This window comes from Leiobunum rupestre, chromosome 2 (assembly GCF_980474605.1).
Source record: "Leiobunum rupestre chromosome 2, qqLeiRupe1.1.hap1, whole genome shotgun sequence".
NCBI lineage: Eukaryota > Metazoa > Arthropoda > Arachnida > Opiliones > Sclerosomatidae > Leiobunum > Leiobunum rupestre.
The window spans coordinates 9,239,601-9,383,779 of NC_143385.1; the positions used below are offsets into that span (position 1 = coordinate 9,239,601).

Consider the following 144,179-nt stretch of genomic DNA (forward strand, 5'->3'; position numbering starts at 1 on the left):
AATTATATTCATGTTGTACCTGGTAAAATGGGAAGAAACAGGAGGACACTAATACCAAGTTGCATAGTCAATAAAATAAGAGATTATTTCCAGAAGAATTTGACGAATACACTGGATTTAAATATTCCAGATACTTAGATTTTTAATTTGTTTCCTTGTTGCTTGTTATTAAAAAAATGATTTACTAAACATGCTTGGTTTCAAAGTTTTATTAAATGATTGTGCTTCACACGTTTCATTGAAATTTACTACGTTTCTTAGCTACAATGTCACTCTTCTCTACTCCATCAGAGTATTTAGAAGCTAACGTAGTAGCTTTACAAGAAGGTGCCATTCGGTCAATGCCTTTTACATTTGTCAAGGCATTTTCAAATGACATTTGCAAAAGAGTTTGGACATATTCTGGAAAAAAGGAAATTATATTTAGTACAAAATATGGTTACAATTTGAAATTAAAAAAATAAATTTTTTTTCACTCACCATAATTGTTTTCTTCCAAAATAACTTTTGCAGTGGCTTCACCAGTTTTACCTTTAGGATAAGCCACGTAAAATTCTTCTTTGCCCTGCTGGTTGATTCTTCTTGCTTTTTGCCCATTTTCATTAAAATGGAGCGCTGCTAAATAGGTTCTTAGGATTGACAAAAAAGTATTACATTAATATTGAAAATGTTCAACAACAACCATCTTTATGAACTTACCTAGACATCATGGAATCCCAGTGGAAATGAATCCTCTTAGGTGCAAAAGAATTTAAGACCGAATGAAACACCTCTAAAGAATAAGTTTGGTACTTTTCCGAAAGTTGGGCTACTGCAGCAAGCGTGTGTGGAGCATTGATTATTGGCGCAATTTTTTCATACACAATGGACTCTGTTCCGTTATGTAAATATACAAATAGAAGTACACACCTACTGAACTAATTGAGAAAAATATTAATTTTTAACCTCTGCGAATCCAAAAACGTTCTTCTTTAGTAGGAATGTCATCATGGAGACAATTTGGAAATTCTTTACTGTGTCCATGATGTATATTGCAGATATGGTTCAGCAGAGAGGTCCATTTTGCAATACGCTGTCCTTTGGTTTGAGATGAACGAGCTACCCAGTACAAGTGATTTATTATTGACTGCATCCAAACTTCTAGATCTTCACAACCTTTAGTAGTAGCTACAGCCCTTAATTTTTTCTTAATATCTGTAATTTTTAATTGTTTTTAGAAATGGTATAGTAAAATCAATAATTTAAACGTCCTACTTTTTGCCACATGCCAATTGTCAAATTCATGGGTGATTTCGGGGAGTTTCTTTTTCAAATGTGCGGCAATTCCAATATGGCGATCCGATACAAATGTTCCTATGTTTAGACCTCTGTCTTTAAAAAAATTTAAGCTTCTGACAAGTCCTTCCATTTCCATTTGATTGGAACTCTTCACCTCAGTTGACTGTTCGTAAAATTTTAAATTAGAATTAAATAAACTCTAAATTAAAAATTTTACTCATTTTGAGTCCTTGCACAATCAAAACTAAAAGGGACCCACTGGCGAAATTAAGGGGTTGAGATAGCTCGGAGAGAAATGAGAGAAAAAAGCAGAATTTCACCCGTGCAGCAGCGAACAACAATCTTCTCTGGTGGGAAATTTAGAAACTACTTAGTAGATTGGCTAAATAGGGCTGTGTGTTATATCCCTTAACCCGCCCCGCTGGTGAATCCCATTTAAAACAAAAAATACCAAAATTACCTGTACTAACTCCAGGTGTAAAATTTTAGTTGACTCTCCCTTCATAATAGTGTAAAGCCTGTATTTAGCGGAAAAACCTAAAAGGGATAATTTTACAGTTATAGAAAACAAGCTTAGCTATTTACTCAAAGGGGCGGATCCAGACCATCTAGTAAGGAGGAGCGATCATGGGCACCCGCAGACATTTTTGTAAGGTGGGACAAATAAATATATTTGAATAACTTGAAAAATTGTTTCAAAATTTTTTCCCCAAGTATTCTAAGGGGGGGGGGGGAGATCGCCCCTATGGATCCGCCACTGATAACGTATTTAATTTAAAATACTAAATATCACCTGGACTATCGGAACGACCAGCTCCGCAGATATTAAGAGGAGCTCCTTTTGCTTCATCAAAAAGTTTACCTTGCTCAATATGCCAAAGCTATAAAAAGATAAAATAGAATATAGAAATAATGGTTTATAACTATTGCGTAAAAGTGGTATATTACCTTTTCTATTACTGGATGAAACATTCTTTGGTAATAGAAATACATCCTATTAGTGAAGGAGTGGAGTTTTAATAGTTTAAAAGCCATTAAACATTTAGTTGGTAAAATTCCGGTGAAGTAAATGCGGGCAGCAAGTAAATAGTTTCCCCATTATGTTTGTCCAAATTTCGGTTGACTTTCCCACTTGAACGTGTGGCCATCAACACATTCAGTCATAATGCACAGGTATGAGCCAGATATTCTTCGTGTAATGTTGATTACTGGCTTCTGATGGCAGAATTGGCAAATTTTGAAGAGTGAGAAGAGACATGACGCAAAAACGATAAATTTATCCTCAAGATGTGGATCACGTTCAGATTGAAACGTCTCTCTGTAATAAAAAATTTGTTTAAATTTGTGGATGCAAAATTTTTACAACTTTAATTATATTTGAAATATCATACTCGAAAGATTGAAATTCCTCGCTCTCTTGATCAGCACTTAAAGTCTCACTACTGGCTTTGTACGTGGGATCACTACTTCGGGTTTCATCGGTTTGGCCTGATTCAGTGTCTTGAGAAGAAGAAATTGGTAATGGCACCGGCTGTTCTTGTAAATCTTCATCTTCTGACTCTGAATCTTGGGAAGTAGTCTCACTTGGCACAATGGGTGAAGAAAACATTATGGGTGCACCAAATGGTTCTTTAAAACCTAAATCTTAACCACAAAAAACTATTATCATGAATATCTAATTATCTAAATAATTAAATATTAAATATTGTTCTTACCAGTTGGATAAACAAGCGTTCCTATGGATTTTGTATTAGGTCGAAAATATGGTGTTTGGACACTGGCTGATTTAGTAGTTATCTAAAAATAAAATATTTTTCATAATTGAAAATTTAATTACAAAATTGCAGTGCTAAAAATATTTCTTACACGAGAGGCATACGAATGAAAGGCTAACGCTTGTTCCATACTCTCGGCTTCATGGAAACTTGTATCCATTCCTTGAATTCTACTGTCTGCCATGGAAGACGACTCCTCTTCAATAATTTCCCTTGTGGTTGCTGATTGAGGAAAGTTAGAATCTGCAGCAAAGCATGATTCGCCACTGGTGGTAGGAACACTTAGTCGCAACCTTTTATCTTGTGTTGAATCCAAAACATTAGGTACAGAGCCATGTTTCAGATGTTTTTTTACACACTCCGAGTTAATTTTGTAACAATCATCACTAAAATGGTCTGAACACACTCCTAAAGTAGAATTAGGAACCCAATCTTCGAACCTTCCCAATAATTTAATCCATTGGCTTTTAAGTTGTGGATCATTAGGAAATGTGTGAATCTTTACTGGCAGGGAATCCTCTTTTGTACGTTTTCGGCGAGTATTATTACAGTTAAAAACTGCACATTTGTATGCTCCTCCAGGCATCTTGTTAAATCTAAGCATGGACTAATTAATTAGTCCATGATCTAAGCAAAGGGTTAAAAATTATAGAAAATTCTCTAGATTGATTTCAATAAAACATTTCAAAAAACTTACCAAAAAAGGCTGTTCTTATTCTTCAAATCACTAAATATAACAAATATTTAATACTATTAAAGTTTTATAAACTCTCACTCAATTCTGAGATTAATTCCCGAATGTCGAAATTCAAAGAAGTAGGGGCATAGAGATGACAGAGAGAATGAGTAGGCGACTTGGACTCAAATGCGACGTCTCATTGGCCGGCGCTTTGAAAAGAGGAAACGCTCTGTGATTGGCCGGGTGCTATATTTCGGAATTCGCGCGAAATACAGAGCGCAGCCCAAGGTTACTAGAGACATACGCTAATGCTTGTTTTCCACTGGCGCGCGCAACGACGCGTTTCTCAGCTTTGAAACGTTCAAACGTTTTTACGCGCGTAAAGAAAATAACATTATGACGCGCGCTAGTGGAAAACAAGCATAATAGGTGGGTTTTTTTCGCCTGTCCGAGGACAAAAAGTGTAAACCTTTTACCCTAAAACGTTTTATTCGCCTGTTCTCGGGGTAAGATTTACCCTGTCCCGAATTTTGTTCGCTTGTTCCAGAGCTCAAACGTTACACTTTTGACTCCTCCTCGAAAGGAGGTGTAGAGGGAGTAATCTAGCTTATTTCGAAAATTCGTCTGCTTAAATTTCGTTTCACGAAAACATAACGGGTTTTGAACATCTTCACATGTGGCAAGCTTTTAATAAAGAATATCCAATTGTTTAATGCTATCAGAAGAAAATAGGGGGAAGTACGCTTCTAGTCAGCTTTGGAAAGGCGTCACTTTTCACGAATTTTCGCGCCAAAACGGTTTGGCGGGAAATCGCGGATGAATACATCGTTTAAAAAGTCATTTTTCTTAAATTGAACAATTGTAACATATTGCCCTTCTCATTCTCTGCTATTTGAGCTAAGGCGTATTTGCTTTCGTCGATTATAGCCGTGTTGAATCAAAACAAAAGTAGGACTACTTTTTCAGTTTGGTTTATTATGCGTAAAAAGGCGTTTTCGTGGGTCACACGACGACTTCTACGGCTCAAAGCTACAGATACGTACTTTCCCTATTTTCTTCTGATGCTATTTAATGACTTTAAAAGTTGGTTGATGACTTAGACCTAAGGTGGTGTCTTGGGTATTAGCCTAGCTGATTATTATTATTATTAAATAAATAAGAAAAATGAGTCCTATATAGATGATCTCACCACCGGTGGCCATCTTAAAAACAAAACAAATATATAACCTTTAACCTCTAACTACTCCCTTCTTACTCCAACTCGTTTTTTTTCGTCAAGATAGAATTGGAGTAAAATGACGTCATAGGGCTACACTTTTGAACCTGCTCAAAAAACCCAGAACAGGCGAAAAAAAACCACCTTATTTGAGCTCAGCCGACCGAAAAGTTAAAATTGTTTTAAAAATCGAATTGAATTTTTTTTAAACCGTGAGTATCATTTTTATACTTAATTTAGGAGTAGGAATAGATATAATATAAATTATATAAGCTTTTCATTATCCCTTTAAATAAATTATCATATTTTGCGGCTTCTAAAATTGAAAGAGGATTATGGTAAGCTGTCCATTTTCTAGGACGATACGAATTAAAAAGCATAAATTCTTATGTATCTATATAATAAAAAGCTGTTGGTTGGGTGGTAGGTTGGTTGGTAGGTCAACCGATTTTGGAGATTTATTTCTCGTCTATTGTTATGAATAATGTTGTTTTAAGATGACAAATAAACTTTATTTACATACATGATTGCAGTTAAAAGTTACTATTTACATGATTAACGCCAACACACTAACTGGCTTCGCGGTCACGTTTACTGGCTTATATACATAAAGCTTTATCTCAAACCAATCAGAGTGCGCCTTGTCTAATAACGCCATCTAGTGATAAACACAACATCTATATAATAAAAAGCTGTTGGTTGGGTAGTAGGTAGGTTAATAGGTCAACCGATTTTGGAGATTTATTTCTCGATTTTCTGACGCTTTTCGCACGCGCGTTACGGGCGCACGAATCGCGTGACATTTTTCTACGTACGCTGCGATTCGCATTTTCGCATCGAGTCGGCTTTGATGTCCGATTTGGTTTTTAAATTCTATATTACAAATTTTCAAAAGTGATGCAAATGTCATTTTCTAAAAATGCTCAAAATCTTTCCCCCTGAGAGCTAGGGGTGGGCCTTTCGGCTAGTTGTGTGTTTCGAGGCACTCCCCACCCAGTAAGCCCCCCCTACCTCTCTTTCCCATGCGAGAATTTCCATGGTACCCTTTTCCCCATAGTCGAACCACCCCAGTAAGGCACTCCTCCGCGAGGAAAAAGTGACCCGCGGCACAGAGGGAAGCCGAGACAGGGGTGCCGGACATAAGCTATCTATTAAGTGAAATATAATACAACAGTAGTCTCGGTTTCCCTCTGTTCCGCGGTTCGCTTTTTCCTCGTCGCCCCACCTTTGGCTTCGTGACAGACTAAGTAAACATTCCAGAAAGCTCGGACGTACGACGACGACGACGACGACGACGACCGACGTACCAAGCGCTCCTTATAATATAGATTTTTTGTTCCGATGGCTCTCTCGGCGTACGTTAGTCCCGTGGCCTTTATACATCAGCAATTGGATAAAGGGGTACATCAGATTGTTGTATTTATATACCCCGTGCACCGGCAAAGCATTACAGGGGTTACTCATCATTTGTCCTGGCCGAGCCGTCGACCTGTATACAAAAATAGGAAACACTTCCTAAAACACGTACACAAAACAGTATACACCCGTATACCTGCACCACCTATACTCACGACTCACTCGTGAGTTCGTCAAAATTCACATAAAGGGGTACATAAGGTTATGTATTTGTACCCCGCCGTTCCGCTGGGCACTACGGCGGCACACAAGACAAAGAGTCATGCCGGGACAAAAATGCACTTTGCGAAACAAACGTTTGGCCAGTGAGACAGCCATAATGACAGGCTCACATATGGCAAACAAACGCCCTCATCATGGCCCAACAAAAGGCGACACCATGGGCTGCCCTAATTCCCACCCTCGCACAGCTGAGGACTAGAGTGACTTCGTCTTCCACCGCCAACAATCCTCCCCAAAGCCTCCTCGTGGCGAGAGCCGGGCAACGTATGGCTAATAACCTGCGGCTGATTTTCACAGGTACACTGTTCCTATCCAGTGGTTTGATGGGGTCACTGGAGCCTTTGAGGGGCTCCACACCCGGCGTTCAGAGTCGCTGGGCTCTTGGGGGCGGTCCACACCTGGTTGGCTGGGTCACTGGAGTCCTTGGGGGTCTCGCGCTCGGGGCGCTGGGTCACTGGCACCTCGGGGGTGTTCCATACACAGGGGGTACAGGGGGGTTTGGTACGACTGCGAGTTTGAGTTATTCTTGCGGGGAAAAGGGTACCACGGAAATTCTCGCGTGGAGAAAAGGGGGAGAGGGTACCATGGTAATTATCACATGGGAAAAGGGGGAGGGGTACCCCGGTAATTATCACATGGGAAAAAGGGGAGGAACGGTAACTATCATATGGGATAAATGGGGAGGGGGTACCCCGGTAATTATCACATGGGAAAAAAAGGGATTAAGGGCCTTACTGCGGTGGTTCGACTAAGGGGTAAAGGATGCCATGGAAATTATCCCATGGGAAAAAGGGGTTGGGGGGCGTACTGGGGTGGAGTGCCTCGAAACACACACCTAGCTGAGGGCCCGCCTGTAAGGCGGGCTCTCTCGGCTAGTAGATACATAAAATCCTTCTTACTCAAAAACAACTACAAAAACATGCAGCCATTTATTTTGTACTGAGCCATAATTTTTTGTACTGGGTCATAATACTTTTTGTACTGAGCAATAATAGAAGTTTGTTTTAAAGCAACTGGCGGCTCTATCATTTGCCATCATGTTTATTTATTAATCAAAAAAATGCGGCTACTAAGCTTATAGAAGCTTTTGTGCAGCCGGCAGGTTAAGCAACAGATGAGTTAGTGGCGCCGATCCCATGGGGGCGGCGAGGTCGAAGCCCCCATTGGGAAAAATCAATGGGGGCTCTGCCCCCATTGGTAAAACCGCCGATGTTAAAGGCCATTTAAAGGGAATATAACCTCAGGTATTTGGTGTGGAACACCAACGTTTGCAGATCTAGCCGCTCTTGCCTTTGGCTTTAAAAATGTTTGGCGCTACTGTATAGGGAAATTTGAAAAATTGAAGGGGTCTTCCTTAAAGATTGCTTTGCAGGTTATATTCCCTTTAATTTTAAGCATCCGTAGGAAGAAAGTGTTGCCAGCAGCCAGCGTTGCCAGACGTACGATAATTATCGCACAGTGCGATAATTTAATCAAAATTTTTAGGGCGTACTATAATTTTCATGGCGTACGATATCGTACCATTATTTCGATAATTCTGCCTCAACGTACTATAATGTACGATAATCTTTAGATTTTTTTAAAAACCTACGAACGATTTATATTTTATTATTAATTTATATAACTTTTCTACTTAAAAATGAATGATATATATTTTCTGTGCGCGTAGTCCAGAGTGTGAGTTTATTACTCCTAGCTATTACCGCATTTTTTAAAACATTTTTAAACATATTAAGTTCAGTTAATAATGATAATAGACATTTTGTTTATTTCCCTGAAATAAAACTCCTGTAGTGCTTTAAAAAATCATCTAAATTCAACGCATTTATGTATGAATTAAAATTTATCGCCAAAAAGAAATGTACGATAATTTTCCAGGAAAATCGATAATTTTTTGGCCTAGATACGATAATTTCAGATTTTAGATCTGGCAACGCTGCCAGCAGCCTCATTCCAAGTTTATTAGTGAGCTTCGGCCCCCATTGGGGAAAAAAGCGATCGGCGCCACTGAGATGAGTACATAAAGTTAGAGAGTTACAAACTAAAGAATAGATTGAACATATAAAGGACGTATATTTTGAAATTTTGAAGCGGTATTAACTTAAGACATTGTAGGTTCCAGCGGGTAATGCATTGTGAAAAGGACCCTGTTATTAGTGATGGCCCTGAATCTATCCGATTCTTCGAAAAACGCGACTTTACTGGAGAGCGTGGTGCCATCTATTTATGGCAAAGGAAGCTAAAGTTTAAAATATTTAAACAGCCAAATGATAACGTCGTCAGAGAACCATTGTAGAGTATTATATTTAGACAACTTATACTCTATTTAGTGGATTCTAAAATAAATTTTTTATCCCGTGTTACAATTTAGTTTATAATTGCTGTAATTTATGTTATTGACCAATTTACAAACGATCCAATCAACGCGAGGGGTACCTTTAAGAACTGCCTTTTTTATTTCGACGCTAGCGAAAGCTATTGAAAAAAGAGCTACTTCACGTCAAGCCGCTACTTGCTTTAAATTGAGCCAGAGACGAGCACTTAAATAGAGTAAATATTTTGAGATGAGCCCGAATCCAACTCTGGGCTTTGCATAGCCCGGCACAGCGCCACAGCCTTTCTAACAGTAGTCAGGATAGCATAACGTAGCATCTGTATAACAAACGCGCGGTGCCCTAAAAAGAACGCCTAAAGTATTCCACGTCCCTGTAGAAAACAATGGACACAGTTTTTAGAGGTTTCCAAGGTCGAAGATCAAATATTTAGAGACAGATGGCGGGTGTATTCTGAATCTTGATTCCGTACGAAATTCAAATACCACAATAGTGCGTACCCGGGTTGTGGTTTTCCGCGAATTGGCTAGAAATTTACTTGAAATTAAAATTTCTAAATACAACCGAAAACGAAAATCGCCAAAAATCACTAAAATGGGCCAATGACCTGATCGGATAAATTAATATTGCGCTATCGAGGGTTTCTATTCATTTACCATTTTTAATTTTAGCTTCCTTTGCCATAAATAGATGGGGTATCTTCCCATTGCGCCGAATCCCATTCGAACGAATTCCCATTAGACCGAATTCCGCCAATGTTTTTCATGAAATTAGCCCAAAGGCGGGTTTTGTATTTTTCTAATCGAGCGACGCAATATTCACAATTGAGCGACCGCAAAAAAAAATAGTTTTTCTTTCTACATTCTTCTCCTTTTGATTTTTGATGGAAGCGTTTTAATATATTTTTAAGTCTGTTGGAAACGATTTTTTGGTCTTCTTTTAATTAAATGTTTTTTATTAATACTATAAAATTTGAAGTATTTTTTGTTAAAACGTAATACCTTTATGGTACCTTAGACCAAGAAACACAGGGACGTCTCGCTCATAGCATACCCAACGCTTTATTTTTCGGCGGGGCTTTGTTGCGGCTGCGGTAGGGAGATTGGGGTTAGGTGATACGGATAGTCAATAGGCGCCATCCATGAGAGATAAAAATAACGTTTTTTAAAGAACTTCAAAAAAATAATCAGCTAAGAGTTACATATTTTTAAATTATTTTATATTTTTTTAATATTTTAGGGACACCAATATTAAAAAACATACCATGATGTTGCAGGCCACGTGCTGACAGATTGTAGGGCGGTGCACGTGACTCAAAGAGCCAATAAAAATTGACTCACCGTCGCTACTAGCAACACAGCGCGAGATATATAGGAAATAGGCAGCCGCAACGAAGCTTTGGGCGCGAAATATCTACCGTGCGACGTCCCTGTATTTCTTGGTCTAAGATGGTACGCTCAGTTCGCAGTTTGTTGAAATGGAACCAGAAATACATGAACCGAAATTATCAGCGACCTATCCCGCTTATACTAAAGGCGTTTTCCCCGTCTCCCCCTCTCTTTACTCGGTTGTAGTCCCCCCCTCCGCGGAATGCAATCCTCTACGGGTCCGTGGTACAGATTTGAATACTCACCCTGGTGGCCGCCGTGAGAAACTTTAAAAAAACACGGACTAAAAAAATACTTAAAAAGTACCTTTTTCAGTCAGTGTAAAGAATTACAGCTACCATTATATCAGATATCAATTTAGTTAAAAAAAACCTGCTTTCTTGACGCAACAAACGGGCGGTTAAGGTTTTTTAAATATCCTATCAATTTATCACGTATTCTTAAGTTTTCTTCCATTATTTAAAAAGTTAAACTACTTTCCGACTGCATACTAAATGATACTACAACTTCACAATCTATCAACTAGTAAGCCTAGGTTCGCAGACTATAATACGTTCGATAATTTGACCTTCGTTCAACTGGAACTATTTCATTTTTCACTCACTAGATGGCATAATACTCTACCCGGCATGCACTCAAAAATATACCTTGGCCGCGGGTGGGTTGAAATATTTGAATGCTTCCTTGTCACCCTCCCCTAGCGCTGTGGGAAAACGCCTCAGAATAAAAAAGCAGTCGCTGATAATTTCGGTTCATGTATTTCTGATGGAACGTATAGTAAATAGAGGTAGATTTGTCTCCTTGCATAACGGGAATTTATTTAGGCTTAATAAATGCAAAGGCCAGTCTCGATTTTTTGAATGTAGAATGCTAGGTTAGGTTAGGTAACACTGCATGCTGTTCTGACAGATGCTGAAACGGATAAAAACGACCTAAACCTAGAGAAGTGCGGTTTTCCGGTCGAATGGGATTCGGCGCAATGGAACAGATTCATAGATGGCACCACACTCCCACTAAAGTCGAGTTTATCGAAGAATCGGATAAAGTCATCATCGACAAACAGTCGATGCTCTATGGGTGCTTATTTTAATCTTATGAGTCCGGTAGTAGTTTGTCGATGGAGTCATGGCCATCTCTAATAACACGACAATGATAAAGCCGCCATTTGCTTTAACAAATATTTGAAACAAAGAGAAACGTTGATTTTTTTTTAATATTTTATTTCATCCAAAAATATCATCTGTTTTTGGGGGAAAGGGGATTTTTTACAAAGATTTTTTTCCCGAAAATCCCGAACTAAAATCCCTATAATATACAGCAGTAACTTTTTTACACGACAACGATTTGGAAATAATGTACAGAAGTAGTTTAAAATATTATTTAAAATATTGCATTCCTCTTCTCAGTATTTCACTTTTGTAAATTTTTAGACCTGGTATGATCAACAAAAAAATGTATGACACGTAAAATATTTCAGAAGTCTGATAAGTCAATAAATGCTGAGATCACGCTGCGGAGACAATCTCCGCTTGCATAAAGCATTTTTCAAAAGACATCGTAATTTTCGATTTAAATTCATTCGGTAGGAAAAAAATCTATAGATAATTTCTAAAATCCAGCTAAAAATTTATAACAAATGATTTCGTAATAATCAATTGATATATATAATTTGGTCCCACATTTGTTGGAAACATGTATTAATAAAAAATATATAATTTTAAATGCTTCATATCGTTTAAATTTTAAAAAATTGGTCCATATAGATTAATTAATTACAAAAAAAAATCATTTTTTCGTTTTATAGCTACGTAACGAATAGAAAATTTGGCGTCAATTTCTTTATACAAATTTACATTTAGTGATAACAAGAATGTATTTATTTATATTTAGGAAGAATGACTATGTTGCGACAATCGCCGGGCCTGTTGAACGCCTTTCCCCCGGGAAAGACAAAACGTCACCCGCGTTTGATTACCATCGCGTTAGGTGACGTAAATTTTAAGCAGTCAATGAAATACCGGGACTTTTCGTTTTATTTTAAGCGGAGGAGCGTACTGGGGGGACCAACGGGTGGATTGAGAGAAAGGCTAAAAACCGTCTCGACATAGACATTCTCCCTAAATATAAATAAATACATTCTTGGTGATAATAAGGTTGAAAATAAAATTTTAAAAGTGTATAAAATTTTAGATGAAATTCACGTTTTTACTTATTACTTGAAGTTGTTAGGAAAATATAATTTATTTTATAAAAGTATAATTTGTTGATTAATTTTCACATAAATTCTTTCGATTCGATTTAATTTGATAATTGCTAGAAGTAAAGGTGTAAATGTATAATGGCAAAGATTTATTAATCGCCTTTTATTTGTTATCACGAATATATTTATTTATATCGAAGATAATATGAAACCATTATTACTAGTTAAGTCCTAATCTTTAGGATTTCTTTCTATATATGCAAATCTCCGTTGCCAAAAATATTTTTATCAAAAACTTGCCCCCTTTAAGTTAAAAGTAGATTCACCACAGGTCATATTTGAAGTATAAAATTTTAAAATTAAAGCGAATTTAAAAAAGTAGCTTTTGATTCTTGATTTTTGAAAAGTTTTAAGTAAATTGTAAATGCTTGGCTAGATATAAAAAGAGAAAATTGGAAGTATAACATAATGGCACGTGTTATCAAAGTGGTATACCCCCGGAGGCCTTATCAAAAAGCGCGTAAAAATTAAATCCTAATTTTTATAAATAACATTGTGTGACCGGTAGTTTAATACTGTAGCTATGTGATCTGCAACAAAAGTTCGACCTATTTCGAATACCATCGCACTAATGGTATAATTGATTTCTTTTATTTAGTAAGTGATTTAGATTTATGGCAATTTTTTTTAATTACTTTTTTTGTACCGATATTGGATGGAATATTAATTGAGGAAATTTTTCCTTTGTTGTATTTTTGTTATAAAAAAATTCATCGAAAATAATGATTCGTTGTGTAAAACTCAATTGTTTTTATAAGATTATTTAAATATATACACATTATAGCACACGTTAAAAAGGCACATCACTTTTAAGGCTGTATAGCTCCTCAAAGTGGCGAACTTGACGATTTAAACGGGTAAAACCTATTTTCACACAGTTTGATCGAGCGACGCCATTTTTTCTGCTATTTGTCCGTTTAAAAATACACGATCACTCGTTGGTCTATTGGTTGGCTCTTCGGCGAGCCGTTGGTTCTTATTATAGGCACTTAGAATGCGGAAGTCGTTGGAAAGATCACACCGTAGTCTCGCTACGTCTTCCACCGTTGTGGATATTTAAAGGCTGCAACTCTCTCTGCAGACGATCGAACTCGTTGAAGCACTCTTGTTCGTCGGTGTCTTCGTCGCTACTTCCGGTTAATTTGCGCACTAGCGCCAACGGGGGCGCTTCTTTGGCCCGTTGCGCGGGTAAGCCGACTCCGGGAACGCCGTTCGGCAATGGCGGGGGAACCGGCGGAAGTCCGAGCACCTGTGGCAACGGCGCGTAATAATCCGCGTCGTGGTGCATCATGTGGTATTCCATATTGTCAATTGCACCAGGCGGGGTTAGTGGAGTCAACGGAGGGCTCATTTTATGATTATTTCCGTTAGGGAGTATTCCGTTCGCGTTAACCGGGAACAGATCTGGAATGTAGTGAGAGCGATTTGGCTGCTGCTGTATATTGTTTGAAAGATCTGAAAGTAATCATTCGTAAAATTATCATAGTGAATCTACGAAATAGATATTTTAAGAAGTTCAGTTTAGAGGACGCGAGTGATCAGGGGTTAGGCATGGTAGACTATGGCTATTATCATAAATAACATAATAAGAATAAGTATGACATTTCTTTTTGTTTTAATGCTAACTTTCTACGCGAACCTTTTCTTAACAGTGACATTATCGCCCAGCTCAGACTAGCGTGTTATCGTCCTTGGTAGTAGTATATTTCGCCTTGGGCATATCTAAACACTAGGGGCTCTGTGATGAGAACTAAACCTTGATTGCCCAATAGCTCTGAAAATCAGTTCGGGGAAAATGTTTCTTAATTGACATTTTATGTTACTTATGCTATTCTTAAAGGGCCCCCAATAGTTTTAAAATAAGAGAAAACGTTGGGGTTAACTACAGAAACTGATACGAGAGAATTGAAAATTAAATGTTTGGGTATGTTTCACTATATTTTGCTAGCTTGACGAAATAACGAATCAGTCTATCAGTCTAAGAGCCCAAAAAAATAAAAATAGGGGCCACCTTAATATAGTTTGCCTGCTGAACCAGACGCCACAATTGTAGTAAATTACTTTTAGTCAGCTTCACGTGTTTCGAAAACAAAATTAACGTGACAGTGAAGTGAAAAGTGGTTCACCATTAAGACCAAATCTATAACTAAAAGTCTTAAAGTTTGTCCTTTTATTTATTTATTTATTTATTTGTAGGCCTATGTCATGTTCCTAAAAACGCGTGAACGGTTAGCTCTAGAGCTTTGAAATTTTAACTCAATGTTCAGGGCCTGATTTCCAACTAAACGCGCCTAATTCCAAATACCTGACATGGGTCTTAATCTAATTCAATTTTACTTTGATTCCCTTATCTAATTTTAGGCTGGTCTTGGGTTTAAATTTTTTCCCTTATCTCCTCTCTTGAGTTCCTTGCGCCCGTCCCGACCTTTAAACTTTTTAACGGGTTAGTGTGAAATTCGTAAAAGGGGAGCTAGTGTGAAAAAAAGGGACTTCGTAGTTGGGATTTTTAAGTAGTTCAGGACTTTTTGCTACGCGTGTTGCGTTTTTGCTAGAGCGTTTACCTTTCTTATGTACAAATCAGATCTAATTCATTAAAACTAAGACCCCGGGCGAAGCCGGGTATTAAAGCTAGTATTCTTATGAAGCTCAGGATCGTACTAACTACATAAAGGCTGGGCATAGAGTCCTAAAAGCAGCTATAGATCATAACTCTGAATTAGGGCGCCAAATCGCTTCTTGAGGCTAAGGCTTAGGATCGATCACCCTTTCGCCCTGATATCGTTTGACAAATTAATATACTCTACCTGGCATTTTTGAGTCACCAATTAAATCCATGTAAGTAGGAGGGGCGGTTCCCATTCGTCCCAACGGAGATGGCATTAGGTAATCGTCTTCGTCCACTGGAAGGTTTAAGACTGGATAGTCGACTCCGTTAGTAGAATGTTTTTGAGGTGGAGGTCCCATAAGTCCATTCATCATAGGAGGACCGCCGTTGGACATAAATGCGTCATCGTCACCAGGGTCTAAGCCTACGTTTAATCATAAGAACAATTTTAGTTGTAATAACTAATCCAAAGGTAAAAGAAAAAATATGCTATTACTAAACGAATTCAAGATTGTTAAAAGGTCTTCTAAAGTTTACATGGAAAATGTTCTAAGGTTTACCTTTTTCGAGTATCTTTAGAGGATCAGAACAATATCGGGTATTGGCACTATTTTCTCGTGATCTTGGAACCATTCCTGGGCCGTGGTTATTCAAAACCGCTTGTTCGAGGTGGGCGTATTTCTTATTGTCGCCTCTCGCGCGCAATTGGTTTGGGCTATGATTCGGCGAAGGAACAATGGGGAATTCTTCGAAACCTCTGTCATCCATGAATTTCTTTAATTTACATAAACAAATTTTAGTACTCGAACTCAGTGTTATAGTTATTATTAAAAAAAAACAATACCATATAGAATGTTAAATTGGGATAGTATGGGGTGAAATTTCAGTCGTGGTAGGGATTGGGGGGGGGGGAGTAGGCAGGGAAATAAAAACCCCGTAAAAACAGGTCGGTGAAGGAGTTTGTTAAATAAAAAAAAACCATAAATATTCTACCTAAAACTCAATATTCGAAGTTCAAAAGTAAAATAATTAGAATAAAATTACCTTAATTGGGGTAGCTGGTGGCGGTGTATGGTTTTCAACAGGTCCGTTGGAGATATTGACTTTAGGATGCAGATATTCTTCCGCGTCCATAATTCTTTCGGGGCCTTCATTGGGCATGCTTAAAGTTCGAATTAGTTCCTTTTCATCTTGAGGCGTATAACTTGGGAGTCTCATGAGTTTACTGCCAGGGACAACTAGGTAACGGCAAGGGTCTCTAGCCATTTTCGCAAACTCGTCTGCCAATTCCTTAAACGATGGTCGAGATTCAGCATCTAACATCCAGCCTAAAAACCAATTTAAAAACATTTAAATTAAAGATGAAATAACAAAATACTGTGCCAATATGATGCCTTGAAACTGAAATAAGACAAGCGCATTGAAAAGAAAAATTAATTACATTTAATCATGATCATGTAGACATCGATGGTGCAAATAGTTGGCTGTGGCAATCGCTCTCCTTTTTCCAAAAGATCCGGGACATCTCTTGCTGGAACATTTTCGTAAGGACGTCCACCGTAAGTCAAAAGTTCCCACACTGTCACTCCTAAAATGTGCAGAGAAATTTTTTAATTTATCTCGCACAACCTGTCACACAACACGAAACACTTACCGAAAGCCCAAACGTCGCTCTTATGAGTGAAGATTCGATGCTGTATACATTCCAAAGCCAGCCATTTAATAGGCATTTTACCACCAGTAGCTTTGTACTCTTCTTCGTTGAAGTCAAGGAGTTTAGCAAGACCAAAATCCGTTATCTTGATACAGCCCGGAGTTTGCAACAAAACATTTCGAAGTGCCAAATCACGATGAACCATTCTCTTTTCTTCCAGATATGCCATACCCTTTTTAAAATATGAAATGTTTAGAAAAATAACAAAACATACATTTAAGTTATAATAATGGATATTTATTAAATAGAAGAACATATAATAGAATTAGTTCTCGTTATTATAACCTTGGAAAACGATGATGTCCAAAGATTATAAAGGATTTCGTGCATTTGGCAAAGATTCATTCTAACACAGTGACGAGAAACCGTTTATCGTGATAGTACTAAACTACTAGCTAGAACTTCACAGCGATAAACAATAAAGTTACTCACCCTTGCTATTTGAGTACACCAGTTGAGGAGTGGTTTAGGTCCAATTTTGTCTTGATTGTTTCTTACATAATCTAATAAGCAACCAAGTGGCATGAGCTGTGTGACTAGCATCAATTGAGAAGCCAAGCTAACGGCTAATAGTTTCAGGACATTCGGATGGTCAACACTAGCCATAATGTACGCTTCCTAAAACGTTTTCAAGTTATCAGATTATTTAATGTATTAGACGTGTTATTCGCGTAAGGGCATTTTACCTCCAAAAAGTCCTTATTTGTACTGGGGCATGTTCCTTCTCGCAGAACTTTAATAGCGACAGGTATCTTAACGTTGTCTCCTTCTGGAAGCCATACTCCTTGGTAGACAGTGCCAAAAGCGCCATATCCCAAAATGCCACCTTTTCTGAGCTCTTGTTCTTTAACAATTCTTAATTTGGCTAAATTTGGTTTAATGTTGCTGGGTTTCAATGGTTCGTCTTCAAATCCACTCATTCGCTATTGGAGGAAAATAAATATAATATTACGAAATCGATGTCAAAGGCTAATTCGTTCAGAACTGGTTGTCTCTGAACCTACAAAGTATGCTTGAGCTTGGCAAAAAGAATACTAAATCTAAATCTTACCATTGTCATTTTCATGGTATTTTCCTTAGTTTTGGCTCTTTGAAGCCACTGATAGCTTAACACCACAAAGAATATTACTAGTAGAATAACACAACCAATCACGCCACCCAAAATGGCTGGAACATGGTCATCTTCCCTATAATAAATAATATGTGGCAAATTTAGCTTAAATTCTTTAAAAATAGGTAAGGAGACATTACGAATATAAGATGTATTATGAACTTTCAATTAACATATTTGACCATAACTAGTGTGTACTTACGTTCCATGTACAGCAACGGCATTAGGGTCATCTGTTGAACAAAATGGATCACCTTTTTCATCATCAAATGTTTTATAAGGCATATCTTCAGGACAAGATGCCGTGCAATTAAACTAATTTAAAATATTAATTAGTTTTCTAACCCAGCATTATTTTAACAATATTTATATCTTACAGCGGTTTGATTGTTTGAATAGTAGACTCTGAAGTTTCGACACGCGTAACATTGTGAAGTAGTTGGACCATAACACCCTCTGCATTCGTCGGCGCACTTAAGACATTTGTGACTACTCTCATCGGCATAGTGATCTCGCGAACATTCGTCTTCGCATTGCTCGTCTTTGCTGTATCTTCGGCATTCGCAAGTTGAGACGTGAAACCCGTACGACGTGCAATTTTTACAGCGTGGATGACATTTTCGGCAATACTAACATGTCCCATTACAAATTTATTAATAAATTCATCAAACAAAACATTACCGTTTAAGAAATAATATACACACCGATTTTCCAGTGAGGTATTTCAAAATTCCTTCCTCAGTTTGTACAACATATTCATGGTAAAAACCTTCCGGGCATTGAGCACTACTTTTCAGACAAGCCTCCTGTAAGAGTTGAGTAAAACAATTTAATTCCGAATTACGAAAAACCAAGTTGAAGTGCGAAAATTAACACTTACCACTATATTTGGATTATTAGCATTAACTACAACTTTTTCACATTTGTTGCAGCCTCCTTTACCAAGAATATTTTCGGGTCCAGTGCATCTAAGAAAACAAGTATATTTTAAATATGTTCTACCATAATCTCATTGTATGTAAGACAATGAAATGTATTCTTACCCCTCAATGCAATTTTCGTGACAAGATTTACACTGACCACTTTCATTGTACTTTGATTCTGGGCATTTTTCAACGCAATATGGACCATCCTTCACATGCCTACACTCTGTGCAGTTACTTGAACCCTGAGGTCAAAAATTTATTAGCAACAATGTTAAGTAAAATTAAAAAGAATTCGTTCTAGATGACAACAAAACTTACAGGGCCAAAGCAATCTCCAAGGCATTCTTCATGGCATTTCTTACAAATTTTATTTCCAGAATCGTAAATTCTAAGACGAAAACCAATATTAATACACATAATACTACTTATACATATTTTTTGTTTCCGTTAGAAAGCTTACCCAGATGTGGTGTTACAACTTTGAATGCAGGTGCTGTCCAATTTGAAAGATTTACAGGCTAAACATTCTTCTGGTCCTTCTCCCCAACAGCCAAATTTGTTGCACTGATCGTCACAAACTAAACCTTTTTCTTCTGCAATTATATAAAAGTGGAATTAGAATCAATCTCAAAAACCTAATACAATAATAGTATAAACATATATCTCAAATATTTACAGGTTTAATGTCGGTGTATTACAATAATATGTAGTTACAAATATGTTTGTTGCTCACATTAAAAATGTCATAATGAGGTTATAAACTTAGAATTTTATCTTATGGTGATAGGTCGAAAGCTGTACATAGAACACTTACTGCAAACCGACTCTTCGGCGTTTTCCTTGTTGAGGACATTGTGTGACTGAGATTCGGCAACTCTCTTCCACTCGATATTACTGGCGAAACAAAGGTTGGGATTTTCGAGTACAACAACGCTTCCAGAACGAATGGTTTTCAGGGATTTTAATTGTAACGATTCCAAAGATGACTTAACAATGTACAATGCAGCAAAGTACCTAAAAGTAATACGAAACATTAGTATTATTGGAAATTTTCATTATTTAAGTGAGAGCAAATGTCTTACTCTGTAAGTTGTCTTCCTCCAATAATTTCCAAATTCCTAAGGAACGCCATGTTTTTGAATTGTGGATGGGAAGCTTGGATGCTTACGTAGCCAGTAACTTCTTTCAAAGTATGGAAAACGTCCAATTCACTGGGATGCATTTTTGGATGGCGGGCTCCAAAGGTGAAACTATAAGATTTATAAATATTACCTCATGTTAGGTTAACAAAAACTAAAATTAACGTAATTGGCAGATTATAATTGACATACTTTGGATACACTTCTTGAAAACCATCAAACGTGTTATCCAATATTGTCAGAGAACCCTCTATAATGGTACAGTCTCGGAAAGAATCTATATTTCCTTTGTGTATTACATCAGCGCCCTGGCAGTCTAAACAACAATTAAGGAGGTTATGAGTAAACAAAGTAATGCGAATCTCAATATCGAAGTAATACTCACTTTTGGGACATATTCCATCACAGGGCACACATTCTCCGTTGACAGCTTTTTTGTTTGGAGGACATGATCTTACACAGGCACCACTGTCTCTTAGTAAATGCTCTAAAAAAAATTATAATTGAAGATTCAAGTTGTGTATATGCATAACTTCATAACTATTACAATAACTACGCAAAAGAAAAATATATATTTATATACCTGGACATTTTTTAACACACGTTGCACCATAGGCATATTTTCCGTTTGGATTGTGTTCCCAGGAATACGAGGCCGGATTATAGCGCATCATAGGCGGACATTCTTCTTTGCACTCTTTGTCGTCGTAAAAGTTTCGGCAAGCCTTTAATTTAAAACACGACATTAGATAGGTACATGATGTTAAAATAGATCTAGCCTGTAGCACACAAAAACTCATATTGTCCATATGATGTATGGCTATAGGAATTTTTAAGCGAAATGTCATTATACAATAAATAGATACCAAGAAACATCTTGCCCACAGGAATATACCATAAGGAGTATTAGTCTATTTTCCGTTGAAATAAGGTACACCGATTCTTTTCTTGGTAACATTTCGTTATTGAATTTAGTCATTTGCTTGATTTTATTTTGTGCTCCAAGCGCGCAGGGGGGTTATATTTTTCAACTCTTACCAGACACTGAGCTTGAGTGGGTCCAACACAACCGCCAGCGCAAAATAAATGACAGCACTCTCTGGGTTTTGGTCCAAAGCAACGTCCCTGATGACACTGTGGCGAACAATTAATTTTCGAAAATTTTTGGCAGTTGTGTTTTCCTTCGCCCCAACATCCAGCTTCGCAAGATGGATCACACTTAGGACCTAAAATTGAACAACCATAAGTTATCTTGTTAATAAAATAAAAGCTTAAAGAATTAAACCATTTTCTATGCCTCTAAAACGGGTTCTAATATTTGTAGATCTTTTAGTAGCGCCAGTTCTACCATGCCCTTTTATCGATTTGGTTATAATAAAATAAATGGATAAAAATAGAAGCGAGACATACACTCTCTTTCGGGAAAGGTGAAGTTGTACACGTAATACGGTTTGGCTTTCGGACCCGTCAGAATTTCGCTCCAGTTGATAGTTTTGATGTGGCAAAGGTTGAAGTTGTTATAAAAGCCAACGTTCCCGCTGAGAATGTCCCTGAGGGCGGGCATCTCCAAATTCCCCATAGAACAGGAGAAAACCATCAGGGCGTACTCTTCGTCGCGGACTTTGATGTTCATGAGTTGCCTGCCTCGGATGATCATCAGCGACGGCAAGACCACCTTCTTGACGCTCACGTGCGAAATCAGAACGTAGCCCGTCACTTCTCGAATTTTGGAGAGGAAACTTAGGTCAACCGAGTCGTTCTACGGAAAAAAATTAGTTGTTGTCGGTTACAATTTCGTACAGTGTTGATCAGCAAAATACGCTTACCTCAATCCAAGTTAGTTCCAGGTTTCCGTCGACGTAAGTACAGTTAGTGTAACGATCTCTAAGGTTCTGATAATGATGCTCCCTGTTAGAAGGTACGGACATACGGCCCACCGTGCCGATGCAAACTACGAGAAGGTGAAGTAACGGAAATTAGTAAATATCAAATACGAAACGAATAGACGCTTTTATAATGGAAAGAAAATGTAGTGATAATGTAAATGCGGTAGAGATCCGAACCTTTCTTTTCGAAATGGACTAGTGCTTCTAGGTCGCCTTGCATTGAGTTCGACTTGCAGCGTACGTAAGACAGTAATACGCACAAATGAACCGTAACCACGAGGAATACGATAGTGAACGACACTCCTTTATAACAGTATCGCGCCATATTTTTAGCTTTGGCTACAAAGTCTGAAAGTTCTTTTGAACCCGTAATGGTGGAAGGATTATAACTTTTTTTTACAAAACAAAAATATAAACTTTTTTGGCAATGGTTTTTAAAATGTTTCTGACCAGAATTTTGATTATTAGTGTACGACTTAAAAATGGCACGGAATTAACTTCAATATCTACAGTATCTCCGATTTCGTTGTGTTTATATAAATATACAAAAAAAAATATTAATTTACAAAGGGGCTTTCTAGTGACTTTCGTAGAATGATGGAATGTGACTTTATAGGGTTGATTGGTATTTTCTACTATCTAATGAAATTGTTCGATGTATTCGAAATTGGAAATATATGGCTCGCGTTAATTCGATTGGTTTTCCAACGTCGTCTTCGTTTGTGCACCGTCCTATGACCGGTCATTTTGAGAGACGCACGTTCTACGAGACCACGTGCCACTGCTCTCGCTGGAGGAAGACAATGTTACGACGCCTGGTGTCGAACTGAGGACGAGCCAATCGCCGCAACTATCGATGTTGCGTTGGACTGAGGCTTCTTCGATGCAATTGCGTGAGTACTGTTTGGACATGGACAAGATATGGTAAGCGTATATCCTTAATTGTACGCGTGGCAATTGCAATATAATTTGGCCTTAATAATGTATTGGGCTGTTATTGGGCCTCAACAATGTAATAGGCTGTAATGTATTGGGTTGTTATTGGGCCTCAACAATGTAATAGGCTGTAATGTATTGGGTTGTTATTGGGCCTCAACAATGTAATAGGCTGTAATGTATTGGGTTGTTATTGGGCCTCAACAACTTAATAGGCTGTAATGTATTGGGTGGTTATTGGGCCTCAACAATGTAATAGGCTGTAATGTATTGGGTTGTTATTCGGCCTCAACAACTTAATAGGCTGTAATGTATTGGGTTGTTATTGGGCCTCAACAATGTAATAGGCTGTAATGTATTGGGTTGTTATTGGGCCTCAACAATGTAATAGGCTGTAATGTATTGGGTTGTTATTCGGCCTCAACAACTTAATAGGCTGTAGTGTATTGGGTTGTTATTGGGCTTCAACAATGTAATAGGCTGTAATGTATTGGGTTGTTATTCGGCCTCAACAACTTAATAGGCTGTAGTGTATTGGGTTGTTATTGGGCTTCAACAATGTAATAGGCTGTAATGTATTGGGTTGTTATTCGGCCTCAACAACTTAATAGGCTGTAATGTATTGGGTTGTTATTGGGCCTCAACAATGTAATAGGCTGTAATGTATTGGGTTGTTATTCGGCCTCAACAACTTAATAGGCTGTAGTGTATTGGGTTGTTATTGGGCTTCAACAATGTAATATGCTGTAATGTATTGGGTTGTTATTGGGCCTCAACAATGTAATAGGCTGTAATGTATTGGGTTGTTAATGGGCCTCAACAATGTAATAGGCTGTAATGTATTGGGTTGTTAATGGGCCTCAACAATGTAATAGGCTGTAATGTATTGGGCTGTTATTGGGCCTCAACAATGTAATAGGCTGTAATGTATTGGGTTGTTATTGGGCCTCAACAATGTAAAGGGCTGTAATGTAGCCTCAATATTGTAATGCGATTTCGGTTTCAGAAAACCAATAGCTTGGCATTCGATTGTTTATTAATACGTGTTGATAAATATTTGTAGTACCTCATGTACAGAATGTAAATTATGTTCACCAAAATTAAACTTGGTGATATTTGTGACATCACAAGTGTTCTTTTGACAAAATAATCGCGTGATGTGCGATTGTAGCTTTTATATTGCGTAACGGTTTTTGAAATGGACTATATAATTTAAAGTCATTTATATATTTCTTTAATTCGAGCGTAAGAGAATTTGGTATATAAATTAATATACGAAATTGACTCTTTTCAATGTGAAAGGTATTAAATTATAGTTAGTCGACAACACCAGACCCTGGCATTCATTGTACTCTGAGCGGCGTGTCAGTGTATAAAACGACATGGTTGATCGCTAATTCCAAAAATCACTCAATCGTATCGTGATAGTGAACTCGCGCTTCCCGGCTACGCGAATTGAAACGATTTTCAGGGTGCAACGATACTATTATTATTCCCGACTTGTTCTCGCTGTCACCGGGTCACTGGCGTCATTGAAATTCAGAGAGCGCCCAAGAGTTAAGCCGAGTTCCATTTTGAGAGCCGTAATTAGGGACCGAATTGCCCATTTCATAAAAGTATATTTTTCTTGAATTATTTCATTTTATAATTTCAAGAAAAGCAAGTGAGTATTAGATCAGAGTCAAGTAATAATTAACATTGTTAAGGTGGCAACATGAACCAAATTAAGGTAGTAACATAAACCAAATTAAGGTAGCAACATAAACTAAATTAAATACAAATTAAGGTAGTAACATAAGCCAAATTAAGGTAGCAACATAAACTAAATTAAATACAAATTAAGGGAGTAACGGAAGACAAATTAAGGTGGCACATAAGCCCAATTAAGGTAGCATTACAAAACTAAATAAGGTAGGAACATCATGTTGCTAACATAAACCTAATTAAGGTAACACCATACACCAAGTGAAGATATGGGAACATAAACCAAATTAAGGTAACACCATACACCAAGTGAAGATATGGGAACTTAAAATAAATTAAGGTAATACCATACACCAAGTGAAGATATGGGAACATAAACCAAATTAAGCTAGTAACATAAATTAAATTATGGTGGTAAACCTAAGCCAAATTAAGGTGGAAGCATAAACCAAATTCTGGTGGTAAGCCTAAGCCAAATTAAGGTGGCAGCATAAACTTAATTAAGTTAGCAACATAAACCAAGTTAAATTATATAACTCTCTCATATTGTTGCATAAGTATAGCAATAGTAGATACAGATCTAAACTTTAACAGGCTCTCGGTAAAAGTATTAAGTACAGCGGTGTGGTACTTATTAAACAATATATTTCAAAGTATGAAATCTCAACGTACAAAATATGTTAAGATCATCTGGTAATTTGAAAGCGCGGTTTTTAAAATAACGAAGGAACGTTCCCCGAAATTTGAAACGGAAATAAACCATTTTAGCTTTTAAAATATGGAATGATTATTACATAAGAGAGAGACACAGGCGATCTGGTTTCAAATAAGGGCGTCGGCAATCTAACCTTTCCATCACAAACAAACCTTAGTGCAGCGGGTATACCGACTACGGAACCGAGGAAAATTAAACCATACTAAACCGAAAAAATGAAATTCGATTTAGCTAGAATTTCCGAGGCGTCACCTCAATTAGAATTCAAAGACGAGTTCACCATTCACGTTTAAACAAATAATCTCCACCACGTCCAAAATATAAGCGGCAAAATTCCTTTTTCTTCATATTTACTTTTTATAAAGTAAATTGCCTGATGACGTTATAACGAAGGAAAACTATTTTGAAATTTGAACGTTTGGGAAAACGTATGCGGCCGGGGGGGGATAAAAACGCTGGGGGGAGGAAAAAAAGATTGCGATATCACAAATGGGTCTGTTTTAAGAGAGACGGATCCAAATATAAAGTTCCTTTTGTCTGCTTCGAAACCGGTTTTACCAAAAACGTCTTTAACTACATCGTGCAGTTTCTATCTGCTTTTGCCCCTATATTTTATATTACCCCTCCCCCGGCCGTCATGTCGTGGCTTCACCCCCCCCCCCTTTAATTTATCTTCCCCCTTCTTTCCCAAGATTCAGCGCACCTGCGGGCATTCGCGGAGATCAAAATCCCCCCTATCATCTCCCCCCCTACCACCATCGCCAGCTTAAGGTTCTCGATCTTCAGATTCGTTCTAGAGGGTAAAACTTCGGCCAGGTAGAGGTTTCGAATTTTTCGAACTATAAATTTATTCGAACCGTGGTACAAAGAATTTTTTTTTAAAGAATCGAGATAAAAATTTCGAAACAACTTTCGCGTTTATTCCGCATCATACAATATTTAATAAACCGGTGCGACATTAGAGTATGACACGTTAATACGTCACTTGATATTGCTTTCCTAACTTCAGATTTTTATTAAAAACAGATGTTCTAATATATAGTCTTTTTTTTCGAAACGACGTGTCTTTACAAAATTCGTTGATAGTGCTTAAACGTCTTGCGTCAGGATTTAGATAATTTTCGGAGTAACGAATTCAATAGTTATTTTTATAAAATAACCTTGCCCATCTTGTGGAAATGTTGCCTCCCCGCTTCAGCTGCGGATCCGTTTTCTCTCCCACTAAAGAGTTTATGAACTCATTCTTAGGCATTGGCAACATTTCAACAAGTTGGGCAAGCGTAAAGACATTTTATAAAATCAACAATTATTTCTCAAGAACACAAGTTACTGACGATTTTAATAATTTGAATTGTTTTATAAAAGTAGTTCGTTCTTTAGAAAACATTTGTTTGGACTTTCGTCAAGGTCCCGTAAATATCTAGAAAATGTATTTTAGCAAAGGTGAAATCAAATGTAAAATCACAAAAAAAAGGTTTTTGTTCCGCAAATTAGAAATCCAAAAATCTTTCTAACTTTCAAATTCATTTTAAATCTCAAAATCTTGATTGAGAAAGGTGAAATTTAATGTTAAATCTTTAAAAAAAGGGTTAGTGTTTCGAAAATAAGAAAATCTTAAGTAAATTCGTTATCAGAAATTCCAAAAACATTTCAAATTCCAAAATCTAAAGTAAATTCGTTATCAGAAATCCCAAAATCATTTCAAATTCCAAAATCTTTTAAAACTCCCGAAATCATTTTAACTAACTTGAACACTTCGTACTTCAAGAATATATTTCTGATTTAAAATCGACAAATATATTATAGGTACATTTTAATACGTAATTAAAATTGTTCAGAATTCATGGAAAGTCGCATACCAAAACTAAATATCATTTAAAACTGTTACAGCGTATCTCCGGTCCAAATAATAAATTGTCAACATAAGTATATGCTAACCGTGTATTTAAATAATTATTTTGATCACAGTTCGCTGCTTTAGTTTGTAAACCAAGTATCTCAGGAAAAAATACGTTATAAGTCCATTTACTGGTATTTTGAACTACATGGGCGATGTGTTAGGTTACGCGTTGATGTTGTTTACAAGTTGTTGGTCCGTAACATCATTTACACTAACGATGATGCAAAATTATGTACCACGTAATTTAGTATAGATCCAATTATAATATAAAATGCTCATTATTCATTAAACGTTATCTACCAGTAAATGAGTATGAAATCTTATAATTTAATGACTTAGTATTTACTTCTAATTTAAGTGTGTTAATTTATTATTTAATAATTTTAAAATTAAATGTCAGAGTGATTTGAAGGTAGAAGAGTACTCAGCCAGGGTCTTAGATAACAACAAAAGCTAAGAATTACCATTCTCGCGAGAAAGGTCAAGAATTCTTATTAGTTTTACAATAAAGTCTATGAATTCCTATTAGCCTTGCAAGAAAGGCCAAGAATTCCTATTAGCCTTGCAAGAAAGGCCAAGAATTCCTATTAGCCTTGTAAGAAAGGCCAAGAACTCCTATTAGCCTTGTAAGAAAGGCCAATAATTCCTATTAGCCTTGCAAGAAGGGCCAATAATTCATTTTAGCCTTGCAAGAAAGTCCAAGAATTCCTATTAGCCTTACAAGAAGGGCCAATAATTCCTATTAACCTTGCAAGAAAGGCCAATAATTCTTATTAACCTTGCGAGAAAGGCCAATAATTCTTATTAGCCTTGCAAGAAAGGCCAAGAATTCCTATTAGCCTTGCAAGAAAGGCCAAGAATTCCTATTAGCCTTGCAAGAAAGGCCAAGAATTCCTATTAGCCTTGCAAGAAATTCCAAGAATTCCTATTAGCCTTGTAAGAAAGGCCAATAATTCCTATTAGCCTTGCAAGAAGGGCCAATAATTCATTTTAGCATTGCAAGAAAGTCCAAGAATTCCTATTAGCCTTACAAGAAGGGCCAATAATTCCTATTAACCTTGCAAGAAAGGCCAATAATTCTTATTAACCTTGCGAGAAAGGCCAATAATTCTTATTAGCCTTGCAAGAAAGACCAACTATTTTTAACATTCTTGCAAATAAAGCAAAGAATTATTATCAACTTGACAAACCCCTTACTATTAAAACCGTATAAAGTAGGAATTATTGCCATTCGTGCAAGAAAAAACAAGAATTCTTTCCCACGAACTCTTCGTATTCCCCAAGATTTCTAAAATTCTTACTTACAAACTCTTCCCATTCTTGCAAGAAAAGCCAAGAATTCTTACTTACAAACTCTTCCCATTCTTGCAAGAAAAGCCAAGAATTCTTACTTACAAACTCTTCCCATTCTTGCAAGAAAAGCCAAGAATTCTTACTTACAAACTCTTCCCATTCTTTCAAGAAAAGCCAAGAATTCTTACTTACAAACTCTTCCCATTCTTGCAAGAAAAGTCAAGAATTCTTACTTACAAACTCTTCCCATTTTTGCAAGAAAAGCCAGGAATTATTTAATTCTTACATACAAACTCTTCCCATTCTTACAAGAAAAGTCAAAAATACTAACAAACCCTCGGTACTTATTAAAGCACTTGTAGCTATCGCCGGAGTGAAATTCGACGCAGGACCCGATGGATGCGCCCCCTCCCTTAGCAAGTTTACATCATCAACTCCTCTTATTTCCACATTCTACGAATGCTCCGCCTGCGTAAGTTCGTCGTCTCGCCGGTGGCGGCGCTCGAGAGTGAGACACTGTTTTCCAGGGGATTAAAAAAGAAGAACCAAATTCCAGTGAACAATAAGTCCGGAACGGAATGTACCTGTATTTTTATTTCTTCGGGACGGACGCATATTGCGTACCTCTTATTAGCGCGTGTCAAAATTATTTTCATATCTAACGTAGATACATACACGGGACATTCTCATGTGGCAATCGAATTGGAAATTATTTTCCAAATTATATCGCATTTCGATTACGGGTTACGGAATTCATATTTTGCATCAGGATCTAAAAATTATACGCATCGAAACGTACGATGAATTCGATGTAATTACTTTTTTCCTTAGCAACAAAATTCTATCTCGAATAATTAATCCTCCAAAAAGGAGAAATAATAAAAAATGTTTATAGTAAAATACAAAAAAATATTATGTCGATTTGATAAGACGATTTTTACCTCTCCGAGGGGACTTTGTACCCTAGGAGGGGTTATACAACCACCGTGTCTGTCTGTGGGTCTGTCTGTCAGGCCTGCGAACGCGTTTGCATTTTCGGGGCAAAAGGGTAATCACTGCGTACCCAGTTTCTTAGAATCGGGGAAAAGGTTTTTCAAAATGCGCCCTCCTTTTGTCATTGGGTGTAGTATAATTTTTTAATCGGCCGGGATTCGAACCCGAGCCCTCTTGCAACGACAGGTGAGCGTTCTACCGCAGAACCACGGATACAGTTACGCTTCACTGAAAATTAAAAACTGTTCCGAGGAGAGGTATATTTTGGCTTGCCAACTTGTTAATAATGTGTTACGAGTGATAAAGTGTTACGTAAGCGTATAATCAGTATTATCATAAGTAACTGAATTGAAGTAAGTATGTTATGGAAGAAAGTTATAGACTTATGGTCTTAGTAACGTTAATTAAAAGTATCATTTATCAATGACTGAATAATAACCGGTTCAATCGATACCCGAAGATAAAACCGCGTTTATTACCATAATATCTTCATTAAAAAGATAGAACACGTCACTAAAATAATCGTAAACGTCATTGCTACCAAAAAACCTAAAACCACAGATTATTTATACGACCAAAAAAAAACCAACTTTCAAAAATCGATGGAAGTAAAAGTACGAAGACCATCTGCGAATTAAATTGGCGAAACGCGCCTGGCGTACTTTCAAAGAATATAATCGATCGGTTCAATTTCTAATAACGATTAAATAAAATAATCATATTTTTTCAGCGCCAAACAGTTGATTAATTGCGAAAAGAATATTTGTAGAAAAGCGCTTTGTCCGGGTGCAGTCAAGAGCGGAGGTGAAAATGGGGGTCCGCCAGATGTTCACGGAGTACTTCAAGGGGGGGGGGGGAGGCAGATGTTCTCTAGCGAGTACGGCGCGGAGGGAGGGGGTAAAACAATTAAAGCCCATCCCACTGGCAACACACACCGGTCTACGGGTATGTCATGCTTACGGCAAAAAAAATATAACAGAGAATTCTTCCACTATTCTTCGAGGTTGAACGCGAGGGGTTGTTTGAATGGGGGGGGGGGGAGCCTCGCCATCCGTGGCTAATTGGAGCGTACACCCGCGCGCGCGCGCGCGTCGCGAAGGGGGAGGGAGGGAACTGCGCGCGGGAAAAGTACTCTAAGAGTTCGAAAACGAGATAAAAGTAAACAAGGCAGTTGAAAAAGCGAGATGAGAGAGATTGGGATAGCCAGTGAAGATGCTTGGTGGAAGAGGCGCGTGGGTGTCGTCGAGGGATCGGTCCCACGCGCGCCGTACCGCGCTAAGGTTCCGCGTGGTGCATTGGAGATTGAAGACGCTGAAAAGTACATTTGCACGCTTAGAAATCGTGGTTTAAGGAATTTCCAGTTTACAACCAGGAAGATATATAATTTATTTCAACGAAATTATTTTATAATAATAATAATGTGTACATTACTAATTACGTGTATATAAATAGTAATCCACTATTTACGTGTATATAAATAATAACCCAGTATTAGGGAAAACTATAAAGTAAATTTGGTCTTAACCCACTTGCTAAAATGGGAAAACAAAATCACGTGATTACCATATCACAGCCAACTCCGATTCGGTGACTCTAGTTGGCCGTGCGATGGTAAAGAAAAAAAATTCCTTCCAGATACTGCAGACAGCTAATTAACTTCCAATTTTCTATTACCAGATGTTTTAAATAATAATAATAATTAGATAATTTAGATGAATCGATCAAAATTTTAACCGCCATTCGCAAAATAAAATGAATAATAGTTTGTAATTCTTATTACAGATGGCGTTGCCGTTCTCCACAAAGTCACGTGATTACCATCTTTCCAACCACCCTGGACTTTATATTTAAATGTTTATTCATTTTATTTTATAGAATATATAAATTTTTAATATATTTTTCTAATACAATGGAAATTATCAAATTATGTTAATTGGAAAAACAAATTAATAGGATTTTTTGAAATTAATATGGATCTTTTCAAAAATTAGACACCTTTAACATAGGTCAACAATATAACATTGAATCGAGAAAACGAATTGCCTTTTAGAAAAACGATTATAATCGATCCACGCTACGATTAATTACTTAACGTTTAATTGGACACTATTTAAAGGACTGAAATACAGAATAATTGCAAAGCGTCCAATTAAAAAGAAGTAATTCGCATCCGTTAATTATGGAGCTACAGTTATACAATTTCCAAGACACCAGCAATACCATCAATGGCTAACAGACAACATTACGTTTAAAATTCGCGTCATCGAAATATCCTGGATAAGTCAAAAGGGGTTTTCAGCGCGTTATTAGCCTAATTTTCGTGGCGGGCGGGCGTTCCAACGGCATCAGATCCCCTGCTGACATTTAATGAGCTTTAGCTTAATAAGAGGGAACCATTCCGTGGCTTGGCATCCGGCACCGCGGGCCACACATTCTTACCCCCTTTTCGAAGCCAAAGGGGAACCTTACCCACCCCTTACCGTCACCCCCGTTGTTCAAAAAATAAATTCGATTTCCTTTAAGGACGAGTCTGATAACGTACTCGAATGATATTAATCTAATGGCGAATCGAACTAACTACATTTTCATAATTAGGGACACACCAATACGCGTATAAGAAAGCGGAAGACCCTTTTACAGGGGTACCGCCATTGTGCGTACATTTTTAATAATCTACTCGTTACTAGATCAGTTTACAATCCGAAATAACAAAAATGATAAAACCCGCGAAAGTCTAATTTAAATTGTGGTTATTTAAAAGCTGAAATTTTGTATAACTATATTTTCTAAAATATTTTATACAAACTTTCAGCTTATAAATAAATAAATAATATAATTTAATTTTTTTTTTTAATTTTGCGCCAAAATAGATACGCTGATGTCATCTAGTGTAGAAATACGAAATTAAAATTTTATACTCGACGGTGGTTTCTAAAGGTTTGTTTAGCTGTATGTAATATGCGAATTGGTTGCTTTTTCGTTTCCGACTTCAAAGAATCGCCGCTTCTGACGGTATTTGTAAATCAAACAATTTGTTTTAAATAATAATGAATATGTAAATACACGCGTTAGTGCAAGTCGCGTTGACTCACTCGCTTTTCCAATAAACGAATGATTAATCTTCGTAATGCCTACTTCAAACGATATTAAAAATCAATTATTTACGAAAAAAATTAGTTCAGCTACTCTAATTTCGCAGCAAACACAAGGATAACGCAGCTAGCCTTTAAACACGCTAACGCAATGTTGTGTACAAATTTCATTGGACGAGCCTTAACGCTGAACGTTTGACGGGCGAGGGGAAGACAATTTACGAATTTTCCCCTTCCGACGGCAGCAGGCGCTAACCAATGAAAAATGTACGCGAGAAAATACGCGACTTTTGACGGGTTGCGTTCTCCTTGTGTATAGTAAAAGTATTTGAGCGCGCGCTTCTTTTCTAATTTTCAAGGCGCGTGCAAAATCGCGCGAGCCACAATCTACTAATATATGAAGAGCACGCGCCCAAAAATTAACTCTTTTGTACATTGTATTGGTCGTTATTATATTTCAGGATCACCTATTCATAAATAGGTAAACATACAAAGTCGGAGTGACTTACGAGATAAATTTAAGCTTTATACACCCGCGGTTAGACCCAGGCGAATCAAAGATCATATTTCCTTAAGAGTAGTTCTTACTGTACTTTACCGAATCTTAGTAAATTTATAGGAACATTTTTAGCCAAAAAATAGGAATTTATAGGAACATTTTAGCTAAAAATAGAAATTTATAGGAACAATTTTGAAAAAATAGGAAATTATAGGAGTATATTGAAACTATAGGAATGGATAGGAACTCTGGGAGCCCAACAGTTGATGTTTTCGGGAACAACGGACCTAAGCCAGAGCTAAGCTCTATTTAGAAGGCAAATTTTTCCCAAACGTTAAGGCTGTTTTCTAATACATTATTTTTAAAATTATTGGAATTTCGGGATATAGCTATAGAAAAACTAGAAAAATTCGATTTTAAAATCTTAAATTACTGAAGTATTTTTATTACATATTAGATTAAAAATGAAGCAATAGTTCGAAAATTAACGAAATCATAAAATGTATGTATCAAATGTTTAAGAAGTGGCCTTCCCTTTTACGTTTTCATTGAAAGAAACTTGGAAAAGATAAATATCTTAAATATTGTGGAAAAATAACAATATCGAGTATATTTCTGATGTTACAATCATTTATCGTAGTAAAAACCAAAAATTTGGGCCTCAAAATTATCTTAACACGTTATAAGAACTTTCGGAGGAAAATCGAACATTGCACCTATGGGACTTGGACTAGCATCCTGTTTCGTATAGACTCGGATTCTTATCTTTTCGAAAGTATATCAATTTTTGGGGTCAATATATTCAGCTATTATTTTTTTTTGTTTGCTAGTTGTGGGCCACGTTTTACACAACGAAAACACGCGGCGCCGTTCTTGCTGCCAACTAGGAGCAACAAACGCGGCACCCCACACAAGGATAACGCAACCCGTAAAAAGTCGTGCATTTTCTCGCGTACGGTTTTCATTGGCTAGAAGCTTTAGCGCCTGCTGCCGTCGGAAGGGGAAAATTAGGAAATTGTCTTCCCCCTTTCCGTAAAATGTGCAGAGTAAAGGTTCGTCCAATGAAATTTGTACACAACACTGCCTTAGCGTGTTTAAAGGCTAGCTGCGTTCTCCTTGCGTTTGTTGCTCCTAGCTGCCAAGAATCTCGTCTCATCGTATAATCACACACGTAGGCCCGAGCAGACCGTCCAACTGATACGCGCACACCGCGTTGCTGGCGAACAGAGTAGTTATTATTTATTCCTCGGAGGAAACCGTGACCTGTCCATCATTTCCACAGAAACAGCCACAGAGGGACGTGGAATAAATATCTTTTTTTTTTGGCAGGGACAGGGAAGAAGGCCTGCCTGCTATAATATTTCGGGGTTGCCAAACTAGAATTTGCTTCGTTTTCAATCGCCAAAAATTAAAAAGAATTGAACATTATTTGATCTAGTGCTCGGCATTCGATTAATTTTTATCCATGAATAAAATAAGCTCGACGATATTTAAATAATATTTATTTAAATAACCAATAGTTGAATAAAAATTGTAAAATGTTCGAATAATTGAAAGTGAATAAGCCTATTATTTAAATAAAACAAACAATTATTTAAATAAATACCACTTTCATTCAAATAAATGCTTGGTTGCGTAAAAAACATAATTAAATAAGTTAAAATGATATTCTTTTTACCAACGATTTTTAAATAAATCGGAAAATTTGTGGATAATGAATAAACAATTCCGAGCACTAATTTGATCAATTATATAAATTATTATTACAGGGTTGTCACAACATTGTGAGATTCAAATTCCTGGGAAATTCCCTGACCATTTTAAGAGATTTTCCCTGACTTTATAAGTCAAAAATTTTCATTTCATATTTCACTTTTATCAGAAGTTAATAAATTTGAATCGACTTATATTTCAGTAAAAAGGTTATTGCAATGTTGAAAAAATTAGCCAAACTTTCAAGGAAATAAATGATAATCATAGAATTTGTTAAGATCTAGAGTAAAATTACCTTCAAAAGTGCCAAGAAAAAATTGAATTCCCTGACGTTTAACAAATTCTACAAATTCCCTGACATTTCTCTGACTTTTTAGGCCCATTTTTAAATTCCCTGACTTTTCCCTGACGTGTGGCAACCCTGTATTAAATATTTACTATCAATAAAAATAAAAATATCGTGATAATAGTAAATAATCTTAATAATAATATAAATGAGTTTGTAAATTAGACTAATATTCAATATTAATGAATAATTGAAATAAAAAACGGCTGCACACTTAGCGGTGAGCTGTATTGATGTATTCATTACGTTTTTTAAATTTTGCGAATGATTTTTGAGATAATTTCAAAATTTACCAAGAAAGGCTTCAATATTTTTTTCAGTATTAGACGAATATCCGATCTATCGCGTAAAAAACGTTCATGTACTATTAATCATAAAACCTTTCCAGAAATACTAATTTGAATGTTGATATAATTATAGTAATATTAGAGGAATTAACAGGGGTTAAGCTAACGCTAATTACTAAAATAAAATATTGAAACATTAGCGCGATAATATCAAAGACACGTGATAACCGTCATAGGTGTGCCATTAAATTTTATTAAAATAAAAAGGTAGATTTAATGGTAACTAAAGTAGCATTTGAAAAATATGTTAATTTCAATTGGGAAATTTATATGACAAATTAGGTAGAAACCGCGCTATAAAATTGCGAAAACCACGCATTTTGGAGGTCGGCAGGTAAGTTTAAAGCATTGTTCAGCCTAGAGACACAGTTGCCAGGTGTCAGTGACGTACCGCAGCTCAATCGGAAATTAAACTAGCACAAAAAAGCGCCCATCGTCAAAACATTTGTTTCGAAAAATAGCCCAAATATGAGGGCTGTGCGATTAGTGGTTTAGGCAATTTTTTTTTCATCGAGTATTCCAGTCGAGTAATATTGAAGTCGAGTCGAGTAATCGAGTACTTGATTAAGGGGGAACTTAATCTTATTCGAGTCAAGTAACTAAAAAAAAACCTCGAGTAATATTTTTAACGAGTTGGATTATCGAGTACTTGATTCAATGCTGAAAAATATTGCTTTATTTTAAATGAACCTTAGTTTCCACAACTTTGAAGGTACCGTTTATTGCCCCCCAAAAAATTGTGAAAACCCATCTTTGAACTTTGAAGCAACGAGTAATCGGGTACCCGACTATGCAATTTTTAGGTGCTCGGTAATTGACGTGTATTCCCCAATTACTTATTCGAGGTAGAGCTCGAGTACTCCACCTAAAAAAAAAAGGTCGAGTACTCGATGATGTTCGAGTACTCGCACAGTCCTACCAAATATTTGACATTTTAAAGCCAAATTTTCACAAAATAAATATATAAACAATAACAAAACCGAAACAAATATAACTTTAAATTTTAAGCAGAAAAAAGGCTGGACTTCCGCTATCGCCTCATTATCATTCAACTTTCCGTTTTAATCAATTTACCGCAAAAACCAGCCTAAGCTTTTTTTAGCGGAAAGTACTTTGAAAAGGAGCCCAATCGGGCGGGCAAACCGTCCATCCGGCAACTCTGCGGGCTAGAGAGAAGGGAACTATAATTGAAGATGAGGGTCCAGGGTTTCGTTCTTCATCTGGAGTATCTTCAGCCGGGAAAAGGGGGAAGATAGGACGGGGGGACGAAATCATGACGAGATGGAGGGGAAGACTCCAGATTGGAAGAAGAGATTACGGAATCGGAGGGAGGGAAAAGGTGGTGTGGGGGGCGACGGTGAAGATGATTTTTTCGCGAACGAGAGCGCGAGACGCGGATAAAGGCGGGAAAGGGGGGTAATGGGGAGGGGGGCGCCGAGTAGTCCTTCGGGCAGTTTTCTCACATCCTCGCGGATGTGCCAATAGATTCCCTGACGCTCGGCGTAAGTTCGAAGCAGCGTCGTGGCAGAGAAATATGACATTTTACGGCCAATTTCAATGCTACGATATGATGAACGCTCGCTTTGATTACTAATACTTCGAATTATAAAACGCGCGAAATTCTGAAGGAATAAAGGCCCTCGACGTAGCGGAGGAAAAATGAAAAATAGGTACTGATAGAAAAATCTCACATATGAATTATATAGTAAATTTTAGCAAACGTTTATGAGAGAAGCCCATAGAAACGAAACCTCCACCTTCAAAAAGAACTTTTTATTTTGAACTGCGGAAACGTACATCAAAATTAAATTATTATATATGTTAAGTTATTTAAACTATAAATTAACTTTACAATAGCCTACTAAGGCTAGAATAGAGGTCGGGGACGGTTAATCATTATCCATGATTTAATTGATTTTTTTCGGGAAAAAATGTAAACAAGGAAATTTACCAGTTAATATTTCAGAAAATGATTAAAAAACATGTATTATTCGTAAAATTTTAGCTTTTTATCGAAAAAAAACGTCGTTTTTCCGATTAATTTTACAAATTTATCCAAAAATTAATCGGATAATACAGAAATATAAATTACTCGATCAAGACGTTTTACGAATAATTTTGAGAGCTTTATCTATTGAATAAAAGTTAACAATCCCCGACCTCTAGGCTAGAAGACGTTGCTTTGATAGTAACAGTTATTTCTAATATAATCTGAATATAATGTAATATAGTATAGTATAATATGTCTCTGGCGAGATTTATAATATAATCTGAATATGTTTCTTATATGTACCTGGAAAATTAGCGGAATCCTGCGAAGGTTCACGTTTCAAGTATATATACTTCTGGTAATAGCTTCAACTGTTTATTTGTTTCCGGTCAAACATACGGGTGAAGCCAGAGCTAGGTATGGGGGAAACTTGTAGGCGTGTAGACGCCACTTTATTGTGTACCCTTACAAGTTCCTCCTACACGCTTCCCACGGGTAGCTTAATCCCACGGGTAACTTAATCCATCTATTATATCAAAGCAGACTTAAAGATGAAGAGGGTATTTTACCCACTCAATTTATTGATTTAATACTTTACATTGTTTTCACGATATTATCAGGCACACCTTATCAGGAAAAGATTAATTAATTAAATAATTAATAATACATTACTAATGAATTATTTAATTACATTGCTACTTAAATACTCACTAAAAATAACCATTACTTTTTTTCTTATTACTTTTTAATTGGGAATTGCATTTTTAAAAACAAAGTCGATTTTAGATTATTTTTTAAGATTTTGAAATATTTTACAGTATGACTTTGTAACGAACTAACACTCCGTAGCTTTGACTGTAGCCGCCATGTTGGGTAGAATTTTTTTCAATAGGATAAAGCATGGGTGACGTCGTGTGACGTAGAACTGTTAGCTCCCTATTATAAGACGCCTACAATGCGCGACGGTAGATGTCACCTCTGCTTTTGGTTGCTAATCCAACCTGCAGAGCGTTGATTTTATGGTTTATAGCGAAACTCAGTTGTTCGCGATTTTTAACATGGCTGCTATTGGATCTGTCATACTTCTAACCCACGGAGGGAGTTCTTATTGACTTCTGGCGAGTACCATGTTATTAATATTAATACGTATAATTCGAACAACCCACGACAGTCATCGTATCGACATTGGCGTCTGCTTGCTCGGTATGTTATTCATTGAAACTAATTAATTTCAAAACGAGTAATTAAAATATATTTTAACTTATAAATTAAAAAGTGGGTAGCTCAACTATCTCGCGGAATCGATACGAGTCAAACTTAAAAAAAAGAAACTCAGCGGGACGTCTTACAGTCGATCGTTCGCGATTTAAATATTTAAACGATTGGTTGGGTTTATTTCGAGCCCCTTCGGCATTCGAGCCTGCCAATATATAGAATAGCGACCCTTTTCCCCATATCTAGGTGTAGTAGCGCTCCCGACGAGACGATAATGCTAAATTAACGCGAACTCTCGTAATATCAAAGCGATATAAAAAAAAAGACAGACAGACAGACAGAGAGCGCCGACGCGTCGAACACTCCGCCCCCATTTGGGCCAAATGATCGTGTCAGTTATTCACGGGCGAGAAGAAATGGCGAGAAAAACGGAGGGGGAAGAGACGAAAAGGGGGAAGACGCGAAGGGGGAAAAGACTAAAAGGGGGAAGAAACGGAGGGGGAAAAGACTAAAAGGGGGAAGAAACGGAAGGGGAAGAATCGAAAAGGGGGAAGAAACGAAGGGGGAAGAGACGAAAGGGGGGGGGAATCGTAAGCGCCGAGACAGACACCCGTAAGATAGACCGGGGGGCAACGATAAAATGGGGGACGGCAAAATAAAAAGATGGAGAAGAGATATTATTTTTGTAATAATGGACGCGAGAAAAAAGAGAACGTTCTCCGCGGCGCGGCGCTCGACGAATGAGAAATATATTTTCTTTCTTTTGAGAAATTTAAAAGGCCGAAAGTCTGAGAGATAGAGCGCCTGCATTATTATAGCGAGGACCAGATTAATAATAATAAATAACTTCGGCATCAGGAATGCGGTAATGGCCGGTATTCGATGATTTATATCTTTCGCATCGGGATCATTCTTTTTCACAAAGAGGCCCGAAGATTTTTCAATTCTATTATTATAGTGTTTTTCATTTTATATATTTTTTTCAGTTTCAAATATTTCTCGTAACCCCTTCTCGCGAATTATTATTTTTTGCTTCGCGAGCCCTGCTACATCCCAAACGCAGCTGGAAATCCAAAGAACGATTGTTCCGCTTAAGATTTCGAGATTTCACTCGAAATATCCGAGAATGAGATTCTTGTTAAACAGTTTGCTCTTACCAGCCACTGCACTGGCGTATCAGATTTCATTCCGTAAGATTTATCGGATCTTTGTTCCAATAAACGCCACGAAAAGGTGCCACGGCACTGGCGATAATGAAAAAATAAAATGATTGGAAAATGTTCACACCTTTTTTTCTCAAGAAAACGATTTTCAAAGTCTTAACTCGTGTACATCTGCCTCGGGTACTTTCTCCAACACAAAAGAAACGTCCGTTAACTACTTGGACGACCTCCGTTCGAGAACTTCCCAGCTGCTAAATTGTCTAATTATTTTCTTTCTCTCGTTAACATACGAAAGTAACGCGTACATTTCCAAAACCACTAAATTAGCCGACGAAATTTTTTCAGTTTCGCGAGTTCTGTTTCACCGTAAAGAATTATTTCCTAATATACCTACAACAATTTTTTGTTTTCAACAGTTTTAAACGTTTCGTTGTCACCGTAATGTTTAAAAAATGTATCATTTAATTCCACCGAATATTCTTAGATTGAAGGAAACTGATTTATCAGTAATTACGAATATTTTTTTCCAAGTAAAATAATATTTTAATTTATGAAAATAAAATAAATGTATGAATTAAAGCCAAAAATAACATTAAGCTATCAAAGAATTGTTTGCACAAAATTACTTTTAATATCAATTTTAAACGTTTCGTTGTCCTTGTGGTGTTTAAAAAATTTATTACCAATGGTAATTAGTAATTTCGAATATTTGTTTCGAAGTAAACCAATTCTATAAAATCCGAGCCAAACCGGCCAAACATTTTACCAAGACTATTCGACCAAGTTTGTGGGACTAGCAACCATCTTTATTCTTTGGTTTCAAAACTTTAGCTTATTTTCGGTCTTATTGACGGGTCGGCCAGACATATTATATTTTTGCGGGTATTTCTCGAATTTTTTTTCGAAATCGACCAGATAAAAATTTTACCTCCGTCGAAAATCTGGCCAAACTTGAACACGCTCATACTTCGTAACTGATTTTATAGAATGGTCTAAAATAAAATAATCAAAAATACTATAGAGAAATGGCACTGTGACGTCCTAGTACGTCACCCATGCTCTTTCCTATAGATAAAAAATGTGCGACCAAAATGGCGGCCATATCAACAAATCTCAATTCGAAATTTTTACGAAAGTTGTTGGACAAAATCGTTGCCATATTGCAAATCAAACGTGGCGTTCGAGAGTCTTGCAACATCCAAAAATAGAATAGTGATTCTAATAGAAATATTGAGCTAAAATCGACATTTCAAATCATTTCCATATTAATTGTAATATAATTGTTAAACGAACGTTATAAGAAATTTCAGCTTTGAAACCCGGAGGCGATTAGCTAATTGCAAATCTGTCCTGAAATCCTTCTTCCTGCGTTCGATTGGAGAAATAAATTATGTTATTTGTCGTTCGTCGTTGACAAATGAGGCGTAGATTATGTTATCTAATCATAGCTTGATTGGTGGAAATGATTTCTAGCGAAATCTAATTTTTTTACCAGCCAAGAGCGTTGAAGGCTATAATAATATTCGAGTCAAGAGAGTAAGAGACCACCTAAATATCGTCATAAAAATTCGAAGGTAATTCCCGCGAAAAACAGTAGCGGTACCTTTAATTAGTGGAAACACTTCTCCACTGTTCAAGGATAAATAGTTAAATACGAAAAACCCCAATGAAAAAAAATATATATTTAAAACCGCATTACCGTTAAACCCATTAGGAAATTAAAACGTATTGTCTTTAAAACAATACTCGAGAATTACATTACGCCGCTAATAAATAGAAAATAATAATCTTAATAAGGCTGTTGGAATTGCTTAATTTGTTATTAAAATGTTCATTAGTGATTGACACTTCTAAGCCGACTTCGCAGTAATATGCAGACGGTTTATTTATATCATAACCGTTAAAACCAGCTCTATTGAACCAAAAGCACATAACTAATTATTTTTTAATACATTACATTACATTATATTATATTATATATTATTTAATATTATATTATATTATATTATATTATAATATATTATTTAATATTATATTATATTATAATATATTATTTAATATTATATTATATTATATTATATTATATTACTTTATATTATATATTATATTATATTATATTATATTATATTACTTTATATTATATATTATATTATATTATACTACATTACAGTACTTTATATTATATATTATATTATACTACATTACAGTACTTTATGTTATATTAATTTACATTATATTGTATTATATTATATTATATTAATTTACATTATATTGTATTATATTATATTATATTATATTATATTAATTTACATTATATTATATTATATTATATTATATTAATTTACATTATATTATATTATATTAATTTACATTATATTAAATTACATTATATAATATCATATTATATTAAATTACATTATATAATATCATATTATATTAAATTACATTATATGAAATTATATTACATTATACTATATTAAATTACTTTATATTAAGTTAATTATTACTTTTAACAATGCTCCGCAATTATTTTGTTAGAAATGTGTTTCTATAATGTGTTTACATAGGAACCCCTAAATATAATATTTTGGTCTCATTATCATCGACTTGTTTCTGATAGTGGGACAACTAACAATAATGGCATGATTAATAATATTTCATTAATATTAAATGGTGATTTTAATTACGTAACTACATTGTCGATGATACGAAGCTGCTAAGAACCACAACGGGACTATCGTATAGCGGGGGCCTACGTTATAATAAAGACCCGTGCACCCGAAATTTCTTCAATTAATTTGTGGCATTTTAGTTCGACAATTCTGGCCACTAGGTTCTCTCGTATCAGGAACGCGTTGCCTAGGCAACGGTCAGGTTTCAATTTGTTGGCACATAACAAATTTGGATGTAATTTACTATTTTATTAACATTCAAGTTCCACTGCTTCTAAAAATTCTTGCTGATGGTTAAAACCAGAATGTGGGGAACTGGAAACTAAATATAAGTTAAGTAAAATGTTAAGTTTAAGAAGCAATATCCAATTTGCCGCGAGTTTTGACAGGGTGGCCAGAATAATTTCAGATTCAAATTTCCTGACTATTCCTTGACCATTTTAAGAGATTTTCGCTGGCTTTTTAAAACCAAAATAGTAAATTACACAATTTTTAACTTTATATTTTACTTTTATCAGAAGTTTATAAATTGAAATCAACCTACATTTCAGTACTTAAGTATTATTGTAAAGTTAAAAAAAATAACAAAAATTTAAAGGAACTAAATAATAATCATAGAATTTGTCAGATAATTAGAGTAAAATTACCTTCAAAAGGGTCAATATAAAACCTTTTACCAATTCTTAAAATTCCCCGACCTTTCCCTGACGTTTTAGGCCCATTTTTAAATTCCCGGACTTTTCCCTGACGTTTTAGGCCCATTTTTAAATTCCCTGACCTTTCCCTGACGTTTTAGGCCCATTTTTAAATTCCCGGACTTTTCCCTGACGTTTTAGGCCCATTTTTAAATTCCCTGACCTTTCCCTGACGTTTTAGGCCCATTTTTAAATTCCCGGACTTTTCCCTGACGTGTGGCAACCCTGTTTGAATCTGGTTACCCAAAAACCAGCGTATTTTCGTGACGCATTTGCAAGCTAGTCATACAGATCAACGGTTCGATCAGTTATTCAACATGAAAAATACAAAAAAATGAATCGTTGCAGGCGGCGATTTCTGATTGGAAGTGAGGAATTCGTGTCTTCACTATTGTACTAACATTCAACTTGAAAACTTTCACGATTTTCGCGTCACGAATGTTTTCTAGAAATCGTGTGATCTCTCTGGATTAGATCTAGAGAATTCCAAAGTAGTTTTTAGGCCGACTCTTTAGTTTCGGCGGAATCTGGAAGAGGGCGCTGGTAACACCCCTATCAACCCCCCTTTCCCCCCTCCCCGTGAGTGCCGCTTCGTGAGTCTTCGATTCGTTTCGTGTTCACGCATTTTGCCGAAAGAAAGGAATTGAACGTCCCGCGAAATCCCGCAAAGTTTTAACCGACATTTCTTTGAAAAAACTGGCCAAATATCCGCGAAACGTGACTGCTCCTTAAATAATACGGCAAAAATATATTCCAATGGTAAAACCTTTTCGCGGATTTAGACACAATTTTTACGAGCGTTTGTGGAGCGCGTTTGGGGGCATTTGGTGGTTTCGAGTCCATTCACATGAGCTCACATTTGTGCTCCGATTTTTTAGGTCAACACAGTTTGTCCATGGTCTAATATTTTATTATAGATTTCCATTTTATTAAAGGCAGGGTTGCCACACTTTTTCACAATCGAATTCCCTGACTTTTCCACGTTTTCCCTGACGATCTCCGGAGATTTTCCCTGACTTGTTTTGTGCTATATTTTCTTAAAGTTTCTTATTTGCAACCGAAATAATAATAATAATAATAATAATAATAATAATCAGCTAGGCTACTACCCAAGGCACCACCTTAGGCCTAAGTCATCAAGCTACTTTTAAAGCCAATAATTCAGATGGCCGGGTTACAATGCGTAGGAGGGTGGTGGCAAGCCCGTCGAGCCACGCGAGCCAACAGCTCCCTACACTAACTATTAGCGATAACCTCAACAAGTTTTTATACCCATATTCAAATTCCCTGACTTTTCCGGGAATTACAGGTTTTCCAGGTACCGTGACAATCCTGTAAAGGGCTACAATGTCATTTGAATTTTACTAATTTCCCGCGCGAGATCGGAAAAATCCACGAATGTGATTGGTTATCACGAGGAACTCGGTTTTTAGTCCGATTTTTCAAAGGCTGTTGTGAAAATAATTAATTGCAAAATATTTATTGAATTATTTCATTAATAATTATACATTAATTATTCTTCATAAAATAATCCACATACAAAATATACCGATTGAAATTAATAAAGGTGTGAAATATCAAAATTTTGACCGACAATGTTTTGGAAAAATTTAATTCAACTTAGGAAAACGCAACCTGTCAAAAGTCGTGGATTTTATCGCGTACATTTTTCATTGGTTAGAAGCTTTAGTGCCTGCTGCCGTCGGAAGGGGAAAATTCGGAAAATTGTCTTCCCACTCTCCGCAAAATGTTCAGAGTAAAGGTTCGTCCAATGAAATTTGTACACAACACTGCGTTAGCGTGTTTAAAGGCTAGCTGCGTTCTCCTTGTGTTTGTGGCTCCTAGGTTAATAATCCTCGCTCTAACAGCAAACACTTTCCCCATATCAAAAGTCTAATCAGCATGGTTGCCTAAAACCGAGGGGCTGATCACACCGCGTAATCCTTTGACTGTACTAATGGGATTACGCGTAATCTTTGAAGTCCCTGCCTTTGGCAGTGCTAATCCAAGCGTAATCCGGTGTACAGACTTTCTAAGAGTGGTTAGCCCCTCGGTCTAAACCTAACGTCATAAAACGCGACTGAAGCTCTCGCCGGTGACGTTTTTCCTTCCGCCTCCCGACCTAGTCCTCTGGTTTTTAGCTGTTGTGAATAAGACTTTTAAGCAAAAATTTGTCGGAATTACATAGAAGAATAATAAAAATCCGGCTGAAATATTCCGGAATGTCACGTGACCTCCATCGCGCCGTTCGAGGTGCTGTACCGAATGGCAGCCAGTGCCTCGGTGGCGACAAAGGTCTGAGGACATACATTCGAGAGGAATATAAATTTACAATTTGAAAACAAGAAGTTGGGATAAGAATCTAAGCTGATCCCAATTGAAAAGCATCCTTCCTTGATATATCGCTGCTACATTTTCAGACTTATTAAGTGCCCCGGTTCTTTTACGAAAAGCGATTTATATAAAAAAGGATTAACACAAAGATTTCGTTTTGGGAATGAGTGATTAACAGTCAATAAGATACAAAGATAACGTCTATACGCGATTTCCAGTAATGTCCTAAGTATTAAAACAAGTGGCGGCTCTATCATTGCCACCTTTATTATTAGAGATGGCCATGGCCCATGTATCTATCCGATTCTTCGGAAAACGCGACTTTATTGGAGAAAGTGGTGCCATCTATTTAAGCTAAAATTACAAATAGCCAAATGATAACGTCGTCAGAGAGCCCTTGTAGACAACTTATACTCTATTTAGTAGACTTTCACCTAAATTATATATCCCATGTGAAAATATTGTTTATAATAGCTGTAATTTATGTTATTGGCCAAGTTACAAACGATCCAATCAACGCTAGGGGTACCAATAAGTACCGCCTTTTTGATTTCGACGCTAGCGACATCTATTGAAAAAAGAGCTACTTCAATTTCATGTCGAGCCGCCACTTGCTTTAATGTTATCGTGGCATGTCATGTTCTTAGTCATTAAACGTTTCGTTAAGATGACACTTATGACGTTCTTAGACCAACAACTAAGGGACGGTACACTCATTACGGAGCATTGTTATGTTAGAGCTACGTTCGACGCCAGCGCTGTGGTTGCGACATTCAGAAGCTTGTATGCTCAAACAAAAACTACGCGATGAATTTTCAAGAGCTCAGAGCTGATCACGTGTAGATGTATTTAAAACCTTTGCCACCAGAGAACGCTCGGGATGCGTTGCCATTTTGAAATATGGAACAATATTTTAGACTGATGCTATTAGCTAAAGAAAGGCAGAATTTTATTAATTTCGCCATGTACCATTTTCCTTCGTATTTTTGAAAAATCAGATACAACGAATAACATTCATAGATGAATATTAACAATCTTCTGATAATATCAATTTATGGTAGAAAAATGAAATACGGCGATAAATAATAATTCTTTGGGTTGACTGCAATTCTTCATTCTAAAATGAAAGTGGATTTGTTGCGTAAACGAGTTGTCTTTTTGGGGTATTTAATGAGAATATGTTCGGGAAAAGTGACAGTAATACGCCGCTTGATTTATGACAGATTTTGCGGTTGGCTTACAAAAAATACAGGAAACCCGTAATCCATGACCCGCTTAAATACTCTTAATTATTCAACGCCGACGCATTGCTTCCAAACAGTGATGGGCATTTTTTGAAAATTCAAACTCAACTCACATGTCGCTCATGCTAAGCTGACATATCTCTATCACACGCTCTTCTCAAGAGCAGTTATGATAATGTCTCTCTCTGGTAATCGCTCATATCAAACGCGTTTACTTACTTAAATTTTGTAACGAAAGCGACCGCTCTCTCATTTGCTCATTTTCGAATTGAATACTGCTCAAGCTCTCTCGCGCTCAGTTCAAATAAAATATAATAAATCCCGCTCGAATCATCAACATAATAAATTCTTAAGATTTCAAAATAGTATAAAATTCTGAACAATCGACATGAAAAAGTAGATTTAATAACTCAGAATACACGCTTTTAAGGATAATTCGATGGGCTAACTTCTTTCTAAATACTGTACACCTATTACAGGCATATGAAACTTAGTGTAGCCTTTGGTTATGCTAAATCTGTAATCACTTTGGTACAGTCAAAGCTACAGGTTTGTACACCTATTACTAGGAGTTATCAGCCTCTCGGGCTAATTATCATTCGCTCGTCTCGTTTTCCAATGAGTTTAAGAGTGAGAATACAGCACCGGCTCTTCTCTCGCGCAATCTAGCGCTCACCTTCGGACTGAAAAAGACACTCCTCACTTCCGCTCATTTAATCAAGCTAAATTTAGGTTATCAATCGCTCTCGCTCATTAATAACTAAATATAGAGGCAGCTCACCTCTTCTCCTCTCTAAAATGAGGGGAGCGCGCCCATCCCCGCTTCCAAGCGAGGAAATCACGTAGGATTCAATTCGAACCTTGCACGTATCAAAACAGCCCGTTGAATTCGCTTAGTATTTCGACGCCACCTTATTTAATCCGAACCACTTTCGGATAAATTAATACCCCAATTAGACCATTTAAGGGAATAAGGTAACTTACTAGAGTTTGAAATTAAACGTCATCATTTCAATTATGGAGAAATTCACTCGTTTGTGAGGGTTTTATAATAATATTGCTAAATCTTAAAAGTTATAGCGTCAGAAATCGTACCACGAAGAAATGGTTGTTTATGGAGCAAACTAGACTTATTTTTACACCGTGAAGTCACAGAACGCCATCATTTGTATGGCCTATTTTTTTAGTTCTTAAAAATATTAAGTCTGCAATTCATTAAGGGTAGTAGAAAAATTGATTGGGAATGACTTTCGAATTCAATATATTAAGTATTAATGTACATCTTTGTATTGAAATATGTAAAATGAAAACTATGTACATTCTAAACAAATCGCATCTGTTTATCATATTTCGAATACTTTCTATATTTACTACATTCGCATTAAACCAATATATTTAGAGCTTCTAAAGGTAAGCGACATACTGCCCAGGTTGCGCATTCCAACAGTGTTTATGTTTGGAGAAGAAATTGGCGGGAAAATGAGACAGACTTTGCCCCAATATAAACCACTTAACACTCTAAAAAAAGTAGCACTTGACCTTTCTCGACCAATTTGGAAATCGTAGACAAAACAAATATAGCGTTTATATTTTTCGGGCTGCCTAATTGGTGGAATTGGTTTACGTTAGAATTTTCTGGCGCGTAGTATCGGCGAGTACTCATCTCGCGAATATCAGTAACGGACTCTTTCCGCTAAGATAAACCGTCGAGAGGTTCAAAGTACTTGTAACTGCCGATTTCGAGGGTTGGAAGGCCTCTCATTGTACCCGATCTCTTCCTAAATGCTTCGAACAAAAGGTACCAAAGTTCCACCAGCCCGTTATCGGGTGATTGACTTTTGAGTGTCCCCGAGACTATGCCAACGAAATTTCAAGACCAAAATAAATTCAGATTTGCTTCATCCTCGAGTAATCCAAAGATACAAATGTAGTAACTTGAACAAGCCTTTTTTCGAAATTCTAAAATACATACAATATTATATCGTATTCACGTATTTTGTTCTTTGCAACAAATTTAAAAACCTTAAAACCAAAACTAAATTGAAAAATATTACACCATTTTACTGTATTTGAACGTGTTTCAAACAGAAAACTACAAAATGTTTTAACCCCAAATATTTCTTAAAATTAAGATAATACATTCTTAATGCGCTTAATATCCCAAAATGTTTCGTTTGATAAAATAACTTAGTTTATGCGTAATTGGTATCACCTTATTCGAAGTTAGAATTCAGAATTATGGGAAATTTCAGCTCATTCCAAATTAGAATTCCGAATTTTGGGAAATATCACCTCATTCCAAGTTAGAATTCAGAATTTTGGGAAATATCAGCTCATTCCAAATTAGAATTCAGAATTATGGGAAATATCACCTCATTACAAGTTAGAATTCAGAATTATGGGAAATATCACCTCATTACCAGTTAGAATTCAGAATTATGGGAAATATCAGCTCATTCCAAGTTAGAATTCAGAATTTTGGGAAATATCAGCTCATTCCAAATTAGAATTCAGAATTTTGGGAAATATCACCTCATTCCAAGTTAGAATTCAGAATTTTGGGAAATATCACCTCATTCCAAGTTAGAATTCAGAATTTTGGGAAATATCACCTCATTGCAAATAAGAACTCAGAATTATGGGAAACATCACCTCATTTCAAGTTAGAACTCAGAATTGCAAATATCACCTCATTACAAATAAGAATTCAGAATTGCAAATATCACCTCATTACAAATAAGAACTCAGAATTATGGGAAACATCACCTCATTCCAAGTTAGAATTCAGAATTAAGGCAAATATCATCGGAATTATGGGAAACATCACCTCACTCCAAGTTAGGATTCGTAATTAAGGGAAATATCATCTGAATTAAGTGTGAAAAATGCGAGAATCAGATTACGAGTTACGACGTTTGAACTTTCAGCCGAAGTAGCACTTTATATCTAGAAGTTATCGTTTCTCTTCGGCGCGGGACTCGATTTCGAAGTGAACAATTCTGGGAATTTGCGATAAGCCAGATAACCCTATAATTACCGAGAAAAATCTCCCCGATTGGTTTGGCCACCCATTTACCATGAGTTTTCCACCCCGGATGTCGCGCCATGCAAAGCGTACATTCGATGACGTTTACCAAGTTTTAATAAATACGATATACAATTTTGGGTAGTAAATAAAAATAGGGAATCAATCGGTCGTGACCAAAAGTAAATAAGAGAGGACTTTGGCTTCGTTTTTGAATGAACTCGGAAGAACCGATATAATTGCTACAAACTCGTACTGTTATCTTTCAAAATTGCGCTCTTCCAGAGGCTTCTATGTAAGAATTTCACGCCAATTAGATAATAGACGCGTTAAGAAACCGATTGAAAACGTGTAGAATATTATATTGTACAAAATAAAGCTACTTCTACACTCAGCTACAAGTTTCCCGTACACGTTTTCAAAAGGGTGGCTTAACCTCTAGAATGCCGAACAAGTAAACTATGGTATTTTTAATTGTATTTAAAATCTGATCTATTTTAGCAATACAAAGAAATATAAATTATAGAAAACAATTTTTGTACCACTGCTTTTTATTGGTTGCTTTTCTCATAATACGTAATAGCATAAGTCTACAATATTATTCCATAAGTTTGTCACTTTGGGGAATATTATACTGAGAGCTAGTAACGGAGTGACGTCATCACAAGAGGAAAATCTCCCCCTAGCGAGGCGCTGTCAAGGGCTACGTGTGACGCGTTAGCAAGCGGACGCAAAACCAACGAAGCCCGTAATGCTGTCTGTCTTGTGAATAGCTCTCAGTAAAACCTTTGCGTGTGAAGAATATTAAGTGTCACACTTACGTAACAAAATTATATACTTATGGTAATAGTTAAGTTCCGCCTTGGAATGACGTTAATTGACGTCACAGATCACGAGGCCAACACGTGCACACGAAACACTCGTGTGACCACCATGGGCGTCTTAAAGTCATGGCCGACCAAAACGCGTTGCCATGGTAACGAATACAGAAGGCCTCATAAAAGAATCGAACTACTTTTTCACGCGGAGTAGCACGAGTTTTAAAGAAACCCCCGTGAACAGGGAGGGGGTGATGGAAACCTTAGTTCTTCAAATAGTTCGTGTTTGGCTCATCGCCAAATTGAACGCTTAAATTGCCGAAGATCGAACTATGGAGTTCTTAATTCCTAAGGAGGCCAGCCGAATTCTGCGGATTTTTTTCAAATGATCGTTATAGATTGAATTTTCTCTTTGAAAATAAATTATCAATGATTCTTTCGAAAAAAGGAAAGGGTCAATAGAAACGGTGACTTATCATCGGATCTGTTTCGTGAACCAATTTACTGGTACCAAAATATTTAAACAGAAAAATGACTCGAAAAAAAAATTTCAAATTACTCAATTTTTTAAAATCTGGAAAAATCAATAAATATTTTGAAATCTTAAGAAATCCTTAAAATTTTAAAATAATCAAAAATAACCTTAAAAACTCATAAATAGCCAGAAAAAAATTTATAAAAATCAGGAAATCTTTAATGTATATCTTAGAAATCAAAGATTATTTTAGAAATCAAAATCTTTGGTAATGAATGGCTTCGTCAATAAAAAAATTTGGACTTAGAAGTGCTACATCATTTCAATAATCTGTTGCAATAAAATTCCAACAAGATTTAAATAAAAAGTCTTAATACTAGTGTTGTAAGTCGGAAAATTTTCCGTATTCATTCAATGATTAGTCTGATATATTGTTTGCAAATTTAAATAAAGCGGCATTTTCGCCTCATTTTTCGAATCTAAAAGTAAAACTAAACCTATAGACTAGTTTAAACTGATTAACAATGTAACACTATTAATGTTTTGTATTATATTTACTGATATTAGACATTTTAAATCGATAAAAAGTTAAAAACATTAAAAACCCTTAAAAAGTAATTTATGTTTCAAATTTTTTTTATTCCGATTTGCGGAAAATTCTCCGCAACAATTCGGAACATTTTCAGGAATTTTTTCCACATTTTATTTCTCCGGAAAATTAACAACACTACGTAATACCAATAGAATATTTTTCACGACCCTTAACTGATACGAGAAAAAAAATCCTTTAGAAACTACACGTTTTTAGAATTTTCAAATAACAGGGCCCCCACTCAAATCTTAAAATTTTTTATAGGAAAAATAGGATTATATTTCTAAAAATATAGGACTTTATAGGACTATTTTTACAAAGTTATAGGATTTTATAGGGCTATATATGCTATTTAATTTACTAACTTTAAGTATTTAAAAACAAAATCTATATTTAAAGAAATTAATCTTTGATTTTCACTTAAAAAATAGAAACTATTTAACCATTTTATCACAAAAATATACTAGTAGCTAACCATGTTAACAATAATAAAAGTATAGACTACAATGTCTTGGTATAGGAATTTGTCTTATAGCTAAATCTAGCAATTTCACTGAGTGGCGGGATTTCAAATGGGCAAGATATCAAAATTATAGGATTTTATAGGACTTTTGGGGGATTTTGTTAAAAATATAGGATGTTACAGGACATTTTTGAAAATATAGGATTTTATAGGTATTATAGGACCTCTGGGGGCCCTGAAATAATCAAAAATATATTTTCCGAAACTTTCTTTCGCTTATAACGTGTGCATCTATATTATTCCGAAATTATAAAGTCGCCTGAGAACTCATATATTCACGAGGCGAGTTTTAAAATAATGCAAGCTCTTTTTTTACGCCCGGGGCGACCGGTGAATAACTATTTTTTCCAGGTAGGTAGAGCTCCAAAAATTCCCGAATTATTATATTTTCCACCCCACCCAAACAGGAGGAAGCTCTTGGCCCGGGGTGGGGAAAGGACCAGCCAGTGGCCCTGTACCTGGCATCTCTCGCGTTTATTTGGAGATTTGTTTCGTAGAGCTTTTAGAGGGCAATAAATTCCCATATTAGGCTTAGAGGGGGTAAAAGGGGGTCCCCCTTCTGGAGGGTGCTTTCGTTTTAGTCCGGAGCCATCATACACGCCGCCCGGATTTATACTCTGAAAAATAGAACCAAATTTCATTCAATTCGTGGTTAGCAAAAAGAAGCGCGCAGTGATGCGTTGTACCATGTCTATAATATTGTTCCTTAAGTTTGTCCCTTTGGGGAATATTTTACGGAGAGCTAGTAACGGAGTGACGTCATCACAAGAGGAAAATCTCCCCCTAGCGAGGCACTGTCAAGGGCTACGTGTGACGCGGTAGCAAGCGGACGGAAAACGGCGACGAAGCCCGTAATGCAGTCTGTCTTGTGAATAGCTCTCAGAAAAACTTTTGCATGTGAAGAATAGGAAGTGTCACACTTTTGAAACAATATTATAAATAAAGAGACCCTTCGATATCCGTAAACTAGTTCCCAGGGTATACACGGAATAGTATATAGAGTTATTCGTCGCTGTCTGTTCTAGGAATTGAGAGTCCGATACGAGGGGTCCAACACTTGTAAATTTTGCGTAAGGGATTTCGAATTTCAGTTATTTCAGAAATTAGAAATTGTTTTTCGTGTTGATTTCCAGTTTTTTTTTAAAGCTTGATTTCTAGATTTTTGAAGTGATTTTCGCCAAGATTTCGGGAATTTTAAATTGATTTCCAGATTTCTAGAATCAATTGTATCTAGAAAATTAGATTGTAAGGGATTTGTACGAATGACGGACCCCTCGGCTGGAGGTTGAACTTAAAAGCGTTATTTTAAAATGAATATTAAAAAACTAATCCTGCGCTTTTCTCGATAAATATTCGGTTTAACGAATACAGATGGCGAACTAAGCGCCGGACTATATTTAACCTAATGGCAACTTGTTATTAAGAAGAGAGAGAGAGAGATGAGCAATGGAGAAGAGAAGAGTCGCAAGGTGGCGCTGGGGTAGCTTGCCCTTTTACTTTACGATCGGCGCCGAGAGGTACGAAGGTCACGTTAAAATCTGTCTCTCCCTGCCCCCTGGTGGAGTGAACTTGGTTTACTACCGCTTACCAATAAAATGACAGGCAAGTTTTACCTGAGGTTTTAACTATCGAAGAGGCTTCCCAGATCCAGGTAGTAAAATGGAATTAGTCCCCTGTGCTAGTGTTGGCTACGAAATTATCGAAAAAGTGCAAAACAGGAAAGTTGAAGGTCAGAGTGACAATTACTCCGTGTGAAATGATAACTAACAGAATTTATTGCCATAAGCTGAATATTATTATTATTATTATTATTATTATTATTATTATTATTATTATTATTATTTTTATTTAATTCCTGTAATCACGTCGCTTTTCGTAGGGTGACCAAAATTGGACAGCAAAAAAATTAAGAATAGTTTTACATTTGGTTCTCGCGGCCAAAAGTGCGATGTCAAAAGTTATATTTTCATATTAGTTTTTCAGGCATGATTGTATTTATTTATTTTTAGGGAGTCTGATTTAAAACAAGTGACTTTTTTTTATAAGAGTCATTGATTTAAATCCAGTGATTTTTTGAATAGAGTCATTGATTTAAATCCAGTGATTTTTGAATAGAACCATTGATTTAAATCGTGCAATTTTTTGAAAAGAGTCATTGATTTAAATCCAGTGATTTTTGAATAGAATCATTGATTTAAATCGTGCAATTTTTTGAAAAGAGTCATTGATTTAAATCCAGTGATTTTTGAATAGAATCATTGATTTAAATCCTGCAATTTTTTGAAAAGAGTCATTGATTTAAATCCAGTGATTTTTTGAAAAGAGTCATTGATTTAAATCAAGTTATTTTTTGAAAGGTCATTGATTTAAATCAAATGATTTTTTGAAAAGAGTCATTGATTTAAATCCAGTGATTTTTTGAAAGGTCATTGATTTAAATCAAATGATTTTTTGAAAAGAGTCATTGATTTAAATCCAGTGATTTTTTGAAAGGTCATTGATTTAAATCAAATGATTTTTTGAAAAGAGTCATTGATTTAAATCAAATGATTTTTTGAAAAGAGTCATTGATTTAAATCAAATGATTTTTTGAAAAGAGTCATTGACTTAAATCAAATGATTTTTTGAAAAGAGTCATTGATTTAAATCAAATGATTTTTTGAAAAGAGTCATTGATTTAAATCAAATGATTTTATGAAAAGAGTCATTGATTTAAATCATCTATTAAACTTCAAAATATTTATGAAAATGTACGAACTTAGTCTTCCAATTTATTTTTCAAATTGAGCTAACATTTATTTAGAAATGCACAAATGCCAATTGAAACAAAAACACGCAAAACTACAAATCTCTTAAGGCTTATAAGAGATAAACCGTTTCCGGTTATTGAGTACCACGTTTCAACAAAAGTACTTGAATTCCAGACTCACAGAAAATAACAACAACATCGCAGTATTTAGCAAATGTCAACGCAGAAAATTTCCTATCGCGTGATGCAATCTCGAAAAACAAAAACTAATAAAATAAAATTTTTAATCTGAAAAAATATGCAGACCGCAATAAACAGTAATTAAGTATGGACAATAGGATGATTAAAAATTGAAAATTCAATGATAACAATAACATTTTGGATGTTGAAAATAACTTAAGATTCGACGCAAAATATTAATTTAATTAATACCTCCACATTTGGCGGGAAAACAAAAGTTGGCCATTTCAACAAAAATATAATCTGAATCTGCAGATCGGAGTTTCTTTGTCAGTTTATTTGCCTGGCAGCACTGTTTATCCACATGGAAAAATGGTGGATGTTTGCGCTGCCGAAATACTTTTCGAAACTAATCGGCGGCTTTTTCGACCGTTATTTTGCATTATAGACTAACAAGGAGAGTACCCGAGGTGTTTATTGCCGATTTAGTTCAAAGTTAGGCGTAAAGTACACTTATCTGAGATATGAAATTTCCCAAACGGAGACGTTGCACTACCCATTCGATTTGCTATGGCAACCGAAAATGTTTCTGACCACTTAAAACAAAATAAGATTTTTTCCTTATTTTACCCAAAAATGTTCCAATTTACCCAAAATTGATGAAATTTATCTAAATGTAGTCCAAATTACCCATTTTGTGATTTTCAATTTTGTTTTTAAATTTTCAAGAAAATCCCATGCTTTTTTACATGGATTTTTTTTGGTTTTAAGTGATCAAAAACAATTTCGGTTGCCATGGCAAATCTAATGGGCAGTGCACCGTCTCCTTTTGGGAAATTTCATATTTCATATAGGTCTACATTACGCCCGACTTTGAACAAAATCGGCAATAAACACCTCGGGTACTCTCCTGTAAGTCTAATAACAAAATTATCTTATCTAATGAGAATTTCCAATTTTCCATCAAATTTAACCAAATTTATTTACAAAGGTATATTTTAACGTCTCTATTAACAAAATTTTACAATAAATCAACTTATCTAATGAGAATTTCCATCAAATTTAACCAAATTTATTTACAAAGGTATATTTTAACGTCTCTATTAACAAAATTTTACAATAAATCAACTTATCTAATGAGAATTTCCATCAAATTGAACCAAATTTATATATAAAGGTATATTTTAACGTCTCTATTAACAAAATTTTACAATAAATCAACTTATCTAATGAGAATTTCCATCAAATTTAACCAAATTTATATATAAAGGTATATTTTTAACGAGGCTATAAACGGTTGGTGTGGCGTAAACATTTCTTCGTAGTTGCGCTTCAGAAGGAAATGAAGCGATAGTCAGGAATAAACACACGCAACCAGCGAAACTGGTTTCTGCAAAGTTCAAAAGCCACAATAATTCTGGTACGAATATCGCGTTATTATACCTGCAAATTATAACTGGAAACACGGCACAAAAAATGCGCAGAAGTCCTTGATTGAAATCTCGTGACGTCATCATCGTTGTGGTGGAAGGCTATTGTATTAATAATCAGCTAGGCTAATACCCAAGACACCACCAAATCATCGAGCGATTTTTAATACCTTTAAACAGGTGGCCGGATTACAATGCGTAGGAGGGTGGTGGCCAGCCCTTCACGCCACATGAGCCACCGGCTCCCTACACTAACTATTACCGTTAACCTCTACAAGTTTTTATGGTAAGGGGAAACCAAAGAGCTCGGTGGAAAACTCCTTTAACCAGCGGGGAGAGAGCTTGCAAACTCAACGCAGGAGTGGTTCAAAGTTTTCACCCAGTGCCACAAGCTGGGATCGAACCCGGCTCCTCTTGCTGCGAGGCGAAAGTGCTAACCACTCCGCCACTTCAAAATACATTCCTGCATAACGCTCTGCTTTAGAGCCTTGGCCGACATCTTGCCTAAAGGTAAGTATATCTACTTATCCTGGCGTATCGCGTATGGTAAGATCACTCTGACGACTTTGGCCCAACCTACGAGATAAAAAATCCCCTCTGTTAAGTTAACATAAGGACGTCAAAAAAACCGTCAGCCACATCGAGACGAAAATCTGCCGCGATAAGCATTCCAAGTAGAGCTATGGATTCCTGCCTTTCAATAAAAACTTGTTGAGGTTAAGTGTGTTTCAGAATTTATAGCCCGGTGTACCTAGTAACTGTTGAGGTTAACAGTAAATAGTAAGTGTAGGGAGCTGTTGATTAAAAGTCGCTAGATGACTTGAGTCGAAGGTGGTGTCTTGGGTATTAGCCCAGCTGATCTTGACTTGTGTCTAAAAGCATGAAGGGCTTGCCACCACCTTCCTGCGCTTTGTAACGCGGCCACCTCTAAGTAGATAGTAATAGTTTATTTTAGCGTTGTAAGTCGGAAAATTTTCAGTATTTTTAAGGAAAAAAGTTTTCATTCCATCTAATACATTGTTTGAAAATTTAAATAAAAGCGGAATTTTCGCCTCATTTTTTCGAAGCTAAAAGTAAAACTAAACCCCTTGAATAGTTTAAACTGATTAACAATGTAACACTACTAATGTTTTGTAGTATGTTTACTGATATTAAACATTTTATATCGGTAAAAAGTTTAAAACATTAAAAACCCTTAAAAAGTAATTTATGTTTCAATTTTTTATTTCGAAAATTTTATTTTTCCGATTTGCGGAAAATTTTCCGCAATTTGAAAAATTTTCTGGAAATTTTTCCGCACTTAATTTTTCTGTAAAATTAACAACACTAGTGTATTTAAAATGAAAACGTCTGTTGTTGGAAAACGCAATCGGGAAGTCGAATTCGAAGAGGACGCGGATTAGGAGCGCGACGAAGGCTTGAACCTGTTTAGGAAGTAGAGTGGCTGCGAAGTCCTCACCTGCAATAACGCGTTAATCGTCCTTCTGGTCGCGGGGCGGGTTACGGCGTCTCCTCTTTGCGTGGGAAAACTAGCGGGAAAGCGACGAATAAATTAACTGCCAGATTGTCCCCTTCTAACGGCTTCCGAAATTCACCTCGCGATGACTTTTAACATACGTAAAGAAATCAGTCGTAAGTATGCCATAATGGTAATGCATATACAACTATTTTTAAACCGATTTCATTGATATTTCCTGGGTTTTCAATTGCTATTTCCCTGGTGTTTCCATTGCTATTTCCCTGGTGTTTCCATTGATATTTCCCTGGTGTTTCCATTGCTATTTCCCTGGTGTTTCCATTGCTATTTCCCTGGTGTTTCCATTGCTATTTCCCTGGTGTTTCCATTGCTATTTCCCTGTGGTTTCCATTGCTATTTCCCTGTGGTTTCCATTGCTATAACTATGATTTTTAACAAATTTAAAAACTCTACAATCATGGAGTTAAATATGATTTATAAATTTAAAATTCTACAACCCTGGATTTAAATCCAATTTTTTAACAAATTTTAAAATTCTATAATCCTGGAGTTAAATCCAAATTTTTAACAAATTTTAAAATTCTACAACCCTGGATTTAAATCGATTTTGTAAAAACATTAAGGAACTCAAAAAACAATCTTATTTTAAAATTATGGGTTACATTTTTCAGGATATATAGTAATTCCATCCGTAAAAGACTTAAAACCAGTAATGAGAGTCATGTTCATGCCACATTCCTGATTTGATGCACGCAGTCAGTAAAAGACTCCTTCAATCATCAATACCAAAAAAGCATTAAAAAAACTTATTTTTTAAAGCAACCCCCCCCCCCCCCGAATTGAAAATATCTTTAAAAACAATCCGAGGAACCTTCTATTATACCAAAAATGAAAGGCCAACACCTCGGCCGTTTAATAATTCTCCGCGATGAGAAAGATGCCCGAAAGGAGGCAGCACCAGATTTCCATTTATAGGCATCGTGACGGCACGGTGCCGGCTGGGTGGAGGAAAAACGCTTCTTTTCAACCCCTATACTTTTTTCTTTTAGCTTTTTTCGTTACTTTTGAATCACGATGGAATTTGAAAGGAAAAAACACGAAGCTTCAACGTCAGACTGAACCTTAAATATTATCTGACTAATGTATCGCATTAAGACGAGAAATTTTCTTTCGCTTTTGGAACCGAGAAACATTAAAAGGTTTTTAACCGACGAAATCCTACTAAAAATTACCTGTCTAGCGTAGAGCCTCTCCATTCTATCTTAAATATTGTCAAGCGCTAGTCCAAAAAGATTAAGATTTCCCAAAGGATTAAGTTTTTTTTGGGGGACTATAAGAGCTCAGAGGTGGAAACTTAGATTGGAGTAGACATTAATCAATGGATGTGTTTTGATTCCAGTTGAATCCAAATTTGGACATTTGGATCCAGTCATTTTGAATTAAGAATGATGTTATTTGAAATAAATTTAGTATATAAAAGTTACTAATGAATCAAGTAAATACATCAATAACCGACATAAATTGAAAGTTCAAGCGGTTCAATGTGGGATTGCATATCGCGGATAAATGACCCAAGTTAATTCAAAGCAACAGAAAACCAAACAATAGAACATCATTTCTATTTAAATCACTAAAGCCTATAAAATAGGAATTTTTCTCGGCAGTGAGATTAAAATTAGGATTCTAAACACTTTAAGTCGTGTTTAAATCTAAGAGGATTATCGGGTTGTTCTTCGATTTCTAAAAGAACGACAACCAACAGGATACGATAGAAATATAAAGTTATTTTCCAAAATCTTTTATTGAAAGCGACATCCGAAGCAGCCCCGTAACTAATGTTCGACAAGAAATTGCGAGAGCGCTGGAAATTCATTAAGTAGAAAATAAATTATAAATTGAGCTTCCCTCCGCGCTTCCAAAAACCAGATTCTACAGGAAATATTTGCCGGCTCATCAATTAGGTTTTGTCAGTTTCTGTTTGGCCTACCGAATCTATTCCGATCACGCGCGCTACGGCCCATCCGCTGTTACCTCTTAAAATAGACATGAGCGGGATTCCATCGGCCCATACAGGGGGTTTCAAAGGGTTATGCCAAAATTTGAAGGGGTTGTAGGGGTGAGTTGAGAAGTATGCCTGTTTTTTCCCCATTTTCCTACGATGAGTTAAAAGAGCGCCAGAGAGCTTCAAAGTGAGGTCCACTAGCCCCTGGAAGTGGGCTGCAACAAGCGCAAAACCAAGCAGCAGGGAAACGCGAACATTCAGGTTTGGGTTCGTGTGATAGGTAAAAAAGGACTTTGTAAACAAATCGAAGTAACCACAGCGTAAAAAAGTAAACTTAAACCGTATTTAAAGTCCCTGCTGCTTGGTTTTGCGCTTGTTGCAGCCTACTTCCAGGGGCTAGTAGGCCACACTTTGAAGTTCTCTGGCGCTCTTTCTGATCCAAAATCCCTGACCAATTTTTGCCACACTTCCTGACGTTTTTGGTTATATTTTTGGACATTTGTATTTATTATTTTGGGTCAAAAATTCTTTGTTAATGTGTGGTTTGGTACTAAAATCCCTGACTACGAAATTATTTAAATCCCTGACTTATCCCTGACATTTTTCCTCCATTTTACAGATACCTGACTTATCCAGGTTTTCCAGGATATCCAGGTTCTGTACGAGCCCTGATACTTCTCCACACACCCCCTACAACTCCTTCAAATTTTTACATACATTTTTGAAACACCCTGTATACGTGAGAAGTAAGGGGTATTTCTGTATTTGACTTCTGGCTTAACTTCGGGGCCAAAATGTTTCACTGGGCCATCTTTATTTGAGTTTGCTGGTGGACCGCGTCCGCGTGTTTACTCGAAGACGAACACCGACTCTAAGAACAAAAACCGGTTTCAGCACGCATACCCCACGGAATTCTTCCGCTTCCAAACACTAAAGCTACGTTCACACTTACCCCTAAATTCGCTTCGTTTAGAATCTAAGCGAAGCGAATTTAGGGGTAAGTAAACTTTAGATAACTGGTTTTTAAAACCAACGTGAGAAATCGCTTCGTGTTTGTTCGGGAAGCAACTCGTCCAAGTCAGTTCGCTTAGAATCGCTTTCAAAACGACAAGGCGGGGAAGTAAAATTGCTCGTATTTTCCAAAATAATGGGAATAAAATTCTAAATAATGTCCAATAATATTACTGTATGTATAGTAAACATGATTAACTAATTGTTTTCGGATACATTTTAGTACTTTCAAAATTCTAGTCATAATTTGAAATGGCGTTAAGCCTTGGCTATAAGCGAACCGGGCTGAAGCGATTTCGCACGTGTGAACTAAGAATTATCGTAGGCGGTCAAAACTGGCATTCAAACCGACCTAAACTGGGTTTTAGGCTCTAGTGTGAACGTGGCTTAAGAGTATAGTTGCCTTTTCTGGTTGTGTTCGAAAAATACCAAAAGAGAAACTAGTATTTGAACACGAATGCGCGTTTATAAATATTAGTATACGGATTTAAGGCTTAACTTCTAAAAGCGAAAATACGCGTCGACAGGACAGCGTGAAAGCGGTACGATAAACGCGTTCACGCCTTGTACACGAAGCCCGAATTGGCCTGTTTAAGTTGACGCGGGAACACCTGCGTTTTTCGAGAAACTTCGGCGCTCGCTACAGGGCCACTTGCCAGTTACCAGCGATGGTACCGAAGACCGTTTGTACCTTCGGTCGCTATGTCACGTGATCTGGCGCCACATCCTAACCTGACGATTCTCCATCGAGGGGGGGGGGGGGGTACCAATGGTAAGAAAACAAGAAGGCCACGCTGGGTACAAAATAATGATTTCACACGAGTTTACCTTACAGAATGTAGATAAATTTGGTACCCACAAACGGGCGTATAAATAAAATTATGGAATTTTAAAATTATTAGGTCAAATTTCGTGCCGTTTCGTTTAATTCTTGTTTCTAACTTTTGCAAGGTACTTAGAGAAAATTTTACTAATCTTCATCTTCAGAATGTATTCGCCCTGTCTTCTGGGTGGGTTCGTCTTCAATAGTTCAATGTTTTTCATTTCTGTATTCATTTAATATTAGCCGATACTAGCGTGATGGGCTTGTCTTTTGCTGGTATCAATAAACTTTACAAATGTACCCGTACCGAAGGGTCCGACATTTAAAAATTTTGTGTACGGGATTTTGAATATCAAAATAAATCAGTAACTGATTTTGAGATTTCAAAGCACGATTTTCGTGTTGATTTCTGGATTTTAGGCTGATTTTAAGATTTGATTACTAATATTCGCCGCAGATTTCAAGATTTCTAAAATAAATTGTCTCTTGAGCAGCGGTTCCCAAAAGGTGTTCCGCGAAACCCTGGGGTTGCGTAGAAGGGTCAGAGGGGTTCCGAGAATTTGCAGCGCGGCCATCTTTGTTTGTGTCAAGAGTCGGCTCGCAAGAGTCTTTTAAGATAAATAAAAAAACATGAGTTGGGGTTCCGCCAGAATTAGGTGGATAATTTAGGGTTCCATAGCACTACAATTCTTGCTAGAAAATACACTCGCAAATTGCCAAGCATCGTTGCTCTAGAGCAGCGGTTCCCAAAAGGTGTTCCGCGAAACCCTGGGGTTGCGTAGAAGGGTCAGAGGGGTTCCGAGAATTTGCAGCGCGGCCATCTTTGTTTGTGTCAAGAGTCGGCTCGCAAGAGTCTTTTAAGATAAATAAAAAAACATGAGTTGGGGTTCCGCCAGAATTAGGTGGATAATTTAGGGTTCCATAACACTACAATTCTTGCTAGAAAATACACTCGCAAATTGCCAAGCATCGTTGCTCTAGAGCAGCGGTTCCCAAAAGGTGTACCGCGAAACCCTGGGGTTCCGTGGAAGGGTCACAGGGGTTCTGAGAATTCGCAGCGCGGCCATCTTTGTTTGTGTCAAGAGTCTTTTAAGATAAGTAAAAAAAATGAGTTAGGGTTCCGCCAGAATTAGGTGGATAATTTAGGGTTCCATAGCACTACAATTCTTGCTAGAAAATACACTCGCAAATTGCCAAGCATCGTTGCTCTGTAGCAGTGGCGTAACGAAAAAATTTGGGCCCCCCGCGGGATATCAAAAGGGCCCTTAATAAAATATTACCAGATTTCTACATTTTTACCAATAGTTAAAGCATAATTTTTTTAATTATTTAAAAATTTAAATGAATTAAAAAATCAATACTTTAAACGAAAGGGCCCCCTATTTGGTGAAAATGTCGTGCCCCCCCCCCCCCCCCACGGTCGCGGGGTCTGCGGGTCCATAGTTACGCCACTGCTCTATAGTGTACGGGATTTTGCGCCATCAAGTTGCTGGGGTTTCAGTGACTGTCCCCGCGAGTTGCGGCGGCGACAATATCGACTAGGATAGTCTTACACCAGCCCATGCTACGCTGGAGTAACGACTACAAAGCGGGTAACGTCAGATGTTTTTGCATCACGAGACTAGGCCACCTGAGGAACCTTTTTAATTCGTAACGCGCTGGCAAAGACGGAGGCAACCAAATAAAGAACTTAAAAGATAGGAACCCTTTTGTTCGCGTTAGCAGGACGGTCTCTCGCGGCTATTTACGACTATTAAACAATCCGAGACTTGGCGTTCGTGATCGGAACCCACCTAAGCAAACTCAAACATTCTTTCGCGTGATTCTCGAAAACTCGAAAGGATTTAGAATAATACAAGGAACCGATAAAAAGCCACGCAAAGGTCTTCGTAAACAAGCTTTCGGATAAAGGCTCGTTTGTATTGCGAGTGTGAATAATGCCTTTCGAATATCCGCGCAAATTATTTGCCTTGCTTCTGATTCTTTTCCAAACGAAATTCCTTTTTTCTCATTCAAATTTCGATTTCCGCGCATTCAAATTTCGTTTTTCACGAATATAAATTTCGATTTTCCCAAATTCAAATTTCGTTTTCCACGAATATAAATTTCGATTTTCCCAAATTCAAATTTTGGTTCTCGCGTATTTAAATTTCAATTTTCCCAAATTAAAATTTCGATTTTCCCAAATTCAAATTTCGATTTTCCCAAATTCAAATTTTGGTTCTCGCGTATTTAAATTTCAATTTTCCCAAATTAAAATTTCGATTTTCCCAAATTCAAATTTCGTTTTTCACGAATATAAATTTCGTTTTTCCCAAATTCAAATTTCGTTTTTCACGAACATAAATTTCGATTTTCCTAAATTAAAATTTCGTTTTACGCGTATTTAAATTTTGTTTTTCACGAATTTAAATTTTGTTTTTCACGAATTTAAATTTCGTTTCTCGCGCATTCAATTTTCATTTTTCACGAATTGAAATTTTGTTTTTGGCGCATTCAATTTTCGTTTTTCACGAATTAAATTTCGTTTTCCACGTATTTAAAGAAATGACGCACTACCTGTTTGACGTATTGTGTAGTGATGATTTAAAAACGGCGCCAGTATATTTCAGCGCACCGCGTTTTTCTAGGAAGAATTTGCATAAAGTGTCGCTTAACTCGTAAACAATGTTGGAATGTACGGGGAAAACGTATTTTACAAGGATTCTACCTCATTTTGAACTCAAAATTAACATGGTTACCTGGAAATACATTATACCTTTGTCAATGAACATTTCAAGATTTATTTTCCGATTATAAAATATTACCGTTTTTCGACTTTACCTGGATTACCGTGACTATTTCCAGAGATTTTTTAATCCAAAATTTTGCTTTTTTTTGTGTATATTTTAGTAAACTTTTTCAATTTGAAACAAAAATTTAAATCCGTTTTTTTTCTGACTAGTTCTTAAAATACCTTGACTTTTCCCTGAATTAGTGAATTTTAGACTCATTTTAAAATTAACTGACTTTTCCCCGAATTTTAGACCCAATTTCAAATGCCCCGACTTTTCCCTGAATTTTAGAACTATTTTAAATAATCCTTGCCTTTTCCAGGTTCTCCAGGTTTTGCAGGTACCGTGACAACCCTGATGATGCGCATTTGTAAAATACAAGTTCTGCTCAAGATTAAGTCAATACCAAGTCTCTCAAAAAACAAAATTATAATTAAAACAGAACAATTAATATTTTATATAATCTAATTAGAGTTGGTTGCAGACATTAGAAATTAGTTTCGGGAAAATTTCAATGAACGTTTTCCGCTTGCGTGGCTTAGATAAATTTGAAATGGTAATTAATTAAATAAAAGTAGTAGAAAAAACCACTAATGTTATATCTTATCTTTATCGTAATTTACTTTACTTCATTTCTCGCGAATAACATCGGTGTAAAAGTACAAAATAAAAGTTTAGATTAGATTTCCATGCAAATTGGAGAATTCTATTTCGAAATTACCATATAGAACGTCACTTAAAAAATTTACAGAAATAAAATAATTTCATCTCAAAGCTCCAAAAAAGGGAAAAAAAAGGTCTAAGCAAAGGTACTTAAACTAGACTAGTTCCCAAACCTGTTTCGTCCACTTCATTAATATGCAAAATTGGCCGTAGCCAGAGTGAAGCTGAGATAGCGAAGGTGAAAAACTAGACAACACTAAAAACAAGACAACACAAAAACCATATGCTCGAGTAACCAAGCGCCAAAAACCGCATTTTGAAGCCGGCACCTCTGATAGGGCCAAGTATGGAATATTTGATCCTTCCAAAACAAAATTGCAACTTTAAACCTTTTAGGGAATTAATAAAAAGTTAAAAACATTAATCTTAGTAAGTGAAACATTTGAAATTTTTTTTAACTAATTATAAAAACTTTTAATAATAATTAAAATTATTTGGAAAGGCTTTAATGAAATTAATCAGATTAATTAAATCGGATTTTATAACTAATTATAAATTCATATTAAATATATTTATGGAATAAAATTATTCGCACACCAATATTGGGTTATTATAATATTCATTACTATTACAAAGATTTACTAAAATAAACTTAATAAATTTATGATATTTTTAATAAAAATTATAATATTAATTAAATACCAGGATATTTATTAAAAACAAAAATAATCAGATTTTTCATAAAAATAAATAAAATTAATATTAAATAATAATACCAGATTATTTATTAGAAATAAAGATTTATTTAACAGATTTAAAAAAATGATTAAAATTTAAATAAATTAAATTGTTTCTTAATTAATTTTAAAATATAACAAAATTGTAATATTCATACCAGGTTATTTATTCAAATTAAAATAAACTATAATAACAGTTTTTTTAACTAAATTAAAATAATTATAAAAATATCACGATTAAAATGAAAGAATTGAAAAACGTTTATAAATTTATTGGGAACGGCATTATTCATAATATTTACTGTAAAGATTTAACGTTATAAGTCCACCCATTTAATAAGATACTTTTTAATCAGGTTGATGTCCCAATATAGAACTTTATCACGTCTTCCATATCTCAAGAGTATTGGCGGGACAAAACTGTCGATAGGGCGCGACTACCTGTAGACGTAACTCTCTTTACCTGGCCGCAGTAGGCGGCTATTACCGTTTAAGATAGGGAACCGGCTCCCAGTAAGAAGATACTGTTGCAGGTGAGACGCCTATAGGTGCGCCGAACTGCACACTCCTCGGTGTGAAAACTGTCATGCGTAAGAACAAGAATTGGGGTTAATGTTGTTGATTTATTTGATTTGTCTGATTTTTACTGATTTTTAAAATTTTATTAATATTTTATTTTTTTAATTTTTATTAATTTTTTATTTTTATTATTTTTATTTTAAAAATTTTTTATTTTAAACATTTTTTTATTTTAAACATTTTTTTATTTTTATTATTTTTTTATTTTTAACATTTTTTATTTTTATTATTATTTTATTTCTATTGGACAAATGTCCACAATGATTTAATTCACTTTGTTCTGTTTATTTAAATAAAAATGACCAATGTGCGCGTATTGAACTAACAATCAAGCGCTAATTTCGATAACCGTACCACGTCGAATAGTATTTAGCAAAAGGTCAAGATCGAGGTATTTGTAGAATGCGAATTAATTAACGTTAATTGGCTAGGTGACCCGTTGATAATTACTCCTCTTCGCGGGAACAATGCGGGTCGGACGAAACTATTCGCCTCGGGTCGAGAAGAACTGCAGGAAGCGTTCCTTTCAAAAATGCCCGTCTTAGAACCCCCCCTTTTAATCTAACCCAGTTTTTACCAAATCCGAAACGAGCCCGAGGAATATAACTACACATATATAGAAATGGCGGATGTTTACGTGTTATTGAAATACAGATTCCTCGTTGGAGTACGCCTGAGTGTGGAACCCTCGTAACTATATTTCCAACCTTTTTCTTTGAACCGAAACTGCAACGATTTCATCATAATTTACTCTATTTTTAAAATAGAATTTTTGTTATGTTATTAAAATGTTGTTGTTTTTTGTTTAAAAATATCTTTACTCAGAATGGTTTGGAAATAGCAATAGTGTTGGTTCGAATTATACATTAATTACATCATAACTTCAAATCGCAATATCCTGATAAAAAGTTGATTAGTTATACCATATGTAACATAATTACTCATAAGTGTGCCTCTGTTTAACATCTCTGTATTAAAAAGTCAACTGAGACCTTGTTTCACAGCCACCAAAGAAAATACGGACTAACATCGCGTGAAACTGGTTTTAACTTTCTTCCCTCCCCGCCAGAACTAGTTTTGATGACGATAAAACCGTCATCGACTGGAAAGTGACGTCAATTACGTCATATCCTTGCAGCAAGGTCTCATTGAGAAAAGTTATTTCTGGCACACTTATGAGAAATTATGTTACATATGGTTATACTGGAAGCTAGGAGCAACAAACACAAGGAGAACGCAGCTAGCCTTTAAACACGCTAACGCGGTGTTGTGTACAAATTTCATTGGACGAGCCTTTACTCTGCACGTTTTACGGGCGGGGGGAAGACAATTTCCGAATTTTCCCCTTCCGACGGCAGCAGGCGCTAAAGCGTCTAACCAATGAAAATGCACGACTTTTGAAGGGTTGCGTTCTCCTTGTGTGGGGTGCTAGCTCGATGTCAGATTAAAACTAGAAAATCCATAGATTAAATAAATTTATAAACAGTGCAAATATGAAATGTTGCTCTTATGACGTCACGAGATAGAGCTTTATTAGTATATAGTTATCGCAAGCACTAGTCTAGCACCCGAAATGGATCTAGCGACTCTGGCACGCGCTCCAGAAAAATCCGAATTTCCTCTGGCGACTCTAGCACGAGCTAGTAGACTTTTAAACGACAGTTACAATGAAGCTTTATAGGGACTTGGCAGCATGACGTATATAATACGTCATCCATGCTTTTTCCAATTGAAAAATAATACCAGCATGGTGGACATAGCTAAAGGTACGGCAGGACGTCATGCTGCCGAGTCCCTATTAAAACCAGAAGGCCACGTTACAGTATAGAAATCCGTTGGTTGGCTTATATTTTCTTTGTAATCCTGGGGAAACTACGAAACTGCCAGTACATTGGGGACAACAACATCTTCTGTCTCTCGCCTAGCGTACGCACAAAGGCCCTTCCCTGGCTAATACGAGACCGGAGACCTGCGATTTCTATGGAGACTGGAGGTGTGGAGACCGGAGGCATCTAGTCGGGATTGAGAATGGACACCTGGAGACTGGTTGCCTCTAGTCGGGATTGAGACTGGAGACCTGGAGGCCTATAGTCGGGATTGAGAATGGGCACCTGGAGACTGGAGACTTGAGGCCTCTAGTCTTGATGGAGCTTGGAGACCTGGATGCCTCTAGTCTTGATGCAGCTTGGAGACCTGGAGGCCTCTAGTCTTGATGGAGACTGGAGACCTCTAGTCTCGATGGTGACTGGAGGTGTGGAGACCGGAGGCCCAGAATCGTGGTGAAGACTGGAGACCTCTAGTCACGATCATACATCGGTGGCTCCGGCCTCCGAGATCAGAGACCCGCGATTTCTATGAAGACTGGATGATCGGAGACTGGAGACTAAACCTTCCAGTGAAAACTGAAAGACCGGGGACTAGAGACCCAAAGTGTTGCCGACCTATGCCAGGGATAAGATTGTTGTTGTTTTGAGACCAGTGCCTGTTCCCGTCGTCAATATAAAAATCTCGCCCACACGATGGCGAACTCGACGTCACTAGATTTAGGTCAAAAGCCCGGAATTTTAACAAACACTTTATAACGATTAGATACGAAACGATCGATGTGGCGTTTACCCAAAAAAAAACAAGCATCGAAGAAGACCGGTTAATAAATTCCACATTTCCATCGACGTAAGAACGCATTCTACAACACACCTACGTTGATTTATATATATAATACATAGGGTCATTTTCCATATTTTTTGTTTCAAATTATTCGATTTGTAGCGGCTACGACGTTCGTGTTAATTTTTCCCCAGGGTATCTTCAGACGGAAATGTGTCCTACGCAACGAGTTTCATAATCTCAGTCAAAAATCTAAATATCCATGTAGTAACATCCCACGGATTTGGAATTGAAGTATAACTTCGTAACGCACTGATTGCTCCATGATGTGTAGCGACTTTGTTAGCATATGGTTTATTAACTAGTCTCGCTACAAGTGGATTCTGGTTATATACAGCTATAAGTTATTATAATTATATCAACTTCAATTGTTTATAAATAGGAAGCACACACTAACAGGAGAGTATCAGAGATGTTTATTGCCGATTTTGTTCAAAGTCGGGCGTAATGTAGACCTATATGAGATATGAAATTTCCCAAAAGGAGACGTTGCACTGCCCATTCGATTTGCCATGGCAACCGAAAATGTTTTTGATCACTTAAAACAAAAAAATTTCCATGTAAAAAAGCATGGGATTTTCTCGAAAATTTAGAAACCAAATTGAAAATCACAAAATGGGTAATTTGGACCACATTTAGGTAAATTGGAACATTTTTGGGGTAAAATTGTATCAATTTTTGGGTAAAATAAGGAAAAAATCTTATTTTTGTTTTAAGTGGTCAAAAACATTTTCGATTGCCATGGCAATCGAATGGGCAGTGCAACGTCTCCTTTTGGGAAATTTCATATCTCATATAGGTCTACATCACGCCCGACTTTGAACAAAATCGGCAATAAACACCTCGGGTACTCTCCTTGTAAGTATAAATTGAAAATATGTTCCGATATATACTTGACTGAGAAAGCACTCTAACAATTTTTTTTACTGAAATGTCTACGAAATTTCTAAAAAGATATTTAACATCACAGTTGTTTTCAAAGAAATCAAATCCAACTCATCAATTATACGCAATAAATAATTTCTAGGAAATGAAGTCACTGACTAAGAAATGGCAAATATACCCTGAAAACAATTCGAATAGAACAAAAGCAACAACGATATTTGTTTCTGAGAAACATTCCGTCAGAAACACACGTCTTGGAAACCCGAAGAACGCAAATTAAGCATTTTTGTTATTGACGAATTCCTGGGCTTCTTCGAATCGTAGCCGCAAAAAAAAATACTAATGCATTCGCTGTCTGCAACGTTCTAAGTTAGGCGCAGTCTACCAAGTCTTAAAAATACATATATTTAGACGACGTTACAGATTATTGCGAAGTTTAAAAGAAGGTAGGAGCCGAGCGTTGCGTAGATGTAGGGCCATTTTTATGGGCTGATAAGCACGTACGGGGGAAGAAATTCGAGCCGCGAGGTGAGGTACCGGCGTACACCAGGGCCAACTCCGATCGCTTTATAGCGCGAACAGCGACTGATCGAAGTTGGCCGCGACCCGCCGGAGGGGTTACCAAGGTTTCGCCCGGGGAACGAGAACGGCCAAAAGTGGGAGGGGCTTCCGCAACAATTTTCGAGGCGACGGGGGGTCGGCACAAATCTGAACACTTGTTGTTTTGGTGAGAAAAGAATCACCTTTGATCCAAACGCGCATCTATAATTAGAACGAAAAGATCTGAGAGCCGCGTATAAGCCGTTCACTTTGTACAAAGTGTTTCTTAAAAATTAGTGGTTTGAGAACTAAGTAACGCTTGGCTTTCAGATCGTTCGTTTCTAAAAAGTACTGACTGTTACAATTTGCGCAATTAGCATTGAGATCGTTCAATTCCAAATATACATAGCTTACAGAATGCTTTATATAAAGAATGATCTGAGAGCTACGTCCGCATAATTTTACAGTTTGTATCTTTTAGAAATGAATGATCTGAGAACTACTTGTGCATAACTTACGGAATGCTTTTTATAAAGAATGATCTGAGAGCTACGTCCGCATAATTTTACAGTTTGTATCTTTTAGAAATGAATGATCTGAGAACTACTTGTGCATAACTTACGGAATGCTTTTTATAAAGAATGATCTGAGAGCTACGTCCGCATAATTTTACAGTTTGTATCTTTTAGAAATGAATGATCTGAGAACTACTTGTGCATAACTTACGGAATGCTTTTTATAAAGAATGATCTGAGAGCTACGTCCGCATAATTTTACAGTTTGTATCTTTTAGAAATGAATGATCTGAGAACTACTTGTGCATAACTTACGGAATGCTTTTTATAAAGAATGATCTGAGAGCTACGTCCGCATAATTTTACAGTTTGTATCTTTTAGAAATGAATGATCTGAGAACTACTTGTGCATAGCTTACAGAATGCTTTATATAAAGAATGATCTGAGAGCTACGTCCGCATAATTTTACAGTTTGTATCTTTTAGAAATGAATGATCTGAGAACTACTTGTGCATAACTTACGGAATGCTTTTTATAAAGAATGATCTGAGAGCTACGTCCGCATAATTTTACAGTTTGTATCTTTTAGAAATGAATGATCTGAGAACTACTTGTGCATAACTTACGGAATGCTTTTTATAAAGAATGATCTGAGAGCTACGTCCGCATAATTTTACAGTTTGTATCTTTTAGAAATGAATGATCTGAGAACTACTTGTGCATAACTTACGGAATGCTTTTTATAAAGAATGATCTGAGAGCTACGTCCGCATAATTTTACAGATTGTATCTTTTAGAAATGAATGATCTGAGAACTACTTGTGCATAGCTTACAGAATGCTTTATATAAAGAATGATCTGAGAGCTACGTCCGCATAATTTTACAGTTTGTATCTTTTAGAAATGAATGATCTGAGAACTACTTGTGCATAGCTTACAGAATGCTTTATATAAAGAATGATCTGAGAGCTACGTCCGCATAATTTTACAGTTTGTATCTTTTAGAAATGAATGATCTGAGAACTACTTGTGCATAGCTTACAGAATGCTTTATATAAAGAATGATCTGAGAGCTACGTCCGCATAATTTTACAGTTTGTATCTTTTAGAAATGAATGATCTGAGAACTACTTGTGCATAGCTTACAGAATGCTTTATATAAAGAATGATCTGAGAGCTACGTCCGCATAATTTTACAGTTTGTATCTTTTAGAAATGAATGATCTGAGAACTACTTGTGCATAACTTACGGAATGCTTTTTATAAAGAATGATCTGAGAGCTACGTCCGCATAATTTTACAGTTTGTATCTTTTAGAAATGAATGATCTGAGAACTACTTGTGCATAACTTACGGAATGCTTTTTATAAAGAATGATCTGAGAGCTACGTCCGCATAATTTTACAGTTTGTATCTTTTAGAAATGAATGATCTGAGAACTACTTGTGCATAACTTACGGAATGCTTTTTATAAAGAATGATCTGAGAGCTACGTCCGCATAATTTTACAGATTGTATCTTTTAGAAATGAATGATCTGAGAACTACTTGTGCATAGCTTACAGAATGCTTTATATAAAGAATGATCTGAGAGCTACGTCCGCATAATTTTACAGTTTGTATCTTTTAGAAATGAATGATCTGAGAACTACTTGTGCATAGCTTACAGAATGCTTTATATAAAGAATGATCTGAGAGCTACGTCCGCATAATTTTACAGTTTGTATCTTTTAGAAATGAATGATCTGAGAACTACTTGTGCATAACTTACGGAATGCTTTTTATAAAGAATGATCTGAGAGCTACGTCCGCATAATTTTACAGTTTGTATCTTTTAGAAATGAATGATCTGAGAACTACTTGTGCATAACTTACGGAATGCTTTTTATAAAGAATGATCTGAGAGCTACGTCCGCATAATTTTACAGTTTGTATCTTTTAGAAATGAATGATCTGAGAACTACTTGTGCATAACTTACGGAATGCTTTTTATAAAGAATGATCTGAGAGCTACGTCCGCATAATTTTACAGTTTGTATCTTTTAGAAATGAATGATCTGAGAACTACTTGTGCATAGCTTACAGAATGCTTTATATAAAGAATGATCTGAGAGCTACGTCCGCATAATTTTACAGTTTGTATCTTTTAGAAATGAATGATCTGAGAACTACTTGTGCATAACTTACGGAATGCTTTTTATAAAGAATGATCTGAGAGCTACGTCCGCATAATTTTACAGTTTGTATCTTTTAGAAATGAATGATCTGAGAACTACTTGTGCATAACTTACGGAATGCTTTTTATAAAGAATGATCTGAGAGCTACGTCCGCATAATTTTACAGTTTGTATCTTTTAGAAATGAATGATCTGAGAACTACTTGTGCATAACTTACGGAATGCTTTTTATAAAGAATGATCTGAGAGCTACGTCCGCATAATTTTACAGATTGTATCTTTTAGAAATGAATGATCTGAGAACTACTTGTGCATAACTTACGGAATGCTTTTTATAAAGAATGATCTGAGAGCTACGTCCGCATAATTTTACAGTTTGTATCTTTTAGAAATGAATGATCTGAGAACTACTTGTGCATAACTTACGGAATGCTTTTTATAAAGAATGATCTGAGAGCTACGTCCGCATAATTTTACAGTTTGTATCTTTTAGAAATGAATGATCTGAGAACTACTTGTGCATAACTTACGGAATGCTTTTTATAAAGAATGATCTGAGAGCTACGTCCGCATAATTTTACAGTTTGTATCTTTTAGAAATGAATGATCTGAGAACTACTTGTGCATAACTTACGGAATGCTTTTTATAAAGAATGATCTGAGAGCTACGTCCGCATAATTTTACAGATTGTATCTTTTAGAAATGAATGATCTGAGAACTACTTGTGCATAACTTACGGAATGCTTTTTATAAAGAATGATCTGAGAGCTACGTCCGCATAATTTTACAGTTTGTATCTTTTAGAAATGAATGATCTGAGAACTACTTGTGCATAACTTACGGAATGCTTTTTATAAAGAATGATCTGAGAGCTACGTCCGCATAATTTTACAGTTTGTATCTTTTAGAAATGAATGATCTGAGAACTACTTGTGCATAACTTACGGAATGCTTTTTATAAAGAATGATCTGAGAGCTACGTCCGCATAATTTTACAGATTGTATCTTTTAGAAATGAATGATCTGAGAACTACTTGTGCATAACTTACGGAATGCTTTTTATAAAGAATGATCTGAGAGCTACGTCCGCATAATTTTACAGTTTGTATCTTTTAGAAATGAATGATCTGAGAACTACTTGTGCATAACTTACGGAATGCTTTTTATAAAGAATGATCTGAGAGCTACGTCCGCATAATTTTACAGTTTGTATCTTTTAGAAATGAATGATCTGAGAACTACTTGTGCATAACTTACGGAATGCTTTTTATAAAGAATGATCTGAGAGCTACGTCCGCATAATTTTACAGATTGTATCTTTTAGAAATGAATGATCTGAGAACTACTTGTGCATAACTTACGGAATGCTTTTTATAAAGAATTATCTGAGAGCTACGTCCGCATAATTTTACAGTTTGTATCTTTTAGAAATGAATGATCTGAGAACTACTTGTGCATAACTTACGGAATGCTTTTTATAAAGAATGATCTGAGAGCTACGTCCGCATAATTTTACAGTTTGTATCTTTTAGAAATGAATGATCTGAGAACTACTTGTGCATAACTTACGGAATGCTTTTTATAAAGAATGATCTGAGAGCTACGTCCGCATAATTTTACAGTTTGTATCTTTTAGAAATGAATGATCTGAGAACTACTTGTGCATAACTTACGGAATGCTTTTTATAAAGAATGATCTGAGAGCTACGTCCGCATAATTTTACAGATTGTATCTTTTAGAAATGAATGATCTGAGAACTACTTGTGCATAACTTACGGAATGCTTTTTATAAAGAATTATCTGAGAGCTACGTCCGCATAATTTTACAGATTGTATCTTTTAGAAATGAATGATCTGAGAACTACTTGTGCATAACTTACGGAATGCTTTTTATAAAGAATGATCTGAGAGCTACGTCCGCATAATTTTACAGTTTGTATCTTTTAGAAATGAATGATCTGAGAACTACTTGTGCATAACTTACGGAATGCTTTTTATAAAGAATGATCTGAGAGCTACGTCCGCATAATTTTACAGTTTGTATCTTTTAGAAATGAATGATCTGAGAACTACTTGTGCATAACTTACGGAATGCTTTTTATAAAGAATGATCTGAGAGCTACGTCCGCATAATTTTACAGATTGTATCTTTTAGAAATGAATGATCTGAGAACTACTTGTGCATAACTTACGGAATGCTTTTTATAAAGAATTATCTGAGAGCTACGTCCGCATAATTTTACAGATTGTATCTTTTAGAAATGAATGATCTGAGAACTACGTGTGCATAACTTGCGGAATGCTTTTTATAAAGAATGATCTGAGAGCTACGTCCGCATAATTTTACAGATTGTATCTTTTAGAAATGAATGATCTGAGAACTACTTGTGCATAACTTACGGAATGCTTTTTATAAAGAATTATCTGAGAGCTACGTCCGCATAATTTTACAGATTGTATCTTTTAGAAATGAATGATCTGAGAACTACTTGTGCATAACTTACGGAATGCTTTTTATAAAGAATGATCTGAGAGCTACGTCCGCATAATTTTACAGATTGTATCTTTTAGAAATGAATGATCTGAGAACTACTTGTGCATAACTTACGGAATGCTTTTTATAAAGAATTATCTGAGAGCTACGTCCGCATAATTTTACAGTTTGTATCTTTTAGAAATGAATGATCTGAGAGCTACGTGTGCATAACTTGCGGAATGCTTTTTATAAAGAATTATCTGAGAGCTACGTGTGCATAACTTGCGGAATGCTTTTTATTAAAGAACGATCTGAGAGCTACGTGTGCATAACTTGCGGAATGCTTTTTATTAAAGAACGATCTGAGAGCTACGTGTGCATAACTTGCGGAATGCTTTTTATTAAAGAACGATCTGAGAGCTACGTGTGCATAACTTGCGGAATGCTTTTTATTAAAGAACGATCTGAGAGCTACGTGTGCATAACTTGCGGAATGCTTTTTATTAAAGAACGATCTGAGAGCTACGTGTGCATAACTTGCGGAATGCTTTTTATTAAAGAACGATCTGAGAGCTTCGTGTGCATAACTTGCAGAATGTTTTTTAGAAATGAAAGGTCTGCCAAATAATTGCGCATAATTTTTCAGAATGCTTTTTAAAATATTCTCTCTGAGAAATAAATACCTATAATTTCACATTCTTAAAATGAACCTGAGAACTACTGTGCATAATTTTACACTTTGTACCTTTTACAAATGTAAATGGTCTGAGAACGAAACGGATAATCAGTACAGCGTGATTTATATAAACTGTTCGAAGCCTTTACGCCTTTTAGCCTAAAATGTCAAAAGTGCGCTTGAAATATCGCCGGAAAGTCAGCGTTAATTTAATATGCAAATGTTAAATGGTGCAAAACTGGTAGAAATATTGGAGGAATTTATTATCGTATGCATTTATTCAAACATTTGAATATGTTTTAAATTTTATTCTATTTAAATGTATTCATACCACCATGCATTTCTATTTTGTATTTATTGTTCAAGGTTTTCAGTTTAGCATTTGGAAGGTTGTTATCAAAACTAAATGCCAAGCTATTTGCGTTGAAATTAAGTAATCAACTATGAATTAGTGACCAATAGTGGAATTGTATGTCACTTTGTATTGTGTTAGTTTATAAAATTAAAACACTAACAAATTGTAAGTTTATGCAGTGTACTGTTTGGTAAGGGCACTTTCAGAGGAAAAAACTATACTCTTTATGCGAACATTTTAAAAAACATGTTTACATTTTAGTGTTTAAAGTACATTCAACTTCGAATCAAAGAAAATAAGGCTTAAATTAACTATTGTCATCTTTAAAACACTTATTTTTAAGTCTAAGGCTACTGTTACTTCATTGTATCCACTTTTTACAAATTGAAATCAAATGAAAAGAAGTTTAAAGATATAGTTACGAAGCACAAAGCAAATCATACCTAGTTAAAATCGTGCGTTCTGTAGTATAAACTACTAGTTATGGCATGAAATCACTGGTTAATTTAATAGGTTTTTGATACTGATATCAAGTTGAAGTCGCTTGATTTCAAGTGATTCAATAAGGAAAAAGTTCGAATCATAAGTAATATTAACGAAAATCAAGGGTAGCTTTGTCCTCTATGAAGTCTGTACCCTAAAATTATAGCCTATCTTTTAGTTGTATTTTACATCTAGGATTTTTGGATAGGTTTGTATGATATATGAACCCTAACACCAATACTTGTAAAAATCCCCAAAACTCACCGATCTTGGTGAACACTGCTTTACGATTGACATTGGACAGATCGGATGACGAGCAATATTAGCGAGCATGATCGACACAACACATCCAAAAATTGGGATTATTTAAACAAATTCACTGGAAATTTCGATTTCGTAAAACAGAATGCCGTCTAAAACGAACGACGCGTTTTCGTAGAGCAACGTTACCCGAAAAAGTTTTTTTCCAGGTCACTACATCGCTAAGCCTTAACAGTCACTGACAAACGTGCTTTCCGTTGAGATGGTCCGTAACATCGTGAATTTCGTTAAATCGGAACGAAAACTCTTCCGTTTTTCGCGCCAAACGAACAATAAATAACAAACAAACTAAACAAGCGATAGAGGAACTTTTGAATCGTTATCTCTCGTACGAAAAACACTCGATTTGTTGAAGGCAATAAAAACGGGTACGCGTTGGACCTTCGCAGCAGTCTCTCCGGCTGGCGTCTACCAGCGTTGCCCGGTACGATCTCTTATAAAATTTATCCAAGTAAAATACCGAGGTTCAATCCGAATATTTTCCTGCTCCCAAGAGTACCCTCACCCCCTCGCGATTCGGCGCCCCCCATCTGTTTTGTCGCTCCCCCCGCAACCAACCCGAGAGGCCCCCCGTATTTCACTCGCCTTCTATCGGACCAACAAATCTAAGGGGAACGCGAAGGTAAATGGTACACGAAGAGAAGGTTTTCGGGATTCCAACAGGTAGAATTCACCCTACAGAACTCTTTTGGCGCGCTTTCCGATTTGCAGAAACATTAGGTACGCAGCGACGCGCGACGGAATAAATTTTAAACAGATTTGCTAAATTGTAAATAGTTAGAAATGTTTACCAGGAAGTGTTGTTATTCTTTAATGGTTCAAATGTTTTCAAACTATTAAAATTATAATTGAATTAATTTTAATCCTGCAGAAACAGTTTAATAACCACTACTAATTTTCTTAAGTTAAATATTTGAACCAGTTAATTAGAGAATTAGAACTAAAATTCGCGTTCCTATCAAGCTCAATTTTAATTTTACTATTTTTGGAGAAAATCACTTTATAGTTAAAATATTTTGTTCAGTAGTTTATCGGAAATTTTAAATTTAATTTAAAAAACAAAAATTAATATTATGAAGTGAACGTAAGTAAGCCTCCGCGTTAAACAATTCTAATAATATTTAAATCTAATTACAAACGTTTTAAAATTTTTACGATAATTGACTTATTTCTACGACGTTAATTTCAACATACGTAAATTACCAATTAATACATATGAAAACTATAGTCTTTAAAAAATACAAATGATAAAACTATAAATATCGCGTAGCCCGCGAAACCAAAAATGAAACGGATGTTTTCAAACTACCACGGTGGGAAAACTACCACAGTCCGAGAGCACGATTTTTCTTACAGGTGTTTTCAGGTAAAAGAAGGGGCAAGAAAGAGATGGAAAGAAATAGAGGGGGCATGAAATAGGAGGTGCCGCGGGGAGGGACGTTTTTCAAGCGAAAAAAATCGTTTCTGGCGGGTCAGCGGGGAATACTCCGTCGCGAGTACCTGGATTCTAGGATTTAGCCCCGAGGAACGAACGAAGTTGAGCGTTTCTGCGAAAATTCTACGTTTACGACTTCCTACCCTCCCTGCCTGCCTCCATCTCGGCGTTTCTTCAGCAACTTCTTCGCGTCCATATATGAAATATTTTCCGACGTACGATTAAAGTCGAAAGTACCTTTTAAGTCTCAGGTTCTCCGTTGAGAGAATAGACATTTCGTCGTTTGAGAAAGATAGTAAAGGCAGTTTTTCACCAGCGCCAGAACGTTCGACGCGAAAAAATTGCGTTAGGCCTAACGGATATTTTTCGCGTCGCGTCGTTTTTGCTCTAGTGAAAACCAACCTTAAAAGCTGAGTTGATGCGCGCTCTAGATTAGAATCTCTCTGACTGACTTTATAAAAGCAATTTTGGCATTCTCTCCCCGGCGTGGTTCCTACTCCACCCGCCCCTTTTGTGTTTGAAATTATAATGAAATAGGTATTAGTGGTATCAACTTAGTTTCGCCGCGTAATGGTTCGTTGGCAGAGATCTTTAGACAACGCGCAAATTCTTGGAAAAGAACTGATAGGAGTATTAATTACACTGGCTTAAAGGTGGCTGTCACAGAAAGGAGAAATATTTTAATGGATCTTGTTACGGATTGAGAATATGGAGTGGGCGCTTGCAACTGATGAGATTGCTTCTTATTAAGACTAACAAGGCTTCACAATTAAAGGTTGGGCAAGTTAAATGACCACGCGTATTATTAAAATAACCAAGTAAGAAAGGATATTTAAATATCGTATCTTCGGTTTTCACACAAATCACTTAGCAGATTGAACGCCGGAAACAATTTTGTTAAATATTAATTTAAATATTATTCTCTGAAGCAACTAAGCTACTCAAAAAATCTATAATAGTTATTTATTAATACTATTAATAAGTTTAATAAATGACATAATTAATAATAATACTATTAATTCGTATTTATGATAATAGATTTTTGGTAATTAGTAATTTTTGAATAATAAAATTGATTCTTATTCATAAACTAATTATGGTGGTCGGGTGAAATTGCGTAGGAGGGTGGTGACAAGCCCTTCATGCCACGCTAGCCAACAGCTCCCTACACTTCTACTCCTACTTCTTCCATGCAAAATCAACGCAGAAAGAGTAGTTTCAAGTTTTCACCCTGTGCTGAAAGCTGGGATCGAACCAGGCTTTTCATCTTCAAGAAGAATAGAAGTAGATCTACAAAATCCCATGACGCCACGTGTTTATCCTAATCGCTAAAACGATTCTTTCGATAAAAACAAAATGGCGACCAACGATAACTGGTTTAAGGTTGTTTTCCATCTTTAGTATGTTTTAAAACTTTAGTATTTAAAAGATAAATACACAATGTTTCGTGTTACTTGAACCGTGATGAAATAAAGTGGGGGTGAAATTCTTCCCCCCCTCAAGCGTTTGATTGATTTTATAATTAATAAAGAAGATCAAAATGATCGTTTGGTCGATTTGATTATTTGGGGAAGGGTTCGGTTGTATAACCAGGGGGAAAACCCAAAAAGGGGCGGAGTCGAGAGCTAATAGAAGATGCTACCAACCATGAAATACTTCTCTAATTGGACTGACATTATAACTTAAATACTATTTTCAATCCAAATTTTGTTCGGGTTTTCAGATTTATTTTAATTGCGTTGAAATGGACATCGACTCGAAGATTTCAAAAGATCGCTTACAACATTGCAATAATTACCAAAACTTTTATTTGAAATTCAAATTCCAACCCGAGTAAACGATAAACTCTTTAACTTTAAAACTCATTTAAGGATTTTTTTGAAGTGTTTACCTAGGAGCAACAAACACAAGGAGAACACAGCTAGCCTTTAAACACGCTCACGCAGTGTTGTGTACAAATTTCATTGGACGTACGTTTTACGGAAAGGGGGAAGACAATTTCCGAATTTTCCCCTTCCGACGGCAGCAGGCGCTAAAGCGTCTAGCCAATGAAAATTGTACACAAGAAAATGCACGACTTTTGACGGGTTGCGTTCTCCTTGTGTGGGGCGCTCTGTTTGTTGCTCCTAGTTTTTACGAACTAGTTCCAGTTTCCTGTTGTTAGCTTGTGTTAAATTTGTTATTTGAAAGATGTTAGTTATTGCACTTTCTCTTACATTAAGAAATGTAAGAAGTTTCTCGAAACGGGGAAACTGTCAACCCAATAATTAAGTAATACTGGTTACTACAAGTGTTATCAAACTATTGAGTGAATATGATGTTATTCAAGTTATACCAACTTTACGTCTATTGACCAATTGATTGATTACCGATAATTGAGACTTACATAACTACTCACACTTGGTAGTGTAAGTAGCTTGTGATTTCGCGCAATATTTCTGTGTTTGTCTGAGATTCTTAACAATATTTTCTGTGTTTGTCTGAGATTCTTTACAATATTTTTTGTGTTTGTCTGAGATTCTTTACAATATTTTCTGTGTTTGTCTGAGATTCTTTACAATATTTTCTGTGTTTGTCTGAGATTCTTTACAATATTTTCTGTGTTTGTCTGAGATTCTTTACAATATTTTCTGTGTTTGTCTGAGATTCTTTACAATATTTTCTGTGTTTGTCTGAGATTCTTTACAATATTTTCTGTGTTTGTCTGAGATTCTTTACAATATTTTCTGTGTTTGTCTGAGATTCTTTACAATATTTTCTGTGACTGTCAAGTGATATCTTACAATATTGCCCTTTGATTGTCAGTAATATGTCTGCGATTGTTAGTAATATTTCTGCGATTGTCAGTAATATGTCTGCGATTGTTAGTAATATTTCTGCGATTGTCAGTAATATGTCTGCGATTGTTAGTAATATTTCTGCGATTGTCAGTAATATGTCTGCGATTGTTAGTAATATTTCTGCGATTGTTAGTAATATTTGTCCGATTAGCAGTAATATGTCTGCGATTGTTAGTAATATTTCTGTGATTGTCAGTAATATTTCTGCGATTGTAAGTAATATGTCTGCGATTGTAAGTAATATGTCTGCGATTGTTAGTAATATGTCTGCGATTGTTATTAATATTTCTGAGTTTGTCTGTGATGTTTCACAATATTTCGTTGATTTCCAGTGATTTCTCGTGGTTACCTCCGATTTGCGCACCTGATTGCTGAAGTGACTAAACGCCTCGCCAACGCTTTTATTTTTAAATAGTTCCTTGAAACGAATAGTTTCATTTGCGCAATCATGTCGTCCACTTGAAAAAGTCCCGGGCTTGAAATCGAGCAAACAGTTTGGGCAGTATACTTTTATTCAACACACTCTGTCGATTTGATAAGGATAAGAAGATAACGCGCCCTGTTAGCCCGTACAAGAAATGCGTTTTAACCCAATAATACCACGGATAAGATAATAAAAATCGGGATACACTAATTATCTCGTACGACCAACTGCCGTTATGGAAATATTTGTTTCAACTGGTTTGTTTACTCGAACACCATTTCTTCTTTTGTACTTGACGCTTATTTTGATTTGTAAAATACAGAATGACTTTTGAGGGAATGATTATTTCCCCAAGCAAGAGGGGGGGGGGAGGAAAACCGTCACTGGTGTGTGCTTCAGTCACGTCGGAACCAACGAGGCACCGAACTGATTTGATTTCTTTTATTGTAAAGGAGCTTACTTTTGGCGCATTTGAGGATTAAGAGCAATGTTAAAATATTTTCAACGTAGTGATTCTCCCCAAGTAGAAATAAATACAATTTGGGAAACCTTTGAATATACAACGAAAGTTATAGATCGATTTACAATTTTTGATGGGCAAAGACGACTTTAAAGGGGTAAAATTCATCCGAGGTAACGTGGTGATGGCGTTATTTGTTAGTAGATGGCGCTCTGATAGCAACATGACGTCTTAATTTTGATTTTCAACGATTGGTTGAAAGTTTTCAGTTTTTAGTGGAGAACGGTTTTGTCGAGATTTAAAATACAAAATTATCTTCCCTGATTGGATAGTTTAAAATTGTATTATAGTGCCATCTATGGCGGAGTGTTAACTACTGTTAAAATTAATTGTTAATAAGAATTTAAAGTACTATAATTTAGTAATTAATTAATAACTTTTTAAAAAGTTTACTTTTCATAAACTTTATAGTGTCGCCATCTACCTCAAACATTATTAAATAGGAAGGTACCTCGGGTGGATTTCGCCCCTTTTTTCATATTTCCCTGTTGGCAATATGTGAATGCGTCTATATAAAGTATTAAAGTTTTATATTTAATTTTTCTTCTGCCTTGACAATGGCACATAGGAGTAACAAACACAAGGAGAACGCAGCTAGCCTTTAATCACGCTAACGTAGTGTTGTGTACAAATTTCATTGGGCAAACTTTTAAGCTGAACGTTTGACGGAAAGGGGGAAGACAATTTCCAAATTTTCCCCTTCCGACGGCAGCCACTATATTCCACATCAAAAGCGACATCGATTTGTTTTTCAGATGAAAACTAAGCACAGTATGCCTTAAAACCCAATTGAAGTCGTTTTGATTAGTGCTCGGCATACGATTAATTTTTATCCACGAATAAAATAAGCTCGGCGATATTTAAATAATATTTATCTAAATAACCAATAGTTGAATAAAAATTGTAAAATGTTTAAATAATCGAAAGTTAATAAGCCTATTATTTAAATAAAACAAACAATTATTTAAATAAATACCACTTTTATTCAAATAAATGCTTGGTTGCGTAAAAAACATAATTAAATAAGTTAAAATGATATTCTTTTTACCAACGTTTTTTAAATAAATCGGAAAATTTGTGGATAACGAATAAACAATTCCGAGCACTAGTTTTCATTGCCAGTTTGGAGCCTGGCTTAACTTAATTAGCTTCTCGCGTTGACCGCAAAGCGGCTCTGCGTTAACTGAAAAGGTTAATTGACGTACGGAAATCTTGTTGGTTTTTTTTCAAACGAAGGCACGTAAATATTTGGTTTGAGTCTATTTGATCGATTCCCAAATGATCGAACGGGTCCCATTTGATCGAATTTCCATTTGATCGAATTGCATTTGATCGAATGGCATTTGATCGAACGAAATTTGATCGAAAGCTACTGTAGGGTAAAACTACTAGTTTTTGGGAGTAAATCGAAAAGGCAACGGTGCATACGCGCCTACGGCGCGCGTACATCAACCTAACCTAACCTAACCTGACCCTATTTATATATATCAAAAACAACAAGCCGTTATCGTCGATGTCATAAAAAATTCCATCATATAGTGTATAAAATAAAAATATCTTCATCTTTGTGGCTTAATACAGTTAAAGCAATAAATTATTCCATCATTATTCCTTCTGCACTTAAGCAATGAATTGTTCCATCATTATTCCTTCTGCACTTAAGCAATGAATTGTTCCATCATTATTCCTTCTGCACTTCATATTGACATTCGGTAAAATAAAAACATACCAACGGGTACTATAAATACTTTTGAATTCGATCAAATAGTATTCGATCATTTGAAGGTTCGATCTTATGAAACAAATGACAAATGGGATTCGATCAAATGGAATTTCGATCAATTGCAACGTATAATGATCGACTGTCGATCACATATTTTTCGATCAAATGGACCAACACCAAATATTTGGAGTACCCGGATTTCTCCGTATCTCTCTAAAAAAATAAATATCTATATTTGGTTAAAGATGAATTCTTCAAATAGACGGTGTGTGTTAAAAATTTCCGCGAATCGTAATTAATGGGACCACATTTAGATTATAATAATATTTATAGAACCCGTTATATTTATTGTTTTGGGACCGTTGTTTTGTAAACAAACAAATAAGAGTCTATTATTACCCAGTCTTTTATCGATTCAAAATAGTTGATAACCATTATGGAGTGTGTTCCGCGTCACTAGAATTTCGAGAACAATAAAAGCCAAAATCAACGCCCTCCGCGTCTGTTGCGGTTTGGGAGAGCTAATTGTCTTTGAGAAAATGTATATATATCTCCACCGGACTGAAACAGTGGGTATATACAGGTAGGTGATGCGGTCTTGAAGTGAAGGAAATGGTCTTGAAGTTAGGTGATGGTAATTGGTGATTGGTAACGTGTTAGTAGGTTAAATAATGCGTTGGAATTAGAAAATATGAAAACTGCATTTATTTACACGAAAAAAATCAAAGTTTAAAATTTGGCTCAAGAGATCTGCCCAGTGTAGGACCCTGGGAATCGTCGAAGGCTTTGTTCTCCCCCTTCTTACGCCCCCAGGTAGATCCCCCTTACAGCCATCCCTTGGCACGCGGCATCCCAAAGAAGTCAAATTGCTTGAGAAGTGATTTTTATGACTCTCGGGGATGGCGGCGATGGGACGGCGGACAATTAGAGAAACTACCCCTTTTCGCAAATGGGCGAGTTTCTTGGAAATTCGAGCGTTCCCCCTGCCCCACACTTTATTGGCAATGGATCATCGGTAAAGGCTCCCAAATTTTGACAGTTTGTTTCAGGAAGAAAGTTGGGAGAAAATACCTTTAAAAGCTTGGAATACAATTTCAATGAAATAGAAAGTACACTGGTTATTTTGGGCGCGAAAACAGGTAGTTCTATTTTTTAGAGTTAAGCTATACATTATTTAAGGTACAAAATGAAAATTACAAGAAATTTAAATTTATATTTAATATTAAATAGATTTTAACGGAAAGCGCTTTATTTGTAATACGCTTTCGCAACAGCGTCAAACCAACGAGGCAGAACAGGGATAATTTGGCAAAGCATGGCCGTCATAAGGCTAGGCTTATAGGTTATACGGACGCCAAGTAACATTTAAAAAAATAGACCATTTAAGTTAATCAATAAACCAAGAATGTATTTATAATTAGGTATTAAATCAACCCGATATCTCATTGGTTCCATAAAACTGACGCACGGCTGTGACGTAACCGTAGTATAGAAATAAACGCTATTGGCTATCAAGTCGGCGCGGCACGGCGCCTTCCAAGCGAGCTTTAACACCTGAAGTCAAGTCGTAAATTGCCATTAAACACGCCTACAAATAAACAGTTCCCGTTTGATTTAATGATACAAAAACTAGGTTCCAGCTATAATGAAGAGCTTAGGCCCGTGCAATAAAACGCGTAGCGAAAACGGGCAAATCGGGTCTAATTTCTACACATTATGTTTTTGACCCAATGTAGCATTTTACCAAATATAGCATTTACACCATTGTAGCATTTGATCCAATGTAACATTTACCCAACTGTAGCATTCGACACAATGTAGCATTTGACCCCCATGTAGTGTTTACCCAAATGTCACATTTACACCATTGTAGCATTTGAGCCAATGTAACATTTCCCCAACTGTAGCATTCGACACAATGTAGCATTTACCCAACTGTATCATTCGACACAATGTAGCATTTGACTCCAGGTAGAATTTAACACAATGTATCATTTACCCAAATAAAGTATTTACCCAATGTAGCATTTGACCCAAAAAGGTATTTGACCAAAAGTAGCATTTACCCCAAAGTAGCATTTGACACAATGTCGCATTTGGCACAACGTAGCATTTGACCAAAGTATCATTTGTCCATATATAGCATTTGGACAAATGTAGCAATGGACCCAAAGTAGCATTGGACCCAAGGTAGCATTTGACCCAAGGTAGCATTTGATCCAATAAGAATATTTATCATCTATTTTGGGGACAAGAGTACACGACGGATTTTCTTCCGTGAATGATAATCTTAATTAGTTTCAAATCTGCCCTAAACGGATAAATAATTATCATAAAATTATAGGGAGATTAAGGCGTTCTCCGTACGCGTTCGATTACACTCTCTTAATCTCTTTAATAGCATTTCGTTTAACGCCACGCAAACTGTAAGGCGTCTAGGATAGCGGAGTCATATTTCTCGGAATCGTCGACCTGCAGTCGATAACGACTTCTTCAGAAATGTTATTCCAGATCGTACAAAGGATTCGGTTTCGAAATGATAAACCTGATTAACGCGCACACTTTCGCCCGATCTCAAATTCTAACTTTAAATTTTGTCGTCGAAGGTCGATTTTTTTCTCATTCGGTTTCGGCTTGTGGGCCATTGGCGGTTTATGGTTCGACTGCTTACCCCCCTCGTGAATCCCCCCGACACATTTACGAAGGGTATATCAAATACGAACTCGTTTTTAGGAAAAAAAATGTTTTTAATGGTTTCAACCTTTTTTTCATTACTCGGGCAGATTCCACGGCTGTCGGACGTTTAAAAACTCATTAAATGTCAAAAGGTGCCGATAGATCATAGATGAGGGAGAAAGAGTTCTGGTACGAGACAAATTCGGCATACACCATGGATTAGTTAATTAACACCAGCGTCGTTTACATCGTGGGTGTAACATTTCCGAATGTTTGTCGTCCGAAACTATTCGTAAAATATTGTTAAATATTATTGGTGAAATATTTAGTAACACTGTTGGAATTCTTAGCTACACTGTTGAAATTCTTAGCTACACTGTTGAAATTCTTAGTTACACTGTTGAAATTCTTAGCTACACTGTTGACATTCTTAGCTACACCGTTGACATTCTTAGCTACACTGTTAAAATATTTCGATACACTGTTGAAATACTTAGTTACACCTTTGAAATTCTTAGTTACACCTTTGAAATTCTTAGTTACACCTTTGAAATTCTTAGTTACACCTTTGAAATTCTTAGCTACACCGTTGACATTCTTAGCTACACTGTTGAAATTCTTAGCTACACTGTTGAAATAACTAGCTACACTAACTCATGAACTACCGGAATTTTGTCTGCTAAGAAGCAAATTTAATAGCCAATCGTTTGATTAACAGACGAAACTAGCAGTACTAGCGATGGGTGGCTCTATGCAAACTGAGAAAGGCTAATGACTGAAGATAAAATTAAATTAATCTTGCGAAATTTACTCCTATGCTTGTAAAAGGGACCCACCAAGTTGGTCAATGAAGGAAAATAAAGAGTCATTCATTTAACTCGTTGAGAGAGAATTTTGAACACATGATCCACCTAGCGTGTATTAGTGAAACGATTAGCATCCGTTGTAACAAATTCATTAGCCAGTTCAGTTTCTGTAGATATTTGTTACGGTACAAAGCCGAGTAAATACCTTAACCATATAACGACTATGAGAACTTTAACAACTAGAGAATTATGTGAATTCCTCCAATAGAGTCAAAGCAAATTCATTCGTATCCTTTTTGCCGCACTAATACGATCAGGGAGCGTACATAATTAATGGTTACTCAAAAATCTATCATCTGGAAACCAAAAGGAGGATACCGGCTTCCCGCGGTATTTAAAAGATGTAATTTGCGGCTTCCTCTAGTTCTTTGATCTATATTTAAATTATTTTGCACGAATTATACGGAAAAGTAGCGAGTTTTAAAATAACCAACATAATAATAATACTAATAATGAGCTAGGGTAACCTAGGCTAATACCCAAGGCACCACCTTAGGCCCAAGTCATCCAGCGACTTTTAATCCCTTAAGCAGGTGGCCGGGTTACAATGTATAGGAGGATATTGTCACAGGGGTTCCGAGTATTCGCAACGCGGCCATCTTTGTTTGTGTCAAGAGTCTTTTAAGATAAGTAAAAAAATTAGTTGGGGTTCTACCAGAATAAATTCCTAGCTAAACAGGCCAAAATCTTTCACAAAGACAACATAGCGCTACTTCAGTAGGACTTGCAAACTTATTTAGTCTATGGTTTTAAAAATCCTACTAATGCTCAGTCCTGTTTGTTGGGTATTTTCTGAAGCGTCACCCATAAAGTCGATTTTAGAAATATAGCTAAGGAAGCCTACGTGAAGATAGTATATTTCAAAATATAACAAGCCCATAACTGAACAATTTACAAAATTAATGAGATATAGTTAGTTAACTATTTATAATGGCAACCGAAAACGTTTTTGACAACATGATTTGGAATTATTTCCATTGAAAATAACATGGGAATCTGAAGTATTTTAAGGGTCCCCCAATTGACCAAATTGCATTTAAACTTGATTAAATTTAATTTTTAAAATCAATTTAAATTTTTTTTAACGTTTTTGAAATTTTCAAATTTTTTAAAAGGTTTCACAGGAAAAATCCTTCAGATTCCCATGTTATTTTCAATGGAAAAATCCCAAATCATGTTGTAAAAAACGTTAAACGTTTTCGGTTGCCATGACAAAACGAAAGCCCGTCGCAACTTTTCCCTTGCAGGTTTTTTAAGGTACATGGAGGTGTAGTACACTATACCCGAGTTTAAACCAAATCGGTGATTATCACCTCGGGTCGTCTCTTTGTAAGTTTGCAGGTTTGCCAGAGAATCCTTTTTTGAGCCCCCTGCTTCGTGAAAAATCGGACCAAACCTTCTGCCTCTCTATACGCAAAAGTAAATAGTCACGTAAGTAGAATTTTATAGAATGGTCTATTAGGTGGATAATTTGGGGTTCCATAGCGCTACAATTCTCGCGAGAAAATTAACTCGCAAATTGCCAAGCATCGCCAAGGAGATATAAATCGCTGCAAAAGCATTCCGAAATTCCCTTTCAAAACATCTACAGGTATTAGCAATTAACAGCGAGAGTAAGGTGCACGCCATTCTATCCGGAATAATAAAAACATTCCCGGGCAACAACCCTCCGCACCGTGTCGAGAATTCGTCATCTCATCATACGCGCAGACAGAGCACTTCCCTCCAATTAGCACCGGCTAAACTAGAATCTATATCGGCTTTTACCCCCGCGCGCGGAGGGTTTCGAATGGCTCGGCGGGTCGCGGTGGATTCGAAATTCGGTAATCTTCACCTGAGATATTTAATACGGACATCAAGGTGGGCAGGAGGGAGGCGGGCTGACTGGCTCGACGTCGAGCCGGTGTCTCGGATTTCCATAGCGTCTCGTGTCTGAGCCTCTCTCGTGTTTTTAAAACAGAACCTTGATATAATATTTTGCTCCTATGATGGACATCGATATAGCTGCGGGATAATTTCCCACGAGTCGCGTCGAAAGAGAAACTCATCGCCACCGCCAGAGGCGCTAATGTACCAAGAACTACTTGCCTCTTTTTTCTTACTATGTTGCTTTTAACTTACAACCCTCGCTTTGCTTCAATTTACAGCGAGTGTATGCTTTCGCGAAGCGTGTCGCGATCGGTGTGGAATCCAATTGGAATGACATTTAGCGATCATTTTACAAAAAAATTGCGTTACATTTAAATCGTGCAAGGTGTCATCTTGAGTCGGCTTGTGAATGAAAATTGGCTAAGTTTAGTCGTCCTAATAGCATCCAAACCGATCAACTAGTTCAACTAACTTGATGTATATAGCGATTGACAAATGGATGATTTGAATCGCCAATATAGCGTAAAAACTGATCAACTAGTTCAACTAACTTCACTTTAGTGAACTTATTGTATCTAGCGATTGACAATTGGATGATATGAATCCCAAAATATTTTCCACTGACCAACTAATTGAACAAACTTGCGTTGACTATAGCAGGGTCATTCAAATCCGTGAATACGTCTTGCTAGTTTCTGCACCAACTATATTTCTAAAATGGAAACTTTCAGCTAAATACTTTGCGCAATATGTTACGAAGGTTACGAATCATCTCTCCAAAAGACTCGACACTTATTTCAAATATCTTGCAAATATAAGAAGTTGGTTTCAGGAAATTAATAATAAAATTGTTAGAATCAATTCATAATAAGAGTTTCTTTTGTGACCTTTATCGACTAAAATCATTGTCCCAATTAAAGCAAAAAAAAAATGCATCTGCAAATTTTCTTGTTTCTACAAGAATTTAAAACAATGCATATAAAATAACAAATATACCAATCAATTTTTTCGTTCACTGATCTGCAAATTTATTCGCATTTGAAATTGCGATTGAAAGTAAAGAAAATTAGGATTCGATAAAAAACCAGTTCCTAGCACGAACTGTATCTGTGTAGAGCGTTTCAACAATAAGGATCGACTTGTTTTTTCCCGCCCAAAACTATAATAAAGTTTCCGAGAGCGTACACCAGACAGGTACCGGGTATGTTTACAACGAGTTCCATAATTACCTTTTTCTTCTTTTCGGAAAAACAGTTGCAGCTACTGCTGCGGTATGCGGCCAACAGACTCGATGGATTCCACGCGCAGAAACGAGTTATTTTTATTACTCTGGCGGCGTTGTTCAATATTGATTTAAAGAATTAAGCTTTCTTTAAATGGAATGCTAATTTTATTGTGTAATTGCTATTTCATCGCGTTATTAGTCACAAACGGTACCTCGATGTAAAGAAAAAATACAATTGCTAAAAAAACTATTTGCTTGTGAAACAGGAAGAATTAGAGGTCGGGGACGGTTAATCATTATGTTATATTTAGTTAATGTTTAAATTGATTTTTTTCGGGAAAAAATGTAAACAAAGAAATTTACCGGTTAATATTTCGGAAAATGATTAAAAAACATGTCTTATTCGTCAAATTTTAGATTTTTATCGAAAAAAACGTCGATTAATTTTACAAATTTATCAAAAAATTAATCGGATAATACAGATATATAAATTACTTGATCAAAACATTTTACGAATAATTTTGAGAGATTTATCTATTGAATAAAAGTTAACCATCCCCGACCTCTAGGAAGAATTAAAATGTTTTGCTTCAGTCACGAATTGAGGATATTCTAACTGGTATATGGACGTTTATTTAACGGAACAAAATGTAACGTCAAAGGTACATTATAAACCGTAAGAATGTTGTAAGGGTTAGTTGATTAATAACTGAGATTTTAAAAGACATTTCGAAATAGCATCCCGGCTCGGGGTGGTGACTTTGTAAGAGAACTGTACTGAATTGTACAAGTACTAAATGATCCTGCTGTAGCCAACCCAAGTTGGTTCAATTAGTTGGTCAAAGTGAATAGATTTTGACGACTCAACTCGTACTATTTTCATTTGCAAATGAAAAACTAGTTGCACCATAGACGTTGCTTCAATCTGTTGACCAGTGTGGATAATAATAATAATAATAATCAGCTAAGCTAATACCCAAGGAACCACACAGGCCTACGTCACCTAGCGACTTCTAATGCCCTTAAACAGGTGGCCAGGTTACAATATGTAGGAGGGTAGTGGCAAGCCCTTCAAGCCACGCGAGCCAACAGCTCCCTACAATCACTATTACCGTTCACCTCCCCAAGTTCAAATCATTCAATTGTCAATCGCACGAAACAATTTAAAACCATATATTTAAATAACCATTTAAATAATTTAATATTTTCAAAGCCATAGATTAATTAAACTGACTGGTGAGTACAGCTTTTGAAGTGATGTGTGGTCATTATAAAAATATTTATTTATTTTTAAAACCAAAATAAAATTAAAAAAATTAGTTTATTTTATTTTAATCTAAGAATGTATACAGTTATAGTTAGAGCTGTCAATTTTCCGGAAAAATAAAATGCGGAAACATTTCCAGAAAATGTTTCGGAAAAAAGGTCTCGGTCAAATTTTCCGACATACAACACTAGTTATAGTTAAAAAAATTTAACTTACAAATAATTGTTTAATTAAACCCAGTTTAAATAAAAAAAATCGCGCGCTAAGTTGTTATTTTATGCTTCTGTGGTGGAAGAAATGTCAAATATGAATACGGAAAGGTCAAGTTCATCCTCTTTTTAATATGCCTCGTCTGAGAAAGGTATAATCCGTATTGGATTTCGTTTCTGCCACAGAAGGATTCATTTCCTTATTTGCTGTCACTGTTCGTACTTCTAATTTTAATTGGTTACTTATGGCAGTGCCAGCATAAGGGATTCCGCTGGAATGCAATTATTTGTTCGCCGACAATTGGAGAGATCTGTTTCAATCTGGGCCAATCGAGAAATTCCAGAAAAGGGCACATACAAGAAACCGATGCGAAGCACGAAATTAAGCGGAATTCCGAGAAAATTAGCCGAATTCAGGACTTGAAAATATATTACTTAAACGCATCAGTAAAACAAGTTTATTTCAAATAACCGTGGTTTCGATCTGAAGTACAATTTCAATTAAGTTAATTCTAACTAAAAATAATAAAACCACAGAATTTTTTTAATAAAAGTTAAAATACTTGAATAAAATATGACAGGTTAAGCGATTCTCTAGAAAACGTGTGGGGGAAACTTCTACTATACGCAATAAAGCTATATATCTACAAGTTTTCAACGGCTGGCTTAACCTGTCTTATTGTCAAACTTATCGTTTTCTATTGATGTTTTTTAATTTTTAAAATAAATTTCTGCTGCATTTGAAAATATCGTTTGTAACATATTTCTATTAAGTATTTTAACTCAATTAGCAAGAACGTTCATCTTTAGTAAGTTCTAATATAAAAATACTGTATTAATTTAAGATAATTTTGATACTAATGGAAGATTATTTCATACTAATGGGAGATAATTTTCATACTAATGGAAGATAATTTTCATACTAATGGAATATAATTTTCATACTAATGGAAGATAATTTTCATACTAATGGAAGATAATTTTCATACTAATGGAAGATAATTTTCATACTAATGGAAGATAATTTTCATACTAATGGAAGATAGGGTACGTTCAGCAGAGCTCATCGGACTCACCCATTACTAATCGGTGACATCGGTTTCCTACTGTACGCTTTGTCGCGTTTCCGGTTTTGACGTCACGTTAGTCATCGGTTACTCACCGAAGTCATCGGCTGGAAGAGTCGGTTTTTCCGATGACTGACGTCATTTCTGACATAAAACTACTAAAAAAGCTACGGCATTTTAAAAAACACCTATGACTGAATAAAAGCGTTCAGCAACTTACGACGTCATTATGACGAAAAAGCTCAGCGGTGGAAAATATCAAATCCATCGAGTTTTTTTCCGTTGACTGCTGCTGAACGTAGCCATAATTTTCATACTAATGGCAGATAATGTTCCTACTAATGGCAGATAATGTTCCTACTAATGGCAGATAATGTTCCTACTAATGGCAGATAATGTCCCTACTAATGGCAGATAATGTTCCTACTAATGGCAGATAATGTTCCTACTAATGGCAGATAATGTTCCTACTAATGGCAGATAATGTTCCTACTAATAGACGATAATTATCTTACTAATGGCATATAATTTTATTTCTAATGGAAGATAATTTTATTTCTAATGGAAGATAATTTTATTTCTAATGGAAGATAATTTTATTTCTAATGGAAGATAATTTTATTTCTAATGGAAGATAATTTTATTTCTAATGGAAGATAATTTTATTTCTAATGGAAGATAATTTTATTTCTAATGGAAGATAATTTTTTTTCTAATGGAAGATAATTTTTTTTCTAATGGAAGATAATTTTATTTCTAATGGAAGATAATTTTATTTCTAATGGAAGATAATTTTATTTCTAATGGAAGATAATTTTATTTCTAATGGAAGATAATTTTATTTCTAATGGAACAACTTTCTTATCATATAGAAAGCAAAATTCTTACCAATCGAAATAATTTTTAAACGATCAAAAGTAAATTTCCTTTTTATTCGACAACGAAATCTATATTTTATTTTTGGGTGTATACAGGTTGTCAAATTAAATCACGAATTTGCTTATTTGAGGTATAATTTATTACAATATTATAGGCGTGTAGTAATGAATAAATTCTACGCTTGAATAGTATCTTTTTACGAGTTGCAGAATAATATTTCCCAAATTCCACAAATAATTATGATCGCCTAATCTTAAATTGATCAACAAACCAAATTTTACGTATCCAATTGAAATTGATTGTGTCAATGGGAATTTTGCGGGAAAAAAATTGAATATTTGTCAAATCGTACGCGGAAGTGAAAAGGAATTAGAATTGCAACAAAAGACGAGGGAGAGAACCAAGAAAACTTCGACGAATTAGCTCTTTTGTTTAATAAGCAAATCGTGCGCTTGAAAAGAAACGCTGAATCTGCACGTGGACTCTGAATAATCGTTCTAGACACTCACTCGTACCAAGAATGTTTTTACGTGAAAGGATAATATGTAAACAGCACCCTGTGATACCCAGCAAGAAAACCACGCCTCCCCGCCTTTGCGCGTCTAATCATACCTCCGTAAAGGGGGAAGACACTGCAGCGTGACCGCTCGCTCCCTCTTCGTGTGGGCGGAGCATATCTTTCGGGTATCATGTCAAAGTTGGCAATAGATGCTACTACATATTCTCTGTTAATCGGCATAGATTCTTGCTCGTATTTTCTTAATGACGTGTAATTTAAGCTGGCTAATAGCCTCGTGAAATATTATTTTATGGGAATTCTCAGCCTTTTATGTTTTGACTCATTCTCTTAATACGTTTCGTATCCTAAGACACGGCGAAACCTGCCATTTCATTTCTGAATTTCACCACATCAACTGTCGTTGCGTAAATGTTTGATCCTTTGGTAATATCGAAGGCAATCAGCTGCGTAATAGACACGCGGATGCAAAGATTTCCTCTTGTACATACAGAAAATTAATAGGTTTTAAAATCGAACACATTTGAAGGTGTTTAATTTAAAATATGTTGAAAGGGAAGTTTTGCAAAAATAGCTCGTGTCAGCGCGGTAAATAAATGAATTTGTCAAAGTCATTACGACCTTTGGACCCTGATATCAAAGTAGAAAGATATTAAACCCTGCATTTCAAAGGCCCCTAGAGACGTTGCAAAATGTCTCGACAATATGTTATAAATTTAAAAATTTTATCAAATAAACAAGCGGTATTTCAACGTGTTATTTTTTCAAAAATATTTTCCTTGAAATAATGTACTTTCTTTCGCTACCGTTCTACTCTAAAACCTTTATTGGGGATTTCACTCGAGCCCGAAGAATATAGTAATAATAATAATCAACTAGGCTACTACCCAAGGCACCACCATAGTCTCAAGTCATCGAGCGACCTTTATTGCCTTTAATTCAGGTGGCCGAGTTACAACGCGTAGGAGGGTGGTGGTAAGCCCTTCATGCCACGCGAGCCAACGCCTCCCTTCACTAACTATTACCGTTAACCACAACAAGTTTTTAGGGAAAGAGGAAACAGAAAATAGAAATAAATTATTTCTTGCTACAGGTTGATCTCTATCCAGTTTCCAAATGAAATACGTATTTTTATAAATGAATGCGCAAATGAAATGTTTGAAAAAAGATAAAGAAGCTTAGTTTATCCGCGCGAATAATTCCAATGCAAGACGACTAGATAATAAACCGTTAAAGTTATTTTTAGAGACGATAAGTAGTTATCGTTCCAAAAAGATTTCTGGACGAACCATACCTGAAATTATTTACCTCATTATCCACTTACCTTAACGTTTCGGGTACGACTGCATTTACATTATCACTCAAACAGAGAAGAAAAAGAACGACTAATTCAAATGAAACTCTGTCTTACCTGCAAATAAAAAAAATGGAAAATGGTTAAAATCGACTAAAGGTAATAACAGAGTAGGTGAACAAAGCGAAAACGATTTTAGAGAAAAAGAAAGATTTAAGATTCGGGCAACAGCGAACCGAGGCACGATGGGGTTGAAAGGGGGTTCAGGGGCAGAGACCAGCGTTCGTGTTTTGAAGAATGGGGCTGGCTCCTCCATTATTGAACGAGGGTTGAAACTCTCATAATTGGATTTCTCGGCCAGCGTAACGCCTATTTTTTGCTGGAATGTTATTTTGCTAGAGCAATCTCTCACACCATTTTACAACCTCGTAATGACTACCCGCGTAAAAGTGCCCTTTGTGAAATGGTGGTCTTTTTTTTTCGTTGGCCCGTGGTATCAGGGGTCTGACTTGTTAAGGTCAAACTGCATAAACACCAGAAGAAAAATTCGCCGATGGCAAATCTTTTTTCAGAACAAAGGATCGTGAACAGAACCATCTTCCTCGTTGCACGGGGGGTTAAATGTCAAAGCTTTTAACCTTCTAGATCGGCAATTATAACTCACTACAGAACGCCAATTCCGAATTTTGTTCCGTAAAATGGTGCGAAGTTTTTCTTTAAAAAAATGCAGGTGTTTCGGGAAATTATATTTTACAGACACTATATTGGTGAGTTTGATCGTAAATAATTTACGTGTATATTATTAGGGTCATTCGGTGCATTGAATTAGCCTAACGAACTTGTATATAATATTTTATTTTATTTGTGCAGCAGGTAAACAAAAATTTAAACTATTGACGTCACAGAATAAACATTAGGTTTTGTGACCTTTGAGATTGATATAAAAACTCTGTGTACTGCTTTAGAGTTTTGTGACCGAATAAAACATAAGGTTTTATGACCTTTGAGATAGATATAAAAACTCTGTGTACTGCTTTAGAGTTTTGTGACGGAATAAAACATAAGGTTTTATGACCTTTGAGATAGATATAAAAACTCTGTGCACTTTTTTAGAGTTTTGTGACGGAATAAATCATAAGGTTTTGTGACCTTTGAGATAGATATAAAAACTCTATACTGTTTTAGAGTTTTGTGATTGTTTTGGAATTTTTTTATTGTTTTACAATTTTGAGATTGTTTTAAGGAATGTTGTGATTTTTTTAGAATTCTGTGATTTTTTAATTTTAAGATGGTTTTAGAATTATGGAATCGTTTAAGGATACTGTGTACATTTATCAGAAATATGTATTTTATGTATTTTTAGGTAGATTTTTGCTGATTTTATTTTAATTATTTCTAAATTTATATTAACTTTAACTAATAAAAACAATTAAAAAAATTATTTCCAATGTATCTTTCTCCGCAATGATTATTAGCACTAACCTAACTGACCAACAAACCGTATTTGGTTATTGATCTCAAATATATATGCAAATATCTTTATTTTAAAATATAAATGTTAAAAAGTCCCGCAATATGCATGCTAAAATATTAATAATTAATAAATTTATAACAGAGAGAAAAAAGCATGGATAAAATGCGTGTACATACAATAAGTGACCCCTAAAGGTATAACATTAAAAGGTAATTTACAGCATATTGTATGAGAACGGAAACATATCCACCAAGAAGGAGGTTGAGTCATTGCAGCATCCTTTCGTCCTGATCACATTCTCGTTTCAAATCGTTTTGAGGAAAAGAAATTTCGTTAACGACAATTTACGAGCCAACGGTAGTCAATATTATAATTACAGTTTACGTTTGCCAACAGTCGTTTATTGTCTAATTTAGCCAACTCAAAGCTCTAGTACCCAAAGCGGTAAATTGGATATTTAGTAAAACGTAAGGTAAAGCAAATTTCCTGTTTGCTTTCGTAACAAAAAATGTGTCATTTCGACAGCGTTCTAAGTCTCCTATTGTGTGCATCCATTTTTAATCGTCACGATTCGTAAGAACCAGTTTGGCGATTTCTTTAATTTAATGTTTCGTGTCGTGACGTGGGTCGCTGTTGAACTCACCTTCTTGAGTCCATTGTTTCGCTGAAATTGCGGGCTCAGTTCTTCGACGCTTAGCTAAGGATGGATTGAGAAAAGCGTTCTGTCGCAAATACGCGAGATTTAGATGAGTTTCTCTTATTTTTTGCTTCCTTTTGTATTTTACTTAGTAGTACGTGATTTCATTTTCAAGGTTGAAATTCCATTATTCTCGCAATTCTATTACTCTTGCACAGATTTTGGTACATTTGTTCGAATTTCATTCGTCCGAACGGTGGTACAAATGTCCGAATGATCATTTGTCCGAATGCTGGAAAACAGGGTCGTATGTCCGAAAACGTATTTCATTTGCCCGAAATATTTATCACAACTTTTGTTGGTGATTTAGTCGTTCAATTTATGTTAACTTTACTGGTGAATTTCATTTGTTCGAATAATCATTTGTCCGTTTTTTCGAACATTAGGAATTGTTTTTTTAAATATTGTTAATATAAGAAAATAGTAACATTAACGTGAACCTAACCTAACCTAACCTAAAATATCAGCAATAAGAAATACTAATTTAGCGATAGAATTCGGACAAGTGATGCTACCGATTCGGACGAATGAAACAAACAAGTTGTCCAATTCGAACAATTGAAACATTTGTTATTTCGACGGTTCGGACGAATGAAATTCGAACAAATGTACCTACACCCTTGCACAGTGATGGGCACCGCTAATCTCATTTGAGAGGTTTTTGTCACTTTGGGCGAAATTGAGCGGTAAAATCAGGCGAGTAGGAACATTTTGGATTAAGGAGGGTACAGTTTGAATATTTAATTTGGCACCCATTCTAAATGTTATAAAAATACACTTTTAACACCCCTTTTCAATTTTCAGAGGGATATATTGTACCCCTGAAACACCCCCCCCCCCCGTTCCTACGCCACTGGGTAAAATATATTTTCAGCTCCAAAATTGAGCGGAAATTAATGAGCGCCTATTTCGGCTCTCAAAATTGAGCGAGAATTCGCGGCCGCCGCCTATTTCTGCTCTCAAAAATGAGAGGAAATTCACGAGTGCCTATTTCGGCTCTCAAAATTGAGCGGGAATTCGTGGCCGCCGCCTATTTCTGCTCTCAAAAATGAGAGGAGATTCACGAGCGCCTATTTCGGCTCTCAAAATTGAGCGGGAATTCGCGGCCGCCGCCTATTTCTGCTCTCAAAAATGAGAGGAGATTCACGAGCGCCTATTTCGGCTCTCAAAATTGAGCGGGAAGTCGCGGCCGCCGCCTATTTCTGCTCTCAAAAATGAGAGGAGATTCACGAGCGCCTATTTCGGCTCTCAAAATTGAGCGGGAATTCACGGCCGCCGCCTATTTCTGCTCTCAAAAATGAGAGGAGATTCACGAGCGCCTATTTCGGTTCTCAAAATTGAGCGGGAATTCGCGGCCGCCGCCTATTTCTGCTCTCAAAAATGAGAGGAGATTCACGAGCGCCTATTTCGGTTCTCAAAATTGAGCGGGAATTCGCGGCTGCCGCCTATTTCTGCTCTCAAAAATGAGAGGAGATTCACAAGCGCCTATTTCGGTTCTCAAAATTGAGCGGGAATTCGCGGCCGCCGCCTATTTCTGCTCTCAAAAATGAGAGGAGATTCACGAGCGCCTATTTCGGCTCTCAAAATTGAGCGGGAATTCGCGGCCGCCGCCTATTTCTGCTCTCAAAAATGAGAGGAGATTCACAAGCGCCTATTTCGGCTCTCAAAATTGAGCGGGAATTCGCGGCCGCCGCCTATTTCTGCTCTCAAAAATGAGAGGAGATTCCCGAGCGCCTATTACGGCTCTCAAAATTGAGCGGGAATTCGCGGCTGCCGCCTATTTCTGCTCTCAAAAATGAGAGGAGATTCCCGAGCGCCTATTACGGCTCTCAAAATTGAGCGGGAATTCGCGGCCGCCGCCTATTTCTGCTCTCAAAAATGAGAGGAGATTCCCGAGCGCCTATTTCGGCTCTCAAAATTGAGCGGGAATTCGCCGCCGCCGCCTATTTCTGCTCTCAAAAATGAGAGGAGATTCACAAGCGCCTATTTCGGCTCTCAAAATTGAGCGAGAATTCGCGGCCGCCGCCTATTTCTGCTCTCAAAAATGAGAGGAGATTCACAAGCGCCTATTTCGGCTCTCAAAATTGAGCGGGAATTCGCGGCCGCCGCCTATTTCTGCTCTCAAAAATGAGAGGAGATTCACAAGCGCCTATTTCGGCTCTCAAAATTGAGCGGGAATTCGCGGCCGCCGCCTATTTCTGCTCTCAAAAATGAGAGGAGATTCACAAGCGCCTATTTCGGCTCTCAAAATTGAGCGGGAATTCGCGGCCGCCGCCTATTTCTGCTCTCAAAAATGAGAGGAGATTCACAAGCGCCTATTTCGGCTCTCAAAATTGAGCGGGAATTCGCGGCCGCCGCCTATTTCTGCTCTCAAAAATGAGAGGAGATTCACAAGCGCCTATTTCGGCTCTCAAAATTGAGCGGGAATTCGCGGCCGCCGCCTATTTCTGCTCTCAAAAATGAGAGGAGATTCACAAGCGCCTATTTCGGCTCTCAAAATTGAGCGGGAATTCGCGGCCGCCGCCTATTTCTGCTCTCAAAAATGAGAGGAGATTCACAAGCGCCTATTTCGGCTCTCAAAATTGAGCGGGAATTCGCGGCCGCCGCCTATTTCTGCTCTCAAAAATGAGAGGAGATTCACAAGCGCCTATTTCGGCTCTCAAAATTGAGCGGGAATTCGCGGCCGCCGCCTATTTCTGCTCTCAAAAATGAGAGGAGATTCACAAGCGCCTATTTCGGCTCTCAAAATTGAGCGGGAATTCGCGGCCGCCGCCTATTTCTGCTCTCAAAAATGAGAGGAGATTCACAAGCGCCTATTTCGGCTCTCAAAATTGAGCGGGAATTCGCGGCCGCCGCCTATTTCTGCTCTCAAAAATGAGAGGAGATTCACAAGCGCCTATTTCGGCTCTCAAAATTGAGCGGGAATTCGCGGCCGCCGCCTATTTCTGCTCTCAAAAATGAGAGGAGATTCACAAGCGCCTATTACGGCTCTCAAAATTGAGCGGGAATTCGCGGCCGCCGCCTATTTCTGCTCTCAAAAATGAGAGGAGATTCACAAGCGCCTATTTCGGCTCTCAAAATTGAGCGGGAATTCGCGGCCGCCGCCTATTTCTGCTCTCAAAAATGAGAGGAGATTCACGAGCGCCTATTTCGGCTCTCAAAATTGAGCGGGAATTCGCGGCCGCCGCCTATTTCTGCTCTCAAAAATGAGAGGAGATTCCCGAGCGCCTATTACGGCTCTCAAAATTGAACGTAAATTAACGAAAGCCTATTTAGGCTCTCAAAATTGAGTGCCTATTGAGAGCGTGAGCGGTTAACACGCGCGAGACCTCGAACTGTGTGCGAGCTGAGTGGTTCGCTATTGAAAGCGCCCATCGACTGATCGATATTAATTTCTTAAAAATAACTTTGCTCAGCTACGTTTGATTCATAGAGTGTGCCTTAATTTCCACTTTTTTAAAGTCCATGAAAGTGGCAAATATGGCAAGTGAAAAATTTGCTTTAGTCCCATTCGACCGAAATCCCATTCGACCGAAGGCGGTTTTTGAGGTGTCCCATTCGACCTAATTCCGCCGAAACGTGCGGTTTTTATGTGTCCCATTCGACCGAACGCTTTTATGTGTCCCATTCTCCCTACTAGATGCAGTAGCTATGAATTTAGCTATGCCATTTTAATATCTTTGTACTATGCATTTATTTGAAAATAAAATGGAATGAGCATGAATTATATTTTTATCTTCACCTAGTTAAGAAAAGTAACTGAACCAAAACTGAAATAGTAAACTTAACCAACTCCAACCTAACCTAACCTAAACATGGATCTTCGATAGTACATACCTTATAAATAAAATACCAAATCACCCCGCCAATTGGGCTACATTTTAAAATTCTTTCGGTCGAATGGGATTTCGGTCGAATGGGAATAAACGAAAAATTTTGGTATAAGTGTCTAATAATAAATTATTGCATTAAAATGACTAACACAGAAAAATTGGAATATTTCAGATCATTTGTCGCAAAAGAAGTGAAAGAAAAATCTGGAGCAATCAATTAGACTGTTCCAAAAAATTGTTATAAAAATAGCTTAAACTAAATACCCAGATTAGGCTGTAATCTATTTTCTAGCCCAATTTTGTTTATTGACAATATTTTTGAATTGTTTTAAAAAAATATTTAGCCAGTAAAGTTAATATTGGTTATGCAGTGGCGTAAATAGCGCCCCCGCAGACCCCGCGGCGCGGGGGGGGGCGAGAATTAGGGGCCCCCAAACGTGTATGATTAAAATCGGTGCTATTTAAAAGGGCCCCGAGTTGTTTTTCGCGGGGGGGGGGTGGAGTTCTTAGTTACGCCACTGTGGTTATGTCGCTATTTACCACTATTTGCACATTATTTACCACTTCGGAACACTAAAAAGTATCTATCAAAGTTGAAAAAGACACAGTGCATTTTCTCGTGTGACACTAAGATTTAATTAAAAATCTACCTTTTAGCAAGACACTACCTTTATCTCAGAATGTTGAAACTAAATTCGTAAAACATAGTGATTCATCCCCACTATTTAATTTTTTTAGCAACCAGGGATAAATTTCACTCAAATTTTAAGGGATTTAAAAAGTGAGCCACCAAATATTTGCTTTAATTTTAATGTTTTTTTGGAGTAAGGTCAGGGTGAACCTAATAAAGGTCAAACCTATGGGCCCAGGTGGTAGTGAAACTGTCACTGAACCTTAACTCTTGGTAATACTAGAATCCGATACAGTGAAACCCATTTCTGAATATTTGGCGCCGCTGCGTACCAAGTTAAACACTCCTAGCTTAATGAACTCTTGGTAATACTTAGATCAGGTACTGCGAAACCCTTTTCTGAATATTTGGCGCCGCTGCGTACCAAGTTAAACACTCCTAGCTTAATGAACTCTTGGTAATACTTGGATCAGGTACTGCGAAACCCTTTTCTGAATATTTGGCGCCGCTGCGTACCAAGTTAAACACTCCTAGCTTAATGAACTCTTGGTAATACTTGGATCAGGTACTGCGAAACCCTTTTCTGAATATTTGGCGCCGCTGCGTACCAAGTTAAACACTCCTAGCTTAATGAACTCTTGGTAATACTTGGATCAGGTACTGCGAAAACCTTTTCTGAATATTTGGCGCCGCTGCGTACAAAGTTAAACACTCTTAGCTTAATGAACTCTTGTTAATACTTGGATCAGGTACTGCGAAATGCTTTTTATTTTGAATCTTTGGCGAGTAGCAAATGAGGCAGGTTCCGGAGCTGCGAAGGTGAAAGGGGCGATACACATCTATAACAGTCACGAGGCGAGAGCTTCAGAATTTGATTTATGGCCAACACGAAACTGGAAACCATTTGCGAGCGGGGAATTAAAAAGAAAGCGAGTAGGACGAAATAGGCGGCCAGCGAGGAATTTCACCGGATGGTCTCGAAGCATCTTCCACCGTAAGCCTGTAAGGGACGTTTGAGTCATACAAAAGTTTATTGCCGCGAGACTAAGTCGAGATCTTTTCATACTTTAAACGTGTTGCCCTTCACGGCGAATTACACGCGAAGAAGAACGGGAATTATCTTCCACCTGAACTCCGACCATGCGAGAAATCCATTTGCCAAAAAATCTCTGCCAAGAACATGTCGAAGCGACCGAGAAAAGACAACCGTAGTATTGTAGTGTGGTGAAGTGATCAACTACTTATAATCAAGCCCCTCCTACTGGCGCCTTCTGGTGACTGTAGGCGAAGTACTTTTTTTACAAATTTAAATAGTTTCCAAAAACATGTCGAAGCGACCGAGAAAAGACAACCGTAGAATTCTTGTGTGGTGAAGTGATCTACTACTTATTATTTAGGCCCCTCCTACTGGCGCCTTCTAGTGACTGAAGGCGAAGTATTTTTTTTTTAATTTTAATATTAAATCTTAATACATTATACAAATATTTTCAAAGGCAAAATGTTTCATATAAATATTAATCATTGACAGGAATCCATACCTCTACTTGGAATGCTTATCGCGGCAGATTTTCGTCTCGATGTGGCTGACGGTTTTTTTGACGTCACTATGTTAACTTAACAAACAACAACGTGAGAGGGGAGCCCCCTGGTGTCTAAATATGCCCAAGGCGAAATAATACGGTCATATGTTACTCAGTTCAAGTGCAAGCTCAAGTTCGAGCTGAGAGTGACAGTGTCGAAAAAAGGTTTAGTTTGCAAATAAAAATTAAAACAATGGGAAGTGTCATACTTATCACATTTATCGTTATTATATTACTTATGTTTATACGCAATTTCTTTATTAAAAATTCACCCCATCGTTTGAAATTTCAGGTTCAGTATCTAGTAGCTTTTCAAATTCCTAAGCTTAAAGGCGCAAATAAATTATTTAAATTTTTCGAGTTCCCAGACTAACTAGTTAGCGAAGACTTTACAAACAAAATCTATTCCACAGTCACCATTTTGAAAGTAATATTTTTCATGGTGACGTTCCATAGCAACACTACATACACTTTAACTACGGGTAACGTCACCTATGACGTCTCAAGTGTGTTTTCCCGCAATTAACCGAATATAAACAAAAACAAACAGTATAGCCACGATGTGATAACCAATCATTACCGCGTACGATAACGTGGGTTTATGGACGATCAAGGTTAAGGGCAGTTTTTCGGTTTCGGTTTTGGCAACCCTGCCATTATTAAGAAGAAAGCCCAAACCCGGATCTGTCGGTCGGCGAGGGGGAACTGAGATAAAAATCGTATTATTGATGGCTCGCAGCTTCATCTCGGCTCTTAATCTGGGCCGTATCTCGGACTCTGCCGCGTGAGCCGTCGAAAAAGCCCGAAATGAAAAAGGAGACGCGTTCACACGGACCTTGGCCAAAGTGGCGATTTCGTTTGGACCTAGGAGCAACCAACACAGCACCCCACACAAGGAGAACGCAACCCGTCAAAAGTCGTCGATTTTCTCGCGTACAGTTTTCATGGGTTCGACGCTTTAGCACCTGCTGCCGTCGGAAGGGGAAAATTCGGAAATTGTCTCCCCCCCCCCCGCGCCCGTAAAACGTTCAGCGTAAAGGCTCGTGACGCTCGTCCAATGAAATTTGTACACAACACTGCGTTGCCATGTTTAAAAGCTAGCTTCGTTCTCCTTGTGTTTGTTGCTCCTAGGTCGTGTGAGCAGTTACCGTTGCTCGTTTAAGAGTTTACGATCCGAAGGGTCCGACATTTTGAATCAGAGCAGCTAACCACTTCCTAAAATTCTGTACACCGATTACAGTCATATGAAACTGAATACAGTCTTTGGCAATGCTAATTCTGTAATCAGTTACGTCATCATTGTACACTTATTACGGGTAGTTATCAGCCCCTCGGAGATTTCAGATCACTATTTCCGTGTGGATTTCTGGATATTTATACTCATTTTGAGATTTTAGAACTGATTTCCGAATTTTATTGTTGATTTCGAGATTTTTAAGATGATTTTTCTCTAGAGTGTATGGGGATTTGTTTGGAACGATCCATTACATTCGGTTTTTTGGAAAATCGTCAACCGGGATAAAAAAATTATGGATTTTTTAGAAGCAATTGTCTTCTGGGTTTTCAATAATAATTCAAAAACGTGGGCAGTAGAACTCCCATATTACGCAAGCCCATTTTTTATCAAAAGGCGCTGGAAATCGGACGTGTAAACAGAGTTTTTTCCCAACGCTATACGAATCGCTACGAGAACAATACGAGACAAAACGTTTTCGAGGGTACGTGTGAACGCGGCTAGATAAATTTAACGGGCGCTGAGTTCTTATAAAAGCAGATATAATGTATGCAGTGAGCTATAATTATTTTGGCGCCTTTCGAAGTTCAGAGAAATCTGTAATTTAGAATCCTTCTCGCACGTCTCGAAGTCCGGTATAAACCTCGCTGTTTTAGAGATACCTATCAAGACCAAAGCCCCAATACCATTCTAGAGGACCCGGGGAGGTGGTTAAGGGGGGGGGGGACCGATCTAAATATGCAAGCTGGCTTCAGATTCTTCTACGGTTGCTTAGATTATAATTTATGATCGAAAAAGCGAAATTGTTTCACATTTTCGTTGCGATACTAATATTGTTTAGCATTTTCGTGTTGATATTGATATTAATTAGCATTTTCGTGTTGATATTATTTCCCATTTTCGTGTTGACAATGATATTATTTCCCATTTCGTGTTAATAATGACATTGTTTCCCCTTTTTCGTGTTGATAATGATATTGTTTCCCATTTTCGTGTTGACCATGATATTATTTCCCATTTTCGTGTTGACAATGATATTATTTCCCATTTTCGTGTTGATAATGACATTGTTTCCCTTTTTCGTGTTGACAATGATATTATTTCCCATTTTAGTGTTGACCATGATATTATTTCCCATTTTCGTGTTGATAATGACATTGTTTCCCTTTTTCGTGTTGACAATGATATTATTTCCCATTTTCGTGTTGATAATGACATTGTTTCCCTTTTTCGTGTTGACAATGATATTATTTCCCATTTTAGTGTTGACCATGATATTATTTCCCATTTTCGTGTTGATAATGACATTGTTTCCCTTTTTCGTGTTGACAATGATATTATTTCCCATTTTCGTGTTGACCATGATATTATTTCCCATTTTCGTGTTGATAATGACATTGTTTCCCTTTTTCGTGTTGACAATGATATTATTTCCCATTTTCGTGTTGATAATGACATTGTTTCCCTTTTTCGTGTTGACAATGATATTATTTCCCATTTTAGTGTTGACCATGATATTATTTCCCATTTTCGTGTTGATAATGACATTGTTTCCCTTTTTCGTGTTGACAATGATATTATTTCCCATTTTCGTGTTGACCATGATATTATTTCCCATTTTCGTGTTGATAATGACATTGTTTCCCTTTTTCGTGTTGACAATGATATTATTTCCCATTTTCGTGTTGACTATGATATTGTTTCCCATTTTCGTGTTGACCATGATATTATTTCCCATTTTCGTATTGATAATGACATTGTTTCCCTTTTTCGTGTTGACAATGATATTATTTCCCATTTTCGTGTTGACCATGATATTATTTCCCATTTTCGTGTTGACCATGATATTATTTCCCATTTTCGTGTTGACTTTGAAATTGGGCCCCATTTCTAGTCGACATTGAAAGTGTTTCAGTTTATTAAAGTATGACTTGGTAAATTTCATTGCCATTGATTTGCAGTTTTGAAAGTAACTTCGGAAATCCCTAACTGAATTAGAGTTGTGCAAATTTTTATATTTCGAGTCTAATTTTCGAACAATATTCATTATGATATTTCCAATTTAACTAACACAAAATGCTAAATTACTGAAAAAGAGCGCTTCAAACAAAAGAAATTTGTCTGCACTGATAGAAGACTTTCTGTTTAATTGTTAAAATTATCCACCCGACCTTTCACTGTGCGGTTTAAAAACCGTTCAGGCAGAAGTATAATCTGATAATGTTATTCGCCGGCTGCTTCTAATTTTTTTAAATGAATTTTGTAAAAAAAACAGTGTGAGGCGAAATTCTACAACCATTGCACTAGAAAATGATTTAAGAAATACATATTCCTACGCAGTGTAAATTTAATATTTTAGATGGTTAGCAAAAAGAAGCGCGCAGTGATGCGTTGTACCATAAGTCTATAATGTTGTTCCATAAGTTTGTCACTTTGGGGAATATTTTACTGAGAGCTAGTAGCGGAGTGACTTCATCAAGAAGAAAATCTCCCCCTAGCGAGGCGCTGTCAAAGGTTACGTGTGACGCGTTAGCAAGCGGACGCAAAACTGTGATGAAGCCCGTAATGCAGTCTGTCTTGTGTATAGCTCTCAGTAAAATATTTACACGTGAAGAATAGGAAGTGTCACACTTAAGTTACAATATTATACACTTATGGTTGTACACATCCGCGATTTCGCGGGAAATTCGCCTCCAATGGAAGTTCCATTTTTAATTTTTATCAGATTTCTAAATATCATTTATCAGATTTTGGTCCATAATTTAGAAAAACCAAACTCATCAGCGTTTTGGGCTTAACGCTAAGGCCTGCCCCCCGAATTTTTACTTATGTACCTGGGTACTTCTATCGTAATAGAAATATGATAAACTTTTGGTACAGGACAATGCAGTCCCACAGATAAATTATTCTATTTCCATCCAACGTTTGCGCGGTGATGAAATTGAGAGCGTAACAAAATCATTTGAATTCGGGACAATCGCTTCGTCTTGGCGCAATATGAGATTTAAGATTATCCCAACTGCAGGGTGTGTTTTGCGCAATTTAGTTAGAACGGCTGAAGAGACAGAAGCTTGACAACTCGCGAGATAAACTACGTGTAATATATGGGTCATTAGCTAACCACGCTAATATATCTCTGAATTCTTAAAATAAAAAAAACTTAGGTTGCCTGCCCCCCCCCCCTTGTCTCTAATAGCGCCAAAACCCGAACCGGTTTCGAAAAACAACGGAGGCCATTTCAGAAAGAATTTGGTCGACACGTGATCTTACACCGCGCATCTCGTCGTTCTCGGCTAGAAAAAGAAAATCAGATTCCGAGCCGGGACAGTGCCGCCATCTACGTTCGCCTAGTTGCAACTTTTGATAATAATATTATCTTATCGCTACCTGAGAGCGAAGGTCAAGTAAGTCGAGATACGGGTCTTTGTAAGTCGGAAACTTTTCTGTAATATGACCGAGGCCTTTTTTCCAGAAAATTTTCCGTATTTTCGCCTCATTTTTTCGAATCTAAAGTAAAACTAAACCTCTAGACTAGTTTAAACTGATTAACAATATAACAACTATTAATGTTTTGTAGTATTTTTACAGTTATTAGACATTTTATATCGATAAAAAGTTAAAAACATAAAAAACCCTTCAAAAGTAATTTATGTTTCAATTTTTAATTTTTCCGATTTGCGGGCTCGTAGTGTTGGAAACAGTGGCGTAGCTAAGACACCCTTGCCCCCCCCCCCCCCGCGAAACTCTTTTCAGGGTTTTAGTAAGTAGCTAGCTTATTTGATAGGAATGTAGGGGCCCCTGAAGCCGTGTGGCCCAGTGGCCCTCCTGCATTGCGGGGGTCTGCGGGGGGCCTTATTTACGCCACTGGTTGGAAAAGGTAAATATAGTCACGAGGTAGAGTTTTACCCGGCGAGGTGAGTGTGCTAACCACTCGAAACAGAGGCACACTTATGAAAAGATATGTTACTTATGATATTACCTACAATGAAAAAAAATGTTAAGTATAGAAAGTGATTAGCAATTCCGATAGGTTTTGTGCTTAAAAGGGGTCTTTCAAAACAGTGGCAATCTAAAAAACCGGTTTCTATCGACTGAGCTGTCGTTTTTGTCACTTTTGAAGAAAAAAAATGACCCACTTTATATGACTGAATTAAATATTTTTCCAAAGAAAATAATGGGAGTATAAACCAGGAAACTGTATTCATATTTTATAGAAAATTTAAATAAAAACTGTACGTAAATAACTGAAATATAATTGAAAAACATGGATATATTTTTCCAATTATTCGATTGCTTAGTCACAGAGTAATGGCATTGTTACGTCACAGGACGAAATCAATGCTTTTGACTATAAATTAAATATTTCCACCCAAAATGGAGGCCATGCTACTATTCTGTAAAGATTACACATAAGATAAGATTGTTTAATAATTTAAACGACCACAGAAATGTTTGAATTTTGAGTGGACCAGTACAATTTACCGGGGCCCGTGCAGACTAGAGGCCCGGGTTTGAACAATCCAGGTATACTTCACACTGGTTTATCTCAGAAAGAACATAGCTATCTACACTCTACAGTACTAAAGACTCTCTTTGGGGCCCGGAATTTATATTTTACCGGGGCCCGGGCCCGCTCTCGGCGGCCCTGGCGTTGATTAGAGCAACTATATGAAACATCGGAAACTAAGTAAGCCTATTAATGGACATCAAAAAATACTAAACTGAAAAATAAAGTCTAAAATTTAAAAAAAGCAATTTATCTGACAACTGGAGTTCAAAAATGTTCAGAAGCTAATTATTAATTATTATTGATTTTTTTCGTTGACTTAACTCTAAATTAAAAATAAATTCTTTTATCCACTATCGTATTAACTCGAAATTTCAAAAATAAATTTTCATTTATCCACTTTCGCAATTAAGTTTCGTTTTTAAAGTTATATATTGTATATTTTTCTTCACTGGAAAATTTTCTATAACTGACATTGATTTGATAAAAAAAATATCAAAACGTTTAGGGAGCTGCAAATATCTAGGCGGTAAAGTTTTAAATGCCAACATAAAACCAAAGTATATACGATAAAGTAAATTTAAACCTTAACAATTTTCAATGGATGCTACACGGCATAATGGCTTACTTATTTTTAAACCATATTTTCCGATTAAAATTGTGTTAGAAAATCAATATGTCAAATAAATCAATATTTAACTTTTTCCAAAACCATTTATTTTAAAATTTACCCAATATTTCTACGAAAAAAAATAAGTAATTACCCGAAATATATCATGTAATTTTAAGAAAAATGATGGTTGGCTTTTAGAGAAGAAATAACGTAGAAAAAATATGAAACCAGTTTCGTATTACCGTCGTAGCAAAATAAAAGAAAAAGCGCTTAATTTTTGACAAATTGTCCCTTCAAAATTGGGGAAAACATCAGCTGTTACGGGCAGAGTTGAAATTCACTTTCGCAGCGTGAGGTTGCAAAAAGGAAAAATGAAATATGTCCAAGACAACGTTCTCCTCAGCAGGCAAACTGGACTTTAATGAATGGTAACAACTATTGTGGCCAGAGCAGCAGATCCAAATAGACACGTGAAATAAATACTCGTGGAAGGAACTTGAATTGAGACCAGAAGAAATGTTTGAGGACAAGGAGAGAGGTCGTTCACTTTAATGAAAACATTTCGTTGTCGATGTCGAGACGACTTGACGTCCAACATGATCTCTCATTGATCACTTTGTAGGTCCATGTCTAAATTTGAAAGCGACATCTAGTGTTCCCATTTATTGTTCAATTAATTTAATTTTCACTTCATTGTATTGCTTTTTGTGAGGTTTTTGTTTCAAATTTAATTGTTGATTTAAACTACTTAATTGTAGTCTTTGCATGTTTTCAGTTTCAAAATTAATTATTTATTTTCACTTCATTGTAGTCTTTGTATGTTTTCAGTTATTAATTATTAAAATATTTATTTTCACTCTTGGTATTCTTTTTCGTGTTTTTTATGTTTCAATTTTAATTATTTATTTTAAATTCATTGCATTCTTTTTGTGTTTTTAATTTTTTTAATTTAATTATTTTCACTTCTTTAATCTTTTCGTGATTTTTTAATTTCAAATTTAATAATTAATTTTCATCTTCTGTAATCATCCGTGATTTTTAGTTTAAATTTAATAATTAATTTTCATCTTCGTAATCTTCCGTGATTTTTAGTTCCAAATTTCATAATTAATTTTAATCTTCGTAATCTTCCGTGATTTTTAGTTTAAAATTTAATAATTAATTTTAATCTTCTTACTCTTTTCTTGATTTTTTGTTTCAAATTTATTTGTTGGTGTTCACTTCATTGTGTTGTTTTTCATGTTTTTTTAGTTTCAAACAAATTACGGTTAAAGCATTTAAATCGGTAAGTAGGCTGATGTGCCAATTGTTCAAATGTTCACCGCGTTGTGTCTCCACCGTCGGCTAAAATCCCAACAATATTGGATAAAAAAATTAATTAGAAATCAAAAAGTCGTCTGCTAACACGCTGTAACGATAAATTAAAAAATTGTGAACTCCTTTTGACTTTCGAATTAAAAAACAGATAAGAAAGTGTTTTTAAAATTGAACATGACCCTAGGCTAGTTTTAAAGAGCAATAATTTACTCTGTTCTAGTTAGAAATAAATTATTCTTGAGGTAATTAGCATAGACAGCGAGCGAGAAAACAACACGTTTGGCTTGTTAGCGGTTTTAGTTAAAAACGATTTTCTCGGAATAACTAGGTGCCTCATTTCGAAATTCGGGGAAATCACGTCGATTATACTAATACCCGAGACGAATTTAGTTAAAACTTCCAATACTTTAAACAAGAGTAGACTGACAGTCGCAGTTGGGAACTTTGGATGTAAAAAAAGTTGACTCGGAATCCGGTATTTTGGCGGTTCTTCGCGTGACGGATTGAATGCGGAATTGGAAAGCGCGCCACTTCACCGCTGCAATCTACCTTCTACACTATGAACTAATAAATAATTTTAATTGACTTTTAAATATAATTATTTTTTATTTTACTACAAAATAAAACGTGAATAATTCTAAATTTATCTATATTAATTTTAGAAAAATAAATAAAGTTTTTCAAGAGTTATACTTTTTCTAGTTGGTATAGCTGAATGTAGGTGGCGCCACAATCTTTATTTTCTGAGTTCAGCGTGAGTAGGAGGCGAGGCGTGTAGTATTTAACTTTCGGACAGGAAATTCGTTGGTTTTTTGTACCAGATTTCATTTGACGCTCGCGTTATGGGAAAAGTGTTGAGGAAGTAAATACGTTATTTTTGTGTTGTAAAATTCGAATTTCTTTAGAAACTAAAAAAATTCGATAATAATTAATGATACTGTACCTTATTCAGCACGAATTTAATTTGCAATTTGTAGAGGATATAATAATATTACTGTTTATGGCACCATGACATTAACACTTTGTTCAAAATAAGTAGTATTTTGGTATAGAAGAGTAGTTACTTCAAGTTAGGTTAGTACAGGGTGATGTTAATGAATAATTTAAAGCAAGTGTCAGCTCCACGAGCAGTAGCTCTTTTTTCAACAGATGTCGCTAGAGTCGAAATCAAAACAAGATACTTGAGCTACATTTGACTTAAAAAGAGGGGACGTCGCGTTGATTGGCTCGGTTGTAAATTTTACAATCACTTAAATTATAGCAATTTTTAAAAATATATTTTACATGGGATATATATTTTAAGTGTAAGTCCACTAACGACGTAAGTAGAGTATTGTTAAGGTTGTAGTAGAGTATAAGTTGTCTAATTTTAATACTCTGACGGTGTTATACGGTTTCGCTATTTTTAAGTTTAGCTTCATTTTCCACTAATAGATGGCACCACACTCACCAGTAGAGTCGTTTATTCGAAGAATCGGATAGATTCATTGACACGTTTAATAACAAGCGCCTTATCATAACGCACGTAGCACGGTAGCAATGATAGAACTGACAGTTGCTTTAACAATGCCAAGGCTTAAAGAGCCAAATTTAATGGCTCGACAAAACCTTTGGGAGAGCCATTGGAACATTCGTAGCTGGTCAGACCCAAGGGATATAAAATTCTTCTAGGCCTAAGGGCACCGAAAATATTGTTGCGCCCTTGGGTTAATATAGCAAAAGTTTAGACTACACATCTAGGCCATTAAAATGAAAAATGTATCTTCGCAAGCTCGAGGCACTTTCCCACCAAACCGCGGATGCGTACATCGCATCACTGCTCAAAATTTACGGAGTCTATTTCTCCTTCTAACGATGTAAACTGCGCAAATTACACGGCGTAGGGATATGTACTTATTTATAAACTATATTTTATAGATGTAATAGTTTTGGAAAAAAACTCATAGAGTAACTCTTTCCATAGAGTGGAAGGCTATCAGCGAAACTTGTTAACACCAGTGTTGCCAATGTTCAAAAGTTGATATTCCCCTTGTTGGATAGTAAATTTCCCACGAATTCCAACAACCCTATTTAGCCCCGGCCCCAAGGAAAACTCAATGTTAAACATGCCCAAATTTTAAAAATGAACCTTTTAAAATTAAATTTAATTAAAATTACAAATTTAAACATTTTGGTTGTTAGGCCTATGCATTGATTGATTGTAGTATTAGGAGGCGCCTCCTTTATACTATTTCTAAAATCCCAAGATTCACGAAAATACACTGCTCTAGATACTTTTGAGCTTTCTATTGATAGTAAAATAAAAAAAAAAACATAGGACAAATACCCGCAAACATGAAAATTCCCAAAAAATCAACGTTTTTGAAAACTAAATAACCTTTTTCCCACAGAGCCAAAATGAGCCCCAAAACATCCCAGAATATGGAAAATTTTCCACAATCTGGCAACACTGGTTAACACTTTTCGTACGCAACGTCTTGTTTTCGAGGCGGGAAATAAACAAGTACGCCTAAAGGTAAGGTACAATATCTGGATAAAAAAGTAAGTTTATGTTCTACAAAATGTAAAAACAACACCAACGCTCTTCGGACTATATTTATTCACGCCTCGAAAACAAGTTGGCCCGTTAAGATTAATGTTTCATGCGCTTCCATAGGGCCTTCCACTCTATGCGAGTTGGTTTCTCTTTGAAATAACTATAGGACGTATATTTTTTACGCACTATTTTTTGTTCCGAAGAGTTTCTGGTCATTTTCTCTTGGCAGCCATTTTTTTCCTATTTTATGTACAGAACCGAAGGGGGACGTTTGGAAAGTATACCTTAACGACAATAATATGCAGTGAAAAATTATGTGCTAGCACCAATTGGGCGTAAGCAAAGCCGGAAATAGAAAAACCACTCCAAAACGAAGTTAAAATTCAAAATGGCGTACCGAGAGTATATGCACGGCCAACTTTCATCCCGCGCTATAGCGGCCAACCCATTCGCCGAAATTCCGTGAGCGATTCTATAACGAGGTTACGAGTGTGGCGCTGCACTCATACAGTTTTTTAAATTGGCTTCAATGCAAAAACTATTCTAAAAATAATATTCCGTTAGGGGCGCTCAAACCATACAGATATATTTTGCTCGTAGGTTAACATAGAAACTTCAACGAATGGGTTGGCCACTATAGCGCGAGATCACAGTTGGCCGTGGTATATGACGCCCGGTTCAAAATTTTCAAAATGACGCCTGGTTCAAAATTTTCAAAATGGCGCCCCCTATATACCTAAACAGTTATGAATAGCTTTGATAATTTAAAGATAGGAGTGTTTTGGCGCCCGGTTCAAAATGTACCCCTAAACCCGGGTAGGTACGCCTCTGCTTGGTCAGATAACCATTTACTATTATTATAATTAAACAACTTATACTCTACTTAGTGGACTTTAATGCATATATATCCCAAATAAAATATAATGTTAAAAATTAATATAATTTAAGTTATGGTCAAATTTAAAAAAGAGCCAATCAACGCGATACTTTTATGTCCCGTCTTTTGGATCAAAATGTAGCTTAATATCTTGTTTTGATTTCGACGCTAGCGACATCTGTTAAAAAAGATCTACTTCACGTCGAGCCGACACTTTGTATTTAGTTTTAATATTATCATTTAGTTTGGTGTAATCAAAAGTATATGTACCAAAATTGACAGACTTAAATATTTGAAGCTAGGCCTTGGTCAGCAACATCGGCCGTTCTTCAAAACAATTTGTGGAAATATTTTCACGGAGCAACTCGTGTAGACCAACAATGGTTTACAAAAATATTGGCTCGTGTGTCCAATGAACTGTCCAATCACAGAGTAAGTTTAGTTAGCTTCTAAATGGTTCATTACGCGCGTAACTTATCTATTTCGCAGTTCCGATCTGCAGAGCGGTATAGCCTAAATTCGAGATAGAGTTTAATTGCAATCTGACAGACTGACAACGACAAATAAGCGGAATATTACGTGGGATTTATCTGTCACCCGGCAGTAATGGCAACCAATTGTTCGTTAATACAATGGAATCACGGCCGAGTCTCGTTTTGCTCCCGCAGAACGTGCCAATTGTTTTCAATTTAATACGCGAGTGGCCTACTCAGCGTTTGCACAATGGAGCTGGGCTCCGAAACGGGAACGCGCTAATTAAGAGACCACGGGGCTAAGTGGACAAGAAACAGGGTGCGCTCAGAAACGACGACAAAACCAGATGTTCAAGGTCAAAATACACGTGTCGTAAACAACTCATCTGTCGATGAGCATTTTGAAGACACTCTGATATACTTATTTTACGCGACACAGTTTAGAGGTCGCTACGGGAAGAGAAGAAGAGGCCAATACCATAATTGGTTAACAACTATATCAACGTCCCGATTTGAAGTACTTGTTGTATAGTATACCTTCTGTACTTGTATAATTGTCAAACACTTACGCCAAAGCCAACACTTGAAAGACTTATTGAAACTTTTGAACTGTAGAATTAACTAGAATCTACGCCAAAGTCAACAATTGAAATACTTGTTGTACCATTTGTAGTTTTGTACTGGAGAATTTCCCAACAACTAAGCCAAAGTCAACAATTGAAATACTTGTTGTACCATTTGTAGTTTTGTACTGGAGAATTTCTCAACAACTAAGCCAAAGTCAACAATTGAAATACTTGTTGTACCATTTGTAGTTTTGTACTGGAGAATTTCCCAACAACTAAGCCAAAGTCAACAATTGAAATACTTGTTGTACCATTTGTAGTTTTGTACTGGAGAATTTCCCAACAACTAAGCCAAAGTCAACAATTGAAATACTTGTTGTACCATTTGTAGTTTTGTACTGGAGAATTTCCAACAACTAAGCCAAAGTCAACAATTGAAATACTTGTGGTACTGTTTGTACTGGATAATTGCTCAGCATCTACGCCAAAGTCAATATTTGAAACACTTCTTGTACCTTTTGTATTGTAGATTTGCTTAACATATACATCAAGTCAACAATTTAAATACTTGTTGTACTTTCTGTAGTAAAGAATTGTTAAACTACTACGCCAAAGACAACATTTGAAACACTTTTTGTACCTTTTGTACTGTAGATTTGCTTAACATCTACGTCAAGTCAACAATTTAAATACTTGTTGTACTTTCTGTAGTAAAGAATTGTTAAACTACTACGCCAAAGACAACATTTGAAACACTTTTTGTACCTTTTGTACTGTAGATTTGCTTAACATCTACGTCAAGTCAACATTTTAAATTCTTCTTGTACCTTTTGTACGGTAGATTTGCTTAACATCAATGCCAATATCAACATTTGAAATACTATGGTCTTCAAGATGAATCCAAATTTGCTCCTTGGATCAGTAGGTCGTTCCCCGTAACAAGTCCCTGTGTTGTAAGTTTCAAGGAGTTTTGCAGTATTCCCGTGCAAACGAAGGAGATAGAACTCACGCCATCTTTCATTCGGGTATAGTTTTTAGTTCCAGGGTCCCCAGAGGTACAATAATTCCTATTAAATCCAATATTTTCCAAAATGTCCTATAACATCATATATTTTAAGCGAAATCCCCAAACAGTCCTATAAAATCCTATAATATTGATATTTGGCCCTTTTCAAATCCCGCCACTCAGTTAAACGGCTAGATTTAGATATAGGATAAATTCCTATACAAAGTCATTCTAGTCTATACTTTTGTTATTGTTAACATGGTTAGCTATTAGTATATTTTTGTGATAAAACGGTTAAATAATTACTATTTTTGAAGTTAAAATTAAAGATTAATTTCACTAAATATAGATTTTGTTTTTAAATGCATAAAGTTAGTAAATGAAATAACATAGATTATCCTATAAAATCCTATAATTTTGGAAAAATAGTCCTATAAAGTTCTATATTTTTAAGATTTATTGCACTAAATATAGATTTTGTCTTTAAATGCATTAGGTTAGTTAATTAAATAGCATATATAGTCCTATAAAATCCTATAATTTTGAAAAAATAGTCCTATAAAGTCCTATATTTTTAGAAATAGAATCCAATTTTTTAAGATTTGAGCGGGGGCCCAGAGTTCCCTTACGGCTAAACACAGCTTGGTCAACCGGGCAACGCAACACTCTGTACTTTTCCGCGTCGATTACAAAGGATACTTTCTGAATTAAATAGTCTTAAGTATTCCGCAGCAGGTATTGCGTTATCAAGAGAAGTGCCACAACAACAATAAAATGACTGGCCTTGTTCTATCTTTAACTGAGTCGGTCCGTTTAATTACTCATTGTGAAGGTCGACGCGACGACCACGAGAAATAAACCGAAACAATGGACAGATGACGCCGTCCTCCTAATCGCGACTCCTCTCTCAATCCGAGCCAGTCGCCACCTGGCACCCGAGTGACACCCGCTCCGTCTGTTTGTCAAAAAGGACTGACCTTAAGACCCCGGTCGCCACGGATCGAAATCAAATTATGATGATTAATTCACGTACAGAGGTTTAATATTCGGTTTCCATTGGACGCCTATCACAAAGGATAACTTATTTATTCATACTTAAGAATAGTGACTATGTAGATATGATTTTGGGCATTGCTAGCGTTGAGAAACCAGTCGATTTGATTGAATAATTAGAAGAAAAGTAAACAACAACATAGTCGTTTTTCTTAAAGCAAATGGCGGCTCTATCATTGCCACCTGTATTATGAAAGGCCCTTTTTAATTAGAGATGGCCATGAATCTATCTGATTCTTCGAAAAACGCGCCTTTACTGGAGAGCGTGGTGCTATCTATTTATGGCAAGGGAAGATAAAATTCAAAATAGCGAAATGATAACGTCGTCAGAGAGCCATTATAGAGTATTATAGTTAAACAACCTTTACTCTATGTAGTGGACTTTAACCTAAATTATATATCCCATGTAAAAATATGGTTTATAATTTCTGTAATTTATGTTATTGACCAATTTATAAACGATCCAATCATGTTATCAAAAATTTATATACCGGTGCTCCAAGCGATCAAACAGCCTACTACACCGCTAACGCGCAGGGGCGTAGGAACGTTCGAGAGGTTGGAGGGGGCAATAACATTAGTTGCCCCTCTGAACAAAATTCTAGGCCGGGGCATTGCCCCCCCCCCTGCCCCTCCCGTTTCCTACGCCCCTGCTAACGTGAGGGGTACCTATAAGTACCGCCTTTTGGATTTCGACGCTAGCGACATCTATTGAAAAAAGAGCTACTTCACGTCGAGATGCCACTTGCTTTAATATTTATATTATTTGTAATTGGTGTTTGCGTAGTCTTGGTAACAGCCAAGGCTTGTCAACAAAGCTATATTTTCTTTGCGAAATAAATATTATTAACTATTAAAACAACATCAAACCCATAATTTATCTACGTTAGTACATATCAAACATTGAATGTGGCTCTCAAATTAGCGTTCGGCTTCAATGAAAGGCAATTATTTTTTTCCCAAATAATTATGGGTGACTTTGTAAATTCCGGGTACCCGTCCGGCTCTCCAAAAAATATAGCGTCACTCAATTAGATCGACACTTTGGAAAATATAAAATTATACGCTATACGCTAGTAATTATCACGTTGAGCGTAGAACTACAGAATTTACTAATTTGGTGGAAAGACTCTTACATTTTTTTTAGTTTTTGTTCACGAAGCGTACCGCAATTTTAGATTCATTTATTCGTATCTCTAAACGTTCTTGTAACCTTGACCACATAAACTTACATTCCGTATAAAATTAACAAAATAATTCACTCGTAAATATGGAAATATGAATGACTTTCGTATTTCATTCAATAATAACGACTATGTTACATAATTACTGGCCAAAATCTTTCTAGGTGGCGAAATAATTCGTATAAAAGGATAAAATCAAGTGACGCGCGTCGCTACACAGATTTTAAATACTCTGCTTCGAGATTGCCAAGAATGACTTAAATGGCGGCTCGACGTGAAGTAGCTCTTCTTTCAATAGATGTCACTACCATCGAACTAAAAAAAGGCGGTACTGATAGGCACCTCTCGCGTTGATTGGATCGTTTTTGTAAATTGGTCAATGACATAAATTTCAGAATTTATAAACAATATTTATACATGCGATGTATAATTTAGGTTAAAGTCCACTAAATAGAGTATACCACCAATCCCCCAACGGGTGGTCGGAATACTTCCGCCACGGGTGTCCCCACCCCTGTCCCCACGTATCCCCCCGTTGGCGTGGCCGTTACACATATCTCGCCCTGATTAATCAGTTATTGTGTGCTGGTGTCTAAGGCCTTGGGTAGACACCGATGGGTGGATGTCAAAAAAAAAAAAAAACTAAATAGAGTATAAGTTATAGAATAACCCACTCACATAGAGTGGAAGGCTATCAGCCAAACTTGTGAACACTTTTCGTACGCCAGTTAGCATAAAGGTAATGTACAAAATCTGGATAAAAAGTAAGTTTATGTTCTAAAAAATGTAAAAACAACACCAACGCTCTTCGGACTATATTTATTCACGCATCGAAAACAAGTTGGCTCGTTAAGATTAATGTTTCATGCGCTTCCATAGGGCCTCCACTCTATGGTTTAAGTTGTCTAACTATAATACTCTACAATGGCTCTCTGACGACGTTATCATTTGGCTATTAAAGTATTAAACGATAATTAAATTATTAAACTATGATTAAATTATGAAATAACGATTGAAAGAGGAAATCGAGATTTGAAATGATTTAATTAAATGAAATAATTTGCTTGCTGTTATTAAAACGGTAGATTTCGCCCGTGTAGGCGAGACTAAGAAATAACACATAATTTATCATCATTTCCCCAGTTACTGAATCCCTTAAAATTTTCGTCAAATTAACAAGTGAACGAAACCAAAATATGAAATATAAAAAAGATTTACATAAAAGCGTATTAAACCAAGGTAATTTCACAAATTAAAATCCAAAAAGGTAACTCGCGGTATAACATTACAAGCTTCACTGCTTCACCTTCTAAATTAATCTTAGACAAAAAATTCCCAGGTAAAGGTTGAGCTACCCTTTCATATTATATACACCAGGCAGTAGTGGCGCCAGCAACAGGCCGGGGTATTCCTGGGCCTACTTGAAATTTTGGTAGGGGCCTCCAAAGATCGTCTTTAATATATAGGCCTCCAAATTATTTAATATCAGAAAATTTTGTAATTTGGTTGCGAAATAATTTATTTATTTATTTATTAATTTTCCAATATTCAAAGCGAGTGATTCGCTTAACGACACTGCTGTTTTTATTCCTATCAAAGGTACGAGTAACTTTTCTTTGACAGTAGTTTATTTTTTATTTTAATTAGCCACTCATTGTTATTGTACCAAGTGTTATTAGGTACATAAAAAAGGATCGACACGCACTCTGTTTTAGTAATGTCTAAATTCATAAGAAGTTCTAATTTTTCGTCACGTACTCATTTTATCTAAAAATTGCACCACTTGCTTAAAACAAAATTAAAAAACCCCGTGAACGGATTTGAAAAAATTGTGGTTGAGGGGGGGGGGGCTCCATATGGTTGGCCTACCACCCCAAAAATCCTGGCGCCGCTTCTGACAGCAGGGTTGCCACAATATTCTCAGATTCAAATTCCCTGACTATTCCCTGTTTTCCCTGACCATTTTCAGTTATTTTCCCTGACTTTTTAAGGCTGAAATTAGACAGTTTTTAACTTTTACATTTATTAGAAGTTAATGAATTTATTCAACTAATATTTCAGTACCAAAGTTATTTCAACGTTAAAAAACCTTTCAAGGATCTAAATAATAATCGGAGAATTTGCCATAGACCTAGTATAAAATACCCTTATAAAAGTGTCAAGATTAAACTGAATTCCCTGACTTCTTACAAATTCTTAAAACTACCTTTGCTTTCCTTGACTTTTCAGGCCCATTTTTCAATTCCCTGACTTTACCTTGATTTCCATGTATTCCCTGACGTGTGGCAACCCTGTACATTTTGTTAAATTTGGGTCGCTACTCGAAATGCATACCTGAAATATTGAATTCTAAGGATTGGTGTATATACCCCACAGTTTAAATAATTGAATCATGATTTAATAGTTTTAAATCCTGATTATTATGTAACCGAATGATCTGCACAAACTAGAAACGTTATTAATTTAAGACCTTTAGTTAAAAAACTAAACGATTGGAAACAATATTTAAAAAAAAGGTTTCACTTTAAATTCCAATTTAAAGTTAACCGAACCGGATATTCGGAAATTATAGTTTCAAAAAAAATATTTTTTTATTCCATCCGTTGCTAAAATGACACGAAATTCCACGGATAAAAAGAAAACTCCAAAACTCAGTGACAGAATATAACAAATATTCGGCACAAAAATGTTTGTTCAAAATTGCACCGGGTACAATGGAGCATGAAGAGAAATTCGAAAGTGACCACAAAATTCGACAAAGCCCGACCGGCACTTCGGATATTACGAAAATATATTTGCGGCAGATAAAAAAAAGGAATTTTGTAAAATTATAGACTATATTCTATCTAACCATCTAAAAAGTGGCAAAAAAAATACCCAAAGGATTTGTACGAAAATGAAAGTATTCGACGTGAAAAACCATTTGGAACGCTTCAAAGCGATGCCATGCACTTTCATTTTTACCGGACTTTTGAGAAAAAAAAACCATGTTTCATTTTGGAATTACATTTGCCCAAAATTATAATCCTTCTTCACAGACGAACCGAACACTGCATCTGCATGCTTTGCCTTTTAAACCCTAACATGTTCTGTCAATGGAAAAAATAAGACAATGGATTAATTGGTCTGTAACATCTTAGAAGGATATGCAAATTTTGATCTCATCACAAGAATTATCTTTATAAAATCTAAGATAATTATGTACGTGCATTCCATGCCAGAGTGATTGAGAAAAATCAGTTCATCTCGGGCCGGAAACAAACTTCTGACCTTTTGGGTTATACCGTCTCCACGCGAATGCAATGGATTTCCGAGGTCCAGATTTCGAAAGGTCTCATATCAGTTTAAAAATTGTAAAGTTTTTGGTCATAATAATAATAATCAGCTAGGCTAATACCAAATGCCCAAGTTATCTAGCAACTTTTCATGCCTTTAAATCAGGTGGTCGGGTTATACTGCCTTTCTGGTCCCTATACTAACTATTACCGCTAAACTCATCCAGTTTTAATGGTAAGGGGAAACCTAAGAAAAACACTTTTCACTCAACGCAAAAGGAGGTGCATTTTGAAGCAATCAAAACAATCTTTTGATGATAATCGTATTAAACAATAATTTAATTTAAAATAACCAAGTAGAAACAATACTTAGCATCGACGTTTTGAACCTGAACGTCTACATAGTGCTTTTGTGCCCTGCGGACCATCAGCTACGCCACTGGTCAAATCATTCAGACGTACCTCTTTCCAAGAGCTTTGTTTGAACCATCCAAAATCACGAAGATGCATAAAAAAGGATATTGACTAGGGACCTATACTCGTGATCTTGGTATGTAGGCTAACATAATAGATATAATAAATGTATATAAAGGTCTAGATAAATTTCGGGGCGTCTAAGCCTAACATAAAAACGGAATTGACACCTAGCAGACACCGAGGAAGGCACGTGACCAAGAGCGCGAACTCTCTTAGCATTTTAGTACTAAGTGCTTGACCTTTCCGCAGGCCGTAGTCTTTAGACACCATCTGTTGGTGACTTTTAGTATAATTTTTAAGCAGGAGACAATGGCTCTCGCGACGATAGCACGAGCTTTCTTACCGATAGATAGCGCCTTATAAGGATAGCCTGCAGAAATTACGCGTTTCTGCTAGGCTGTCACCTCCGTATTCACTCCCTTTGAAATATTTTATCTAGACCTTTATATATACGTTTCCTATATCTATGGCTAACACAGGCATCACCTTGTTCTTCCTCTTGACCTTCGTAAACCAACAACCCCTTTAACATTGCGAGAGCAGGGGACAAGAAATAGCTTGTGCCGTGCTCTCGTGTTATTGGCATGTAGGCTATCACAGACATCACCTTGTTCTTCCTCTTGACCTTCTTAAGCCAATTCTTCCAGATGCCTCCTTTTTTGGGGCCACATCTCTCTCAACGAAGGTTTCAGGTCGTAAGTCGCGCGTTCCACATCAACGACCACCCCCGTTTCGTCACCGCGCTGAAGAACGATTGGAACGCCGCTGCCAATGGCATGAAATTAAGTCTACTCTACTATGAACCTTCGCTGCGTCTCTGAATTACAAGTAAGGTAATCCTTGAATGTTTCCATAGATACGTCGACAGCGAGGAATTTCCTCCTTTCGTAGGTGCACGCTCTCAACTCAAATTTGAGACAAAAAGAGTTTGAGACCGAGCCCTTAAACGATATGTGGAATTCCGTCAGTCTATTTAAATTTATTCATTTTAAATGAGCTGAAGTATAAAACCGAAAAGAGTCAAATTCAAAGATTGTTTTCAGTATAACTGAGATAGAAGTTTATTTTACGTGAAATCTTCATACTTAATAATTAAAATAATAGTAATAATCAGCTAGGCTAATACCCAAGGCACCACCTAAGGCCTAAGTCATCAATCGGTTTTTAAAGCCTTTAATTCAGGTGGCCGGGTTACAATGCGTAGGAGGGTGGTGGCAAGCCCTTCGTGCCGACTGCCGAGCGAGCTAACAGTGCCCTACGCTAACTATTACCTTTGACCTCAAGAAGTTTTTAGCCTGATTTGTTTAATAAATAAGTAGATGAGTGCTGTGATCAGGATAGGACAATTTTTGCCGACTGCAAAAACAAACGCGACCAAACCGAGATGCTCAACGAACAAAAGCTCGATCAAATAGAAGAGCACCTTTTGTGTAAAGTAAAACAATAAAAAGAATAAATATTGAATCTAATGTAAATTAACATTTCTATATTTATATTTTGAACTTGTTTTAGTTTCTTTAAGAGTGACCTAATTAGTCAACGATGAAAATATTAAATAGAATCCCGGCCTATGGTTGTGTTTTTCTGATTATTAAATGTTATGAAACTAAATAATTAAGTCAATGTAAAATAAAACCGAACCAGATTATATATTTAATCTCAAGTACGAAAAAATATTAGTCAAAAAATAAATAAATATAATCGAAAAATTAAAAATTTGAGTTTTAGCAGTTTGAAATTGATGTAATTTCATTTGTCGAAAGTCAAATCCTTATAATAAAACCATACTTAAGCTGCCAAACAATTAGCGATACCACTATTAAGCCTCACAACCAATCGCCGATCTGGCTATTAGCCTGGAAACCAATCAGCGATCTCGCGTTTTAAGCTGACATCCAATCAGTGATCTGGCATTTAAGCTGACATCCAATCAGTGATCTCGCATTTAATCTGACACCCAACAGTGATCTGACTATTAAACTAACAACCAATCAGCGATCTCGTTCTTAATTATACGACCAACTTAACTTGAAAATTCCAGGTGGAAGGTCAAACTTATATAATATATATAGTGTTTATAGTAGAGTTTGAGAAAAAAACTATATAAACACAAAGAATTTTTTTTTCGGAGGTTGAAACCGTAAAAATTTTAAACATGAAACGAAAAGGTTTTTCTGAGGGATTGCTTGTGTAAACACTCGGTTTCTAGTTATTTTTCGTCAAGTTTGTCGGGTCCCGATTGAGCTGAGCGATATGGAAGCTGTCGTCTCAGCTCGCTCGGCGTTAAACGTAAACAACTTCCTTATTTTCGTGTTAAAGGAAACAACGATGTGCAAATGATTCTTCGCTTTCAAAGCTCGCCGAATGTATACATCGCTTTCTGAACAAGCAAACAATAGCCAAAAACCTCGTAAACCCTGTTCTTGGCAAGAGGAATTTGGGAAATTTTTAAATAATATATTTCATTGAAATGAATTGATGCTTACATATGCCTTCGTTATATTTGCGTATTTAATGGTTATTTAGACCATTGTATGTAACATTTTTTATTCTATTAATATTAACTTAATAGTCTTAGTCGGTAATTCAAAATAACGGTCAAAAACGACGCCGATCAGTCGGCATTTTCGGTATGGAAATACAGGCCGGAAGGCAGGCAAGGCTGCCAGATTTTGAAAGACCGAAAACGGCCAACTTTCTCAAATGTTTTCGTTTTCATAACGAAAATTTTGCGGCGTAGCTATCGACTAAGACTATTAAATATTAACTAAATTAATTAATTATTAACACAATTCATGAAATATAAAGATAATTCATTAAATGTTAACATAATTAATTAAATATTAACGTAATTAATTAAATATTAACGTAATTAATTAAATATTAACGTAATTAATTAAATATTAACGTAATTAATTAAATATTAACGTAATTAATTAAATATTAACGTAATTAATTAAATATTAACATAATTAATTAAATATTAACGTAATTAATTAAATATTAACATAATTATTTAAATATTAACATAATTAATTAAATGTTAAAGTAATTAATTAAATATTAACATAATTCATTAAATATTAACATAATTCATTAAATATTAACATAATTCATTAAATATTAACATAATTCATTAAATATTAACATAATTCATTAAATATTAACATAATTCATTAAATATTAACATAATTCATTAAATATTAACATAATTCATTAAATGTTAACGTAATTCATTAAATGTTAACGTAATTAATTAAATATTAACATAATTCATTAAATATTAACATAATTCATTAAATGTTAACATAATTAATTAAATATTAACGTAATTAATTAAATATTAACGTAATTAATTAAATATTAACGTAATTAATTAAATATTAACGTAATTAATTAAATATTAACGTAATTAATTAAATATTAACGTAATTAATTAAATATTAACATAATTAATTAAATATTAACGTAATTAATTAAATATTAACATAATTATTTAAATATTAACATAATTAATTAAATGTTAAAGTAATTAATTAAATATTAACATAATTCATTAAATATTAACATAATTCATTAAATATTAACATAATTCATTAAATATTAACATAATTCATTAAATATTAACATAATTCATTAAATATTAACATAATTCATTAAATATTAACATAATTCATTAAATATTAACATAATTCATTAAATATTAACATAATTCATTAAATATTAACATAATTCATTAAATATTAACATAATTCATTAAATGTTAACGTAATTAATTAAATATTAACATAATTCATTAAATATTAACATAATTCATTAAATATTAACATAATTCATTAAATATTAACATAATTAATTAAATATTAATATTAAAATTTTCAAATAAATTATTGCCAATACACCACTTTAGTTGGTGAATATTTGCTTCATGATAAACGTCCCTTTGAAGAATAATTATCAAATAAAACGCGTATAAAAGTATGCCTTTAAATGTAGCTTAACAAAGGCTTTCTTAATCTGCCTTCCTATCTTGTATTGTAAATAAATATCTTTATTATGATCGATATTTCTACATTTTCCTTAAATAAGTTATTCCTTGTCAAGAGTATATGTATATAGAACTTAGTATAAATACATATTTTCTAATGCTCAAAAACTGTGACAGTTTACCATGTTTGAAGTGATAGTTAGCCATTGAAATGTAATAATAATCAGTTAGGATAATACCCATAGCACCACCTTTAGCCCAAGTCATCGAGCGACTTTTAATGCCATTAAATCAGGTGGCCGGGTACATCATCACGTTTTTATGGAAAGGGAAACCGAAGAACTAAGGGGAAACCCCATTAGCCAGTGCAAACTCATCGCAAAACGAGTAGCTCCGAGCTCTCATTCTGGGATCGAACCCGGCTGCTCTTGCTGCGACGCGAAAGTGCTAAGCACAATGCTACCCCACTCATCAAATAGAGAACAACGGATTTTTGCTCGTTAAAATAAATATTGGGAACAATGTTCTGGTAACGAAAATAAATTTAATAAAACGTTGTTTTTATGTCTTCTAAAAATACCCAGAAATGGAGGGTCCAAGGTGACTACACGATAAAAACAAATCACGCTCTATCGAACAAAGACCAAGGAGACAACAGATACTATCCTTCAATATAAATATTTTCCTAAAATGTTTATTATTATTCATTTGAGGTTTTGCCTCGTTAGCTCCAGCCACCGAATTTAACCTACATATTTTATTAAATAAAAAAAGGGGGACGTAAATAAATAAAAATGCGAGATTATTGAAACTTGACTTTCTTGGTCCAATAAGTCTTGAGGATAAGTTGAGGTTAAAATGTAAAATTTTGTATCGACGATAGTTTAAGTTGCGAGCGGTGAACAAGCACACGAAAGTGATGGCTGTCGTGCCGCCCTGGCTTTTGTGTGAGTGTCGAAGGGGAGGCCCACCTAAATTGGGCCGTTGTCTTCGCCAAAGAAAGAGAGTGTAATGTTCCTTTCCCTGTTTGGATGAAACTGTGTCAAAGCTAGGCGTTCTAGAGTTTACCCACCTTTCAACGTTACAGATTATCACTTTCCAACGTGTAAAGATTTAATAGTATTGTTGGGAAAATTCACAAAATTACAACCCATGAGAAATATGTTACTCCGACTAAACTGAAGATGGCGCCACACAACATTACGGCGGCTTTCCCGTTTCTATTTAATAACGGTGCGCGACGCACGCTCGGTGCCACGTTCCAATTAACACGAGCGTTAATATATAAGGTGCCGCTAGTTGTAGAGGAATTTTTTTGTTTTATCTCAGTGAAATACCACACAAATTCTAAATTCGAATTATAATTATTTATCTCCCCCCCCCCGTAGTGTTGTATTTTATATATTTCGATTTTTAGTCATATTTCTATATGATTAAAACAAACAAAATTAAAATACGAACATAAAAATTAAAACAAAACTACTATTATTAAAATTAATAATAACAAAAATAAATAAAAATAAAAATAACAAAAATAACTAAAAATAAAAATAACAAAAATAAATAAAATAAAAATTAGCAAAATAAAATAAAATAAAATAAAATAAAAAATGACAATAATAAATTTAAATAAAAAAACCAAAATAAATTAAAATAAAATAAAACAAAATAGAAATAACCAAAATTAATAAAAATAAAACTAACAAATATTAAAATAAAAAATAACAAAATAAACTAAATATAAAACACAACAAAATAAATTAAAAATAAAACATACCAAATTAAATTAAACTTGAAACAGAATAAATTCAATTAAAATTGAAATTTTAAACATGACATTATTTTCAAGAATATTTTCAAAGTTGTATATTTTTTAGAAACTTTTATCCTTATATATTTTATTATAAAGCTTAACGTCGAAAGAAAAATGCTGAATTAATATGTAATCCGATCTAGTGGCAGATGTCAAAAGAATGTTAGATTTACAAGTCGCATTTTCGTGTATAAGATTTGGGGTCGAAATCCTATAAATTTTATAACTATTGAGCATCAAGATTTATTAATAAAGCGGTTTCGTTGCAGACAACTATTTTGCATTGTAAATATTTCGATAGTCCCTCTGGCGATAGTTAATTCACCGTCGTAAGATGGCACTGCGAGAATGGATCATTTCCATTTTCAAGATAGTCAGACGCGGATCATTTTTTCTTTGTCTAAACTGAAGACTTTTTTTTTAAACCGGAAATTGGGTAAGGTATAAGTTAAAGTTGAGGGGACGCATAGACACGTCGAGGAAACCGGAATATCAAAAACGAAGGTCACATTTTCAATATAAGCAAACTCAAGATGTAGCTACAAAAAAAACTATCAAGTACAAATCTAAGATATGTACGCGTAACTTTAAAACCATTTTTTAAATATGTTTCTAAGTTAAGATTTTAATTATAAAGAAATACATAATATTTGACTATGGGTAACTCCATTAGAAGCCCATTTTTATATACCTAAAGTCTACCAGATGGCACTATAAATATGAAACGTATTAATTTTTCTTTTTTTTCCCCTGATTTGAATAAAATCTTTGTTTGAAATTTTTATATTAAACATCGCTTAAAATAGTGTTAAAAGTAGTTCTTTGTAATAAATGAGTCAGTCCATAAAAACTTTGAAATTGACGCCATCTAGTATCAATAAAAACGTTAAAATCGAACCTTTAATGGAGTCGCTCTGAATGTTCGTTCCCTTATAGACAATAGGCGAAACTATAAAGTCCAGGGGGGGGGGGGGGGTGAAAAAGATGGTAGTAACGTGACTTTGTGGAGAATTGCAGCGCCATCTATCTTAAGAAATACGAACTATTATTAATATAATGGTGGATCATCTCAATTATATAATTATTGTTATTATTATTTAAAACATCTTGTAATAGAATGGTGTAAGTTAATTAGCGGTCTAATATTTTTTCTTTACCGTCGCACGGCCAACTATGAACGCGAGTTTCCGAATCGAAATTGGCTGCGAAATGGTAGTCACGTGATTTGGTTTCCCCATTTTAACAAGTTGGTTAAGACCAAATTTACTTTATAGTTTCGCCTATTTGTTTTTTTCTTCTATTTCTTTAAAAAAGAGATAAGATGATTCGTTTATCTGTGTTCGTCTTTATCAGTACGTACATTTCTACAAAGATTCTTGTCATCTCGCCAAATGAATGACAGTTAATCTTATCTAAAGGCAGTAGAAGATTAAGGAAAAGAACTTTTACCACCCGCATAATTACGCTGATGACGTTTGCTTTCTTCGAATACTTTTGCCTGCAAAATGCGCGTACTAATTTTAACACGCCCTTCATAATTTAATCATTAAAGTGTAGAAAAATTATTTTTTCTTTGAAAATGACTTGTAAGAATTAAGACTGAAGTGATAATGTCAAAGCAAAAGTGTGCGGGATTTAAAAACCCTATAATCATTGAAGAGAAAATTAGATATAATAAATAAATTTTATGAAATTTCGATAATTTATTAAAACTTCTTAAACGTCTTTCAGGTATGAAATTTGTGGATTATGTTAATAGGTAGAGTACAAGAATATATACCGCTTAACGGATAATGTGTGGGCAGTACACTGAGTCACTGATGGCCTAGTGATTCCCGGAAGCAAAACCACGCCCCTTCGCCTTTCCTCGGGTAATATTTCCCGCTTTTTTGTCATGTGAATCTGCAAATTGCAAATTCACGAGATTTCATAAATATAAATTATTTTTTTTGGAATAAATATAAATTATTTTTTTTTGGAATAAATATAAATTTAGAAATTTTTTGGAATAAATATACATTTACAACTTTTTGGAATAAATATAAATTAATTTTTTTTGGAATAAATATAAATTTTTTTTTTTTGGAATAAATATAAATTAATTTTTTTTGGAATAAATATAAATTAATTTTTTTGGAATAAATACAAATTTAGAAAAAATTTGGATTAAATATAAATTAATTTTTTTTGGAATAAATATAAATTAAATTTTTTGGAATAAATATACATTTAATTTTTTTTGGAATAAATATACATTTAAAATTTTTGGAATAAATATACATTTAAATTTTTTTCGAATAAATGTAAATTATTTTTTTTTGGAATAAATACAAATTTAGAAAAAAATTGGAATAAATATAAATTAATTTTTTTTGGAATAAATATAAATTAAATTTTTTGGAATAAATATAAATTAATTTTTTTGGAATAAATATAAATAGAAAATTTTTGGAATAAATATAAATTTAAAATTTTTGAAATAAATTTAAATTTACAGAATTTTGGAATAACTATAAATTTAAAGGATTTTGGGAATAAATATAAATTTAAAGATTTTTAGAATAAATATAAATTTACAGGATTTTGGGAATAAATATAAATTTACATTATCTTTGAATAAATATAAATTTATAAAATTTTACAATAAATATAAATTTAAAATTTTTTACAATAAATATAAATTTAAAAATTTTTACAATAAATATAAATTTAAAATTTTTTACAATAAATATAAATTAACAAAATATTTACAATAAATATAAATTTACAAAATTTAGACATAAAATATGTTCTACATAATATGACGAATGTAAGACAGGTGAATTCCGCGCTAGTAAACGCGTAGGGGGAACGCGTAGCTAGGTTTAATCTCCACGTTCCCCCTATTGCTGGCTTAACCTGTCAAATAAATTTCACTCTAAGGGAAAAGAAATAACTATTTTAATGTTTCTGGTGGACAAGTCAATGGGTACCTTAATCTCCCTAAATTCCAACTTATGGGATTCCAAGAAAAGTCTGAATAAAAATAAGCCAGAATAACTTTTAAAGGGTCGAGATGAAAAGCGAATTAAGCAACAAAAATAATGTGAGTGTGAAAATGGTCGTGGGCGTGCGGGCCTTTTTGCCGTCGACAGAGAAAAACCCTATCCTTCGTTTTAATCATATTTCAATTTTGTTTGAGGTCGGTCGGCCCGAGAAGTTACTTTGGCGGAAACCGGTTTGGAGCTCAAACGTCTCCACGAATCTCGCGCCCATCCCAGAAACCATTGAAGCGCGCGTGGACCCCTTTCCCGAGAGATGCTCCCCCTGGCGGGAAAATAAATTAGCCGCCAGATGGATAGTCTTTACCTAGGAGCAACAAACGCGGCACCCCACACAAGGACCACGCAACCCGTCAAAAGTCGTGCATTTTCTCGCGTACATTTTTCATTGGTTAGACGCTTTAGCGCCTGCTGCCGTCGGAAGGGGAAAATTCGGAAATTGTCTTCCCCCTTTCCGTAAAACGGTCAGCGTAAAGGCTCGTCCAATGAAATTAGTACGCAACACTGCGTTAACGTGTTTAAAGGCTAGCTGCGTTCTCCTTGTGTTTGTTGCTAATAGGTCTTTACATCCTCCTTCAAACTTAATTAAAATATTTTTATTTTTTTGTTACCTGTATGCGAAGCTATTGTTTTGGCTATTGTTTTGACTAAATTTACACCCTATAACAAGAGTTACACGAAATTAACCAAAGTGTGTTGTTTTTGAGAATTGTAACAACTAGAGATGCACTAGAGTGTGCAGGTTCGTTTTATCCAATGGGCACAATGGGAACTATGCCCAGGGCCTACGAAGGGTCGGATGGGCCTACGAAGGTCTATGAGTATGAAAAAATTCAATTTAATAAATATATTCTTAGAAATAGGAACAACGAAGGTCTTAAAACACCACTGAGAGTGTGAATCTATTTTGATGCCTTTAGCGTAACACCGTTGCTACACTAGAGGAAGCACCTACTTAGACGCTACTAGTGCCACACCAGTGCTACGCTAGAGGAAGAATATACTTGACGTTACTAATGTAACACTACACTAGACGAAGCATCTACTTTCACGCTACCAGTGGAATATTTTTTTTATGCTGATTTCTCAAACGATCCGCTACTAAAGACGGTTTCAATTTTAAACCTGTTTACATCACTTAAAGGGAATATAACCTCAGGCATTTGGTGTGGAACACCAACGTTTGCAGCTCTGGCCGCTCTTGCCTTGGCTTTAAAAATGTTTGGCGCCACTGTACAGGGAAATTTGAAAAATTGAAGGGGTCTTCCATAAAGATTGCTTTGTAGGTTATATTCCCTTTAACCATTTTACGAAACACAAAAAGGTAAAATTAAAGTTGTTAAGAGTCGTTTAAGACCAATTATATTTATTTAAATTACCTTCGAACATATTTAAAGCTTGTGCCTTAAAGGGAATATAACCTCAGGCATTTGGTGTGGAACACCAACGTTTGCAGCTCTGGCCGCTCTTGCCTTGGCTTTAAAAATGTTTGGCGCCACTGTGCAGGGAAATTTGAAAAATTGAAGGGGTCTTCCATAAAGATTGCTTTGCAGGCTACATTCCCTTTAACAACGCTTAAAAAAACTAAATAACAGAATCTACTACACTGATAGCTTGTAGATACACTGAATAACCGATAGTTTAAAACTAAGTCGAAGAACTTGAAATTAGAGTGTTTAGTTTGAGTACAAAAAATTTTTTAAATGAGAATTTCAAGAATTCAAAACTATTCTAAAATGTAAAACGTTCAGCAGCTTAAAAACGAACTATTTTAGATATTACACTTGGTACTTCAAAAATTAAATAAATAATTTAAAACATTTTAAACAAAATTTAAAAAATTTAAAGATAATTAAAAACATTTTAAACAAAATTTAAAAAATTGAAAAGATAATTTAAAACATTTTAAACAAAATTTAAAACATTTCAAACCAAATTTAAAACATTTTAAACAAAATTTAAAACATTTTAAACAAAATTTAAAACATTTTAAACAAACTTTAAAACATTTTAAACAAACTTTAAAACATTTTAAACAAACTTTAAAACATTTTAAACAAAATTTAAAACATTTTAAACAAAATTAAAAAGAAAATTTAAACAAAATTAAAAAATAAAATAAAAAATTTTACAAAAAGGTTTTTAAAAAAATGAAAAATGTGAAAAATTTATGAACGACCACACTGTGAAAAACATTCTTTGCATATGGCGTCATATTTGTTTCATTACGCGCAACGTGCAGGCCGGGGTCTCTTCTCCAAAAGCATCTGGTCAAATTTGTCATGGCCAAAGAGAGTAATAATGTTTAATTTGCGCGCTCAGTACGTTTCTGTGGCGTGCTCTCCGCTGGTTTGGCGGGATTTGGCGAAACGGGTCGCCGATGGGTGCCTGCAAATAGTTGGGCGTCGACGCGTTTTAAAAGAGATAAGATACGTTTATTCTTGTCGGTCATTTCACGGTAGATGTAAAAATATTATACTCTTTTTTTATATTTAAAACCGAGTATGTAGGTTTTTAACAGCGCCTGACACGTGTCTCGGACCGAATCACGTCTTTAATTTTAAACCATCATATCCCGAGAGCCCTTTAATGCAACCATTAAAAGTATATTTTTAATTATATGTCAAAGAATTACCCCGGGGCATCAAAACGTAATTAAAATACGTTTCTTTAAAAGACAACTATTACAAAAATTAACTGGTTCAACATGGAACAACCCACACAATTTGAGGCTCATATTTAAGCAATTCCTTGTCATTTATTTACGAAGATCATATTTCGATAAAATATAGCCGAGGGGGTAGTCACTTCAGTAATCAGGTGTACAAATCATAGGTAATCGCCAGAATTCACTTAAAATAATCACCGGATGTCACTGAAAAATTGTATGTAATCACTGGAAATCACTGAAAAATTATGAGAAATCACTGGAAATCACCGAAAATTTATGAGAAATAACTGGTAACCACCGAAAAATTATGAGAAATCACTGGTAATCACCGAAAAATTATGAGAAATCACTGGTAATCACCGAAAAATTATGATAAATCACTGGTAACCACCGAAAAATTATGAGAAATCATTGGTAATCACCGAAAAATTATGAGAAATCACTGGTAATCACCGAAAAATTATGAGAAATCACTGGTAACCACCGAAAAATTAAGAGAAATCATTGGTAATCACCGAAAAATTATGAGAAATCACTGGTAATCACCGAAAAATTATGATAAATCACTGGTAACCACCGAAAAATTATGAGAAATCATTGGTAATCACCGAAAAATTATGAGAAATCACTGGTAATCACCGAAAAATTATGAGAAATCACTGGTAATCACCGAAAAATTATGAGAAATCACTGGTAACCACCGAAAAATTAAGAGAAATCATTGGTAATCACCGAAAAATTATGAGAAATCACTGGTAATCACCGAAAAATTATGATAAATCACTGGTAACCACCGAAATATTATGATAAATCACCGAAAAACTATGAGAAATCACTGGTAATCACCGAAAAACTATGAGAAATCACTGGTAATCACCGGAAAGTTATGAGAAATCACTGGTAACCACCGAGAAATTATGATAAATCACTGATAATCACTGAAAAATTATGATAAATTACTGGTTATCACCGAAAAATTAAGAGAAATCACTGGTTATCACCGAAAAATTATGAGAAATCACTGGTAATCACCGAATATTTTACGAAAATCAGAAATGAGGTGTACAAAATATTGACGAGTGAATACCCCCGCGAATATAGCCAAGGATGTACATATTTCTACTAAAGAAGAAGGACTATTTTGAGGCTAAAAAAAGTCTCAACATAGTGATTCTCCCGAAGTGGAAATAAATACATATTTGATATAACTACAAGAAATACAGCCTTAAACAAGCGGCCAAAATAAAGATTTTCCTTCAGAAACTGTGAAGTTTAATTTCCACCAGGACACTCCCGTGTCACCTTCTATGCGTAAAATTTAATGCCACAGATGAAAATGGAATTAACCTTGCATAAATCACTAAAAACTGTAGCAAAATTTTAAATTTAACATTATTTTTAATTTGGGTAAAAATACCCTCTGAAAAACACCACCTGGTTTTCAAACATTTCGCAGATTAGCTAAGAGAGTTTCGTGTTTCCAAAACGAACTAAAATAAATGTATTAACTATCGATTTGGTTTGAGTCTATTTGATCGATTCCCAAATGATCGAACGGGTCCCATTTGATCGAATTTCCATTTGATCGAATTGCATTTGATCGAATGGCATTTGATCGAACGAAATTTGATCGAAAGCTACTGTAGGGTAAAACTACTTTTTGGGAGTAAATCGAAAAGGCAACATCTAGTCAGAATGAGATACAGTAGACTCTATGAATAATAATTATTTCTTTAAACTGTACTAAAGAAAAATAATATACAGAAAAAAAACCTGAGCGCAGTGACGTAGAAAAAAAATATTATCTCGGACCTAATTAATAGAAAGACCTATTAAAAAACGAACTCTGTACCTAATTTTTAGCAATAGAAGGGCCGTGAACGTGGTCAGACCCCTCGTATACAACGGCGCGCGTACATCAACCAAACCTAACCTAACCTGACCCTATTTATATATATCAAAAACAACGGGCCGTTATCGTCGATGTCATAAAAAATTCCATCATATAGTGTATAAAGTAAAAATCTTTTCATCTTTGTGGCTTAATACAGTTAAAGCCATGAATTATTCCATCATTATTCCTTCTGCACTTAAGCAATGAATTATTCCATCATTATTCCCGATTATTCCTTCTGCACTTCATATTGACATTCGGTAAAATAAAAACATACCAACTGGTACTATAAATACTTTTGAATTCGATCAAATAGTATTCGATCATTTGAAGGTTCGATCTTATGAAACAAATGACAAATGGGATTCGATCAAATGGAATTTCGATCAATTGCAACGTATAATGATCGACTGTCGATCACATATTTTTCGATCAAATGGACCAACACCATCGATTTAAGTCGAGTAGTTTCATACTCAGTTGCGGGTTAAAAAAGGCAAAATATCTAGTACATTTGGCGGGAAGATACTAGCACGAATTTCCGGTAAATCAGCGGCGGGAATTTCGAATTTGGCCTGTTTACGGTTGAATTTCTAAGAATGCCTGCGCTCGCTATATAATTTTGTAAAATACCGCCTATTGCTTTATATTTCAAAGAGTTAATTAATCAAATAACATAGATAAGGTTTTAAAACAGTTATCGTAATTTTTTTAGTACTATACAATTGAGGTATACCTAAACAAATTCCGTTTGTGAGTCCAAGGTAAGTATAGAACGGGTAATGCCGAGATTACCAGGTTGATGGTGCATTTGATGATTGTTTAGGAGTCTAATACTAAAAATTCGCTATAATGAAGCTTGAAAATAATAATCTACGTGAGATATTTATTGATCGCTTTGAAATAGACATTTCTAAAATGGATTAATATAATACACGTAGGAACCTTTAGGAATTCAACAGAAGAAAAAAAATCATAATCCGTCAAAAATGACAATGCGCGTGTGCAGAAGGGGCTCCTCTAGAAATATCAAACTATCGATAGTCTTGGTCAAATTCAAAATCATGGCGGTCTGTAATGCCGAAGTAAGTAATTTTAATGAAATGTTTCGTCATACGGTCGATGGTGCCAATTTAAGCACCAAAAATAAACAGATATTTTTCTTTCGCTTAAGCATTTAGTTGATGATTTGACTAAAATACCACCTATGAGCAACAAACACAAGGTGAACGCAGCTAGCCTTTAAACACGCTAATTTCATTGGACGAATCTTTACGCTGAACGTTTTACGGAAAGGGGGAAGACTATTTCCGAATTTTCCCCTTCCGACGGCAGCAGGCGCTAAAGCGTCTAACCAATGAAAACTGTACGCAAGAAAATGCACGACTTTTGACGGGTTGCGTTCTCCTTATGTGGGGTGCTGCGTTTGTTGCTTCTAGCTGCCACTACATAGAATTGAACTTACACAATCGATAGTTTGATATTTCTCCACAAGCGCATTGCCATTTTTGACGGATTGAGATTAATTGGTCATTCTTGATTTTTACAGAATAGCCTTCCAGATTATTATTTTCCCTCAACAGTACTTTTTTTTATCGATAATCAGTCGTGACCTTAGTTTAATAAAGTTGTAACTCTAGCTTTAACGTATCCCGAGTTACGATGTTTTGAAACTAAGATAACGAAGTATTAGAGAAGGAAAGAGTATCTCTCCAATATTTGATTTACGCCGCGGCGCCAGAGCTAATAACGCGAGAGGGAGACATGACCCATGCTCAAATGAAATAACCAGAGAAGAGCAAAGGTGCTAGTCGTTCGCGTGGTTGACCTTGCGAGTGTTCAAATTGGGCGGATCCTGGTTAAGCTACATTTCCAATCTTTCCCAGTCAAAAATTCAAATTCCTTATAGGACAAATAAGATTATATTTTTCAATTTCTAGTATTATACAGATTATATAAGATAAGAACGGACTAAATATTAGGATGTTTCTTTTCGCTTGTTCCGGGATGTCGGAGTAGGGTAAGAATAGTAAGGCTATGACGTCATTTTACTCCGATTTTGTAGTGGCGAATAGTTTGAATCGGAGTAAAAACGTTTTTACAACTTGGCCTTTTTCGCAGATAAATTCTGGCTAGCAGACGACAAAATCCGATTTACTCTCTTTACACCAGCGGTTCCCAATTTTGTTTGCTATGGAACCCTAAATTATCCACCTAATTCTGGCGGAACCCCAACTCATTTTTTTTACTCATCTTAAACTCTTGACACAAACAAAGATGGCCGCGCTGCGAATTCTCGGAACCCCTGTGACCCTTTTACGGAACCCCAGGGTTCCGCGGAACACCTTTTGGGAACCGCTGCTTTACACCTCCTTTTGAGAAGGAGTAAAAAGAATTAGTAATTTAACGGTCCACCCCTGTGCTCTAATACTCCGGAACAAGCCAATAGTTTGTGGGCCGGAGTAATTCTCATCCCCGGAACAGGCGAATAAAACGTTTTAGGTTAAAAAGAGTACACTTTTAGTCCGAGAACAGTCAAAAAGAAACCAGCTTGTATCATATACTAAATATTATAATGCAAATTTCAGCATAAAAAGCAATGATTCATAATAAATTTCGATCACGAACTATGTCGTCAAATAAAATATTTTTCAGGACATATACTAACCCAAACTTATAAGAATTTATAGGGCATTTCACGGATTTACAGGATAAAATAGGACACGTTTTAGAGAATTGGATTTTGTAGAAATTACAGGCTTGTGTAGTCGTAAACGATATTCATCCTGTTGAAGGTAATATCGAATTATCGATCAATATCAACGCGCTATCTGCATTTCTGGATTAATTTAGCTTCCGGCGACTCTACAAACTGGTTTTACATAGGCCATTCTATAAAATAAGTTACGCTTGCTGAACTGGTTTTTACGTAGCTCATTCGTCTCGAAATACGTAGAAGTTCAGTTCAGTTTATGCTTAAAAACAGGGTACCTCGTCATATTCAAATTCAAATTCAAATTCAAAATATTTTTATTTACGTATAATTTATAATTATTGGGGTACAAGGGCCAAGTCTTCTTACGACTTATAGCCTTATACTCTTATGTCCAGGGCTTTTCGTAGTGAAACGTCATCGATACGTCACCCGTGACGCAGCAGCGACATCAAAACAAGAAGGCCAATGTTACTTTATAAAAAGGCCTATTAGGATCGGATGATAATTCTAATATCCCAAATTTAAGACAAGAACAGACTAAATCGAATAAACACGTTTTTGGTAAATTGAAAATTACGTTTCCTCTGTCGACAGAGTTCTTCAGTGGCATTTTACATTTGGTAACGATAAAGACCAATAGCTTAATTCCTAAAATATACCGAAAAATCTTTAAATTGTAAACGATATCGATCAACTCCTATAAATCCCAAACGACATCGATATAATCTTAAAATTGTACACGGTATCGATCGATTCCTTAAATTCTAAAAAATATCGAAATAGCTCTAAAAAATATCGAAATAATTCTAAAAAATATCGAAATAATTTTAAAAATATCGAAATAATTTTAAAAATATCGAAATAATTTTAAAAATATCGAAATAATTGTAAAAAATATCGAAATAATTGTAAAAAATATCGAAATAACTCTAAAAAATATCGAAATTATTCTTAAAAATATCGAAGTTATTCTAAAAATGTAAACGATAGCGATAGATTCCTTAAATCTTAAAAGATATCGATAGAATCCTGAAATTGTAAACAATATCGATCAATGCTTCAAATTCTGAAAAATATAGAAATAATCGTAAAATCCTGAAAAGTATAGAAATACTCGTAAAATCCTTAAAAATATCGAAATAATACTAAAAATGTAAATATCGACCAATTCCAAAAAACCTTAAAAAATACCAATAAAATTTTGAAATTGTACACGGTATCATCGATTAAATAAATCCTATAAAATAGAATCCTGAAATTGTAAACGATATCGATCGATTCCAATAAATCCTAAAAATGTAAACGATATCGATCGATTCCAATAAATCCTAAAAATGTAAACGATATCGATGGATTCCAATAAATCCTAAAAAAGTAAACGATATCTATATAATCTTAAATTTGCAAACGTTATCGACCGGTTCCTTCAATCCAAAAATGTAAACGACTTTGATCGAATCGCGAACTATTAAGCTCGATCAATATCCGCGCGTTCTGCGTGGCTCTTTTGGTTTCCGGTGACCTACCAAGCGTACAAACTGGTTTCTACGGAAAGGAGGGAATCCTAATGAATTATCGCATTACCGGTAATGCTCAATTAGCCCCGGAATGCCAATTACAGATTAATTTAATTTAATGAGAGAAAGATAGATTGGTGGGAATCATTCAATTTTGAGCAATCGTCTCGCTATATTCACGTGTTTATATAAGTTTTTTTGTAAAACTAAAAGTGGATAGCGCGCTTGCATTTTTTTCTTTCAAGAGGCGCGTGTGAAATTCAACGAGCCCCTCCATATTTATTAAGCAGCACGTGCTTTAAAATATAACCCTTTTACAAGTATGTCCAGGCTCTCTGTATTACCACTCCTAGGCAAATCGCTAAACAGGTTTTATTTAAACGTCTATTAAGAGCAAATTAATCGCAAATGCAGTCTGCTAAATTATCTTGAACATCGAAATCGTCTCACTAGACAGTACAAAAATGATTTAATGAAATACTTTTGGTTTTGGTAATGAATTTAAAGTTATCTTAAAATTTTTACACATAGCCTATGGGACGATAAATTTTGGATTTTGGCTTTCTAAATTATAATTTTGAAAAAATAAAACTTTTATAAAGACCGCATACATTTAATACAATTAAAATCGTGGTACAATGGCAGCTAGGAGCACCAAACACAAGGAGAACGCGGCTAGCCTTCAAACACGCTAGTTAACGCAGTGTTGCGTACAAATTTCATTGGACGAGCGTCACGAGCCTTTACGCTGAACGTTTTACGGGCGGGGGGAAGCCAATTTCCGAATTTTCCCCTTCCGACGGCAGCAGGCGCTAAAGCATCTAAACCAATGAAACTGTACACAAGAAAATGCACGACTTTTGACGGCTTGCGTTCTCCTTGTGTGGGGTGCCGTGTTTGTTGCTCCTAGCTGGCAGTAAAAGATTTAGCTACTAAATTTAATATTTTTGCTTAATTTTAAACGTGAGATTTAGTAGTAAAATCTTGTACGATCTTCCTACACATTGCGTTGACTAGTTGATTTGATAAAAGAGGAAGAGTGTAGTCCTAGTTCAAAACGTTATCAGCACGAGCTAAATGTCACGATCAACGTCAGAGTGTTATGCACATGCGCAAATAAAACGCGCGTGATAAAAACATTATAAAAAAAGTTTCATATATTTTTTTTAAATATTTTAGTTTTTAAAAGAACTATACTAACCGTTACTAAACTAGTGTACTCACCACCTTCTTACGAATTATAACCCGGCCACCTGTTTAAAAGCATTATAAGACGCTATATGACTTGGGCCTACCTATGGTGGTGTCTTATGTATTAGATTTGATTGCAAAATTGATATTTTCCATAAACGACTTTGTTCGAAAAATACCAACCAAACGTTATTTTATTTTGATCCAATTATAATGTATGACATTCCACTTTCAATATTACGATTCAATCCTGACTTGTGACACTGGGTTCAATCTCGGAAAAACTAGCAAGTTTTCTCCTTATTGGTTAGAGGGGTTTTCATAACGGTAATAGTGAGTGTAGGGAGCTGTTGGCGAGGGGGTAGTCACTTTGGTAATCAGGTCTCAAAATCGTCGGTAATCACGGGAAATCACAGATAAATTAGTGTAAAATCAGTGGAAATCACAGATAAATTAGTGTAAAATCAGTGGAAACCACAGATAAATTAATGGAAAATCAGTGGAAATCACAGATAAATTAGTGTAAAATCAGTGGAAACCACAGATAAATTAGTGGAAAATCAGTGGAAATCACAGATAAATTAGTGTAAAATCAGTGGAAACCACAGATAAATTAGTGGAAAATCAGTGGAAATCACAGATAAATTAGTGTAAAATCAGTGGAACTCACAGATAAATTATGGAAAATCAGTGGAAATCACAGATAAATTATGGAAAATCAGTGGAAATCAACTAGTGGAAATCACCAAATGCTTTACAAAAATCAGTTATCAGGTGTACAAAGATTTTACGAGTGACTACTGAAAGGATTTACCCGACCACCTGATTTAAAAGGCAATAAAAGTCGCTATTTAACTTACAAGGAGAGTACCTGAGGTGTTTATTGCCGATTTTGTTCAAAGTCGGGCGTAATGTAGACCTATATGAGATATGAAATATCACAAAATGAGACGTTGCACTACCCATTCAATTTGCCATGGCAACCGAAAATGTTTTTGACCACTTAAAACAAAAATAAGATTGTTTCCTTATTTTACCCCAAAAATGTTCCAATGTACCCAAACTTAATGAAATTTTCATAAATATGGTTGAAATTACCCATTGCGTGATTTTTAAATATTTTTTAAATTTTCTTAAATGGAGATTTTGGGTTTTAAGTGGTCACAAAATTTTCGGTTTCCATAGCAAATCGAATGCGTAGTGCAACGTCTCCTTTTGGGAAATTTCATATCTCATATAGGTCTACATTACGCCCGACTTTGAGTAAAATCGGCAATAAACACCTCGGGTACTCTCCTTGTTAGGCCTAAGGGTGGTGCTTTTGGTATTAGCCTAGCTGATTATTATAATAAATAAATACGATTTTGTTTCAATGAAGAAATAACTCGGTTGCGGCAAACAGCTGGATACGCCAATATGACATAACGTTTTAATAACAATTTATTTCCCG

The 144,179-nt window shown here is 35.7% G+C and overlaps 2 protein-coding genes across 2 annotated transcripts; both read right to left on the reverse strand.

Annotated features, from left to right (window-relative positions):
* Positions 1-235: 235 nt before the first annotated feature.
* On the reverse strand, positions 236-3,639 carry LOC149956039 (uncharacterized). The gene is made up of 12 exons (XM_090166747.1): positions 3,145-3,639; positions 2,994-3,075; positions 2,670-2,922; positions 2,411-2,596; positions 2,227-2,347; positions 2,072-2,159; positions 1,739-1,815; positions 1,255-1,441; positions 946-1,194; positions 700-871; positions 481-629; positions 236-402 (listed from the first exon to the last, which is right to left on the reverse strand). Exons 1-12 carry the CDS (start codon positions 3,637-3,639, stop codon positions 236-238), a joined length of 2,226 nt encoding a protein of 741 aa, XP_090022873.1.
* Positions 3,640-11,563: 7,924 nt separating this feature from the next.
* On the reverse strand, positions 11,564-78,175 carry Egfr (epidermal growth factor receptor). The gene is made up of 26 exons (XM_090165372.1): positions 77,698-78,175; positions 22,126-22,848; positions 21,889-22,013; positions 21,473-21,821; positions 21,101-21,288; positions 20,646-20,787; positions 20,448-20,549; positions 20,255-20,378; positions 20,006-20,173; positions 19,738-19,937; positions 19,384-19,516; positions 19,242-19,311; positions 19,041-19,165; positions 18,878-18,965; positions 18,702-18,803; positions 18,375-18,626; positions 18,200-18,312; positions 17,938-18,073; positions 17,573-17,809; positions 17,319-17,504; positions 16,827-17,058; positions 16,614-16,760; positions 16,217-16,500; positions 15,733-15,946; positions 15,372-15,596; positions 11,564-14,022 (listed from the first exon to the last, which is right to left on the reverse strand). The coding sequence occupies exons 2-26, from the start codon at positions 22,271-22,273 to the stop codon at positions 13,583-13,585; spliced, it is 4,530 nt and encodes a 1,509-aa protein (XP_090021498.1). The 5' UTR covers positions 22,274-22,848; positions 77,698-78,175; the 3' UTR covers positions 11,564-13,582.
* Positions 78,176-144,179: the final 66,004 nt, after the last annotated feature.

Coding starts and splice junctions, on each gene's coding strand:
- LOC149956039 (XM_090166747.1), bottom strand. CDS start 3,639: ATGCCTGGAGGAGCATACAAATGTGCAGTTTTTAACTGTAATAATACT. Junction 2,923..2,993: donor AACGCTTGTTTATCCAACTG/GTAAGAACAATA, acceptor TTTGTGGTTAAG/ATTTAGGTTTTAAAGAACCA. Junction 1,816..2,071: donor TGGTCGTTCCGATAGTCCAG/GTGATATTTAGT, acceptor TATCCCTTTTAG/GTTTTTCCGCTAAATACAGG.
- Egfr (XM_090165372.1), bottom strand. CDS start 22,273: ATGGCGCGATACTGTTATAAAGGAGTGTCGTTCACTATCGTATTCCTC. Junction 21,822..21,888: donor TGGAACTAACTTGGATTGAG/GTAAGCGTATTT, acceptor TTTTTTCCGTAG/AACGACTCGGTTGACCTAAG. Junction 21,289..21,472: donor CACCTTTCCCGAAAGAGAGT/GTATGTCTCGCT, acceptor GTTCAATTTTAG/GTCCTAAGTGTGATCCATCT.